General features: G+C 43.4%; 3 protein-coding genes across 4 annotated transcripts; 2 read left to right on the plus strand and 1 right to left on the minus strand.

Annotated features, from left to right (window-relative positions):
• The first annotated feature begins 54,495 nt into the window (after positions 1 to 54,495).
• On the plus strand, positions 54,496 to 106,148 carry LOC120018128 (serine/threonine-protein kinase ULK2-like). Its single transcript, XM_038961131.1, has 26 exons — positions 54,496 to 55,794; positions 65,090 to 65,182; positions 65,391 to 65,432; positions 80,990 to 81,022; positions 85,833 to 85,869; positions 87,862 to 88,035; positions 88,486 to 88,559; positions 88,699 to 88,800; positions 90,002 to 90,060; positions 90,172 to 90,254; positions 90,370 to 90,420; positions 90,565 to 90,653; positions 91,028 to 91,196; positions 91,499 to 91,553; positions 97,097 to 97,243; positions 98,911 to 99,059; positions 99,180 to 99,263; positions 100,085 to 100,323; positions 100,440 to 100,621; positions 100,708 to 100,817; positions 101,148 to 101,291; positions 101,706 to 101,920; positions 102,012 to 102,190; positions 102,411 to 102,529; positions 102,699 to 102,992; positions 103,446 to 106,148. Exons 1-26 carry the CDS (start codon positions 55,705 to 55,707, stop codon positions 103,508 to 103,510), a joined length of 3,078 nt encoding a protein of 1,025 aa, XP_038817059.1. The 5' UTR covers positions 54,496 to 55,704; the 3' UTR covers positions 103,511 to 106,148.
• A 2,366-nt stretch (positions 106,149 to 108,514) lies between these two features.
• LOC120018129 (tsukushin-like) lies at positions 108,515 to 117,401 on the plus strand. Of its 2 annotated transcripts, none has more exons than XM_038961132.1 (2): positions 108,515 to 108,712; positions 116,170 to 117,401. In XM_038961132.1, exons 1-2 carry the CDS (start codon positions 108,704 to 108,706, stop codon positions 117,223 to 117,225), a joined length of 1,065 nt encoding a protein of 354 aa, XP_038817060.1. In that variant the 5' UTR covers positions 108,515 to 108,703; the 3' UTR covers positions 117,226 to 117,401. The 2 variants fall into 2 exon arrangements, with proteins under 2 accessions (XP_038817060.1, XP_038817061.1); XM_038961133.1 differs by lacking the exon at positions 108,515 to 108,712 and adding an exon at positions 114,874 to 115,047.
• Positions 117,402 to 135,087: 17,686 nt separating this feature from the next.
• On the minus strand, positions 135,088 to 138,980 carry LOC120018858 (collagenase 3-like). Its single transcript, XM_038962078.1, has 9 exons — positions 138,802 to 138,980; positions 138,440 to 138,588; positions 138,081 to 138,206; positions 137,829 to 137,990; positions 136,113 to 136,233; positions 135,880 to 136,013; positions 135,550 to 135,709; positions 135,303 to 135,406; positions 135,088 to 135,188 (listed from the first exon to the last, which is right to left on the minus strand). Exons 1-9 carry the CDS (start codon positions 138,972 to 138,974, stop codon positions 135,088 to 135,090), a joined length of 1,230 nt encoding a protein of 409 aa, XP_038818006.1. The 5' UTR covers positions 138,975 to 138,980.
• Positions 138,981 to 144,179: the final 5,199 nt, after the last annotated feature.

The raw sequence follows: 144,179 nt of genomic DNA on the forward strand, positions 1-144,179 counted from the left end.
CATGAAAATTATGTTATATGATATCCCTGTCGCGTTAGGCTAGGCTATGCTGGTCAGCCTTTTTGATGGGGGGGATCCCGGATCCGGGAGAGAGAAGCGGTAGAGGTTTTTTAAGGTATCTTTACTTTTACTCAAGTATGACAATAGGGTACTTTTCCACCAACGCTCTCCTATTGTAATTATGAGGAGCTGCAGCCCAATATGGTGCCCGGAATATGGGTGAGTGGGTGTATCGAAAGGAGTGGGTGTATGGAAAGCGAATCAGCTAATTGGGCAGATTTATTGCCACTCAATGTTTTGAGTGGCTGATTGGGCAGCATGACGAGTCGATAAGTCGGCGACCAGTGCACCGGTGTGCATCGACATACTGCTGAACTGAATTGCTTCCTACTGGGCAGCTGCAAGGTCGTGTCGCCGGTGGTAACTAACGAGGCCATTTTTTCCTCCCATTATTGTTGTTCAACTATGATAGCAGCCTACACAATAAACTAATATTGATAACCATGTAGATGTGACCTTGATACATACATACACTCAATGGGGACGGCATGAATGGCAACAACACAGGGAATCAGTTCCCTTCGCTCCTGCTTGACAAGCACTACTGTCCAGCAACGGCATTGGAAGTAGATACCTGGTAGCCAATATCAAAGTGACAGTCACTATAAGAACATGTATTCAACACTGGAAGCAACAGTACACCCATCATCAGTACTTTAAATAAAAAATAAACTATCTTCAGTTTTATAACTGAAAATGTACAATTGTTTGTGGAAAACTAACAGTGAAATACAACTCAGGCTCATCCTCTGGCTTCAAAACACAAGTCCATACTTTCGCGGTACGGTAGCTCAATGTATGGATATTGCGTGGTAAGAAACGGAAGAAAAAGAACACAGTTCAATCAAAGCCGTCTAACTTATAGCAGAGCGCTTTCGACACACCCACTCATTTTTATGGATCACCTTTCTTTTTCTCTTTCCCATTGTGCCCGTGTGTGTGTGTGTGTGTGTGTGTGTGTGTGTGTGTGTGTGTGTGTGTGTGTGTGTGTGTGTGTGTGTGTGTGTGTGTGTGTGTGTGTGTGTGTGTGTGTGTGTGTGTGTGTGTGTGTGTGTGTGTGTGTGTGTGTGTATGTATGTGTGTGTGTGGCAGGGGAGCAGGGCTGGATAGCATCAGTGGGCTCTGACTGTGCCAGCGGGTCAGAGACGTAGAGCTGACACATTCCCTGGCGCTGCGCCACACGCCCTGTCCAACTATATCAGCAGTGCGGGAACTCAAACACCCAGCGCCAACCCAGCACCAGCCCAGTATCAACCAGGTGCCATCCATCCCCTCCCCACACCACGCCACGCAGTGCCAAGCAGCACAGTGGTGAAAGTCACACCAACCCGACCAAGGGCAGCCGAGTAGGAAGAAAGAGAGGGGGGAGTGGAGGGGGAGTGGAGGGATAGTGTTAGTGCTGCAGTGTGTTTATTCATATTGTGAATGCAATACATTAGAATATGTGTAAAGTCTGACTGGCCCTGACTGTGGCTGTGTCAGAGACACACTATGAACCGGTATCAGTGCCAGTGCTACAGAAACATCAATGTCCAACAGCACACATCCACACCGGCCTCTATAAAAAAAGTACATTGAAATGTACATGTTAGTGAGAGGTGGTGGTTCACACAGCGATTTGAGATGTCATCTAATTTCAAATCGAGCCACGCTAATTCACAGAGAGGGAAACGAGAGGATGGGGAGGGGTGGAGACTAGAATGAGAGATGTGGGTGGAGGAGGAGGAGGGGGTGGAGGAGGAAGGGGAGGAGGGATGAAGGGTTGAGGAGGAGAGGGAGAGAGGGAAAAAATCTGTCTCAGCAAAAGTTTCCATTAAAATTTGAGACAAATGATCTCTGTGTCCTTCTCCCATGCTGCCTGGGGCATCATGCTATTTCTATGCAAATAACAACCTCACGCCTTCACTCCTATTATATCTACTAGAGCTAATACAACATGACCCGAGAGAGGGAGCGAGAGGGAGAAAAGGAGAGAGAGAGAGCAACAGAGAGAGAGAGGGAGAAAAAATAACAGAGAGGGAGAGTGAGGGAGAGAGTGAGAGCACCAAGCACGTACCAGTGAGTGAGGAGAGACAGAGGAAGAGAGGGAGAGAGAGAGTGTGTGGGGTGGATTCACTGAGCTGTGAAAATATATAATGCCAAGAGTGTGAGAGAGAGACAAGAACAACACGAAGACATGGACATAATTTGTCTCTGGCTGCCTCCCATTTAATATATACCTCTAACGAGCCTCAACCCCGGATCCGGGATCACCCCCCACCCCCCCCCACACTGATTAGCATCGCTAGCATAGCGTCACAATTAAATAGTAGCATCTAAATATCATTAAATCACAAGTCCAAGACACCTAATGAAAGATACAGATCTTGTGAATAAAGCCACCATTTCAGATTTTTAAAATGTTTTACAGGGAAGACACAATATGTAAATCTATTAGCTAAACACGTTAGCAAAAGACACCATTTTTCTTTGTCCACCATTTTTTCTCAACACCAGTAGCTATCACCAATTCGGCTAAACTAAGATATTGATAGCCACTAACCAAGAAAAAACCTCATCAGATGACAGTCTGATAACATATTTATGGTATAGGATAGGTTTTGTTAGAAAAATGTGCATATTTCAGGTATAAATCATAGTTTGCCATTGCAGCCACCATCACAAATCTCACCAAAGCGACTAGAATTACTACAGAGAGCAACTTGTATTACCAATTTACTCATCATAAAACATTTCTTAAAAATACACAGCACATAGCAATGGAAAGACACAGATCTTGTGAATTCAGACAACATTTCAGATTTTCTAAGTGTTTTATGGCGAAAACACAATAAATCGTTATATTAGCATACCACATATGCAAACGTTACCCCAGCATGAATTCAAGCCAAAGAGAGCGATATCGTATCATCGCCAAAATATATTAATTTTTTCACTAACCTTCTCAGAATTCTTCCGATGACACTCCTGTAACATCATATTACAACATACATATAGAGTTTGTTCGAAAATGTGCATATTTAGCCATAAAAAACCGTGGTTATACAATGAAAATAGTAGCAAAACAAGCCTGGAAATGTCGGTCGCCATCTTTGAGTGATCTAGTTTAATCAAAAGCTAATCATATACTTGACTAAAAAATACAGGGTTGACAGGAATCGAAAGACAAATTAGTTCTTAATGCAATCGCTGATTTACATTTTTTAAATTATCCTTACTTTTCAATACAGGTTGCGCCAAGCGAAGCTATACAAAACAAAATGGCGCCATAAGCGTTTAACATTTTTCGACAGAAACACGATTTATCATCATAAATTGTTCTTACTGTGAGCTGTTCTTCCATCAGAATCTTGGGCAAAGAATCCTTTCTTGGGTCTAATCGTCTTTTGGTCGAAAGCTGTCCTCTTGCCATGTGGAAATGCCCACTAACGTTCGGCATGAACTGGAAACGTCCCCAGCGGTTCAAAGTGTCTCAGAAATAAATGCCTCAAAATCGCACTAAACGGATATAAATTGCTATAAAACGGTTTAAATTAACTACCTTATGATGTTTTTAACACCTCTAACGAGTAAAAACATGACCGGAGAAATATTACTGGCTAAACTAAAACTTGGAAGGAGGCGAGTCCGATGTCCTTCGCGCGCAAGGCGCAGGCAGCAAAGGGAAGCTACTTCCGGTATTTTCTGTTTTATACAGTCCCTGATTGCGCAATCGACTCCATTCAAAGCGTCATCACGCACTGACACCCAGGGGAAGACGTAAGAAGTGTCTGTTTCTCCATAGCATTTACACGGACCTTTAAACTGACTCCAGATCAGTGGCCAAGATGTTTGAAATCTGACTCCCTATAATGAAAAGTGCTGTAGATTGAGTTCTGTTTCACTCAGAGACAAAATTCCAACGGCTATAGAAACTAGAGAGTGTTTTCTATCCAATAATAATAATAATATGCATATTGTACGAGCAAGAATTTAGTAGGAAGCCGTTTAATCTGTAGAGGAAATTATGCTAATGTGAAACAGCACCCCCTATAGTGGCAAGAAGTTAAATGTCTGCAAATGCATATGCAATTCCAAGCACACATTTCACCCAAATTCAAATATGCCACTATTTACCTAATTTGTGGTCTCATCAAGCAGTGTCATATATTGAATATTAATACATGGCACAATGTGTTGTATGATAATAATGAAAGCAGGTGGGAATTGTGCCTGTTTGAGAAGACATGTCTCAACCTTTTCCAAGCAAACACTATGAATGGACATAGAAATGGAAATGTTTAGAGGTCCTCTACACGTCCGGTCTCAGGTGGCATTTACAAACATAGAGCTATATTGTTCTGAGGAGGCCATGGCATTTTCCTATATATAAATATATATATATCCAGCTGACAAAAAGATACAATGCTGCTGGCTGACTATCCTATCCATAACCCACTCACAATAAATAGACAACCTCCCCTCATATCTAGTTTTCTCTATTTCTCCATCCCTCTTTCCCTCTCTATTTCTCCATCCCTCTTTCCCTCTCCTTTTACTCTCTCTCTCTCTCTCTCTCTCTCTCTCTCTCTCTCTCTCTCTCTCTCTCTCTCTCTCTCTCTCTCTCTCTCTCTCTCTCTCTCTCTCTCTCTCTCTCTCTCTCTCTCTCTCTCTCTCTCTCTCTCTCTCTCTCTCTCTCTCTCTCTACACACAGCCAGTGCTCTGAATGACAGGCACATACCCACTCAGTTGGCAAGACCGATCGATTTGCTCCTGTGTCTGTATCGGGCTAGCGAGATGGACAAGAAGAGAGGGTTTATGGGGTAGGAGGAGTGTCCACCTGCACAGACGGGCTCTGAGTCCAGACAGAGGCACCCTGTAGGGGGGCAGCTAGCTACCCAACTGGAACTGAACTGTAACACAACTGCAGTCAAAACAACATGCTGGTTAGCAACTAATTGCGCCTGCCTCCATATGGCGCGGGCTGACCCCGATATGTCCCAAAAGTAAGTGCGTGTGTGTCCGTGTGAGAGAGAGCCCACTCAGACTCGTGTGATGGCAAAACAAAAAGCCCGACATCAGCGATGATAAATCTAGCCATTATTACATGTGAGTTGGGAAAACAGAAACAACCTGCGAATGACTTCTCACACATACCCAATCCCATACCCCTCCATTCCACCCCTGTCCCCCCATAGTATCCCCCCACTGTCACCCCAAAGGCTGCACCCCCCTCCCCTTCCTCTCCTTAAGAAGGCACCTCAATCCATCTGCTACACATTGCCATTTGCATTTCATGCCTCCCGGCTTTTTTTTGAAGTGGCAATATTTTGATGCAGTCAGAAGGACACATTATCATTATTTCAATTTCCTTTGCGAGGGAAAGAGATAGATGAGAGAGGAATGGAGGTAGGAAGAGAAGGAGGGTGGGAGGAAAGGAGGGAAGGAGGGAGGAAAGGAGGGAAGGATGGAGAGAGAGAGAGAGAGAGAGAGAGAGAGAAAGAGAGTGTGAGAGAAAGAGAGAGAGAGAGAGAGAGAGAGAGAGAGAGAGAGAGAGAGAGAGAGAGAGAGACAGAGAGAGAGCGAGCGAGCGAGAGCGAGAGAGAGACAGAGAGAAGGACAGGAACTCTCAGTTTGTGAGTACAGATGTGCCTGGTAGCAATGCTGTCCACCTATCCCTGCCAGTGTACCTGTGGTGTGTGTACACTTGTATGGATGTTCTGTATGTGCAGTAGAAAGAGGTAGAAGGAAAAAAAGAAAGCAGAGAGAGAGAGGAGGGGACACACAGAGAGAGATGAGAGAAAGGCAGAACGAGAAGAGAGAGAGTGGTGAAGAGAGAGAGATGAGAGAAAAGAGTACTGTGAATTTTGAAGTGCCGTCTGCAAGCCTCTCCTACAGTAATATGCTTTGTGCTTCGTGATGTGCCTCTCTCTCTCTCTCTCCACCCTAGCTCCCTCTATTCCTGAACAACGACACTGCCAGGCTAGCTCTGCAGAGAGACACTTATAGCACAACATCCTAAATCTCTCTCACTACTGGACTTTACGTTTTAGGAAAAACAGCGATATTAGAGCAGCTCTTCTTCAACCCGGGAAAGAATCATGAGCCTACTTAATTCTAGGTATATGTCTGCTATTTTGAATGTGATTTGAATGTTGGCTCTACAATGTGGATTTACATGCAATAGTAACAGACAGCTATCATAGAAAAGGCATAAAAAGGAGTGATTGAAGGCAATTATAAAATAAGTCTGACTGGAGAGAGAGGTAGAGAGAGAAAGAGAACAGCAGAGGAAGAGGAAGAGAAACAATCTCCAGCTAACATGAGAGAGTATAGGACACATAGTCTGATTCTGCCAAAGCCACACTGGAAACCATTCTCTGTGGCAGTGTTCCACATAACCCCCCTCCCCTCCCTCCATAAATCCACTGTGGAGAAATGAGAATGCACAACCCTCCATCCACCCTGCAACCAGCCCTCTCTTCTTCCCCTGTCCTGTCTATCCTGGTTCCATGGACCAGGTGGACATGGTGACTGGGGCTGCCTGGTTGGGCCTCCCTCCCCATCTGTCTGCGAGCATATTTTAAAAACTATCCAGCAGGGAGCCGGCAGTGGGGAGTAGAGGAGAGGAGCCCTATACAGGCTGTAACTCTCTCTTTCTCAGTCCCAGGCAGCTTCCCAATGAGCTGGGTGTCCTTACTCATGTCTCAGTCTATACTACTGCAGCAGGGGGGAGTCGCCAGAGAGCTCTTATCATGGAAGGGGTCTGTGGGATGATGGGGAACCCGCACGGCATCCTTTCAGCCAGGCCAATATAATGTACTGTACTGCACTGCATGTCACGATACTGGAGATGAAGCTGTAATACAGTAGAACAGGGGTGGCCAACCCTCCTCCAGGAGAGTGACTGGATATGCAGGCTTTTGTTCCAGCCCTGCTCTAACACACCTGATTCAGCTCATCGTGGTCTTAACGAGTTGTAGATGCAGGTGTATTAGAGAGGGGCTGGAGCAAAAGCCTGCATACCCTGTCACTCTCCAGGAGGAGGGTGGGCCACCACTGAAGTAAATACTTAATTGGACAGAAATAGAGCAGAGTCTAGATTGAACAGTACTTCCCCTATCCAGCACGTACAGTGTCAACGTATGGGATTGTCCTGCTCATGACAATGACAGTCATTGCCCAGGGGTAGAGTGAGATTGGATCTGTATTGCTCTCTGCCAGGCTAACAAGCTGACCTATCGTTAACATATTTACAACGCATTATATAGCATACAGCGGCAGTGGACTTCACATACAAAACCACACATGCATAACAAAGCTAACTCAATACCCTGGTCTGTGTGGATTGTTTCAGGCAAACCATTTTCACAGCTATATTGTTTTGGATTTGGTATTTCCCAGTGGACTGGCCCAAGATAGGCTGTTATTTACTGGGAATGCTGGAATCCATTAAAGAGCATGGGATTAACCCTCCGCCTTCAACTCTCGCTTTCTGGGTTAATGTTAATGACGGTCATAAAACGGCAGCGCGCTCAATCTCACATTACTTCCCTGTGGGTCAAAGCCATCCATATGGAATACATTAGAATAAATACCACTCTGTGTGGCTGGCTAGAGGTGGCCAGACATGGGCTGGAGCAATCACCATCAGAGAGAGAATACACACACACACATATACACACACACACACTTTCTCACAGCAACATACAGCTCAAGTCCCTTCCAAAATCTCCATGTTACACCCTAACACTAAAATACTCCTGTGCTCTCGGCCTGGCTGGCAATTTCCAAGGAAATTAGAAGCTCTTGCATCAGTGGGTAGATTTAAACAAAAGCACATGAGATTGTCCTAGCAGACCAGAAAGGTAGTTAGTGATGTGTTTTTATGTGCAGATCAAAATGCAACCCCCAAATCATCCCGTTTGAATTAAGGGGCCAGAATATGGAAAGACTGAGGGGACTAGCTTGGAGTTCGGAGTTAGCTGCGGACATAAACACACACACGTGCACGCACGCACGCACGCACGCACGCACGCACGCACGCACGCACGCACGCACGCACGCACGCACGCACACACACACACACACACACACACACACACACACACACACACACACACACACACACACACACACAGCTTAACAAGAGATCAGCCAGTGAAACGGTTTTGCAATGGATTTCTGAAGAAAAAGAGGGACACCTGTTGGTAAAAATGAGGAACTGCACACTGTAAATGAGCCACTTCCATCGAGTTGTAATTTTGGCTTCAGTTGAGATGTGCTCACAGTCAAAAGAGGCTAGCTGGATGTGAGCAGGCAAACAATGTAAAGGAAATGAGAAGGAATCACTTTGTTTTGAAGGAAATGTGTTTTGAATGTGTTGTCGAAGAAATGACAGTTTGCTTCACCACTGTTTCACACACACACATATTTATTATATATTTATATATATATATATATATATATTTTTTTTTATATATATTTATTTTCACACTACTGCAACAATGCAGACAAACCTTCCCATCCCTCTCATCCTCCCAGCTCTAGGTTTCAGGGGCAAAAACAGCAGCCTTCCAAATATCATCTGTCTTTGAATTAAAAACAGGCAATGTTGTCCACAAACCCAACCACTGAAAATGGTGCCCATTATTCAGAGGCAAGAACGAGCTTGCCTCACATCTACACTGGTATAAGTGTTAATTAAGGAGAGTGAATACAATGTTTCAACTGGATCCCTGTTTAATGCAGTCTGGCAACTCTAAATAGAGAAGGAATGAAATCCTCCCCATATGTCTCTATTCACTACTGAGGCTACTTGCCAGGTTGTGTGAAATAATTATAAAACATGTTTTAAAAAGCAGTAGGTGTAATGTTAATTCTCCATCCCTGTGTATGAGTTTATAGTTGTAATGTCAATCGTCTATGGGTTGGGATTACTTCTTGTTCATGGCTACTAATGATTATGGAAATAAGCCAATAAGACAAGTTATAAAATACAAATTTAGAGTTTGTAAAAGCAATTACAAAAAGTAATTTACAAGCCATAACATGTATATGCATTATTGCAGAGCAGTGACTATAACTGTGTTTAATAAAGAACAAACAAGCCCTATAATAACTATGTACAATTAAATGTGAATATTAAGGTGCCAAAACTATATATTAGCAATGTAATGAAACCCTTATGCTTTAATGGATTCAAAATTACATTATTAAGTTTTAAATACTAGTGGGTTTATAATAATAAGGAGCAGATTGAAAATAACTTTTATTAATTTTGATACAAGTTACTTTTATACCATTTGTAATTTGTTTGCGGCAATTACCAATAAATGCAAGTCAGTTACATCTGCAAATAGTCCACGACAATCCAAATAGGCCAGCCAGAGAGTAACAAAAATACACACAGGCTAGCATCTCCAGCCTAGAACTTAAGGACTGTCATAGGCCCAATCTTGTACCTGAAGTTTTCCTCTTCCAATCAAGCATTCAGTCCAACTCTTTTCGTTGGACAACTACTTTAGCTGTGTCTGAATGTGAAGAAAAAGGGAACGCGATCAACTGCTTGAAAGATAAGGAGTTTATTGAGATGGAAAATGGCTGCCGGTTAGTGGCCTGGGCTAAGTAAATGATATAAAAGGCAATCACATCCTCTTAATGGGTGCCATTTTTTCTCAGAGGGGGTGAAAGTAATTAAAAAGTTCATTACAGTAATGAGGCAGGCAGCTTTCGAGGAGCCATTGCTCGGCCTGGCCTGTCCAGAACAGACATGAGAACACTCACAGCATGCCGCGGGGACAGACGGGGGACAGACAGGGAACAACGTGATGACCTAAGACCTCAACCCACTGCAAAAATAACAACTTAAATACCCTGCATGCGTCAATTGACTACGCACAAATGTGAGACACTTCAATGCAATTTTGACATTTTACATTTTGACATCTGATTTACTTTTTGCTGAAGATTATGGTCTAAGAACATATGAAATGGCAGATTGGATTCTCCATGCCAGGGATACTGTATAAAACCATGTCATGGCTCTCCAGTGTACTCATCCTCACTGTTTTGCCTGCACAGACCTAAATGATGGTTGTGCATTGAGTTTCCTGAGTACTCTGGACATGTAGAGAGACTGGTCTATACAAACACGCCACACCACTGTTATTTCGGCCAGATGCCTCTCGTGTGTGATGGAGAGAACAGAGAATCGATCCAAAGTTGTTTCAGATGCAAATCAGCACTCTGAAGGAGACAGCAGACATACAGCATGGAGGAGAAAGAGAAGGGAGGAGAGAAGGAGGGGGGAGGATAGAGAGGCAGCGAGAGGAGGGTAGAGAGGGAGAAATAGAGTGGTGAAATTCAGTATTGATGTCAGTCAGAGAATTTTGTGTCTGTTCTTCAAAAAACAACTTGCAAATATGCTCCTTTCAAGTTAACTTTGCTTGTCAAAACGTGCAGATGAGTTAGTGTAGGGGCGGAGTGGAGGGACAGGGTGGAGGGGGTCTATTTTAGCCCTGTGTGCCCGAGCAAGAGGCTCCCACTGAGCACTAATCTGATCAATGTTGTGAAAACAATCCTGATGATGCCCTGGAATTATCCCGACGAGGCCCCCCGCTAGGCAGGAGATTGGAGAACGATCGGGGAGAGACCTAGCCTAATGACACCGCTAACTATCCAGCAAGCCTGGGAAATTGGGTGCCTGGTACTTGGAGAGCCCTTAATGGTGAATGCATTGTGAGTCAATTAGCAACTGTAAATACTGTACAGTGTGCACCTTAGAGACTATTTGCACTGACTCTCCACACATCCAACCCTTACACACAATCACACATGCACACAATCACCCATAAACAAACACACACAAGCACACACATACACACAAACACACAGTCAACGCTGCTGTTCTATGCTATTTATTCAACTGCGCAACCAATACATGACTGATATTGAATCCTACTACACCGGCTCTGACGCTCGTCAGATGTGGCATGGCTTGCAAACTATTACAAAGGGAAACCCAGCCTCGAGTTGCCCAGTGACGTAACCTACCAGATGAGCTAAATGCCTTCTATGCTCGCTTCGAGGCAAGCAACACTGAACCATGAATGAGAGCACCAGCTGTTCCGGGCGACTGTGTGATCATGCTCTCCGTAGCCGATGTGAGTAAGACCTATAAGCAAATCAACATTCACAAGGCCGCAGGGCCAGACGGATTACCAGGACTCAGAGAATGCGCTAACCAACTGGCAAGTGTCTTCACTGACATTTTCAACCTCTCCCTGACCGAGTCTGTAATAAAGACATGTTTCAAGCAGACCACCATAGTCCCTGTGCCCAAGAAAGCCAAGGTAACCTGACTACTGCCCCGTAGCACTGACGTCTGTAGCCATGAAGTGCTTTGAAAGGCTGGTCATGGCTCACATCAACATCAACATTTGTATACCGCCCCAACAGTTCCACAGATGACTCAATCTCCATTGCACTCCATACTGCCCTTTCCCACCTTGACAAAAGGAACACCTACGTGAGAATGGTGTTTGTTGACTAGAAGCTCAGAATGGTGTTTGTTGACTACAGTTTAACACTACAGCGCCCTCAAAGCTCATCACTAAGCTAAGGACCCTGGGACTAAACACCTCTCTCTGCAACTGGATCCTGGACTTCCTGATGGGCCACCCCCAGGTGGTAGTGGTAGGCAACAACACATCTGCCATGCTAATCCTCAACACGGGGGCCCCTCAGGGGTGCATGCTTAGACCCTCCTGTACTCCATGTTCACCCACAACTGCATGGCCACTCACGACTCCAACACCATCATTAAGTCTGCCGACGACACAAACGGTGGTATGCCTGATCACTGACAATGATGAGACAGCCTACAGGAAGGAGGTCAGAGACCTGACAGTGTGGTACCTGGACAACAACCTTTCCCTCAACGTGAACAAGACAAAATAGCTGATTGTGGACTACAGGAAAAGGGGGGCCGAGCACGCCTCCATTCACATCAACGGGCTGTAGTGGAGCGGGTTGAGAGCTTCAAGTTCCTTGGAGTCCACATCACCAACAAACTATCATGGTCCAAACACACCAAGACAGTCGTGAAGAGGACATGACAACCCCCGCTACCCCTCAGGAGACTGAAAAGATTTGGCATTGGTCCTCAGATCCTCAAAAAGTTCTACAGCTGCACTATTGAGAGCATCTTGACTGGTTGCATCACCGCTTGGTATGGCAACTGCTCGGCATCCGACTGCAAGGTGCTACAGAGGGTAATGCGTATGGTCCAGTACATCACTGGGGCCAAGCTTCCTGCCCTCCAGGACCTTTATAGCAGGCAGTGTCAGAAGAAGGCCCTAAATATTGTTAAAGACTCCAGCCACCCTAGTCATAGACTGTTCTCTCTGCTACCGCACGGCCAGTGGTACCAGAGCACCAAGTCTAGCTCCAAAAGGCTCCCAAACAGCTTCAACACTCAAGCCATTAGACTGCTAAACAGTTAATTGAATGGTTACCCAGACTATTTGTATTGACCCCCTTTTTTACGCTGCTGCAACTCGCTGTTTATTATCTATGCATAGTCACTTTATCCCTACCTACATGTACATAATACCTAAATTTACCTCGACTAACCTTTACCTCCACACATTGATTCTGTACCGGTGCCCCCTGTAAATAGCCTCTTTATTGTTATTATTACATTTTTAAAATTCTTATTTTAGTTTATTATTTAAAAAATGTTGGTACTTTTGAAAAAAATCTGCATTGTTGGTTAAAGGCTCGTAAGTAAGCGTTTCTTCAGACGAAGAGGAGGAAATCAGCCGTTACAATTTGGTGCATGTGACAAATAATATTTGATTTGAATATACTACCCACTATGTATTTGTAAATACAGTCATTCTTGACATAGCACATTCATTATCTATGCTGTATATCCTACTGTGTATATATCAGGATATTACTATACTACCTCTTCTACTACTTATTCTTTTTTTTTCTTTTTTTTCTTCTTGATATTGATTATTGTACTACAATGTTGCTATCACACAACCATTTCGCTGCACCTTTTATACCTGCTGTAAACTGTGTACGTGACGAATAACATTTGATTTGATTTGCAGACCGGCGACTTGGAAGAAGTCTCTGATAGAGGGGAGGCCTCAGCACATTGTAAACACTCACTGCTGGATAGAACATTTCATTTCACAACCAAGATGCAAGATCTGTGTGAAAATAGAACACTGAGATTAGGATTCATCTGCCTCCGGGACTGGCCTCATAGTGTTTAGAGTAAATTACAGTAAATATAAAACTGAGATTAGGATTCATCTGCCTCCGGGACTGGCCTCATAGTGTTTAGAGTAAATTACAGTAAATATAAAACTGAGATTAGGATTAATCTGCCTCCGGGACTGGCCTCATAGTGTTTAGAGTAAATTACAGTTAATAGAAGCTGGTCATCAGCCGCTGACCACCTAGAGGAGAAATCACCTGTTGGATGAATAAAACATGTGTACAAAGGCGGCTGTAAAGTGATCTGAGATGAGGGACTATGTCTGCTGTCTGTCAAAGGTCATTGGGGGGCCTAGTCCCTAGACAATGGTCTGTTAGGTACAGAGACTTGCTGATTGGGCTAGTTCAATGATTGTGCATCATATCACTAGCGCTGCAGTTGAGCTCCCACAGACATACAAACCTACACCAGGCCACCCAGGCACTATTGGCAGCATCACTTGTAGCGTTCTGAATTGGTAGAGCCATAGCCAACGGCTACACTGCAATTTTCATTACTGGAGGGCCGGCTGTAGTTTTACGGCATTGCACCCAGCAATTTGTATTTACAATTCGTCCAAGTGTGCCTGTGTGTGCCTGTGTGTGTGTGTGTGTGTGTGTGTGTGTGTGTGTGTGTGTGTGTGTGTGTGTGTGTGTGTGTGTGTGTGTGTGTGTGTGTGTGTGTGTGTGTGTGTGTGTGTGTGTGTGTGTGTGTGTGTGTCCGTGCGTCACTGTTTGTGTGTGTCTCTATACAAGTGTGTGATTTGATGTGTGTATTTATGTGTGCTTATGCATATGTGCATGCATACATTTGTGATTATTTTTGTGCGTATAAATGAACGTGTGTTGGTGGTGCCATGCCATGCATCAGTGCCTCACACAAATACCCATCCCCACTCTCTCTCCTCCCTCCTACCCCCTACTCCCCCTGTTTGGCAGTGAGTGACTCATAATCCACTTTCCTCTCCTCCTCTCTTCTCCTCGGCACCACACACAGCCAGGGTCTCTTTAAACAGAAAACAAAGCAACTATGAGAGAGTGAAGGATCATTTAATAGGATTTCATTCAGCAGTGATGGGGGAGAGAGACAGGGAGCCAAGCCAATGGAAGACTGGGCCATGGCACATTCTCCTGCGTGAGACAGGAACACCTGACAAATACAGTAGGAGGAGGAGGAGGAGGAGGAGGAGACACATAACGAGGGTGATTACTTCCTAGGGCCAGGAAACAAATAGGACTGGGTGCAATCAAGGCCATGCCTTGTCTAATCAAATGATGCTGGAGGCACTAATCCCAGCATTTAAGGAAAACATGAAGCCTTGTTGTCTTCTAGCCACATTCAGGGATGTGAGAGGAGTGGAAAGGGGGGTGAACGGGTCATACACACATATACCTTGTACATAGACTTATGAATGCCATTTGGCAAGAATATTGGAAGTGCACTGCAGTACTGTTATGAATAAACCATTTGGTGCAAACTGCACAATTTAAATTAGTAGTATTACATGAGTAACAAGACATGCAACCTAAGTTGTTGTCTATTAGTTGATACAGTGAAACAGTGGAAGCAGTGACTTTCTCAGAGAAATACTGTCCCGTCAGTGTGAATGGAAATAAAATCAAAGACCGCCTTGAGATACCTATATGGGGACAGAGTGGCTTACTGCATATGTATTCACATCAACAGCATTGTGCTTACTGCATATGTATTCACATCAACAGCATTGTGCTTACTGCATATGTATTCACATCAACAGCATTGTGCTTACTGCATATGTATTCACATCAACAGCATTGTGCTTACTGCATATGTATTCACATCAACAGCATTGTGCTTACTGCATATGTGTTTCAAATCAACAGCATTGTGCTTACTGCATATGTATTCACATCAACAGCATTGTGCTTACTGCATATGTGTTTCAAATCAACAGCATTGTGCTTACTGCATATGTATTCACATCAACAGCATTGTGCTTACTGCATATGTGTTTCAAATCAACAGCATTGTGCTTACTGCATATGTATTCACATCAACAGCATTGTGCTTACTGCATATGCATTCACATCAACAGCATTGTGCTTACTGCATATGCATTCACATCAACAGCATTGTGCTTACTGCATATGCATTCACATCAACAGCATTGTGCTTACTGCATATGTATTCACATCAACAACATTGTGCTTACTGCATATGTATTCACATCAACAACATTGTGCTTACTGCATATGTATTCACATCAACAGCATTGTGCTTACTGCATATGCATTCACATCAACAGCATTGTGCTTACTGCATATGTATTCACATCAACAGCATTGTGCTTACTGCATATCTATTCACATCAACAGCATTGCGCTTACTGCATATGTATTCACATCAACAGCATTGTGCTTACTGCATATGTATTCACATCAACAACATTGTGCTTACTGCATATGCATTCACATCAACAGCATTGTGCTTACTGCATATGTATTCACATCAACAACATTGTGCTTACTGCATATGTATTCACATCAACAGCATTGTGCATACTGCATATGTATTCACATCAACAGCATTGTGCTTACTGCATATGTATTCACATCAACAGCATTGTGCTTACTGCATATGTATTCACATCAACAGCATTGTGCTTACTGCATATGCATTCACATCAACAGCATTGTGCTTACTGCATATGCATTCACATCAACAGCATTGTGCTTACTGCATATGTATTCACATCAACAGCATTGTGCTTACTGCATATCTATTCACATCAACAGCATTGTGCTTACTGCATATGCATTCACATCAACAGCATTGTGCTTACTGCATATGCATTCACATCAACAGCATTGTGCTTACTGCATATGTATTCACATCAACAGCATTGTGCTTACTGCATATCTATTCACATCAACAGCATTGTGCTTACTGCATATGTATTCACATCAACAGCATTGTGCTTACTGCATATGTATTCACATCAACAGCATTGTGCTTACTGCATATCTATTCACATCAACAGCATTGTGCATACTGCATATGTATTCACATCAACAGCATTGTGCTTACTGCATATGTATTCACATCAACAGCATTGTGCTTACTGCATATGCATTCACATCAACAGCATTGTGCTTACTGCATATGCATTCACATCAACAGCATTGTGCTTACTGCATATGCATTCACATCAACAGCATTGTGCTTACTGCATATGCATTCACATCAACAGCATTGTGCTTACTGCATATGCATTCACATCAACAGCATTGTGCTTACTGCATATGCATTCACATCAACAGCATTGCGCTTACTGCATATGCATTCACATCAACAGCATTGTGCTTACTGCATATGTATTCACATCAACAGCATTGTGCTTACTGCATATGTATTCACATCAACAGCATTGCGCTTACTGCATATGTATTCACATCAACAGCATTGTGCTTACTGCATATGTATTCACATCAACAGCATTGTGCTTACTGCATATGTATTCACATCAACAGCATTGCGCTTACTGCATATGTATTCACATCAACAGCATTGTGCTTACTGCATATGTATTCACATCAACAGCATTGTGCTTACTGCATATGTATTCACATCAACAGCATTGCGCTTACTGCATATGCATTCACATCAACAGCATTGTGCTTACTGCATATGCATTCACATCAACAGCATTGTGCTTACTGCATATGTATTCACATCAACAGCATTGTGCTTACTGCATATGTATTCACATCAACAGCATTGCGCTTACTGCATATGTATTCACATCAACAGCATTGTGCTTACTGCATATGTATTCACATCAACAGCATTGTGCTTACTGCATATGTATTCACATCAACAGCATTGTGCTTACTGCATATCTATTCACATCAACAGCATTGCGCTTACTGCATATGTATTCACATCAACAGCATTGTGCTTACTGCATATGTATTCACATCAACAGCATTGTGCTTACTGCATATGTATTCACATCAACAGCATTGTGCTTACTGCATATGCATTCACATCAACAGCATTGCGCTTACTGCATATGCATTCACATCAACAGCATTGTGCTTACTGCATATGTATTCACATCAACAGCATTGTGCTTACTGCATATGTATTCACATCAACAGCATTGCGCTTACTGCATATGTATTCACATCAACAGCATTGTGCTTACTGCATATGTATTCACATCAACAGCATTGTGCTTACTGCATATGTATTCACATCAACAGCATTGTGCTTACTGCATATGTATTCACATCAACAGCATTGTGCTTACTGCATATGTATTCACATCAACAGCATTGTGCTTACTGCATATGTATTCACATCAACAGCATTGTGCTTACTGCATATGTATTCACATCAACAACATTGTGCTTACTGCATATGTATTCACATCAACAGCATTGTGCTTACTGCATATGTATTCACATCAACAGCATTGTGCTTACTGCATATGTATTCACATCAACAGCATTGTGCTTACTGCATATGTATTCACATCAACAGCATTGTGCTTACTGCATATGTATTCACATCAACAGCATTGTGCTTACTGCATATGTATTCACATCAACAGCATTGTGCTTACTGCATATGTATTCACATCAACAACATTGTGCTTACTGCATATGTATTCACATCAACAGCATTGTGCTTACTGCATATGTATTCACATCAACAGCATTGTGCTTACTGCATATGTATTCACATCAACAGCATTGTGCTTACTGCATATGTATTCACATCAACAGCATTGTGCTTACTGCATATGTATTCACATCAACAGCATTGTGCTTACTGCATATGTATTCACATCAACAGCATTGTGCTTACTGCATATGTATTCACATCAACAACATTGTTTTGTACGTGTTTATAGTGCTGGATGACAGAAATAAGTGTTTTTGGTGTGTGTGTGCCTGCGTGAGTGCGTGCATGCGTGCGTGTGGTGTATATTTGGAAGTGTGTATGTGTGATGTCTCAGTTGAGTGCAGCAGGATGATAGAGAGAGAGAGAGAGAGAGAGAGAGAGAGAGAGAGAGAGAGAGAGAGAGAGAGAGAGAGAGAGAGAGAGAGAGAGAGAGAGAGAGAGAGAGAGAGAGAGAGAGAGAGAGACTGAGTGGGATTGAGAGGAAGAGTTAGAGGGTCCCCCTACAAGCCAGCGACCGCTAGTAGTTCAGAGTCTAACAGGGCTAATCAGCCTCAGAGTGTCAGATAATGAGGGTTGCTGGGGCCTCTCCCCCCCTCCTCCTCTCCTCCTGTTATCAGTCAGACCATACTTCTGCTGAATCAGGCAGGCGGTGGGTGTGAAGCAGGTTATTAGTGGACAGATTAGGTCATCCCTTACCTGCATTACCTCCATCTGATCCCACCTCTTTCACCAACGGTCCGGCAGTCACTCATAGTGATATGATCCTAATTTTCACAAAGGAACACAAAGGGCCGGGCTGGGCTGTCTCGTGAGGCCATGGTGTTTCAGCTCTCTCTCTCTCTCTCCTTCACGCCACTGCTCCTCTCACCACACACACTGCCGAGCGCAGCCACCCAGCAACTTACAATTTTCCCATTATCATATTTGACTTCCACCTCTTCCTCTCGTCTGAGTGGCCCATTTTATCCGGCGAGCAGTGCACTTAAGGAGGAGTTTACAACCTCTTTGGCTTCCACAGCGCCGGACACAGACATCAAATAGAGCCCGAGATGTCTCACAAGTGCACGCATCGGAGAGTCGACCACCAGACAAAGCATGTTGTGGCTCAGAGAGGTCTAAATCTGCTCTGCCTAGAGATATACAACTGCGCTCTGCCACATAATCATAATCAAAGTGTTCTACAGGCAGCAGAGTTAGTTGCTCATGTAACATAAACCTCCAACACGGCCCAGCTACACTGGGAGGGAATCAGCCTAGGCAGCCCCAGAGATCACAGCATTTGAATAAATCGAGTTGAAGGCACCTTTTTCACCAGCGGAAAAGATTAAAATTGTGAAATGTGTAAACGTCTTTTAAGAAGCTGGGGCCTGGTGATAAAGCATGATGTGCTGCTACTAAGGGAGAAGAGGAGGCGGGCAAGGCGAGAGGAGAGGAGGGAAACATGGACTTTGGCAAATGTGGTCTCTTCAGGATGTTCTGGGCTGGGTTACCTTCACTTTGACTGCTCATCTTTTCTGCTGCAGCCTGTAAGCCTTCAATTAAATGACGGCTACCTTTTTCAAGTCACTAATCCTCTTAACACAGTGTCTGCACCCTTTGCCATACGCAAAGAGCCCTGCATGGCAAAGAGAAGAACATTTTGGAGAGTAGAGTCACTCCTCTCTGCCCCCTCTCTCCCTCAACGTTGCCATACCTTCCGGGGTTCACCAAGTGGGGGCCCAGTCACAGGCCCCCACAGGCCCGCAGGCTTTATGACAGCAAGATCAAAGGTCAAAGATGAAGGGTCAGGGTCAGCTACACCGCTCCTCCCATCCCCTATGTCTTAGCTTTACTTTGCCTCCGTTCTTGAACCCAAAAATCATTTCCAAAGAACATTGGAATACATAACATAATGTAGCTGCATTTTTTTGCTATTATTTCTTATTCAGGAAGCATTATGAATTTGAGATGTCGGAAATTGAACCATACTTCCTCAAATCTATTTAGCAATGGTAAATTTCCCTTCCCAAATTGGTAAATTGCAGAGGGTTGGAAATTGTGGGGAACGCAATTTTAGGGGGAGAACAAAGTGCAAAAGCCCCAAAAAGCCTTCATAATTTAGGTTTAGATTCGACTCATCTTTTTCCATTTAGTATATGCAGAGAGTTAGGCAGGAGGCATGCAGATGGGGAGGCAGGGGTTTGGTGGCCGTAATGGAAAGACAGGAGACAGAAATACCGGTCTCAGGTCAAAGAGGACAGAAGAGGATTCACAGAACTCTCAGACCTTCAAGATGACCCCCACAGTTCTGTCACAATACTACCATAGTCATCCTACATTTACTACACACTACTACCATAGTCATCCTACATTTACTACACAATACTACCATAGTCATCCTACATTTACTACACAGTACTACCATAGTCATCCTACATTTACTACACAGTACTACCATAGTCATTCTACATTTACTACACAATACTACCATAGTCATCCTACATTTACTACACAATACTACCATAGTCATTCTACATTTACTACACAATACTACCATAGTCATCCTACATTTACTACACAATACTACCATAGTCATTCTACATTTACTACACAATACTACCATAGTCATCCTACATTTACTACACAATACTACCATAGTCATCCTACATTTACTACACAATACTACCATAGTCATTCTACATTTACTACACAATACTACCATAGTCATCCTACATTTACTACACAGTACTACCATAGTCATCCTACATTTACTACACAATACTACCATAATCATGCTACATTTACTACACACTACTACCATAGTCATCCTACATTTACTACACAATACTACCATAGTCATCCTACATTTACTACACAATACTATCATAATCATGCTACATTTACTACACAATACTACCATAATCATGCTACATTTACTACACACTACTACCATAGTCATCCTACATTTACTACACAATACTACCATAGTCATCCTACATTTACTACACAATACTACCATAGTCATCCTACATTTACTACACAATACTACCATAGTCATCCTACATTTACTACACAATACTACTGTAGTCATCCTACGTTTACTACACAATACTACTATACTGCCCTACCAAGCAAAAAGGCAGTAACTGCTCATAGCGTGGAACTGAGAAAAATGGCTTTTATTTACCTTGGTTAAACAGTAACTTTATGCAATTACTGCTAACATGACCCCCCCATTCTCCCCAAAACACAATATAGGCAGGATACTTGTCCACATGATTAAGTATGTATTTAACATAGCAAAACTGACATGAACTCATTTTCAACCAAATGAGCAGTTACTGCCTTTTTGCTTGGTAGGGCAGCATAGTCATCCTACATTTACTACACAATACTACTGTAGCCATCCTACATTTACTACACAATACTACTGTAGTCATCCTACATTTACTACACAATGCTACTGTAGTCATCCTACATTTACTACACAATACTACTGTAGTCATCCTACATTTACTACACAATACTACTGTAGTCATCCTACATTTACTACACAATACTACCATAGTCATAAATTACATTTTATGTACTGTACTATAGGAAAGATGCAAGCTGAAAATCTATGGTAATTCAAATTAGCTCCACATGTAACCAGACTAAACATTTACGTTACAACATAAAACAGTGATTTGTGTTTACGTTAATTGTGGTTTTGTTTGTGTCTCTACCCGTCACGTAAATACATGTTTTCCTACACTGACTCATAGAGCACCCACGGAGAGCTGCCTTTCAGTGGCCTTATTGATTGATGTTGTGTACAATGCCTCTTTAAGAGAGGGGGTGTTCCCTTTATAATCAGACTAGGTTAACTATTGATTGGCTAGTGGCAGGCAAACAGGGGAGGACACAGTCACAGAGTCATGGACAATTAATGTTCTCTCCATAGGTCTCTCTCACTCGGTCTTGCTCTCTCTCCCCCTCTCTCCCCCTGTCTTGCTCTCTCTCTCCCCCTCTCTCACTCTGTCTTGCTCTCTCTCCCCCCCTCTCTCACTCTGTCTTTCTCTCTCTCTCTCCCTCTCTCACTCTGTCTTGCTCTCTCTCTCCCCCTCTCTCCCCCTGTCTTGCTCTCTCTCTCCCCCTCTCTCACTCTGTCTTGCTCTCTCTACCCCTCTCTCACCCTGTATTTCTCTCTCTCTCCCCCTCTCTCACCCTGTATTGCTCTCTCTCTCCCTCTCTCACTGGCTTGCTCTCTCCCCCTCTCTCACTCTGGCTTGCTCTCTCTCACCCTCTCTCACCGTGTCTTGCTCTCTCTCTCTCCCTCTCTCACTCTGGCTTGCTCTCTGACCCCCTCTCTCACTCTGGCTTGCTCTCTCTCCCCCTCTCTCACCCTGTATTGCTCTCTCTCTCCCTCTCTCACCCTGTCTTGCTCTCTCTCTCCCTCTCTCACCCTGTCTTGCTCTCTCTCTCCCCCTCTCTCACTCTGGCTTGCTCTCTCTACCCCTCTCTCACCCTGTCTTGCTCTCTTTCTCTCCCTCTCTCACTCTGTCTTGCTCTCTCTCTCCCTCTCTCACTCTGGCTTGCTCTCTCTCTCTCCCTCTCTCACTCTGTCTTGCTCTCTCTCTCCCCCTCTCTCACGCTGGCTTGCTCTCTCTCTCCCTCTCTCACCCTGTCTTGCTCTCTCTCTCTCTCCCTCTCTCACTCTGGCTTGCTCTCTCTCTCTCACTCTGTCTTGCTCTCTCTCCCCCTCTCTCACTCTGTCTTTCTCTCTCTCTCCCTCTCTCACTCTGTCTTGCTCTCTCTCTCCCTCTCTCACTCTGTCTTGCTCTCTCTCTCTCCCCCTCTCTCACTCTGTCTTGCTCTCTCTCACCCTCTCTCACCCTGTCTTGCTCTCTCTCTCTCTCTCCCTCTCTCACTCTGTCTTGCTCTCTCTCTCTCTCCCTCTCTCACTCTGTCTTGCTCTCTCTCCCCCTCTCTCACTCTGTCTTGCTCTCTCTCACCCTCTCTCACCCTGTCTTGCTCTCTCTCTCTCCCTCTCTCACTCTGTCTTGCTCTCTCTCTCTCCCTCTCTCACTCTGTCTTTCCCTCTCTCACCCCCTCTCTCACCCTGTCTTGCTCTCTCTCTCCCTCTCTCACTCTGTCTTGCTCTCTCTCACCCTCTCTCACCCTGTCTTGCTCTCTCTCTCTCCCTCTCTCACTCTGTCTTGCTCTCTCTCACCCTCTCTCACCCTCTCTCACCCTGTCTTGCTCTCTCTCTCTCCCTTTCTCACTCTGTCTTGCTCTCTCTCTCCCCCTCTCTCACCCTGTCTTGCTCTCTCTCCCCCTCTCTCACTCTGGCTTGCTCTCTCTCCCCCTCTCTCACCCTGTCTCACTCTGGCTTGCTCTCTCTCTCCCCCTCTCTCACTCTGGCTTGCTCTCTCCTCCCCCTCTCTCACTCTGGCTTGCTCTCTCTCTCTCCCTCTTCTATTCAAACTGGTTTATTGACATGGTAAATATGTATCTACACTTCCAAGGTGTGGAGGACCATGCATTATTAGCAAAAACACAAAACTCAGGATAGTGATTACACACCAAACAAAACTGCTCTAAACAGTAGTGTGTCTCCCACTGTCACTAACTAGCTGGGAAAATGAGATGGACACTGACATGTCGTGTTGTGATGTACAACACACAAACACACCCGCGCACCATGTCCACCCACGCACACAAACACATCCACTCACTATGTCCACCCACCCACCCACACACACAAACACACCCACGCACCATGTCCACCCCCGCACACAAACACACCCACGCACCATGTCCACCCACGCACACAAACACATCCACTCACTATGTCCACCCACCCACCCACACACACAAACACACCCACGCACCATGTCCACCCACGCACACAAACACATCCACTCACTATGTCCACCCACCCACCCACACACACAAACACACCCACGCACCATGTCCACCCACGCACACAAACACACCCACGCACCATGTCCACCCATGCACACAAACACACCCATGCACCATGCCCACCCACGCACACAAACACCCACACGCTCACAAACACACCCACACACCATGTCCACCCACGCACACAAACACACCCATGCACCATGTCCACCCACGCACACAAACACACCCACGCACCATGTCCACCCACGCACACAAACACACCCATGCACCATGTCCACCCACGCACACAAACACACCCACGCACCATGTCCACCCACGCACACAAACACACCCATGCACCATGTCCACCCACGCACACAAACACACCCACGCACCATGTCCACCCACGCACACAAACACACCCATGCACCATGTCCACCCACGCACACAAACACACCCACTCACCATGTCCACCCACGCACACAAACACAACCACTTGCACCATGTCCACCCACGCACACAAACACACCCACTCGCACCATGTCCACCCACGCACACAAACACACCCACGCACCATGTCCACCCACGCACACAAACACACCCACGCACCATGTCCACCCACGCACTCAAACACACCCATTCACCATGTCCACCCACGCACACAAACACACCCATTCACCATGTCCACCCACGCACTCAAACACACCCATTCACCATGTCCACCCACGCACACAAACACACCCACTCGCACCATGTCCACCCACGCACACAAACACACCCACGCACCATGTCCACCCACGCACACAAACACACCAACGCACACAAACACACCCATTCACCATATCCACCCACGCACACAAACACACCCACTCGCACCATATCCACCTACGCACACAAACACACCCATTCACCATATCCACCAACGCACACAAACACACCCATTCACCATATCCACTAACGCACACAAACACACCCATTCACCATATCCACTAACGCACACGAACACACCCATTCACCATATCCACCAACGCACACAAACACACCCATTCACCATATCCACTAACGCACACAAACACACCCATTCACCATATCCACTAACGCACACAAACACACCCATTCACCATATCCACTAACGCACACAAACACACCCATTCACCATATCCACCAACGCACACAAACACACCCATTCACCATATCCACTAACGCACACAAACACACCCATTCACCATATCCACTAACGCACACAAACACACCCATTCACCATATCCACCAACGCACACAAACACACCCACGCACACAAACACACCCATTCACCATATCCACTAACGCACACAAACACACCCATGCACACAAACACACCCATTCACCATATCCACTAACGCACACAAACACACCCATTCACCATATCCACCAACGCACACAAACACACCCACGCACACAAACACACCCATTCACCATATCCACCAACGCACACAAACACACCCATTCACCATATCCACCCACGCACACAAACACACCCATTCACCATATCCACTAACGCACACAAACACACCCATTCACCATATCCACCAACGCACACAAACACACCCATTCACCATATCCACCAACGCACACAAACACACCCATTCACCATATCCACTAACGCACACAAACACACCCATTCACCATATCCACTAACGCACACAAACACACCCATTCACCATATCCACTAACGCACACAAACACACCCATTCACCATATCCACCAACGCACACAAACACACCCACGCACACAAACACACCCATTCACCATATCCACTAACGCACACAAACACACCCATTCACCATATCCACTAACGCACACAAACACACCCATTCACCATATCCACCAACGCACACAAACACACCCACGCACACAAACACACCCATTCACCATATCCACCCACGCACACAAACACACCCATTCACCATATCCACCAACACACACAAACACACCCATTCACCATATCCACCCACGCACACAAACACACCCATTCACCATATCCACTAACGCACACAAACACACCCACGCACACAAACACACCCATTCACCATATCCACTAACGCACACAAACACACCCACGCACACAAACACACCCACGCACACAAACACACCCACGCACCATGTCCACCCACGCGCACACAAACACACCCACTCGCACCATGTCCACTAACGCACACAAACACACCCACACACACAAACACCTACACGCTCACAAACACGTCCACGCACCATGTCCACCCACATGCATACAAACACATGCACTCGCACCATGTCCACGCACACAAAAACACCCACTCGCACCAAGTCCACCCACGCACACAAACACACCCACGCACCATGTCCACCCACACGCACATAAACACACCCGCTCGCACAAAGTCCACCCAGGCACACAAACACACCCACGCACCATGTCCACCCACACGCACATAAACACACCCGCTCGCACAAAGTCCACCCAGGCACACAAACACACGCATGCGCACCATGTCCACCCACGCACACAAACACATACATAGCAAAAATAAGATAATCCAAGGAAATCAAGTCTCCTCATTCAACACAGAACAATGAAAATGGGCTGGTAATGACAATAAGGGCTCTGTAATTACCAATCTTTAGCAAAGAGAAAAGCCATTATCTGTCAATATCCTCTGAGCCCGCCCGCCCGCCTCAGAATAGCAAGCCTGGCTGCAACACAATAATTTACTGGACAATTTTACACTGCTCCTGTATCCTTTCAATCAAATATCCAATATTAACACCAAGAAATAAATTATTCTGCTTTATTACAAATGCAACCCTCCTTTTTTGATAAATCAGCCACTAAAACTAGAATAATTCACAGTGGAAATCAAGCATATTTTCTTTGAGGCAGAATTACAATCAAAAAGAGTAATTATTTCAAAGTTCTTGTTCTGTGGAACAGAGCCAGAGAGAGAGAGAGAGAGAGAGAGAGAGAGAGAGAGAGAGAGAGAGAGAGAGAGAGAGAGAGAGAGAGACAGAGACAGAGCGAGAGAGAGAGAGAGAGAGAGAGAGAAAGAAAGAGAGAGAGCGAGAGGAGAGAGAGAGAGAGAGAGAGCGAGAGAAGAGAGTGAGAGAGGAGAGAGCGAGAGAGAGAGTGAGAGCGAGAGGAGAGAGAGCGAGAGAGAGAGAGAGAGAGAGAGAGAGAGAGAGAGAGAGAGAGAGAGAGAGAGAGAGAGAGAGAGAGAGAGAGAGAGAGAGAGAGAGAGAGAGAGAGAGAGAGAGAGAGAGAGAGAGAGAGAGAGAGAGAGAGAGAGAGAGAGAGAGAGAGAGAGAGAGAGGAGAGAGCGAGAGAGAGAGAGAGAGTGAGAGAGGAGAGAGCGAGAGAGAGTGAGAGCGAGAGGAGAGAAAGAGAGAGAGAGAAAGAGAGAGAGAGAGAGAGAGAGAGAGAGAGAGAGAGAGAGAGAGAGAGAGAGAGAGAGAGAGAGAGAGTGAGAGTGAGAGCGAGAGAGAGGGAGAGAAGAGAGTGAGAGCGAGAGGAGAGAGAGAGAGCGAGAGAGAGAGAGTGAGAGAGAGAGGAGAGAGAGAGAGAGAGAGAGAGAGAGAGAGAGAGAGAGGAGAGAGAGAGAGAGAGAGAGAGAGAGAGAGAGAGAGAGAGAGAGAGAGAGAGTGAGAGCGAGAGGAGAGAGAGCGAGAGAAGAGAGTGAGAGCGAGAGGAGAGAGAGAGAGAGAGAGAGAGAGAGAGAGAGAGAGAGAGAGAGAGAGTGAGAGCGAGAGGAGAGAGAGAGAGAGAGAGAGAGAGAGAGAGAGAGAGAGAGAGAGAGAGAGAGAGAGAGAGAGAGAGAGAGAGAGAGAGAGAGAGAGAGAGCGAGAGAGAGATGTGTCTCCCTCGACTAGTATCACTTTGTCTAGCTGCCTATCACTCTGTTCTTGTGTTCTAACTTAGTTGTGGTAGAAACTATTGCCTCTTGTCAAGGTATCATGATACACAATACATAACAGAAATACAGTGAGAAGGGAGTTTCAATTATTCAAACCTTTCTGACAGTTAGATTTGAGATTTTCTGGTCATGGAGACAATGCTGATACCCCTGTGAAGTTATCCATTTCTATGTTTGAAACCAAAACTAGTAACATCTATTGTCACATACAGTAGTGTACTGTCATGACTTGTCTGCCATGTTGGCATACAGCACCTCCAAACCTCCTTCCTCTCTGCTCTCATTAGAATACACACAGAAACCACATATGCCTCAATGCGCCGCTACATCAATTAGCAGCAATTAACACTGGCTCGCGGAGCACCTGTGCAGTGTGTGTAGCGTTAGTATCTGGGCCATGTTAGCAGGAGTGTGTGCTGTGGTGTAACACAGAGATGCCCCAGGTGGACTCTGTCAGCCCCCAGTTGGCCCATGTCTCAGTCTGTCTCTCTGAGACAGGACTAGCCACCAGACAGGTGAGCACAGAACTCTGGTGTGGATGTGATCGTATCAATGAATGTATGGGACATTCGTTGATATTTATTGTAGGTGGCCTATGCAGTATGATGAAGATTGATTGATGCATTTTGAACATGGCCATTCTATTTCCTAGATCTATAGCTGTCACTTTTATTTCTAGATCCTCCCTCCAGCCAAGCAGCAGTCAGTCCACATTATTATTTTGCACAGAACTCAAGAAAGGCCAGAATCTGGGTTTTAATGGAGGGAGACAGGAGGGAAGGGTGTGGGGTGGGGGGCAGGCAGGACTAGATGAAAGAAACAGCTGTATACAAATGACAGCCATGCAGCACACCCCTCCACTGCCTCCTGTGGTGGAGTGCCCTGTGCGGTCATCAAACAGCTTCAAAGAGGAATGCAGGCAAGTGCCACAGAATCCTCAAAGAGCCAGCCTCTGTCACACAGCCACACAGCACACACACACACATACACTAGAGAGAGAGCGAGAATGAGAGAGAGACAGAGTGTGAGAGAGAGTGTGTGTGTGGGAGGGAGCGTGTGTGTGAGAGAGAGTGTGTGAGAGAGCGTGTGTGAGAGAGAGTGTGTGAGAGAGAGAGTGTGTGTGAGAGAGAGTGTGTGTGAAAGAGAGAGTGTGCGTGCGTGAGAGAGAGTGTGTGAGAGAGAGTATGTGAGAGAGCGTGTGTGTGAGAGAGAGTGAGAGAAAGACAGAGAGGGCTGGGTTCATGATGAATTGCATGTATAGCCAACATTATAGACAAGGGTTGGTTAGATCTATGCAGTCCATATAGGGAAGTGTGTGTGCGTACATATATGTAAGTGTTTGTGTGTGTATCGTGAGTGACTCAAGAGCGAGCGTGCTGTATCTTCTCATTTATGGGTCTTGCAGGGAGATCTCAGAAAACACATTTTATGGTGCATTGCATTTGGTTGGACTTTTACAAAGGAACAGCCATAAACATCAAACAAACATAACCTGTCAATATAATAGGTTTGTATCCTATCAACCAGTTTCCTCAAACCATAGCTGCAGTGACCTTTTAGACCCTTCTCCTCTGCACACTGTACCTGTGAGAAGTATTCATACAGCAAGACGACAGTGTGAAAATGCTAAATGGTGCCAACAAAGGACTTGGCGCCAGCATACTGCAGAGTACACTGTACAAGTGAATACACACCAATACACTGTAACTAGGAAGGGTATGAGTGTATGAACAGAAGACTGTGTGTGTGTGTGTGTGTGTGTGTGTGTGTGTGTGTGTGTGTGTGTGTGTGTGTGTGTGTGTGTGTGTGTGTGTGTGTGTGTGTGTGTGTGTGTGTGTGTGTGTGTGTGTGTGTGTGCGCGAGTGCGTGCGTGCGTGCGTGCGTGCATGCATGGAAGAGTGAGTCACGGAGGTCTCAGTTGGAGATCATGGGTGCTCAGTGTGTAACTTGGGGGGTGGAAGGGGGTGCCTGTATGGAGGGTAGAGGGAGGAATGGTGGGATGTGTGGGGGGTGGTGTTACCCCCCATAGTAATTACACACTCCAGTGGCTGGACTGGGAGGGAAATTGAAGGCCTGGGCAAGGGAGGCCCCAGCTGCCTCTCCCTCCCTCCCCATCAGCGGAGTGGTGATTGAACCTGGCTAACAAACACACGGCACACACACGCCACAGACGCACACACGGCACACAGACAACACACATGACACACACACACACGGCACACTCTGATACACACACACACATACTGAATCCTCAGAGGAAATGCTGCTTTGTGTCGCGGTAATGAGATTCTCACACACCCGGCCTTATTTACCAGCCCAGATGGGTGAGGACGACGGAGGGAGGGAGGAAGAGAGAGAAAGCGGGAGAGAGAGGAAGGGAGGGAAAGAGGACGAGATGGAGGATGAGGGGAAGAAGAAGGGGCAGGCCATAGCCAGTCAGCTTCACTCCACAATTATATAAATAAATAAAAATATCCACCCCACTGCCTAGAGAGACGGTTCAGCTGGCCTGGGCTGAAGGAGTGAGGGGTGGATAGAATGTTTTCTAAAATAGGCCTGTTTTGGCTGTGGGTGGGACTTATTCTCATTAATTTGTTAATAGGACAAGGGAGAAGGTAATATTGATCAAAAGTATAAAACTATACGCAGCCAAGCACGTCTGGGCCCTGTGTCGCCCTTGTCCTCCTTGGCACAGCGGGGACACACAGTCGCCAGCGAGCCATGGGACTTGTACACAATTAAACACATCAGCGTGGGGTAACTCACGACACCTGCAGGGGGTGAGGACAGCAGCACCTCGGACAGACCAGGCACACAAACACACACACACACACCAGACAGGGTTGGGGACAGGATAATTAAGAAGATACCTTGAGAAGGGGACCAAAGTCCAGCTATGACCTCGATTCCCACTCCATACACAGTAGCGACATGAAGAAAATACATATAGATAACACTAACACATGGTGAAAATGGATTACATAATAATAACTTATTAATAACTTTTTTATTTCTTTGGAATTCATCAAAACATGCACTTGTTCTGTACCAGGTAGTTACAATTGTACTTCTTTGAAGTAGCCGAATGTACCCATTTGTTACCACATCATTTCCTACCAGGAAATAGAGGAAATGGCACCGTTAAATGAAGTGCTACTGACAACGTTATACAAATGTTCATGAACACAGGTGTCATAGTTGTTGGACTAAAGCAGTAGTTTGTCAGACAGTGTTTGCTTTATTTATCAACCAATCGCACAAGCAGTGCTATTCTTGTTTGCGTTAGACGGAATTACCTTGATTATGTACCAAAAAAGTCAATTAAATGAACTGTGGAAGGCTATTTATTTTAACCCCAGAATGTGTTCGTTTTTTCTTTAATAGGCATTATAGGAAAAAACTGAATAGCACAAAATTGTCAGGAGAACAAAGAAAGAAGCATTGACATTACTGTGAGCACCTGAGTCACACTGCCATCATGTGGTAAAATAGAAGTACTGCACAACTGCAAACCAACATGGGTACCATTACTGTGTAAACCAGTATTTCTAGATTCATTCCTAGGGGATACCTTGGAGCACACATTTTTGTGCTAGCCCTGCTATATTGCACCTCACTAGCTAATCAACCAGTCACCAAAAATGTGCATGTCTGAGGTTTTGGACTTCAATAAAATCTCTCCCTACTCTTGAGTGTTGAGTATAATCCACTCTTACAAAATACACATCTTTATTTATTACTAGAGTGCAACAAATGGATTTCTCCTCCACATGTCACTTCATACGCCTGTCGAGTTGAGTAGGGCTACCCACTCTGTTGCCAAGTATACAGTAGGAGCAACTTCAGTCTGAAGAAACCCTCTATTTTAACTACAGTCAGACTGACACAGAGACTCAAACACACACACACACGCACACACACATCACGCATGCGCACACACTCACACACACACACAAAGATAGAGGGAGAGAGTGATATGCGAGTGAGAAAAAGACAATGTGATTGCCTTTGATAGACTGTGGGATTCTATCTGTCTCATTGAGTTTGAATAATTTCCCAGATCAAATTAAGAGTAATTACACAAGACCGTCTCATGTAGAATGAGGGAGTGGCCAAGAATGTTTCTCAGCCCACTGAGAAGAGACGTCAATTTGACGTTGTTCAAAGTAATTTCTTTTAAATGACGTGGAAACAACGTTGATTCAACCAGTGTGTGCCCAGTGGGAGATGTAATATTGGCAATGCAGTCACTTTCTTCACACATAGCTACAGTTGAAGTCGAAAGTTTACATACACTTAGGTTGGAGTCAATAAAACTTGTTTTTCAACCACTCCACACATTTCTTGTTAACAAACTATAGTTTTGGCAAGTCGGTTAGGACATCTACTTTGTGCATGACACAAGTAATTTTTCCAACAAATTGTTTACAGACAGATTATTTCACTTATAATTCACTGTATCAAAATTTCAGTGGGTCAGAAGTTTACATACACTAAGTTGACTGTGCTTTTAAACAGCTTGGAAAATTCCAGAAAATTATGTCATGTCTTTAGAAGCTTCTGATAGGCTAATTGACATCATTTGAGTCAATTGGTGGTGTAACTGTGGATGTATTTCAAGGCCTACCTTCCAACTCAGTGCCTCTTTGCTTGACAACATGGGAAAATCAAAAGAAATCAGCCAAGACCTCAGAAGAATTGTAGACCTCCACAAGTCTGGTTCATCCTTGGGAGGAATTTCCAAATGCCTGACGGTACCACGTTCATCTATACAAACAATAGTACTCAAGTATAAACACCATGGGACCACGCAGCCGTCATACCGCTCAGGAAGGAGACGCATTCTGTCTCCTAGAGATGAACATACTTTGGTGCGAAAAGTCCAAATCAATCCCAGAACAACAGCAAAGGACCGTGTGAAGATGCTGGAGGAAACAGGTACAAAAGTATCTATATCCACAGTAAAACGTGTCCTATATCAACATAACCTGAAAGGCCGCATAGCAATGAAGAAGCCACTGCTCCAAAACCGCCATAAAAAAAGCCAGACTACGGTTTGCAACTGCACATGGGGACAAAGATCGTACTTTTTGGAGAAATGGCCTCTGGTCTGATGAAACAAAAATAGAACTGTTTAGCCATAATGACCATCATTATGTTTGGAGGAAAAAGGGGGAGGCTTGCAAGCCGAAGAACACCATCCCAACTGTGAAGCACGGGGGTGGCAGCATCATGTTGTGGGGGTGCTTTGCTGCAGGAGGGACTGGTGCACTTCACAAAATAGATAGCATCATGAGGGAGGAAAATTATGTGGATATATTGAAGCAAGATCTCAAGACATTAGTCAAGAAGCTAAAGCTTGGTCGCAAATGGATCTTCCAAATGGACAATGACCCCAAGCATACTTCCAAAGTTGTGGCAAAATGGCTTAAGGACAACAAAGTCAAGGTATTGGAGTGGCCATCACAAAGTCCTGACCTCAATCCCATAGAAAATGTGTGTGGGCAGAACTGAAAAAGCTTGTGCGAGCAAGGAGGCCTACAAACCTGATTCAGTTACACCAGCTCTGTCAGGAGGAATGGGCCAAAATTCACCCAACCTATTGTGGGAAGCTTGTGGAAGGCTACCCGAAACGTTTGACCAAATTTAAACAATTTAAAGGCAATGCTACCAAATACTAATTGAGTGTATGTAAACTTCTGACCCACTGGGAATGTGATGAAAGAAATAAAAGCTGAAATAAATAATTCTCTCTACTATTATTCGGACATTTCACATTCTTAAAATAAAGTAGTGATCCTAATTGACCTAAGACAGGGAATTTTTATTCTGATTAAATGTCAGGAATTGTGAAAAACTGAGTTTAAACGTTATTGGCTAAGGTGTATGTAAACTTCCGACTTCAACCGAATAAGCTTTGGCTCTGTCACATGGTCTCAAGGCCTCTAATGTAAGGTTGGTCTGTGGTCTGTAGTCTGTAGTCTGTAGTCTGTGGAGGGGAGGGAGCTGGCCATGATACTGAATAAGGACTAAACTTAATGATGTAACTGAGAGTTCAGGTTAGGTATAGAGCCCAAGATCTACACATGTTTCTCCACTGTTACCATCTTGGAAAGGACTCACCTAGTCATAAGAAAGTACACACTCATATAGGCAACCACCTGCTACACTAGGAAGAACCAACAGTACTCTGAAATCACTGAATTTAATCTCCACATTACTCAACAAGGTTGACTATATGTGTGATAAATCAACCAAATGCTCATCCTAACCAATACCTACACCTCCACACCGGTGAAGGCTGCTGAGGGGAGGACGGCTCATAACAATGGCTGGAATCGAGTCAATGGGATGGTATCAACCACGTGTTTGATGTGTTTGATACCATTCCAGATGTTATTATGAGCCGTCCTCCCCTCAGCAGCCTCCACTGTTCAGAATTATAGGCCTATATGACATAATGTGAGCAGAAGCAGACATTGGCTAACTGCCACCTCTGAAACAGTGGTTGTTGGGTGGCTCTATGGAAATTAGGTTTACTTTACTTCAAGCATGTTAATGTGGCTAATCCCCAGATTACGTGTCCATTTTCAAGGTACTATTACATCACTGAGTGTGAGGATCACCATAATAACGGCTTCTCGTTTCCACCTAATCCTGCAGCATTTTATTATCAAACCAGGTGGCGGGTGATCGGGAATGATGCGGGCCTTAAGGCTCTTTGTCCTTAACACAAATGGAGCAAAAGTGTAACAGGATGCATCTTGCTTTCTGAGACACTGAGACATAAGAGCAGTCCAAGACGTTAACCTGTAAGGCAAAGTCCTGCCACCTTGGGAGAACTGTTATGGTTGTATCCCGGGGGTTGGGTACATCTGATTGTGATGATCAACTGTATCGTCCATGTTCCAACTCTAATCCACTGCTGGTTTCTAGGCAACAGTTGAGGAGGACAGATGGAAAGATGGGTCACTTACACAAAGGTGCATGAACCATGGTGCAGGATTGATAGGCCATTGTAGGCCACAGATATCCTATTAAATTTGATTTATAATATGCCATTCTATGCTGTAGGCCAACATCTCTTTAGACACCAGGAAACAGGGGATGGTGTGTGTGCATGTGTGTTTCATATTAGGAATGGTATACGTAAACAAACAAGCAAATAGCGCCTATAGAGGCAGGGTGCCAATTGAGGCAATCTGAGATTCAGCACCATGGACAATAATGATACTTTTGGATGTATAGTACAAGTAATAAAGGGATGGGGGCTGGTGAGGTCACGTATTAACTGTTTGTACCACTTACTGTTTTAAGAGTCTTCAAAGCAGTGGGCATGTATTTGACATCCATTTGATGGATATCATTCAACGACAGATACTCCAATTACAGATGTAGAATCTTAATTTGATCACCCTATTGCAGAAGAACTTTCCTGCGATGCAGGAAATTTTAAATATGTAGTGTTTTTGAGGTTTAAAAAGGTTTCGGAAGTTTGTGGTTTCCACTTTGAAATTTCAGATTAGATTTTCCTTTACGAAAAATGCGTCAACCCCTACAATAATGTCCATTAATTATAATACACATAGTAAAATGTCTTGTTGCTGCAGGGTTATTTTCCTGCTGTAGAAAACTGGCTCAAATTAAGATCCTACATCTGTATGACAGATGCAGAGTGTGACAGTGGTGAATGTGAATAGAAGAGTCAGTGCACAGATTCCCAGGGTTTTGTGCAGACTACAGAAACTCTGAAGGGCAATACCTGTATCTGTAATGTGTTCCCTTGAACCATTCTAAAAGATAATCATGAAACCAGAGTAAAATTTAAATAGTCTAGTGGACAGACCACATGGTTCAGGAGAAAATTGCCTTTTTCATTAAACAAAAATATTTTCAACAATGATGGCATTTTAAAGCAACTCTGAAACAATTGAACTATTGACACAGTCAACTGATACCAGTTCGGCCCCCAAAAATAACCACAAAGATATATAAAAGAGAAAGAAGGTTTAACAATATAAAGGCTTTTCCCTGTTGAAATCTTCAGCGACTATATTCACTAGATTGATAGGTTATATTTAGGTTCATATTTTACAGTTTTGAGATTCTATTTTTAATATAAGGGCGTCAGGTAGCCAACCAGTTAAGAGTGTTGGGCCAGTAACCAAAATCCCAGAGCCGACTAGGTGAAAAATCTGTCGATGTGCCCTTCAGCAAGGCACTTAAGTCACTCTGGATGTAAAAAATATAAAAAACATCATCCTTTAAATTTTATCATTTTTCTTTATCTTACATTTTATTGAGAAATCCCCAGATTCTTGATTACTGGTAAATTTCCAAAGTTACTGGGAATGTTCCCTCTCTTTGGACAACCCCAATAAGGAATGACAATCAGCTGACCTGAAAAAGTTACATTTCATCGATAGTAGAGATGATCAGAGGGGCAGAATTTCCACTACGTTTACCAGGGCAGAAGTATGGATAGAGTTTCTCAGTGAAGGTGTAGTCAATGAAAGACCTGGCCTCCACATCACAGAAGGAGACCTGACCCTCTTCATAATCCACAAACACTCCCACCTTCTGTGACTTCTCTCTCAGGGAGAAACGTGGAAGCACCAGTGCTGTACTCATCTCCATTCCTCAGTGACAGAATCCAGAATCCATTCCCAGGGCTCAATGTAATCTTCCCCTTCCTGTTGATGGACTCTCTGGCTTTCATATTACAGTTAACCGAACCCACTGTTCCTAGGCTGTCATTGAAAATAAGAATTTGTTCTTAACTGACTTGCCTAGTTAAATAAAGGTAAAATAAAATAAATATAGACTAGTCAGTCTTCCCCTTAACCTCCCACTCATAGTGGAATCTCCCTGAAGAGAAACCTTCCTTTCCCAGGACATAAAAGGAAGTAGTATCAAACCTTGCTGGTTTGTCAGGAAGATCCTGTTTTATATCACCAAGTCTTACTTGTTTCCCATTCTCAGGCAGGTAGTTTGCAGTTTGCTGTATCAGGGTCCAGAGTCACATCCACTGCATACTGATGCATCCTCTGTTGCTCAGAATCACACAATGACTTATGTAAAGTCCTCACTGTATCCAACAGCTGGGGCATGGTTCTCAGAGCCTCCTCCAGCTGATACAGAGCTCCCCTCAGGTTTCCTACACAGAGCTTAGTGTAAATACTGATCTGAGACTAGTCCATGGTGGGAGGAAAGCTACAGAGGGATGCAGAGCTCTGGAGAAGGTAGAAGTGGTTAAGGAGTAACAATAAAATAACCCTACCGGTACAGAGTCAATGTGCGGGGGCACCGGTTAGTCGAGGTAATTTAGGTAATATGTACATATAGGTATAGGTAAAATGACTATGCATGGATAATAAACAGAGAGTAGCAGCAGCGTAAAAATGGGGGATGGGGTGGGGACAATGAAAATAGTCCGGGTTGCCATTTGATTAGATGTTCAGGAGTCTTATGACTTGAGGGTAGAAGCTGTTAAGAAGCCTTTTGGACCTAGACTTGGCACTCCGGTACGTAGACCAGCTCCATGTAGTAAGTCTGGCTTTTCTCAAATCTGCGCACCAGATCAGTGAAGGGTTCCATGGTTTTTGCTTTCTCTCTCTCTGTGTATTACTTTCTGAGATCTACTGTGTTTCATCTCTTGAATCTTCTGCAGTCGCTCCTGGATCAGATCCTGGATCAGATGCTGCACTTCGGCCTATGTCTTCTCCAGCTGAGCCTTCTTCTCTTCCCATAGAGGAACAGTGTGGTGATCTTTCTGGTCTGTCTCAATGCAGAACTGGCACACACATCTTTGGTCAGTCCTACAGAACAGCTCTAGGAATTTGTTGTGTTTCTTACACATCCTGTCTTCTTCCAGGTTGTCCACGGTCAATCAGCGTGTGTCTCTTTAGGGCTGGGGATATCTGATGAGGCTGCAGGTGAGTCTCACAGTAAGAGGTTAGACACACCAGTCAGAACTTCCAGGATTGAGCTTCCAGGCCTTGAGCCAGTATCCACTGATGCAGGCCATGCAGAAGTTGTGTCCACATGGAGTTGTGGCTGGCTTAGTAAACACATCCAGAGATAGAGCACAATAACTGCACTTCAGACTGGGGAATGCTGGAGGTAGCTATATCTAGACACACTAAAGGTAACAGGCAGCTAAGCAAGACCGTAGGAATAAACAAACACAGCTTTAGAAAAGTGTCAAGGATGGTTTTGTATGTGCTAATACTAACTAATCTGTATACATATGTGCATGCATTTAGTTTAAAGGGATATTTTACAAAAAAAACATTTGAGTAAATATTTGTAATCATGTGTATATAATTTGCCTTATCATCACAGTTTTTGCTCTATACTTAAAGTGCTCTATCTTCAAAATGTGACTGCTGACATGGAAAACATGTTGGGATCATATTAAGTGGACTAATAAACAAAATACTAAAAGATAGTTTTTGAGTAAAATATAAATGTAAGTTATATGTTCATCTTGGCCTTTAAGAGATTATGGTAGGCTCACTATAGGCAAAGAAAGCAGTATTTTTTTATTTATTTTTTAAGTACAAAAGGAGACTCGTGTAGTTGTGTCGAGAGATCTCTGAAAATCTGGGCTTGTTTCTGTATCTGATCCTTTGGTCTGATCTAGTTTCAATTCACCTAGGTAACATTGCTCAGGTTACTCAGCCACTCCCCACCCTCAATGAATTCTGCATGTGTGTGCGTGTGTGTGTGTGTGTCAGGGTTTCCGTTAGGAAAATGTGGCGCTGGACATTTGACCGGGAGCATTTTAATTTCCAGGACATTTGAGAAATTTTTACCAGACCCATATGCACTGGGTGAATAACCTGACATGGGCATCTACCCATGGTGCTCAGAATGACAGAAATTAATCTCAACAGAATATGTACGTAACTCCAGGATGCAGTGTGTCCTTCTTACTGAATTCCGATGCGCACTTTGAAATTGTTAGAACATCTGTCCACATTTACTTTTCCTCAGCCAACAAGACGAGTATCGAACAGCCTTTGGCAATCTACCACCCCACATAGTAGGCCATCATTGTAAATAAGAATTTGTTCTTAACTGATTTGTCTAGTTAAATAAAGGTTACATAGTAAAAAACATTTGTCCTATTATATTGGTCAGCTTGTTGTTCTGTGTGAGAAATAAATAACCTATTCCAAACATGCAGACTCTGGGACAGTTGTGGAATGAGAGATCCCAAATTCATACAACCAGTACATCAACAAAAACTTTAATAAGCAATGAGGGTGATGCAACAGATCTGAACATCTAGCTTAAAGTGTTGATAAACTATTATTCTTCACATTTTAAGCGCAAAAATGCGCACATGTCAGTATGCTACACAGGAATGTCCGTTCCTTATTGCAATTAGCGGGAAAACACCAATGTCAAAAATGCACTGTGCATGCCAGCGGTTTCGTGTGAAAGAGATTAAAATATTCTTAGAAATTTAGAAAGAGGGGAGATCTAAAGATGCAACAACTAGCATGGGTTGCTAATATGACTAGGATTGTGCCTTTGGCTACTGGACAATGAAAGAAAGTTGAATTGAAATGAATAGAATATTAGAGAAATAGGCTACTTGTTTTAGTGGCATATGGAAGGAAGTATTTATAAAATCATTTCTTCCACATTTACCTATAGAAATTAATTTTGGCTAATCTACTTTGAAGAAAGGTAAGACATGCCTCATAATATGAAGTAAACTTTCAGGTTTCACACAATTAAGTATATGTTTTCAAAATGCATACTGCACTTTCATCAGCCAAAAGCCGGCTAGTGCTGGCTAATGTAAACCCTTGTGTGTGTGTTGTGTGTGTATGTGCATGTGTGTGTGTTTGTGTGTGCCTGCCCCTCCTACTGCTGGTCATAAAGGAGCAGGGTTCATCTTTACACACAAGCTGGGCCTTCAAACAGCTCTCATCTTTTCAATACTTGCAACGCAGAAGCTGGTAGTCAAGAAGCAAGTACAGGGGGTGAATTTAATAATACAATAAACATGGAACAATACAAAACAAGAGTAGCGTCTGGACATGAAAAACATAACTAATACTGCCTGGGGAAAGAACCAAAGGGATTGACAGATATAGGGGAAGTAATCATATAATTGATGGAGTCCAGGTGAGTCTCATGAGGCACAGGTGCGCATAACGATGGTGGCAGGTGTGCGTAATGATAAGTAAACTGGCGACGTAGAGCGCCGGAGAGGGGGTGCGGAAGTAGACGTGACAATACTAGAATGATAGGAGTATTTCAAAATTGTTATCAAACAATACCTCAGAAAGTATTCAGAGCCCTTCACTTTTTACACAGTTTGTTACGTTACAGCCTAATTCTAAAATGGAAAAAATAGATATTTACACAAGTATTCAGACCCTTTGCTATGAGACTCGAAATTGAGCTCAGGTGCATCCTGTTTCCATTGATCATCCTTGAGATGTTTCTACACCTTATTTGGAGTCCACCTGTGGTAAATTAAATTTATTGGACATGATTTTGAAAGGCACACAGCTGTCTGTATAAGGTCCCACAGTTGATAGTGCATGTCAGAGCAAAAACCAAGCCACGAGGTCGAAGGAATTGTCCGTAGAACTCCGAGACAGGATTTTATCAAGGCACAGATCTGGGGAAGGGTACCAAAACATTTCTGCAGCATTGAAGGTCCCCAAGAACACAGTGGCCTCCATCATTCTTAAATGGAAGATGTTTGGAACCACCATGACTCCTCCTAGAGCTGGCCTCCCGGTCAAACTAAGAAATCGGGGGAGAAGGGCCTTGGTCAGGGTGGTGACCAAGAACCCGATGGTCACTTCGACAGAGATCCAGAGTTCCTCTGTGGAGATGGGAGAACCTTCCAGAAGGACAACCATCTCTGCAGCACTCCTGAATGCCAAAGAGTCACTTCTGGAGGAAACCAGGCACCATTCCTACGGTGAAGCATGGTGGTGGCAGCATCATGCTGCGGGATGTTTTTCAGCGGCAGGTACTGGGAGAATAGTCAGGATCGAGGTAAAGATGAACGGAGCAAAGTAAAGAGAGATCAAATCAATCAATCAATCAAATGCATTTTTAAAATCATTTTTACATCAGCAGATCACAAAGTGCTATACAGGAACACAGCATAAAACCCCAAATAGCCAACATTGCAGATGTAGAAGCACAGTGGCTGGGAAAAACTCCCTAGAAAGGCAGGAACCTAGGAAGAAACCTAGAGAGGAACAAGGCTCTGAGGGGTGACCTGTCCTCTTCTGGCAGTGCCGGGTGGAGATTATAAGAGGTCATGGCCATTAAGGCCAGATTGTTCTTCAAGATGTTCAAACGTTCATAGATGACCAGCAGGGTCAAATAATAATCAGTGGTTGTAATCAGGTCATCAGCTCAATAGTTTTTCATAGCATTCAGAGGTTGAGACAGCAGTATATACAGTATATATATATATATATATATATATATATATATATATATATATATATATATATATATATATATACACTATATATATATATATACTATATATATATATATATAGAGAGAGAGAGAGAGAGAGAGAGAGAGAGAGAGAGAGAGAGAGAGAGAGAGAGAGAGAGAGAGAGAGAGAGAGAGAGAGAGAGAGAGAGAGAGAGAGAGAGAAAACGAACAGCAAGTCCAGGACAAGGTAGCATGTCCGGTGAACAGGTCAGAGTTTCCTAGCCACAGGCAGAACGGTTGAAACTGAACTGGAGCAGCAGCATGACCAGGCGAACTGGGGACAGACAGGAGTCATCAGGCCAAATAGTCCTGAGGCATAATCCTAGGGCTCAGGTCCTCTGAGAGGGGAGGGAGAGAGAGAATTAGAGGGAGCAAACTTAAATTCAAACAGGACACCAGATAAGACAGGAGAATTACACCAGATATAACAGACTGACCCTAGCCCCCCGGCACATAGACTATTGCAGCATAGATACTGGACACTCACTGTTGCTTATACAACTCTTTTAGCTAGATGGCTAATACTCCAGAACTGGAAGATGGCAGTTCCCCCATCTTTTAAATATTTGGTGGGAGATGGGTTGTGCTCTCTGAAATTAGAAAAAATTCAATACACGTGGGAACTACAAACTGTTTAATGATGTTTGTGCTCCATTCCGGTCTTCCTTTGAACAGTCCACCCTCTGATGGCATTCTTATAAAAAACAAAAATAAGTCTGTATTTGACACCCATGTGACTTACTGGTTGGAGGATAATTTCTTTGTGGGTCTTTGCGAGGACATTGAGGTTGGTGATGTGCCAATTGATTCTTATTGAATGTGGCTTGTGGATGCCTTATTCCTCTTGCCCTGTCAGAGCCTAAAATGTGAGCTTATTTTACCATGTTTTTATTTTGTTTACACAAAATAAACTACAAAAAAACATTGAAAACTTAAATTTTGGTCCAGCGGATTATCAGTCTATGACCAAGACCGTCTGTGAGTGGTTGCATTTCTCCACCCCTATCCCGCGTCTCTTAACTACAGATTGGCATTTAATTTCTGTACCCGTCTGCTCAGTGTGTTTAACTAGTCTAAAGTACGGTGTGTTTTATACGTATGTATTCTTTTTATTCTTATTTTTATGTTTTCTAGTTTAGTATATTATTTATATTGTTTATTGTGTTGCCTTATTATGTGTGTAAAACTGAATAAACAGAGTTTTCAACAACAACAAAAAGATACTGGAGACTGAGACAGGGGTGGGTCGGGGGACACTGTAGCCTCATCCGACGATACCCCCGGACAGGGCCAACCAGGCAGGATATAACCCCACCCACTTTGCCAAAGCAAAGTCCCAACACCACTAGAGGGATATCAACAGACCATCAACTTACTGCCCTGAGACAAGGCTGAGTATAGCCCACGAAGATCTCCTTCAATGCACTCAAGTGACGCACCCCTCCTAGGGACGGCATGGAAGAGCACTAGTAAGCCTGGTACTCAGCACCCATAATAGGGTTTGAGGCAGAGAATCCCAGTGGAGAGAGGAGAGCCAGCCAGGCAGAGACAGCAAGGGCGGTTCGCCGCTCCAGTGCCTTGCCGTTCACCTTTGCACCCCTGGGCCAGACAACACTCAATCATAGGACCTACTGAAGAGATGAGTCTTCAGTAATGACTTAAAGGTTGAGACCGAGTCTGCATTTCTCAGATGGATAGGCAGACCATTCCATAGAAATGGAGCTCTATAGGAGAAAGCCCTGCCTCCAGCTGTTTGCTTAGAACATTCCAGGGACAGTAAGGAGGCCTGCATCTTGTGACCGTAGCGTACGTGTATGTATGTACGGCACGACCAAATCGGAAAGATAGGTAGGAGCAAGCCCATGTAATGCTTCGTAGGTTAGTAGTAAAATCTTGAAATCAGCCCTAGCCTTAACAGGAATTCAGTGTAGAGAGGCTAGCACTGGAGTAATATGATACAAAAATGTGGTTCTAGTGAAGTTGCCATATTTAGCACTAACTGAAATTTATTTAGTGCTTTATCTGGGTAGCCGGAGAGTAGAGCATTGCAGTAGTCTAATCTAGAAGTGACAAAAACATGGATTAGCTTTTCAGCATAATTTTTTGACCAAAAGTTTCTGATTTTTAAATACAATTTCCAGTGGCACACTGACTCACCTAATGACGAAGTTGAAGCCATTGCCGACTACTGACGGTGATGGCCAATGCGCTCCTCTTGGCAATAGCCTATCTCAAAATGAGCTACTTTGAAAAACAAAAAAATGGAGTAGGCAAACAGACAGCCACAACCAAACCATAGAGATATAGTCAATAGATGGCAGTTCCCATTCAATACATAACTGGCATCCATTGCTAGCGTACCCATGAGTTTAACACTAAATTTCAAGCGTAAGAGGTTTGCAAAACAGTTCTATGGATTATATGTCTATGGCCACAACACACCAAGCTGTATATTTGGCATGCTAGGCAACCGGTAACTGCCGCAATAAAGGAAACACTTGAGTAAATGAGGGATACAAAGTTAATGTTATGTCGGGTAGATGTTTTCTATGCCAAGGTGCATTGAAGCTGTTCTGGCAGCTCGTGGTGGCCCAACACCCGTTTAAGACACTTTATGTTGGTATTTTCTTTATTCTGGCAGTTACCTGTATGTGCTTGTGATAAAATGTAATTCAAATGTTGTTGTTTTTTTTAAACTATTGATCCTCTGTGGCTACATTATGCTCGCTGGTGTATTTTGAACAATGGAGAGTGGAACGCACTCTGTGGTTGGATAGAAAATGAATAGTAATGATAATAATAAAAGTCATTGTTTTTGTTTTTTCCCCTCTTGGGCTTTTTTCCCCGTATGGGCTTGGTCCCAGCCCCTGACTCACACAATTGACCTGTCACATTATTTATTATTATTTATTATTCCGTTTATTTTTTATTAATCAGTTACCCAATCATGTGGGCCCCCTAGCTCCTCTCCTCCCCCCATCTGACGATTAGCAGAGCAGCAGCAGGCAGCAGCAGGCTGTCTACACTCATTGAGAGGAGGCTCCTGAATCCTCTTGTGGTTGGCAGTTGCAGTAAAAAAAGTAAAATATAACGGGAAAGGAAAGGGGGATACCTAGTCAGTTGTACAACTGAATACATTCAACTGAAATGTGCCGTCCGCATTTAACCCATCCCTTCTGAATCAGAGAGGTGCGGAGGCCTGCCTTAATCAGCATCCAAGTCTTCGGCGCCTGGGGAACAGTGGGTTAACTGCCTTGCTCAGGGGCAGAACGACAGATTTTTACCTTGTCAGCCTATATACTACATCTAATATATACTTTATATACTGTGTAATATATCATGTTTATATCAGTGGAGGCTCCTCAGAGGAGGAAGGGGAGGACCATCCTCCTCAGTGAATTTCATAAAAATGATAAAACATTGAAAAAGTTTTCCTTTTTAAATAAACTATACTAAATACAATCACAGATCACAAAAACATTTATTAAAACACACTATTTTGCAATAAAGGTCGGCAGAACCCTCAACAGCCTCTGTAGGGTAGCACCATGGTGTAGCCGGAGAACAGATAGCTTCCGTCCTCGTCTGGGTACATTGAATCCAATACAAAACCTAGGAGGCTCATGGTTGTCACCCCCTTCCATAGACTTACACAGTCATTATGACAACTTCTGGAGGACGTCCTCCAACCTATCAGAGCTCTTGCAGCTTGAACTAACATGTTGTCCACCCAATCAAAGAATCAGAGAATGAATCTAGTACTGAAGGCGGAATGTGGTGAGTAGTTGACTCAAAGATAGAGAAAGACAATAGTTGAACAGTTTTGAACAAATACATTGCTTCCAAAATGAAGGAGAAGCAAAAGAAAAATGGGTGAGAAATTGTAATTTTTTCAGTTTCATTTACTTAGCTAGCAAATGCAGCTACCTAGTTAAGCCTACTCAAACACCCAGCTCAAACAGAGGGATGCTAGCTGGCTATGACTATCCAACACAACACTGGAACTCTTACAAGGGAGGAGGTCAGAAATCTGGCCGTGTGGTGCCAGGACAACAACCTCTCCCTCAATGTGATCAAGACAAAGGAGATGATTGTGGACTACAGGAAAAAGATGACTGAGCATGCCCCCATTCTCATCGACGGGGCTGCAGTGGAGCAGGTTGAGAGCTTCAAGTCCACATCACCAACAAACTAACATGGTCTAAGACAGTCGTGAAGAGGGCATGACAAAACCTATTCCCCCTCAGGAGACTGAAAAGTTTTGGCATGGGTCCTCAGATCCTCAAAAGGTTCTACAGCTGCACCATCGAGAGCATCCTGACTGGTTGCATCAACTGCTCGGCCTCCTACCACAAGGCAATACATAGGGTAGTGCGAACGGCCCTGTACATCACTGGGGCCAAGCTTCCTGTCATCCAGGACCTCTATACCAGGCGGTGTCAGAGGAAGGCCCTACAAATTGTCAAAGACTCCAGCCACCCTAGTCATAGACTGTTCTCTCTGCTACCGCACGGCAAGCGGTACCGGAGCACCAAGTCTAGGTCCAAGAGGCTTCTAAACAACTTCTACCCCCAAGCCATAAGACTCCTGAACATCTAGTCAAATGGCTACCCAGACTATTTGCATTGCTGCCCCCCCTCCCGCCACACCACTGCCACTCTCTGTTGTCATCTATGCATAGTCACTTTAATAACTCTACCTACCATGTACATACTACCTCAACTAACTAGTGCCCCCGCACATTGTCTCTGTAACGGCACCCCTCTGTATATATTGTATTTTTTTACTGCTGCTCTTTAATTACTTGTTACTTTTAGGTCTTATTCTTATCCATATTTTTTTAAACTGCACTGTTGGTTAGAGGCTCGTAAGTAAGCATTTCACTGTAAGGTCTACACCTGTTGTATTTGGCGCATGTGACTAATTAGATTTGATTTGAAATCAAGGTAAGCTTTTGATTTTACTGATGTATTGCCACCGGGGCCTGCCGGTGTAAGTGCTAAACTACTTACTGACTGTACACTGTAACGTTACATGATTGTAGCAGGTTTACTAACATTAGTTCTATTAGCTTTGTTGACTATGACGTTACTTTAGCTAATGGCGACAACGATGTGGGCTGTGTGTAGTGGTTATGATAGGGTTTGGCTTGGAAAGGTTTCTTCACCAAGTCACATACAGCTGATGTGTTGTGCAGTGAAGTCCACAAGCGAAGGGACAAGGTGAGACAAGGATAAAACGTGGCTGCTATGAAAGGGAACTGTGTTGACGCGTGATCAGTCGTGTATTCATTCCGTCATTTCGTAAACAGAATCAAACGTAACAAAACGGGGATAAACATACCTAAATTTGTCCAATAGAAACTATTTTTTGCAACTTTTGGACTAATGATTACACCCCATATCAGCTAGATGCAGACAAGAGTGTGCAAGGCAGTATTGAATGTATCACTGCCTGTCACCTCCAATTTTTCTCTCGACTTGTGTGCACCTACGTTGTAAACTTTAATTCACAGGCTAGGTTGTAGCAACCTCATGATAGGTATAGGGAAATGTTTTAGTATCATGTAGTAGCCTAAACATATTGCTGTTATTTAAAAATATATATATTTCACCATTATTTAACCAGATAGGCTAGGTGAGAACAAGTTCTCATTTACAACAGCAAAGCAGTGTTACACAAACAACAACACAGAGTTACACATGGAATAAACAAGCGTACAGTCAATGACACAATAGAAAAAAAGTATATATACAGTGTGTGCAAATTGTGTGAGGAGGTAGGCAATAAAAAGGCCATAGTAGCGAAGTAATTACAATTTAGCAGATTAACACTGGAGTGATAAATGAGCAGATGATGATGTGCAAGTAGAGATACTGGTGTGCAAAAGAGCAGAAAAGTAAATAAAAACAATTTGGGGATGAGGTAGGTAGATTGGGTGGGCTATTTACAGATGGACTATGTACAGCTGCAGCGATCGGTTAGCTGCTCAGATAGCTGATGTTTAAAGTTAGTGAGGGAAATATAAGTCTCCAGCTTCAGCAATTTTTGCAATTCGTTCCAGTCACTGGCAGCAGAGAACTGGTAGGAAAGGTGACCAAAGGAGGTGTTGGCTTTGGGATGACCAGTGAGATATACCTGCTGGAGCGCGTGCTACGGGTGGGTGTTGTTATCGTGACCAGTGAGCTGAGATAAGGCGTAGCTTTACCTAGCATATTATAGATGACCTGGAGCCAGTGGGTCTGGCGACGAATATGTAGTGAGGGTCAGCCGATTAGAGCATACAGGTCGCAGTGGTGGGTGGTATAAGAGGCTTTGGTAACAAAACGGATGGCACTGTGATAGACTGCATCCAGTTTGCTGAGTAGAGTATTGGAAGCTATTTTGTAGATGACATCGCCGATGTCGAGGATCGTAGGATAGTCAGTTTTACTAGGGTAAGTTTGGCGGCGTGAGTGAAGGAGGCTTTGTTGCGAAATAGAAAGCCGATTCTAGATTTGATTTTGGATTGGAGATGTTTAATATGAGTCTGGAAGGAGAGTTTACAGTCTAGACAGACACCTAGGTATTTGTAGTTGTCCACATATTCTAAGTCAGAACTGTCCAGGGTAGTGATGCTAGTCGTACGGGCGGGTGCCGGCAGCGAATGGTTGAAACGCATGGAATTGGTTTTACTATCGTTTAAGAGCAGTTGGAGGCCACGGAAGGAGTATTGTATGGCATTGAAGCTCGTTTGGAGGTTAGTTAACACAGTGTCCAAAGAAGGGCCAGATGTATACAGAATGGTGTCGTCTGTGTAGAGGTGGATCAGGGAATCACCAGCAGCAAGAGCGACATCATTGATATATACAGAGAAAAGAGTCGGCCCGAGAATTGAACCCTGTGGTACCCCCATAGAGACTGCCAGAGGTCCGGACAACAGGCCCTCCGATTTGACACACTGAACTCTGTTTGCAAAGTAGTTGGTGAACCAGGTGAGGCAGTCATTTGAGAAACCAAGTCTATTGAGTCTGCCAATAAGAATACAGTGATTGACAGAGTCGAAAGCCTTGGCCAGGTCGATGAAGACGGCTGCACAGTACTGTCTTTTATCGATGGCGGTTATGATATCGTTTAGTACCTTGAGCGTGGCTGATGTGCACCCGTGACCAGCTCGGAAACCGGATTGCACAGCGGAGAAGGTACGGTGGTATTCGAAATGGTCAGTGATTTGTTTATTGACTTCGCTTTCGAAGACTTTAGAAAGGCAGGGCAGGATGGATATAGGTCTATGTCCTCGGCAGCTTTCCAATCTTTAAGGATCTCGGATGATACGAAAGAGAGGTTGAACAGATTGGTAATAGGGGTTGCAACAATGGTGGCGGATAATTTTAGAAAGATAGGGTTGTCTAGCCCAGCTGATTTGTATGGGTCCAGGTTTTGCAGCTCTTTCAGAACATCTGATATCTGGATTTGGGTGAAGGAGAAGCTGGGGGGAGGCTCGGGCAAGTAGCTGCGGTTGGGGGGCAGAGCTGTTGGCCGGGGTTGGGGTAGCCAGGAGGAAAGCATGGCCTGGCCAGCCATAGAGAAATGCTTATTGAAATGTTCAATTATCATTGATTTATCGGTGGTGACCGTGTTACCTAGCCTCAGTGCAGTGGGCAGCTGGGAGGAGGTGATCTTGTTCTCCATGGACTTTACAGTGTCCCAAAACTTTTTGGAGTGAGAACTACAGGATGCAAATTTCTGTTTGAAAAAGCTAGCCTTTGCTTTCCTGACTGACTGCTTGTATTGGTTCCTGACTTCCCTGATCAGTTGCATATCGCGGGGACTATTCAATGCTATTGCAGTCCGCCACAGGATGTTTTTGAGCTGGTCAAGGGCAGTCAGGTCTGGAGTGAACCAAGGGCTATATCTGTTCTTAGTTCAATTTTTTTTGAAAGAGGCATGCTTATTTAAAATGGTGAGGAAATTACATTTAAAGAACGATCAGGCATCCTTGACTGACGGGATGAGGTCAATATCCTTCCAGGATACCTGGGCCAGGTCGATTAGAAAGGCCAGCTCGCAGAAGTGTTTTAGGGAGCGTTTGACAGTGATTAGAGGTGGTGGTTTGACCGTGGACCCATAGCGGATGCAGGCAATGAGGCAGTGATCGCTGAGATCCTGATTGAAAAAAGCAGAGGTGTATTTGGAGGGCAAGTTGGTCAGGATAATATCTATGAGGGTGCCCATGTTTACGGATTTGGGGTTGTATCTGGTGGGTTCCTTGATAGTTTGTGTGAGATTGAGGGCATCTAGCTTAGATTGTAGGAGTGCCTACAATAATAATAAACAGAGAGTAGCAGGAGCATATGTGAAGAGTGTGAAGGAATGTAAATGCGTGTTTTTTTTATTTTACCTTTATTTAACTCGGCAAGTCAGTTAAGAACAAATTATTATTTACAATGACGGCCTACCCCGGCCAAACCCTAACCCGGACAACGCTGGGCCAATTGTGCGCTGCCCTATGAGACTCCCAATAACGGCCGGTTGTGATACAGCCTGGAACCAATCAAGGGTCTGTAGTGACACCTCTAGCATTGAGATGCACTGCCTTCGACTGCTGCGCCACTCGCGAGCCTATGTGTGTGTGTGTGTGTGTGTGTGTGTGTGTGTGTGTGTGTGTGTGTGTGGCGTCAATATGCATGGTGTGTGTTTTGTGTGTGTGTCCGTGTGTGTTGGAGTGTCAGTGTAGCATTTGTGAGTGTGTGGATAGAGTCCAGTGAGTTTACATTGAGCCTGTGCCAGAGAATCAGTGCCAAAAATAAATATAAATCATAATAAAATAAGGGGGTCTATACAAATTGTTCGGGTAGGCATTTGATTAACTGTTCAGTTGTCTCATGGCTTGGGGGTAGAAGCAGTTAAGGAGCTTTTTAGGTGCTGGACTTGGTGCTCCTTCTGTTTTGCCATGCGGGAGCAGAGAGAACAGTCTATGACTTGGGTGGCTGGAGTCTTAGACAATTTTTAGGGCATTCCTCTGACACCACCTGGTATCGAGGTCCTGGATGTCATGAAGCTCTGCCCCAGGGATATACAGTACTGGGCCATATGCACTACCCTGTGTAGCGCCTTGTGGTCGGATGCCAAGCAGTTGACATACTAAGCAGTGATGCAACCAGTCAGAATGCTCTTGATGGTGCAGCTTTAGGACTTTTTGAGGATCTGTAGACCCCCTAAAAAAGAACCCAACATAGTGACATATGCTGCCACGTCTGGATTCCCATAGGATCTCTCCTCCACCTTTCAACAGGAGAAGCCTGACAAACATGTCCTTCTTATCAGGATATAGCTTTTTTCAAACAGAAATTTGCATCCTGTGGCACAAACTCCAAAAACTTCTGGGGCCCTGTAAAGTCCATGGAGAATAAGAGCACCTCTTCCCAGCTGCCCACTGCACTGAGGTTAGGAAACACTGTCATCACTGATAAATCCGCGATAATTGAGAATTTCAAAAAGCATTTTTCTTTTTTTCTTTTGCTTTCCACCTGGCTACCCCTACCCCGGTCAACAGCCCTGCACCCCCCACAGCAACTTGCCCAAGCCTCCCCCATTTATCCTTCACCCAAATCCAGATAGCAGATGTTCTGAAAGAACTGCAAAATCTGTCCCCCTACAAATCAGCCGGGCTAGACAATCTGGACCCTCTCTTTCTAAAATGATCCACCGAAATTGTTGCAACCCCTGTTACTAGCCTGTTCAACCTTTCTTTCGTATCATCTGAGATCCCCAAAAATTGGAAAGCTGCCTCGGTCATCCCCCTCTTCAAAGGGGAGACACTCTAGACCCAACCTGCTACAGACCTACAGTATATCTATCCTACCCTGCCTTTCTAAGGTCTTCGAAAGCCAAGTTAACAAACAGATCACCGACCATTTCGAATCCCACCATACCTTCTCCGCTATGCAATCTGGTTTCCGAGCTGGTCATGGGTGCACCTCAGCCACGCTCAAGGTCCTAAACGATATCATAACCGCCATCGATAAAAGACAATACTGTGCAGCTGTATTCATCGACCTGGCCAAGGCTTTCGACTCTGTCAATCACCACATTCTTATCGGCAGACTCAAGAGCCTTGGTTTCTCAAATGACTGCCTCGCCTGGTTCACCAACTACTTCTCAGATAGAGTTCAGACTGTCAATTCAGAGGGCCTGTTGTCCGGATCTGTTGCCTACTCTTTTCTTTGTATACATCAATGATGTTGCTCTTGCTGCTGGTGATTCTCTGATCCACCTCTACGCAGACGACACCATTCTGTATACATCTGGCCCTTCTTTGGACACTGTGTTAACAAACCTCCAGACAAGCTTCAATGCCATACAACTCTCCTTCCGTGGCCTCCAACTACTCTCCAACTACTAAAACTAAATACATGCTCTTCAACCGATCGCTGCCTGCACGCGCTCGCCCGCCCGTCTAGCATCTCTACTCTGGACGGTTCTGACTTAGAATATGTGGACAACTACAAATACCTAGGTGTCTGGTTAGACTGTAAACTCTCCTTCCAAACTCACATTAAGCATCTCCAATCCCAAATTAAATCTAGAATCGGCTTCCTATTTCACAACAAAGCATCCTTCACTCATGCTGCAAAACATACCCTCGTAAAACGGACTATCCTACCGATCCTCGACTCGGGCGATGTCATTTACAAAATAGTCTCCAACACTCTACTCAGCAAATTGGATGATCTATCACAGTGCCATCTGTTTGGTGACCAAAACCCACTGGCTCCAGGTCATCTATAAGCCTTTGCTAGGTAAAGCCCCGCCTTATCTCAGCTCACTGGTCACCATAGCAGGACCCACCCGTAGCACGCGTTCCATCAGGTATATTTCACTGGTCACCCCCAAAGCTAATTCCTCCTTCGGCTGCCTTTCCTTCCAGTTCTCTGCTGCCAATGACTGGAACGAACTGCAAAAATCACTGAAGCTGGAGACTCATATCTCCCTCACTGGCTTTAAGCACCAGCTGTCAGAGCAGCTCACAGATCACTGCCCCGGTCATAGCTCATCTGTAAATAGCTCAACCAACTACCTCATCCCCATACTGTTATTTATTTTATTTATTTTGCTCCTTCGCACCCCAGTATCTCTACTTGCACACTCATCTTCTGCACATCTATCACTCCAGTGTTTAATTGCTAAATTGTAATTATTTCGACACTATGGCCTATTTATTTCCTTACACCCCTTGTCCTACCTCATTTGCACACATTGTATATAGACATTTCTATTGTATTATTGACTGTATGTTTGTTTGTTCCATGTGTAACTCTGTGTTGTTGTTTGTGTCGCACTGCTTTGCTTTATCTTGGCCAGGTCGCAATTATAAATGAGAACTTGTTCTCAACTAGCCTACCTGGTTAAATAAAGGTGAAATAAAAAATAAATAAGAACAATATATATTTTCCGCCATCACCAAAGGGCTATCCAAGCAATTACAACGGTTCTCAAAGAGCAAGTAACCCAACTAATGTATTGGCCAATTGATTGAATATAATTGCATTGATGGCCGTACTGCCTTCGTTTTCCTGTTAAATTGATGTCCGTTCCTGTGCAGAAATCAAATTAGCATAAACAAATGTAAAATGCTAATGGATCTCCATTTAGAAACAGCTAGTCGCATGAATAAGAAGTAAGTGCAATATCTAGAGCAAGTCACACTAATAAACTATAGGCCTGTTTGGTTTATAAATTAATTAAATAATAAAGGATCCAGGACACTCAGTGACAAGGGAGTCAGCTGTTTTTATTTTTCAAACGCATTCAAGGGATATATGTCATACCTGAATAAATCCAGTAGGGGGGAACATATACAAAGCAAAGGAATGACGGACCAGTCTTGAGCTACAAATAGAGGCCTGAACATAATGTAAATCTCTGGAAGCCTATCACTGTCTCTACTACTCTAACGCTAGATGGGGCTGAACATGCAATGGGGTACCAATACATCATTGGGGTACGTGGGCTTTGGGCTCTGAAATATAATTTCAAAACATAGTGAGATTGGGCTATCATATTACTGTTCACTTTGGGATGACAATCGATAGGCTATATTTGTTAATGATACTGTAGGCCCATTAAACTCAACTCTGGACCTGTAAACCAGATCCACTGCTTTTGGGAATGGTTCCTCTCTAATCAGGGACTGATTTAGACCTGTGACACCAGGTGGGTGCAATTAATTATCAGAAAACCAGCAGGCTCCGGACCTAGGTAAGATTTGAATACCTCTGATGTAGGCTAATACTTTCATTCATATATTCCAATTATTTGAAGTAGATAATCACTTGGAAATTATTATGTTGTAGTTATACACATGCCGCGTTCAACGAATCAGCAATTCGGACATTTTCAAGTTTCCTAGTTCCAACTAGCACATGAACGCGGCATTTATTTTAAGGGTGTCATAGTCAAACAATTGCAAAGTTTCCGTTTTTTAATCAAACATACCTCGATACTGGTAGATACATACCAGTTAAATGAACAACAAAAAATGTGTAGCCTAAATTATAATCTTTCGTGGACAGACTACGTACATCGATCATATGACCAATTACACGAGACTTTAGTAAAAAAAAAAATATTTGGATTATTCAAATTACAGTAACGAATAAACAAGACATCACTACAATTATATTTTATTCTTATGAAACAAAATAAATCAAAATAATAAAACAAAAAAGGTCAGGGATTGCATTTGTATAAACCTATGGTACAGTTGTAAGAATGAATTTATTTTGTTTTTTGTCATTGACTAAATCTAGATGTTAGTACATTTTCGATTTCAAGCAACAACAAAAATATTGCATTTGGGAACAGATTTTAATTATTTTATTTTGTGTATGTAAAATTTACCAGAGAAAATAAAGACATGAACTATTAATTAAGTAGGAGTAGGGGAAAACTTTTATACACATTGTTTATGAGTGTGACTCTGTGAAGTTATTTTGGAGCGAGCTAAGTAATTACATGTTTTACTTCATTAATAACAATGAAATATGTCATGTGTTTTTATTCAAATCAAATCAAAGCCACAACACGAGGTTTTAGTTCTGGGTTATCCCAGATGACCTAAATTACGACATCGTGGAACTATCCTTCGTCGCGGAGGGCATATTGCGCATTGATGTAGTCCGCGGAAGGATATGGAATAAAAGATTTGTCACCGTACTCTTTTCGTCATTTGTTATGTATTGACATAGGTAAAGTATGTCAGTAGACAAGGCTGTACCTGGCCAATGTGATTGGAAGGGGAAAGACGAAGCCAAAATAGCAGATTAACTGTATTAAGGGGCATACATTCAATGGTTTTACTTGTCGTACGGTAAAGGTGAATTTGAATCGGTTGCCATGTTCTTGCTGACCCACGTATTTTCTCCCTGTTACTGAGATTTGATGACTAATGATGAAAATCAAGGAATAAATGCGATTTGGATAACATTGAAGAGAATCGCACGAACGTCAATGTTTTCCAAGCAGAGAGACGTCTTCTGGATAGAACATCTCACCAGAGGACTATTATGACAGTAAACTGACTGACACGAATTCTATTGAAACTCAGTAGTGTTGCATGTCATAGCTTTTCAGGAAAATATATGTATTTTAGATGTTCTTGCAATAACCTGCGATAATCGGATCATTGCTAGTTGTGATCTGTCAATTCAATTGATATTCTGTTTAGGTAGCATGTAGCTAACGTTAAAGCTAACTAGCTACTGTATATAAAATGCTGTTAGCATGGTTGTTTGCAAGCAACAATGGGCAACATGACGCATGTCACAGCATGTCACTCTCTGGTTATATAGTAGAAGTGTCTTTGGGTGTTTGAAGCTTGCAATCTATTTATCCAGAATACTTGACATCATGTAGAATGTCAAGCAAAGCAGTTTTGAGCTAATTTGTTTGCTAACTAAATGCACATATAACTAGGTAGCTAGCCAGTGTATAACGTTAGCAATTTGGGTCAGAAAATGACAGCTGGCAGTAGGGACTGACATTGTGTACCTTGGGATTGTGTCCAGCCATGCGTAAAGCTGACTGCATTGTCTGATTGTGGAAATAGTTAAACGTCAAACATTACAGAATCTGTTGTACTTGGCTACTGACAGGAAATAATTTGACACTAGCTCCAGTTTTGCATCCCCTTTTAAAGGTGATCAGTTATATCATCACATGGCTGTTTCTCAGGCAATATCAAAGGTGGACTGGATTGCACGCTTGTCCTTGTAAAACTGACTTGTATTGTGTAAACGCCACAATCACTAGTTTGCTTGACAGCTAAAGCAACGTTTGGGTGGATACATTGTTGCACCAGGGTTCTCATATCAAAAGAGAGCATCCTTCAACGTGCCTCACTGAAGAAAGAACCTTTCCACACCTGACCTAAATTGGACAGTTACTTTGACAATGGAGACGGTTGGAGACTTTGAATACAGCAGAAAGGACTTGGTGGGACATGGGGCTTTCGCTGTGGTGTTCAAAGGAAGGCACAGAAAGGTAACTATCTGAAACATAAAAGGTCTGCATCTCCATCTTTCCCATTGCTTTGCTTGCACCCTCCCTCTCCTCTTTTTTCTCTCCATGATGTTATGTGAGAGTAGTGACGTTTATATAAATCTAGGTCAGTGGCATTGTACTGCAATAAATAAACTGTCATTTGGCATCATTTTGTTTAGTTTTCCTTCAACTAACTAGACATAAATATTAGTTACGATAATGATGCAAAAAATTGCAGTTAAATCCATTCTATCCATTCATAGTCTTCACTGTATTCAAATATAACAATGTTATATACATGTTTGATCATGCATGTTATTGTGTTTCATAAGCCTCGATCATGTGATGATGTTGTGCAATCTTGCATTATGGTCTGGCACTGGGTGCAGAGAGATGCGAGCCATTCATTCATGAAACGGATGACTCATACAGCAGTGAATAGCTCGCTGACGTAGCCAGCCAGCCTAGATAAGGTGGAAAAGGAGCATGTCTGCTTGTTTTTCCTCAAGGTCTTCTTTCTCCATCTTCAGTCATGATATGAGCAATAGTCTACATATTATTGTAATCCTTTTTTTATATCAACAATGGAATGCGATGATACAGTCTAGTGATGATACATTCATCGTATTAGCTTGATTGGCCACACACTCGCAGTGATAACAAAGCATCTTGACTGACTGACAGGACTGTGGTGACTGTCCATGATGGGGATGTGGACCAAACAGTGTTCTGTTGATCAAGGTGCAGCTGAAGGACGGTCAGAGAGGAGAGAATGTTATATATTTCTGAGCCTGCTCCACATCTATCTCACTGTGTGATGCATCCAGGGATTATGTCACCATGCTACCCTATTGCCACTGTGTAGTGTACAGTATTGTATTAATTTATTCTATGAGAGCAGAACATCAGTATGCAAAGATTCATAATACAGTAGGTAGCTACTCCAATGGTGAAGATATGTCAACATTAAGAAAATATGGATACAATAACAGGGGTGTTAAACTCAAATTCACACACGAGCCATATTGATAAAACAAGGAATTTGCGGGCCAGACATTTTACATGAAAGGGATGATGTCATCATGCTACCCTATTGCCACTGTGCAGTATCAAACTTTATTTGTCACATGCGCCGAATACAACAAGTGTAGACTTTACCGTGAAATGCTTACTTACAAGCCCTTAACCAACTGCAGTTCAAGAAGAAGAAAATATTTACCACGTAGACTATAATAAGAATAACAATAACGAGGCTAAATACAGGGGGTACTGAGTCAGAGCGCGGGGGTACAGGCTAGTTGAGGTAATCCTGTACATGTAGGTGGGGGCGAAGTGACTATGCATAGGTAACAAACAAACAGCGTGTAGCAGCAGTGTACAAAAGGGAGGGGGTTCAATGTAAATTGTCCGGTGGCGATTTTATGAATTGTTCAGCAGTCATGGCTTGGGGGTAGAAGCTGCTGAGGAGCCTTTTGGTCCTAGACTTGCTGTGCGGTAGCAGACAAAACAGTATAACTTGGGTGGCTGGAGTCTCTGACAATTTTATGGGATTTCCTCTGACACCGCCTATTATATAGGTCCTGGATGGCAGGGAGCTTGGTTTTGTTGTGCCCTCTTCACAACTGTCTTGGTATGTTTGGACCATGATAGTTCGTTGGTGATGTGGACACCCAGGAACTTGAAACTTTCGACCCGCTCCACTACAGCCCCGTCGATGGTAATGGTGGTCTGTTCGGCCTGCCTTTTCCTGTAGTCCACGATCAGCTCCTTTGTCTTGCTCACGTTGAGGGAGAGGTTGTTGTCCTGGCGCCACACTACCAGTTCTCTGACCTCCCTATAGGCCGTCTCATCGTTGTCACTGTTGTGTCCTCAGCAAACTTAATGATGGTGTTGGAGTCGTGTTTGGCCACGCAGTCGTGGTTGAACAGGGAGTACAGGAGGGGACTAAGTACACACCCCTGAGGGGCCCCAGTGCTAAGGATCAGCGTGGCAGATGTGTTGTTGCCTACTCTTACGACCTGGGGGCAGCCCGTCAGGAAGTCCAGGATCCAGTTGCAGAGGGAGGTGTTTAGTCCCAGAGTCCTTAGCTTAGTGATGAGCTTTGTGGGCACTATGGTGTTGAACGCTGAGCTGTAGTCAATGAACATTCTCACATAGGTGTTCCTTTTGTCCAGGTGAGAAAGGGCAGTGTGGATTGCAATTGAGATTGCGTCATCTGTTTGGGCGGTATGCGAATTGGAGTGGGTCTAGGGTGTCCGGGAGGATGCTGTTGATGTGAGCCATGACCTCCCATCATTTAGGCAGGTTACCTTCGCTTCCTTGGGCACAGGGACTATGGTGGTCTGCTTGAAACATGTAGGTATTATAGACTCGGTCAGGAAGAGGTTGAAAATGTCAATGTCACTGTGGGCCGATGTCATCGATGCATGACGTCATCGATGCACTTATTGATGAAGCCGATGACTGAGGTGGTGTATTCCTCAATGCCATTGGATGAATCCCGGAACATATTCCAGTCTGTGCTAGCAAAACAGTCCTGTAGCGTAGCATCTGCTTCATCTGACCACTTCCGTATTGAGCGAGTCACTGGTACTTCCTGCTTGAGTTTTTGCTTGTTAAGCAGGAATCAGGAGGATAGAATTATGGTCAGATTTGCCAAATGGAGGGTGGGGGAGAGCTATGAATGTATCTCTGTGTGTGGAGTAAAGGTGATCTAGGATTTATTTTTTTCCTTGGTTGCACGTGTGACATGCTGTAAAAATTTGGTAAAACTGATTTAATTTTGCCTGCATTAAAGTCCCCAGCCACTAGGAGCGCCGCTTCTGGGTGAGCATTTTCTTCTTTGCTTATGGCCTGGAGTTGGTTGAGGGAGCTTTGTGGTGGTAAATAGATGGCTACAAATAATACAAATGAGAAATCTCTTGGTAGATAGTGTGGTCTACAGCTTATCATAAGGTACTCTACCTCAGGCTAGCAATACCTTGAGACTTCTTTAATATTAGACATCGCGCACCAGCTGTTATTGACAAAATAACACACACCCCCACCCCTTGTCTTACCAGAGGTAGTGTCTGTTCTGCCGGTGCATGGAAAATCCCGCTAGCTCTATATTGTCCGTATCTTCGTTCAGCCACGTCTCGGTGAAACATAATATGTTACAGTTTTTAATGTCCTGTTGGTAGGATAATCTTAATCGTAGGTCATCAATTTTATTTTAGAATGATTGCACGTTAGCAAGAGAAATGGAAGGCAATGGGAGTTTACTCGCTCGCCGCCGGATTCTCAGAAGGGTGCCTGATCTGCGGCCTCTTTTCTGGCGTCTTTTCTTCACGCAAAAGGTGTGGATCTGGGCCTGTTCCAGTGAAAGCCGGATATCCTTCTTGTAGGACTCGTTAAAGGAAAACGTTTCTTCCAGTCCGCAGTGAGTAGTCGCTTTTCTGATGTCCAGAAGTTATTTTCGGTCATAAGAGACAGTAGCAGCAACATTATGTACACAATAAATTTAAAAAAGTTACACAAAATGCAAAAAAATAGCACAATTGGTTGGGAGAATGTAAAACGTCAGCCGTGTTCTTCGGTGCCATCACAATCAACAGTATTGATGTCCACCAGAGCTGTATACAGTATTGAATTATTCTGTGTGAGCAGAATATCAGTATGCAAAGATTATGAATCGGTACCTATGCCAATGGTTAAGGTACTGTACTGTATGTCAACGTTAAGAAAATATGGATACAATAGCAGGGGTGTCAAACTCAATCTGCTATATTGATAAAACATAAGGAATTTGCGGGCTAGACATTTTACTAAAAAACATGCATACAACTTCGACCCAACTCTGGCCATTGTTTTTATTTATTTATTTTAATTTTAAACATCTCCCTTTTTATAATGTCCACTTATGTACATAGGATGCTGTATATAGCTCTTTAACATATTAAAACAAAGATATAAATAACATTTGTCCAGCCTTTGCTGCTATGCTTACAGATGTGCATAATATGCTGCGACCCTAATCAAAAAGTATTGAATAACTCCAAATAACGTTGCTAGGTTGTTGTAACATTTTAACTTGAAACTTTTTTTTGCACTGCATGGATCACCAGTGCTGTTGAATGCAGCATTGATGTATGGTGCACTCAAAATGTATTACTTTGTTGAGTATCCAGCCTAGGCTACTGCTCAAGTGTTTTTGTAATAGGCCTTCATGTTTTGCATCTGCATGGCGTTTTGTTGCAGGTTTCGTTTTTTGGTTATTAGTTGTCACATTTTAAAAACCAAAGCCAGACTGCAACATTTAACACTGAACTGAAATATTAACGCAACATGTAAAGTGTTTGTACCATGTTTCATGAGCTGAAATAAGACCACAGAAATGTTCCATATGCACAAAAATAGTATTTCTCTCATTCTGTACACAAATTTTTTTTTACATCCTTGTTAGTGACCACCTGACAGGTGTGGCATATCAAGAAGCTAATTAAACAGTGTGATCATTACAAAGGTGCACCTTGTGCCTGGGACAATAAAAGGCCACTCAAAAATGTGCAGTTTTGTCACACAACCCAATACCACAGATGTGTCAAGTTGAGGGAGTGTGCAATTGGCATGTTGACTGCAGGAATGTCCACCAGAGCGGTTGCCAGAGAATTGAATGTTCATTTCTCGACCATAAACCGCCTCCAATGTCGTTTTTTGAGAATTTAGCCGTACCTACAACCGGCCTCACAACTGCAGACCACGTGTAACCACGCCAGCCCAGGACCTCCACATCTGGCTTCTTCACGCGGGAGTGTCTGAGACCAGCGTGTATGGCATCGTGTGGGCGAGCGGTTTGCTGATGTCATCCTTGTGAACAGAGTGCCCCATGGTGGGGTTATGGTATGGGCAGGCATAAGCTACGGACAATGAACACAATTTAATTTTATTGATGACAATTTGAATGGACAGAGATCCTGAGGCTCATGTTCTGATCCCACGCCCCAACCTTTTTCCAACCTTAAGGTATCTGTGACCAATAGATGCATATCTGTATGTCCAGTTATGTGCAATCCATAGATTAGAGCCTAATTAATATATTTAAATTGACTGATTTACTTATGAACTGTAACTCAGTAAAATCTTTGAAATTGTTGCATGTTTCGTTTATTTTTGTTCAGTGTAGTAGTCTAGCTAGGACTGTGGCATGTGTCTGTACACTTTCCCTCCACTGTGGACACACGAAAGCAGCGCGATTGACTTTCAATTCATTGACGCAAGCGCATCAGGCTGTAATTTCATAAAGTAGATGACTCAACTGTTGACTCATTTATACTCATTGTGTGTCCTATTGTCCTTTAGTAGTAACTTATACCTGTGTGTGAATCCTTTATCTTGTAACTTTTTGACAACCAAGATAAAATTCTGTGTGCTACAGCAATGAACTGTTAGAACCAACACTTGGCATGGACATTTAGTCTACAACAGTTTAAACTTTCGGTCTGGTAGAAGATTAGGTCAGTGGCATTCATGATGATACAGCGCACTGGCTAGCTTGTGGGTGGGTGTGTGTGGGTCTGGGAGAAGAGGTGTGTGTGTGACAATGCACTACCGGTTGGCGTGCAGCACGTTGGTAGTGCCTGCTGGGACTTGTAGTGCAGCGCATCGCGTATGGAAGCCGAAATGAATTGACAACCCAAATCACTGTGGGCCGGATAGAAATGTGTCATGGGCCGGGTTCTGCATGCGGGCCTTATGTTTGACACGTGCGTTATAGGAACACCTACATTATAGTGTCATAGCTGGGTTGACATGGTAACACCATAGTATTGTACATTTCACTGTTATTGAGGAGCCTGAGCTGGGGTGTAGCTTATGTTCATACTGTACCTAGCCCTATGCGTTTGTCTGTGACCAGAACATAGCAGCTAAATTTAGTGTACATTTGAAGCTGTGTGACGTTCTTGAGCTGGTTAAAATGTAAGCACCAATAACATCCTATTCTGTCTGTCCTCCATCTCCTAGCCTAGGTGGAAATAATCCTATAAATAGAAGGCATGCCGATGCAGGGTTATAAATATTCCAATCACATGATGCCAGGTCCACTTTTAACAGGGCTGATGAATTGCCTCATCTTTTAAGCATCCTGCTGCAGTTTGAACTAGCCCTGCTGTCACTGTTTAGACCAGGGATGGGCAACTTTGATGGGGTGGGGGCCACCAAAAAATCTGAACACATCATGAGGGGCCACAGTTACTCGCTGGTCTGTGTACCGCATCCGTAACCCCTACCCCCCCCAAATTGCCAGCAAACATTTTTGTCCCCCCCTCTTGGTTTGATAGTGGAGAGACAGCAGGTAATTCGACCATAATAGAAAGTTTAGATAGCTGGCTGCAAAACTAATTTAGCAATCAAAACAATTTTAGCTGACATGGGCTAAATGACTGACTGTCAGTGACGTACAGTGTAGAGGTCGTTTAATTAATTAATTTTTTTACACCTTTATTTAACTAGGCAAGTCAGTTAAGAACACATTCTTATTTTCAATGACGGCCTAGGAACGGTGGGTTAACTGCCTTGTTCAGGGGCAGAACGACACATTTTTACCTTGTCAGCTCAGGGATTCAATCTAGGAACCTCACGGTTAACTAGTCCAACGCTCTGGCTTGGTTTTTGCTCTGACATGCACTGTCAACTGTGGGCTCTTATAGACATTTTTGCCTTTCCAAGTCATGTCCAATCAATTGAATTTACCACAGGTGGACTCCAATCAAGTTATAGAAACATCTCAAGGATGACCAATAGAAACAGGATGCACCTGAGCTCAATTTCGAGTCTCATAGCAAAGTGTCTGAATATTTATGCAAATAAGTTATTTATATTTATCTTTAATACATTTGCTAAAATAAAAAATTAAAACATTATTGGGTATTGTGTGTAGATTGCTGAGGATATATATATTCTAAATTAAAATCTTCTGCTGATGGAGCTCATGAGCTGGGCCTCTCTTAGCTGGATCTGTCTGAGCTGACTAAATCACCATCACCTACTAATTAACTTGTTTTTGCAGATTAAAAGTTTGAGCTAGTAATATATCAATATTTATCATTTACACAAATTAGCTATGGCATTATCAACTTTACCCTTTATCTTAAAATTACTATATACACTGATTGTTTAAAGCAAAACTACCAAAACTATTGCTGACGTTGAACCAGAACAATCCAAATAAAATCTATTGTAAGCCCCTTTCAGCAGGTATAGCCCAATGAGGCTCCCGAGTGGCACAGTGGTCTAAGGCACTGCATCTCAGTGCTAGATGCATCACTACAGACCCTGGTTTGATTCCAGGCTGTATCACAACCGGCCGTCATTGGGAGTCCCATAGGGCGGCGCACAATTGGCCCAGGATCGTCTGGGTTTGGCCCGGGGTAGGCCGTCATTGTAGATAATAATTTGTGCTCCAGGGGACGTCGACAGATTTTTCACTCTGGGATTCGAACCCGCAACTTTTCAGCTACTGTCCCAACGCTCTTAACCACTAGGCTATCTGCCGCCCTGACTACACTGTGTAAGACAAAGAAAATACAACAGGCAAATGCATATGTGATCTCAATAGTGACGGCATGGCTAGTTCAAACTGCAGGACTTAGTGAATAGATCACAGGAGACAAAGTGAGAGACAACAATGAATAAAGATGTTCATACATGCACGTGTATCTGTAGTGAGTGGGCCGCATGAAAGCCCTCGGATCAATTTCCAATTTAGGAACTAATTCGGGGTCTCAACTTACTGTTGCAAGTTACAATACATCAGGTGCAATTTCTAAATTTGGATGTCCATTAGCATTTTCTCTTGTTAAGTACAGTGTCTTCGGAAAGTATTCAGACCCCTTGACATTTGCCACATTTTGTTACGTTACAGCCTTCTTCTAAAATGGAAAAGGTATGTTTGTGCATCGTATCGCATCAAACTGAATGACATCAATTAATTCTCTAGTCAAACCGAATCGCACCAAATAATTTCAAACCAAAACATATTGTTCCTGTATTGTATCGGAGCCCATGTGTCTAGATGTGTATCGAATCGCCTTGACAGGGAGAGGTGCCCATCCCTATGTTGCTGACATTAAAGGCTTCCACATGCTTTGGTTCGGCTGGCACCTAATAGTTGAACCGAACGGGTGTGCTCACATACTCCCTTTAAAAGACCTTCACTTGAAAAACAAGATAAAAAACAGCAATAGTCCATCTTGAGGCACCGGAGCCATTATGCACTTCCTCAAATTAATTTAAGATAACTGAAGAAATTGGCAGAGGAGATCTTAGTTGTGCAATTTTACATCTAACTAATAAAAAAAAGTCCAATGGAAAGTACTTACTTTGCCCTTCAGTCTCTGATTGTCTGTGTCATCATAGCAGGAGCCTGGTCATTAACTTGATTTGGTGCAAACAATACCCACCACCCTCTGCTCAGCATTACACCATAGGCCGATGGGGTGATTCTATTGTATGGGGTTTCTGTTTGCTGCACTGCCTCGGTATATGTCACGGTTGGCTGGGGCATGCTGTCATGTGCTGCCTCTCTGTGATAACTACCAGTAGAACCCTGCCTAGCGGCAGAGGCAATTGAAACACAGAATTAAAACCTCTCCTATTAACCTAGATTCATATGGAAAGCAGCAGCCCTTTTTATTCATAGAATTCCTCTCGGAAAGTCTTACAATGCACCATCCATTCCACCTAGCCTCCATGCCTCCTCCACACCATCCATTCCACCTAACAATTTAGGCTAGTTGTGGTCATTGTCTAAGCTCAGTGTCTCTAGCTCAAGGGCAAATAAATCAAGCATTTTGAGTCATGTGAGCTTGAATAGTGATTTTTTTTTACAAGCTACTCAGTCACACTAAGGGCTCATGTGAGTAAAGAAAGCATGGAAACGGTATCTCTAAACTTGAGTAGAAAATAGGTCTCTCGCTCAGGTTTTAGTGGAAGTGGGATACCTCGCATGATAACTCAGTGTTCTAGTATTCTTTTGACTGTTTTGTCATTCAGTGTCACAGAGGCCTATCTGATTGAAACCTGGGAAACCTGTGTTGATTTAATGTCTAAGATGTCCTCTCTTCCCCCGCATCTCTCTCTCACAAACAATGATGCACAGTGCACACAAAGCAATTAAAGGCCAGCTGGCCTAGGCTTTACACACACGCATGTACAAACACTTCCCTTAACATTAGTGTGAGTGATGGGGGAACTGAACACATCTAAAGAGATTTTAACTAATTGTTCTTTATTTCTCTCCTTGCTCCATCTGCAGAAGACGGATTGGGAGGTGGCCGTCAAGAGCATTAACAAGAAGAACCTCTCCAAGTCCCAGATCCTGCTTGGCAAGGAAATCAAAATCCTCAAGGTGAGTAGTATGTTTAACCTAATTGCTTGTCATTTATCTTGGAAACGTATTTAAAGAATTAGTTGACATCGATCCTCCATCAGTCAGCATGTTTGACTGAAAGGCCTTGACTTCCTTGTTATAAATGTAAATAGAAGCCAGTCGTCACGTCAACAGTACAGTAGCTAATGCGTCACTAATGTGCTTCTTTCTTCATTACTTTTCCCAGGAACTTCAACATGAGAACATTGTGGCACTTTACGATGTCCAGGTAAGTGCTTATCTGGTTTTCCATTGAAGTAAGGTCGAGCTCAGCTGATTGCAGGCAGACTGGATGTGTCTACTGCATTTGATTTAGCCTAACTTCACTAAAGCCCGTAGGCTGCGTGCTGACAGCATCTAGTTCACTCTGGTGCTTTTTACGATGACCGCTCTTCGATTCAACTAGCCATTCTCTTCAACAGTGCTCAATTAGATCTACATGGCTAGAATCCAATTATTTTATTCATTATAACTAGCCAAATGGGACAGTGCATGGGCAGTGCAGTGCAACTGTATACAAGCAGAACACTCACAATCACTAGATCACCAGTGAGACAGACACACATAATGGGTTGCCAAGCTCCTGAGTAGACCTTTTCTCTGTTTGCCCGGTCCATGTGGAGCTGGCTGCAGATTACCAGAGCAGAAGTATGTGTGTAATGTTAGTGGACATTCATGTGTAAACCATTAACTTCGTTAAGACTTCTGACTGGTGGTCCAAGGCTGTGACCACTGACTGACTGGTGGAGCTTCTCAGTCACATGACTGGCCATGGTTACACCAGCATCATGCATTGTACCGCCCATCACCTCCGCTGGTCGTCAATCAGCACACACCGCTGACCGTCCTCAGTGATGTAACAGGGGGCAGGGTCGTCCACTTCAAGGTGGGTGACAAAATGGCTGCCACCAAAGGTCAGGTTTTAGTCTCTCACCATGACCTTACTTCATGGTGACTACTGGACCTGTAGCTTTGGTTCACCATGGAAATCACTGAGAGCCTTCTATAAAAGAGCAGGAAAGCCTTTGAAAACCAGCTTAGCTCAGCCCTCAGTCCAAGAGCTCTCTGTGTGCGTGGGTTTTATTGTTCACTCCAAGGTTAGCAGATAGCCCTATGACTCACTCTGCATTCTCTATTTATAAAAAGCCTTTCCAGTAGGGTTCCAGCCAATAGGGAGAGATGGAAAGAGCGGTAAAGAGAGAAAGTTATTGAAGTCATGATCAAGCAGCGCTGCCCACATGGTGAGGCACTTTCTTTGTTTATGTAAGCCTCCCACCGGGACCCTGCTGCTCTACCCATCCGACCTTCATCCCTCTATCCGCACCCCTGATGTGATCACCACGTATAGTCAGACCTTTCATTATACTAATGTAGCGTGTGATGTATAATGAGTTTGAAAAGCCCCTTATCCATACTGAATGGACTGAATGGATGGAAGTAGGTTAAACCCACTAATACAGGCACTAGGTGCCAATATATTTTCATACCCCTTATGATTAAGGTTAAGATTGGGGGTCAGGGAGTCTGATCATAACTACTTGACCAAGAGTATGTGGACACCTGCTCGGTGAATATCTCATTCAAAAGTCATAGCGTTCTCCTGGCATTCTCCAAACCCAGATTCCTTTGTCGGACTGCCAGATGGTGAAGCGTGATTCATCACTCCAGAGAACGTGTTTCCACTGCTCCAGAGTCAAATGGTGGTGAGTTTTTCACCACTCCAGCCACGTTTGGCATTGCGCATGGTGATGTTAGGCTTGTGTGTGGCTGCTCGGCCATGGAAACCCATTTTGTTAAGCTTCCGGTGAACAGTTCTTGTGCTGACGTTGTTTCCAGAGGCAGTTTGAAACTCTGTAGTGAGTGTTGCAACAGGACAGATGATTTTTACGCGCTACTTGCTTCAGCACTCGGCAGTCCCGTTCTGTGAGCTTGTCTGGCCTACCACTTATCGGCTGAGCCGTTGTTGCGCCTAGAGGTTTCCACTTCACAATAACAGTACTTAAAGTTGACCGTGGCAGCTCTAGCAGTGCAGAAATTTGACGAACAGACTTGTTGGGAAGGTGGCATCCTATGACAGTGCCATGTTGAGTCACTGAGCTCTTCAGTAAGGCCATTCTATTGCCAATGTTTGGCTATGGAGATTGCATTGGTTGGGTGCTCGATTGTATACACCTGTCAGCAACGGGTGTAGCTGAAATAGCAGAATCCACTAATTTGAAGGGATGTCCACATACTTTTGTGTATATAAACTGTATGTGGTTAGGGGAGCGGGCAACTTCTACCTGGAAGTGAGTAGGAATGCCACAGAACACTAACCATAATTGAAGACACTGGTTTGGGCTTTGTGTGTAGTGTGTCTTAGTCAGTCTCTCTCTTTCTCTCCCCCCTCTTCTCCTCTCCCCCCATTGGCAGGACCCTCCCTGGGCCATCTCTCCCCTCTGCAGCTGTCACTTTTGGCACACAGGCAGTGGGGCTTAGAGATGTCGTCTGAAAGGGAAGAGAGGAGAGACTGCAGCTTTGGCGTTTTAGAGGGAGACGAAGATAGTGTTGCAGTGTTATTGATGGGTGTTAGGCCTCCAAGCGCCCTCTCTCTTTCTAGGGTTTCTTTTCACTCTGTCTCTCTTTCTATTGCACTCTCTCTCATTTCTCTCCTTTGTTTTGTTCCCCTGGTCATGGTTTCCCCTCTCCAGTCACCAGTTACAATCTCGGCCTTTCTGTATGTCTGTCTGGTATGTTGTTTATTCCCCTCTCTGTGACCATCTGAATGTGCAGCCTGACCGTAATGGAGAAGTGTGGGAGAACGCTGGCTTCTGGCTTTGTGACTGCTGGGTTTCTCTCTCCCTGTCATTCTTCCCTCTTTCCCTTCCTCCCTTTTTTATCTATCCCTCTCCTACTCTCTTTCTCCATACATCTCTCTATCGCTCTCTCCCTTTCACTCTTCAATCTCCCTTATTTTTATCTCTCTAACCATACTCTCTCTCGTCTCTCTCTCTCTGTGGGCCTCTGCCCAGCCTATTCAGCTGTTCTGGCTTGCACTACATGCGCCGGGTCACTCAGTTTACCCAGAGAGCTGTAAATGATAGGGCTTGTGCAACAACCACCAGACAGAGTTACAGCATTGTCCTGGCGGGGGCATTGGGGCACCCTCCCCGCTCCCTCTGACTGACAAGGAAAATAGTTGCCATTGTCGGCTAGGTCGCTGTTGTGAGACAAATACCTAAGACAGCTGCCACCCTATCTTTCCAATAGAAGATAGCAGGTGCTCATGCATCTTTGCCCTCATTCCTGTGGATGTTTATGGAGCCCCGTTTAAAGGTGCAATATGCATAAATCGCTCCACCATTTAATCTCAAACACAGTAAAAAAAATAATAATTCAATAACCAAAAATTATGTATTTTCAACTGTTTGAAGCTGGTGTTCAAAACCAATAGTAAAAGACGCAAAAATTTAACTCAACAATAGGAAACATAGAAATAGCGCACACAGAACCGATTATACTGCTTCCTAGACTTGCTTTTATTGAGAATGACAGATCTATAACTCACATTTCTATGTGATTTGGTAAGGTTGCCCAAAACGTTAAATATTGTAGCTTTAACATTTAGCAAGGCCTAGCACGGGGGTAGGCATCTAGATTCAGCCATGGGCTGTATTTTCTTCTGGGGGGGGGGGGGGACATAATTATATTAATTTGACACTGCAAATTGACCACAACTAAGCCCAAAAAGAGATTGTATTTGAAAATAACAATTTCATACATTATTTGCATTGAGACATGATCACATATTTATTTGTGGGAATACTTGAGTTGAGTTTATTTAATTTTTACAGGGACAGTGCACATTAATCAACGTTTCAGTAAAAGTGCCGGTTTTTGCCAGCCGGCTCATTTTCAACCGCAGTCCCTGGGCAGGTTATTAAAAATAATTACAATCATTGAGCAGTGAGCACACGCAGAGCAACATAGGACAAGCAAGACATAGCATACAGACAGAGCAACATAAGACAAAATTCATAAAAGCAACAACGTGTTTCCACACCTCACAGGCTACAGACAACATGGGAAGTGGCAATACACAGCTAGGGATTATGTTCACAAATCTGATTGACCTTTAGCCATGTCTTCATGCATTTTGTGAAAGTGTGATATGTGGTGCAGTTATGTGTGTCTGATGGCAGTGTATTCCAGACATGGGAAGCTCTCGCAGAGAAAGCGGATTTACTAAAGGTGATTTTCCTTAAGCGAACTATACAGTCACCTCTCATGGCAGACCTTGTGGATCTGCTGCCATATGTTTGGGTTTTCTGTTAAACAAAAATACTGAGTGGAGGGGGAGCCAGGCCATTTAGGATCTTGAATACAAGACATGCGTCGGTGTATTGCACAAGATTTCCCAACTCAGGAGCTCATGCTTTCTGAGTCTGTAACAGTGATGATGGCTATTGGGCTTCCTATCAAGCACTTTGAGAGCCTATTTTTAGACAGACTGAATAGGTTTTAATGTTGTATAGCAAGCTTGGGCCCAACTAGTCAAGCAGTATGTTAAGTGGGGGAGTATCATAGATTTGAAGTACAGTTTTGCTACCTTTGTAGTCAAACAATTTCGTATAAATCAGAAATTGGCTAGGTTGAATTTGGTTATTTGAATTACCTTTTTCATATGATTTTTAAAAGAGAGGTTGGAATCAAGTATGATGCCAAGGTACTTAAAATCAGATACCACCTGGAGCTTCTCCCCTGACACTTAGACATCTGGCTCAGTAGCATCTGTTGCCCTCTTTGTGAAGAACATGCAAACAGTTTTTTTTCACATTGAGATGCAAACACAAGTCACTGAGCCACTTTGTAACCTGGACCATTACAGTAGTGAGTTCTTGTGCAGCTTGTTGTTTGCTATTTGCATGCACATATATCACTGTATCATCTGCATACATTTGAACTTCAGACCCAGTACAGACAGAAGGCAGATCAGTAATGTACAGGCTGAACAGGAGGCGCCCCAGTATTGACCCTTGAGGCACGCCCACATCATAGCTAAGAGTGGGCGACAGCTCATTGCTCACTCTGACACACTGAGTTCTGCCTTCAAGGTATGATTTCATCCATCTCAAGGCATCGGGGATAAAGTTGAACTTGGACAATTTTGTGATGAGAATCTCATGGTTAACAGTATCAAAAGCCTTCCTTAGGTCCAGAAACACAGCCCCAACAACGCCCCCTTTGTCCATCTTGGACTTCACATTTTCCAGAAGAAAGCAGTTGGCCATTTCTGTGGAGTGTTTCGCTCTGAAGCCAAACTGCATGGAGTGTAATGTGAAAGGGCTGTTGTTGAGGTGGGCAATCAGTTGTTCTGCTACACACTTTTCAACAACCTTTGACACCACAGGTAGTATACTAATGGGCCTGTAGTTACTCACGTCAGCAGGGTCGCCTGATTTAAAGATGGCCGTTATTATGGCCGACTTCCATACCCTTGGAAACACCCCGAGACCAATAGATGTGTTGGTGACCTTAGTAATGGAGCCAATGAGTGACACTTTGTAGTTTTTAAGAAAGGTAGAGTCCAGCCCAAACACATCTTTGGCTTTAGAGTTCTTTAGTGAGCTAATTACCTTGTTCACCTTTGACTCAGAAACCTCCCTTATGATGAAGACAGGTTGAGCGTCATTCACTAGCACTGAGCCCAAGAAACCAGTGGAGGGGTTCTGTGTCAGTACCCTGACAGAGTCAATAAAGTAGGAATTGAAGGCTATTGCTATTACGACTGAATCCTGTGTTAGATTGTTATTCACCATGATTTCTAGGCTTTTTGCAGTGTTACTATGGTCTTTCCCTGTTAACTTTTTTAGATTCTCCCAGATCAATTTAGAATTTCCCTTTGCTTCACCAATTATGTTAATAAAAAAGTTTGCCTTGGCCTGTCTGATTTCTTTCATCACCTTATTTCTCAACGTGGTAAACCTATGTCTGTCATGCTCTAATTTGGATCTTAGGGCTATTTTTAGAGCATAATCTCGTTCTTTCATCAATTTCCAGATTTCTCCATTTAGCCAAGGAAGAGTGCTCTTTTGGCCAGGTTTGGATTTGATTTTCTTTAGGAAACCATTTATTGTAGTCTGGATTGTGGATAGAAAAACCTGACTATCAGCTTCCACATCTGTATAGGACAAGAGATCATTCCAGTTACTTCCCTTAATTGCGTTTTCAAAATAGTTTAATTCACTCTTAGCTATTCTTAGTTGATCCGGCTTTTTAACAGTAGAGAGGTTAAACCTGCTCTTAGACAGCTTTCTGGCTATAAGTGTCAGACTATGATCAGATAGCCCAGTAACCATATTGAATGATTTAGTCACTCTCTCTGGTTTATTACTGAACACCAAATCAATCTGTGTTTTAGAGCAACAAGTCACCCTGGTTGGCCCTTTAACTAGCTGTGTAAGGTCAAAGGTATTAGTGATCCGTTTGAGGGTTTTTCTACAAGACTTGTCTTCATAATTAATGTTACAATCTCCCATTTAAGATGACCTCTTTCCCAAAATCACATTCCCTAAGCATGTTATTAAACTGATCAAAAAACACACTTTTGGTGGAAGGTGGCCTATACATTCCAATAAGGGTAAAAGACATTTGGGGAGACAGTGTAACGTTCAGGCCAATACATTCTAGTTCATTATCACATGACCACTCAATTTGTTTACATCGGATATGTTCTTTAATGTAAATCATCACACCCCCTCTTCCTTCAATCCTGTCTCTCCTGAAAACATTGTAGCCAGGCACAATCAAAGCAGCATATGGGGAGTTTTACGGAGCCATGTCTATGAGAGGCAGAGGAAGTCAAGGTTGGAGTCTGTGAGTAGATGTTGAATTTGATCACTTTTTGGAATGACACTACGAATGTTAAAGTGCCCCCCTAGTAGTCCCTTGGGCTTAGCTCGTGGGTCCCAGATGACTCGAGAGTGATTGACACATTGAAAAAAGTTACATTTTCTGTGTTTTCTGACGGCTTGGTTTAGGCCGTTTTGTTTAGTTTTGATTAGGGGCAGTTCGGTAGCGCAATTAACAATCCCTCCCGCCTGCACTGGATGCGGGGAACTAATTAAAACAGCTTGCGTACCAGAAGCAGAGTCAGGGATTGCATATAGCGACTTGGGTATGTTTGAAGAGTAAAAATCTATCCTTGAGCCGGGTGAGTCGAGAGAAACCATGGGACCATAGCACTCACCCACTTCCACAGCGGCGACGATCAGTGGACGAGGCCATCCACCGCTTTCCACTCCGGTGAGTATCGCTGGCTCGGTGATGTTAGGCCCAGGATTGAGTTGCACATCCCCGGAGAGCAGGAGGGTAGTGAACAGGTAGTTTAACAGTTTCCAATAACTGTTGGACTTGTGTTTGTTACGCCTAAGCGCTACAGTGGAATAGGGAGTGAGTTAGACTTGGCCATTATTCAGAATTGATGGTATGCTGTGTACTGTCCGCTCCCGTGGAACGGTGAACCAATGTGTTTGGTGTTGATATTCTCCGGCAGTAGATTTGTGTCATCCCAGCAAGGACGCACTGAGATTATCAGTAGAGCAGCTACATAACTGACAATCATGGCAAAGTACTGGAGATAAAACACATAATTGTGCTTTAACTCTTTGCATGAGTTACTTAGCTGGGGTCGGCGTACACCTGATGTTTTAGATAAAATAACAGCATTCGTATGAGAAGCGGCACCTGCCGCACCACCTTGTCTTCCGTCCGCCATTATCCTCTTTCCTACTTTGGAACAGATTTTTTTGGGGGGTGGAAATAATTGTGATTTCTGCAATTATATATTTTTTGGCTGAATTCCTGGTATTGTTTAATTTAAAAAAAAATGTTTTGTCCAAATAGTAAAAGAACAAAAACTAGACCTGACATCTGGATTCAGATATAGGCCTAGATATTAGCCTGTCCTTACTCCTACTCTTCAGTCTTAGTTGAGGTGGAGGGCCGCTAGTGGTTACCGATGCCACACCCCTGAAAGGCCAATTAAGCTTGTGTGGTCTGTTTACAGTCGACAGTCATTAGCTGAGTCATTAGGAGGACTGTCACTGCGTGTTTGTAAGTGTGTTATGTGGTGCCTCGTTAGAGAACGCTGCTTGAAAGGCCCGCTTCACGGTGAGGGCTCCTTTAGATCTTAATGTTGGCAAAACATAAAGCCTAGCCTATAGACACAAACATCACAGACCTTGTGATAGCAATCATTCATGTGTAGTATACAGTATACCCTATGAGGGCTATGCGGAGACTTCCACTCACTCACACACACACACACACGAGCATACACACTCAAACAAATGAATCTGTCATGCTCAACACACAGCAATCACTAGTACACACACACACACACAACTACTCTCACGTACACACACACAGCAATCACTAGTACACACACAACTACTCCATCTATCACGTACACACACACGCATGCTCTCACATAATCACACTGTTGCTATTCCTGGTCTTCTGGCCTACACCACTGTGTGCTAATACCTCAGTGACACATTAGTGTGAATGTGGTCTCTAACCATGCACTGACTAGTTTCACACACATTCTTTGTGAATCCCTGTGCGTGTGAGATTTCCGACTGTTTTTATCTCCTTCTGCACGTATTGGAAGTCTCTGTGGAAATGAAACCAACGTCTGATAAATGACTCAATATAACTAATTAATTAGAGTGTTTTCAGAAAGGAGTCATGTTTATAAAGACAGTATGGGTGTAGGAGTAGGGCTGGGTGACGGGAAGGTTACAGAGCTTATTCTGATCCTGAGGTGTTCTGCTCATTAGGCTTATATCATAACAGGCCTATTCAACACTAGCTAGGCTACGTCTGTCCCTGCTCTTCTTTTTGGAGCTGTTAGCATTAAGCGGGAGTGAGGCAGCAGTGTGATGCAGAGAACAGTAATCACAGAGTCTCTCTCCAGGCTGACAGAGCCCAGACTGTACAGCATTGCTCGGTACATACCTGCTATTTCATTAAAGGTTCACTGCAGAGAGCGAGAGTGTGTAAGTGGTAGACCCATAAGGCATTGAAATGGATTCGAGACCATCTTGAATTGGCATCTATGACACTAGCCTGGTACACAGCCCACACTGATTCACCAGATATGAAACTGGAGAGGGAGAGGTTGACCAATAAGAGCCACAACGAAAATAGAAAGAAGTAGGTCTACAGGTTAATTTGCATTATTTTTGTTAGTCGTCATACATTTTATCACACGCATACAGAGCCTAGTTTTGAGGAGCGGAATAGCCTACAACCTGTCAGTCAGCACGAGAGTAGCTCCTCAAAAAGTGGTCAGGCTACGGGAGTGAAACCTGCTTTTGTAAGCCCAGTCATTGTGCAACCAATAACAAACGCTAAATTCAATCGCGTGTTAACTTTGGTGCCAAGATTAAAAAAGATCTATTTTTATTTCTCAATCTCAACTGGTAAACCGTGCCTCCCATTCGCCATTCGGCTGGATGCCTGTCGACCGTTGACTATCAGACGTGACTCACCACTTTGCAATGTCAGCTTGAGGCAGTGTAATTGGTCACTTTACTTCAAATAATGAGGCATGTCTTACCTTGCTTCAAAGTAGCTTTGCGGAAATCCATCCACAGAAACGTGGTGGCAATTATTTTATAAAGACTTCCTCGTGCCATTAATCAGCATTTCTCTCCTCTTGTATTGGTTTTCATATCAACTTTCTTTCGTTGTCCAGAAGCACAATCTTAGTCATATTAGCAACCCATCATAGTAGTTGCTATTAGATGTTAATCTCTGTTACATATGGAACTGCTCGCATTAGGTGTGCTGTTTACAACTGTGTCTTCCCCATAATGCATTTTGGTAAATGTTTGAAAATGACATTTTATTAGCTGCTGCATTACAGGAGTTGCATGTTGAATAATAAGCTACAGTCTTTTGACTGGAAGAAGATAGGCTTGATATTGTTGCATGTTTCTATTAAGCTCTTAATGAAAAATGTCCGGTCCTTGTATGCATGAGAGGAAGAGGTGACGTGAGAGGTTTCACTCTCACCAAAATCTGTTCAAAATAAGTCCAACGCGTTTCTATGGGGTTATTTTGGGCCTTAGCTTGTCGTCTGCCTTCTCGCCTTGGGACGATTACCATTGTTAGGGCGGAAACATGAGCATCTCGTCATTATATACATGTCTTTGATAGTATTTTCTGTTGGTCACGTCATTTTACTGTTTGAATTATTATTTATTTTTACTGGTTAATGAGGGTCAGTTAGTGAGCAGTTAAATTGACCAAAATGTGCATCCATAGAAAGAAGAGAGGCAGGGTAGGAGGTGGGTTTGTTTATGAAGTTTAAGAGTCATGCGTCTGTGAGGCAGTCCCATGTTGGAAGCTTTCAAAACCTCTTCTGAACTCTGGTAGAACACTGTATCCTAGCATCAGCGAGAGAGTGTGTGTGTGTGTGTGTGTGTGTGTGTGTGTGTGTGGAAAGAAGGGGAGGTAAAGCGAGGTAAACGGGGCGGGGGGGCTGACTTGATAAAATAAGGGGTGGGCTCTGGGCAGTAGAACTTGTTCTTGGCGCACATGGGAGATTTCAGGAATCCTGTCGGTTTTCCTAGAAAACTAACTGTCTGCCCCTCTGTATTCCATCATCTGGCTTTTCTTTACAGCCCGTTAAATGGGTTAGAACATTCTCCATACTGTAGCAGTTAGCAACTCCCTCCCAGCACACTCAAATCTCCCCCCCACACACACATACTGCTTTCACATAAGATTTATAGTATTTAGCGTGTAAAACAAAGTGGGCAATGTTAATGACCCCCTTACAAACATGCCCCTTTTTACCACAGTCTTGCCTGCATAGCCTTTTTATACCTTTTTATTTATTTATTTATTTATTTATTTAACCAGGTAGGCAAGTTGAGAACAAGTTCTCATTTGCAACTGCGACCTGGCTAAGATAAAGCATAGCAATTCGACACATACAACAACAGAGTTACACATGGAATAAACAAAACATACAGTCAATAATACAGTAGAAAAATAAGTCTATATACAATGTGAGCAATGACTCAATGTGAGTCTATATACAATGCCTCCCGTGCGCATGCCAGGGATGAGTGGTAGTAGTGGTGTGGAGATCTTGGTGGGCATCTATTTCCATAAATCCATTGAGATTATACACCATCAAAAGGAAATCCTTTATTAATGTGTTTAGGCAGGTCCTAAGAAACATTATAAGACGAATAAAATATATTTTCTAAGGAATAGAATAGCTATTTTGAGTTTAATTAGGCCAATGTTACTGGTCTGTGCAGCCATGGCTAAGCCATCCAAATGAAATCAGTAGTTCGTTATTTTGTTCAGTTAAACTGAAAAGACACACTTACCTGATCACAGTCACAGACATACATTTTATAATGGAATATAAAATACATAAAATATTCTTCCCACACAGCTTAGATCATGGGAACATGTGGAACCGCTGTCATATTCAAAAATATATTTTGAAACGGAGCTCAAGCCCATGCTATTTTTATCCACATTGCATCTCTTTCCTACCCTCACTACACTTTGTTAGGGAGCAGGCGTAGGGTCTTCATCATACCGATAAAAAAAATATCAATCCTATTTTCAAAAGCATGCAAGTCTGGTGTTCATATTTCACAACCTATGCAGGCTTTTGGAGTTGGCTATACGCGATTGAGCAAAATAATAGGCCTACTCTTGATTTAGGCATTTTCATTGCATGCTAAATGTTTCTGATCAGTGATAGATGTGCAAACAAATAGATGAGAACCACCTCCACTTATTTTCCCATCCACAAACCAATTAACCAAATAGCCTATAGTAATGAAGATTCAGTGACACAAAATCACATTGATTGATTATCAGACAAGCCAGTGAAGTCACAGATTTTTGGTTGGGAGTAGGCCTAGGATACTAAGCGACTAACAAGTGGATTATTTTTCTCTTCACTCGCAAACTAGATACGATGGCAAAATGTTGTAATAAATGAGCCAACTAGACAAGATGATGATGAGCAGCATTCACCTCAACATAGATAACATTTCTCTAGCCTAATTGTAGCCCAACCAATATCCAAACGAAGATTCAGTGAAAACAAAAGTCTGACAGATTAATCTGTCAAGATGAGCCCCCACGCTTGTCTCAAATCAGAGCGATGGCGCTGTCCCAATCAAAATGGTGCTGAAATGGTCATCTAGTTGACCACACGCAGGTAGGTTATTGCTTAAAATATATTTCAAGGATTACTTTGGGAGTTTCAGTAAGCAACCATTTGATACATGCCTTCAGTTGCATTAGCCTACTTCATTCCAGTATTTTCATAATTCAGTGATATTTATTCCCACTGTAATTATTTCTGGATCCATCCCATTGTGGTTAAGAAAACAGTGCATGCTTAGTGGTGGGCTATGCCAAGAGATGGGCTAGATGCCTTGCAAAGTTTAGAACTGCCAGGAGGATGGTAACAGGGCGCTGCCTAGCAAGAGTTTAAGAGCGTAGTGTGTGCCAATGCCGCCTCAGCATTATGGCTATGTTTTATACCAACCCGTAGGCAGAACTTTACCGAAATGTTATTTTTTACATTTTCTTTAACCCATATTTTACCAGGTAAGTTGACTGAGAACACATTATCATTTACAGCAACTAGGCCATTTGGCTTTGATACCGGCAATACCTTTCAGATCTAAAAAAAAATGTTGTAAAAAGTTGACGGGATGGTAAACTATAGTACTGTAGTTATGTGCTTTGTTCGCCCTAAGTGAGGAAAAATAACACACAAACATGCATATTTGGTTCAATATGCACCAAGTAAGGAGAAAGTGTTGTGCTAGAGGCATCTAATTTCATGAGTCAATATTTTCCTGACATTCTTTATTGTACTGTCTTTTCTATACTCCTCTGCCTTGTTTTGGCCTAAGGAGAGGGAAGAGGAGCAGGATACCTCTTGTTATTTGGCCTAATTTCTGGACACTCGTGACCTAAAACGGTGATCTCATAGAGAGACATTGCCAGGTTGTATCTGATGTGATGCCTTTGCAGGACATTAGGTTCTCCCATAGGGACAGTCAGTGCCCTTCCACTGTGAGTCGATCACCTGTGTGTGTGTGTGTGTCTATTGTGCACATGTGTGATGAAAACACCAACAGGTCACGTGCCACCAATAACAAAGCAGTATGTCCACCGCTGCCCTAAGGGTTCACCCTGTCTCTGAAACACATTAACAGAACAACGCTCTCTCAGCAAGTTATAATCATCATAGCATGCGTCATATAATCACCACAGTGTCTGTCATAGGGTGTGACACAGCTATGTATCTAGCGTGCAGTAATATTAGACTAGGCTAGATACTTGGTTCTCAGAATGCTCTTTGCGTAACAGATGCGTGCCGGGTGGATTTCCAGTCCACATATGGAACCCTATTCTCTAAAGTCTTCAGCAATTTTAAACTGAGCCAAGCCGGCCCCCTCCCCTTTCTTCTCCCTCTGTTCCCTTCCCTCCCTTCATTCTTATGTAGCCCAGCACTCATGGAGTCAATCGTGTGACGCAACAAGCAGGACCGACACACTGAGAATACGTTGTTGTTGTTTTGGCCCGGCTCTAGAGGGGCTGGCATTCTAAAACTGTCTGAGGTGGAGGGCTGAAGCGGTGGAAAATGCTTGGGGGATGTTTTGAGTTTCCCTCAAGACAGCAACATTTCTTCGAGCTGATGTAGTACACTTCCTTCCAGTGTTTCCTAGAAGAGCATCGATCAAAGCTTGTTTGTGGCATAACTCTGGCTGGATCGCCTGGTGACTCAGTGGTTTTCCATCTAACAAGTGGATGGGAATAGAAGGATTGTGAAATGCTTTTATAAGTGGAATATGACTGCCTGTGTTTGTGGGGCTGCTGATGTTGGATAGCATGAAGCAGAATTGTTTGTGCTGCTGTTTTTGTTTTGGCGTATTCCTTTTGAGGAAGGAGGGTTATGTAGAATAACCCTGTTGGCAGGTCTTGTGTGTGTCCAATTCTTTAACAGATAGTGTTTTGAGTAACAGTACATTCTGACTCATTGGGTGTCTCCTCTCTTGTGGTAAACATGTTGATAATAGCAACAGCTGTAACCAACCACTGCCTTAGAAAATACAGAGTGTCACTTAGTCTAGATTTGGACCATGGAAGAGGTTTTGGACTCTATTGTAGGATACATTTTATGGTGGCATAGACAGTTCATTTTCAACCTACTGAGGGCTGGAGGTTAAACGGGGTGAGGCTGTCCTGTATTTGTGCCTCTCACATCAGTTACCCTCCCCCTCCAGGACAGTGTACAGCCTGGCCAACTCCCTTCTTTCCTTTCCTCCTATTCTTCCTCTCCCAGTCCCCATCCCCCCCCCCCCATCAACCAGTATAGTACAGGGGCTGAAAACGGCTAGTCCCCAGGCCAATACCAGCCACCACACACACACACCGATCAGAGCAGATAATGGTGGTGGGGCCTCCCTATGTCTCCCCTCCCCCATTGCTACAACCCAACAGCAACATCCTTGAAATCCATTTTCCTAGTATCCACAGCCACGGACCAATGGGATTGGTCAGGGAGGAAGGGGCCCAGCCAATAAGCCTGGTGCAGGCTGACAGGTCAGCTGACAGGAAAAAGCTGAAGTGGAATTAATGGGTGGCTGGTTTGCAGAGCGAAAGCAGTGGTTTTTGCTCTCCAACTGGAGACCTTGGCTGAGAGATCATTAGAACCAGAGAGTAATGCAGTCCAATAAATGACTAGAATGGCTGTTGGTAGTCAAGGAATTGATTTTCTGAGACCCTTTGATTTGTTAGTATGGTACACAGAAAATAATGACATTAAATTGTTTTGAACTCATACACTCGTTAGAGATTAAAGAAGCCTTTCATGTGACAGGCTATTTCCTTCACCTAGAATCAATCATGGAAAGGGGTTTGCATGGTCTTGTCACAAGAAACACTTCTGGATCTAATCATAGATAGCCTACTTAGAATGGCGCTGAAGGGATTGGAAAATGTGTGACGACAGTTGTTGTTTTTTATGGTTGTTGTTAACTTCATGCACATGGCAAGCTGCTTGATCTGCCATATGATGCAGTACCCTCAACCTGACACCACACACACACACTCCCCCAAATACATGTGAGCTTGCTTGCTTAACCTGGAGGCCTGATTTTGTGTTACTTGGCTCCTGTCCAGCGTCTTCTTAGCTCCTCCATCACCATGTTGACAAGGTGTCCCCTATATCTGTCACATTGCCCAGTTCCCTTGAACCCAATAGCCCCGAACACACACACACCCCAACAATCTCAGCTTGACCCTGCTGTGTAATGAACTCCGTTCCTTTCCCTTCAAGAATGTAGACGATAGCACGACACAGCTTTGAGGTGAGGGGTTCACTAAGGACGGCACGTTTTCTTTGAGGTGTGCCAATTTGATCTTAAACCCCATGTCAGTCGCACAGTGTGAGATGAAGGATGAGGGTGTCAATGTGTCTGTAGATTGGAGCCAGCTACTCTACTGTACGGATCTAATCCAGATCAGTTATGTGCTATGGGCTTCAGTTCATGCTTTGTGGAAGGGAATCATATTCTCTGTACTGTACACATATGATCCATCTGTACTGTATGTAGACTATATCTGTCTGTATCTGTACATACATGTCAGTCTGTTTGACGAAGCTGGTCCTCTACAGTAGTGGATGTGACAGGTGTTGTGAGAGATCACTCTAACACATGTTGTTTCTCTCCTCTCATTCAGGAAACTCCCAACTCTGTGTTCCTGGTCATGGAGGTAGGTGGTGTCACACTGGCAGAATGCAACCTCTTCTGCTGAGCTGCCTGTAAGCTGCCAGGGTCTCTATCTTTGTGTTGATACCTCTCCCCTCTCCTCTCTCCTTCCCCTTCTTTCTCTCTCTCCCCCTCCCTCTCATTGCTCAAGACCACAAAATTCCACAAAGCGCCTGAAGGAAAAAACTATGCCACCTTAAGTAGCCCTCAAAAAACATACCTGTACACCCACACCCGCTTTCCAGGAATACTGTTATCCAAGAGCAAACTGTGTTTGTTTGCCTTATATTTAGCCCTGAAATACTTATTCTGCCCTTCTCATATTCAAGCTGTTAAGGTAACTGGCTGTGCAAGGTGTCTTGGAACCCTGGTACCTGTTACCGTGGCCTGCCTGGGGTGTTCTAGATTGTTGACATTAAGGAGGCGGGGTCTCCTGGCACAAGAGAAGAAACAGACATAAATCTGGCTTTGTAGTCTCTGAGCACCATTCAACCTTGGTATTATAGATAGAAGGCTGCTTAATCAATGCTATAGCACTTCAAGAGAGATGGGCATAGATGGTATCAACACTAGGCTAGCATGAATGCTAATCTGGCTGGTGTTTGCTAGACTGCCTGTTTTGCTTAGTAAGAAAGGCTTGTTTTACGCAATGGTTAGAGGAGGGAGCAGACTACTTATTAAGCAGTCACTTATTAAGCAATCAGCGCGCAGGGCTCACACTCCAGTCTTTTGGCAGCGGTTGGAACACATTAAAAATAATACTGTTTTAAGGGAAACGATGCCCTTTTAGCTGCAACATTGACTCTCAGTATGAAGCAAAGCAGTCTTCTTATTTGAACAAACATTATTTGTATGCAGTGTACCTCATAAATGATTGTCCTCACACAGAACTTAATCGGATAGATTCACTAGAATAGAATTATGGGCCCTTAACCATTCATGGCATCCCAAACTTTACAGCAATCAATGTGGGCACCCCCATAATAGTGAAATATATTGTTACCCTAGAATTCTGTGGTTATGGCGGACCCCTAAGAATGTGTTATTGAAACCCTGCTCAATGCCTCTGCTGCTTGCAGTAAAAGGATGGACATACACACAGAGCATAAGGATAATAATTAATATAATAATTAATATAATAAGGATCTGAGCTGTAATTGATTTTCCTGTACAAAGGGTAAACAACATGGTGTGGTAATAAACTGAACTGGAGTCAGATCCTACCGGTCACTGTGATAAGGCAGAGGCTTTTTAAGGCCAGATCAAACCAATGCTTTGATCAGAGGAAGTTTTGGTAACCAACAGGATTTAATTGGTGTTCTCATTTACAACTGCGACCTGGCCAAGATAGCGCAAAGCAGTGCGATACAAAGAACACAGAGTTACACATGGTATAAACAAACGTACAGTCAATAACAAAATAGAAATGTCTATATACAGTGTGTGCAAATGTAGTAAGATTAGGTAGGTAAGGCAATAAATAGGCCATAGTGGCAAAATAATTACAATTTAGCAATTAAACACTGGAGTGATAGATGTGCAGAAGATGAATATGCAAGTACGGATACTGGGGTGCAAAGGAGCAGAAGAAAAAAAAATATGGGGATGAGGTAGTTGGGTGGGATGGGCTATGTACAGGTGCAATGATCGGTAAGCTGCTCTGACAGCTGATGCTTAAAGTTAGTGAGGGAGATATGTCTCCAGCTTCAGTGATTTTTGCAATTCGTTCCAGTCATTGGCAGCAGAGAACTGGAAGGAAAGGTGGCCAAATGAGGAGTTGGCTTTGGCGGTGACCAGTGAAATATACCTGCTGGAGCGTGTGCTACGGGTGGGTGCTGCTATGGTGACCAGTGAGCTGAGATAAGGCGGGGCTTTACCTAGCAAAGACTTATAGATGACCTGGAGCCAGTGGGTTTGGCGATGAATTTGAAGCGAGGGCCAGCCAACGAGAGCATACAGGTCGCAGTGGTGGGTAGTATATATGGGGCTTTGGTGACAAAACGAATGGCACTGTGATAGACTACACCCAATTTGCTGAATAGAGTGTTGGAGGCTATTTTGTAAATGACATCCGCGAAGTCGAGGGTCGGTAGGATAGTCCGTTTTACTAGGGTATGTTTGGCAGCATGAGTGAAGGATGCTTTGTTGCGAAATTGGAAGCCAATTCTAGATTTAATTTTGGATTGGAGATGCTTAATGTGAGTCTGGAAGGAGAGTTTACAGTCTAACCAAAACCTAGGTATTTGTAGTTGTCCACATATTCTAAGTCAGAACCGTCCAGAGTAGTGATGCTAGACGAGGGTGCGGGCAGCGATCGGTTGAAGAGCATGCATTTAGTTTTACTTGCATTTAAGAGCAGTTGGAGGCCACGGAAGGAGAGTTGTATGGCATTGAAGCTCGTCTGAAGGTTTGTTAACACCGTGTCCAAAGAAGGGCCAGAAGTATACAGAATGGTGTCGTCTGCGTAGAGGTGGATCAGAGAATCACCAGCAGCAAGAGCGACATCATTGATGTATACAGAGAAAAGAGTCGGCCTGAGAATTGAACCGTGTGGCACCCCCATAGAGACTGCCAGAGGTCCGGACAACAGGCCCTCCGATTTGACACACTGAACTCTATCTGAGAAGTAGTTGGTGAACCAGGCGAGGCAGTCATTTGAGAAACCCAGGCTGTTGAGTCTGCCAATAAGAATGTGGTGATTGACAGAGTCGAAAGTCTTGGTCAGGTCGATGAAGACGGCTGCACAGTATTGTCTTTTATCGATGGCGGTTATGATATCGTTTAGGACCTTGAGCGTGGCTGAGGTGCACCCATGATCAGCTCGGAAACCAGAATGCATAGCGGAGAAGGTACGGTGGGATTCGAAATGGTCGGTGATCTGTTTGTTAACTTGGCTTTCAAAGACTTTAGAAAGGTAGGATAGAGAGAGGTCTGTAACAGTTTGGGTCTAGAGTGTCACCCCCCTTTGAAGAGGGGGATGACCGCGGCAGCTTTCCAGTCTTTAGGGATCTCAGATGATACGAAAGAGGTTGTAACAGGCTTGTAATAAGGGTTGCAACAATTGCGGCGGATAATTTTAGAAAGAGAGGGTCCAGATTGTCTAGCCCAGCTGATTTGTAGGGGTCCAGATTTTGAAGCTCTTTCAGAAGAACATCAGCTATCTGGATTTGGGTGAAGGATAAATGGGGGAGGTTTGGGCAAGTTGCCGTGGGGGGGTGCAGAGCTGTTGACCGGGGTAGGGGTAGCCAGATGGAAAGCATGGCCAGCCGTAGAAAAATACTTGAAATTCTCGATTATCGGAGATTTATCGGTGGTGACAGTGTTTCCTAGCCTCAGTGCAGTGGGCAGCTGGGAGGAGGTGCTCTTATTCTCCATGGACTTTAGTGTCCCAGAACTTTTTGTAGTTTGTGCTATTTCTGTTTGTGTATATTGGTTCCTAACTTCCCTGAAAAGTTGCATATCGCGGGGGCTGTTCGATGCTAATGCAGTACGCCACAGGATGTTTTTGTGCTGTTCAAGGGCAGTCAGGTCTGGAGTGAACCAAGGGCTATAGTTGTTCTTAGTTCTACATTTTTTGAATAGGGCATGCTTGTTTAAGATGGTGAGGAAAGCACTTTTAAAGAATGACCAGGCATCCTCTACTGACAGAATGAGGTCAATTTCCTTCCAGGATGCCCGGGCCAGATCGATTAGAAAGGCCTGCTCACTGAAGTGTTTTAGGGAGCGTTTGACAGTGATGAGGGGTGGTCGTTTGACTGCAGACCCATTATGGATGCAGGCAATGAGGCAGTGATCGCTGAGATCCTGGTTGAAGACAGCAGAGGTGTATTTAGGGGGCAGGTTGGTCAGGATGATATCTATGAGGGTGCCCGTGTTTACGGATTTAGGGTTGTTCCTGGTAGGTTCATTGATAATTTGTGTGAGATTGAGGGCATCTAGCTTAGATTGTAGGATGGCCGGGGTGTTAAGCATATCCCAGTTTAGGTCACCTAACAGTACAAACTCTGAAGATAAATGGGGGGCAATTCATTCACATATGGTGTCCAGGGCACAGCTGGGGGCTGAGGGGGGTCTATATAAAAAGCGGCAACAGTGAGAGACTTATTTCTGGAAAGGTGGATTTTTAAAAGTAGAAGCTCAAACTGTTTGGGCACAGACCTGGATATAATGACAGAACTCTGCAGGCTGTCTCTGCAGTAGATTGCAACTCCACCCCCTTTGGCAGTTCTATCTTGGTGGAAAATGTTATAGTTGGGGATGGAAATTTCAGAATTTTTGGTGGCCTTCCTAAGCCAGGATTCAGACATGGCTAGGACATCAGGGTTGGCGGAGTGTGTTAAAGCAGTGAATAAAACAAACTTAGGGAGGAGGCTTCTGATGTTAACATGCATGAAACGAAGGCTTTTACTGTTACGGTTAAACTAACGGAACTGGAAAATGGTGGACAGACGGGGTAGATGCTAGCATAATTTAGCCTACCCTTAGCTCCCCTCTGTTTCTCTACTTTTCTCTCCCCTGCTCCCTTGCACATTTTCTCTAACTCTCTCACTCTCTTTCTTGGACTATTCTCCATCACACTCTGTCCTTACTGCTCTCTGTGTTGACTAATGCCAGGATTAACAGAGACTGTCAGTACTGATAACAGCACAGCCATTCATCAGATTTTAATTGATGAGACCCTTCGTTATCTGGGCTTTGTGGTCGCACACAAACACACGTACACACACACACACACAGCTTGATACTGCTAATCTGTGTTGTTCTTACACAGCCTGCTAATAGAATGGTTTTGTTTGTCTTGTTCCTCCCCACAGTACTGCAACGGTGGCGATCTGGCTGACTATCTGCAAGGTAAGCATCGCACTAATCTCAACACACACTGGGTATTATTCATCAAAACAAAGTAACTAGCGGTGGAGAGGAGTGTGGGTACTTTTGTGTACGTCTCTATCTGCCGTCTGTCTGTGTGTGTGTTATGTGTTCGCAATGCAAGGGAATGTTGTGTGTAGGAGCCAACACAGTGATATGACACAATGGGTTCCTTCTTCAGCACCAAGGTCAGCATAGCTGAGTCTCAAAGGTCACTCCTCTCTCATAATGCTTCCCAAGAAAGCACCAAGCACTGAACGTCTTAATAGGATGCTGCTTGTGGAGGTCTACATGGTATATCGTTGATTTTATTGGTATAGCAGTGAATTGCATAACACACACCTGTCTCCCTGTTGCTATGGGTCATATTTGCATATATATTATATATATATGTGTCAAGGTCAACAGCAGGTAGTTATGCGTTAATCCCAGCAGAGCTACAGTTTAGTAACAGAGAAAGAAAGAGCTCATCATGAAATGGGCACCATAACAAGAGGTCAACGGGGAGTCTAAAAAGGTACTGAGGAACAGAACGTCCCAGTGCACCAGGTTCAGTGTAGATACTGGTGAACAGAGGAAAGCAGTGTTGTGGACTCTGGTCCTCATGTTGTGTTCTGATTCACTTGTTATCAGGGGAACTGTTTTTTTATGTTGTACAGGTGCACGCTCTCACATCACCTCAGGGCACGGTACAGTGTCTGTACCTCTCTCTTCTAGCGCGCACGCACAGTCGCACTCTCCCCCTTTCTGTTGCACTCTCCCCCTTTCTGTTGCACTCTCCCCCTTTCTGTTGTACTCTCCCCCTTTCTGTTGCACTCTCCCCCTTTCTGTTGCACTCTCCCCCTTTCTGTTGCGCTCTCCCTCTGTTTCTGTTTCTCTCTCTCCCTTATAAACCCTCATTGTATAATATTGTCACACAACCATGTTGTTATTTCATTAATTACACAACTTTGCTGCGTTTAGAAGAAGTTGTCACTGTTGTACTTTAGAGAGTGTTGTTAAATCCCTGATTTAATATGTGTAAGCATGGTTAGATTGACACAAGATCCATTGTGACCATAATGGTTTGGTTTACTCTTTAGAGACCCAGGAATCCTCTAAGCTAGCAGCTCACGTGATTAGCTAATGTTATTGTTTCACTGCAACCAGTACATGCAGGACCAGACACACTCCACTGCCCGACCTCTTATGCTAACTACAGTAATCTTCACTGTTAATACTCTTATTACTTAGGCTGCTAATGTTCAAACAATTACTACTCTAATTGGTTGTGCTTGCATAGAAGATGTACACTACTTGCAGAATAAGCATTTTGTGCAGGTTGCTTTCCCTTGGATTCTGTGTGCAGTTGTGGTGACAGAGCTCTCCCAATGCATCCTGATGTAGAAGTTTTAATGCATTTCTCTCATTGATATAGGTGCATCTAAATCACTTAAATGTAAGCTGAGGCAATCAGTAATTAATGCAATACATTAGGGAGATGGAGGTATTGAGTGTGTATAACTGCTGGCAAATGTTTGGTATGGGTCCCATGTGGCTCAGTTGGTTGAGCATGGTGCTTGCAATGCCAGAGTTGTGGGTTTCGTTTCCCACAGGGGGAAAGTATGAAAATGGATGTTCTCACTACTGTAAGTTGCTCTGGATAAGAGTGTCTGCTAAAGGACTAAAATCTCAATCTGAAAATGTAAAAACATGTTAATGATTGGTGTGAGTGAAACATTAGTGTGTGAAATAGTTGTAAAAAGTTGTCTATGGCCTCTAGACTAGTGCATAGTGGGTGGATAATGTCCTTTATAGAGTTTCTGTGCAGTATTGGTAATGTAGTTTTGTATGAATAAAATATGCTAATAGCCAGTGTGGGTGTAGTAGTCTTTTACCACTACATCCCTGGTCATCATACATTATGTGCCAATACATTTGTACTGTGTAATGAAGGATTGTGGGTAAGTAGTTTCCCCTCTTGGCTCTCCCTAGCCAAGGGGACACTGAGAGAAGACACTCTGAGGGTGTTCCTCCAGCAGATATCAGCAGCAATGAGGATCCTCAACAGTAAAGGCATCATCCACCGAGACCTGAAACCACAGAACATCCTGCTGTCATACACCAGCCGCAAGAGATCCAGTATCAACGGCATCCGCATCAAAATAGGTGACTGACCAACCCAGCCCCTCAAACACAACACACACTCAGCTAAAACTAAGCTAAACCTTCAAAAAGACAACTATCCCTTTAATTCTTCACAACTTCATAATGTTTCTATGATATAAATACTGTTTATACTGTGTATATATAGAGATGGCCTATCCATGAACTGTTAGCCATCATATGATTTGTCTTATTGTCTCACACAAGTGTCATATATCATGTATCAAGATGCACCACAATGACAGCTAGCTAAGGTCATGACTAGTTGTTTTGAACCTCACAGCTATATTTAGTTTGCACAGTGCTATTCCTGCAAGGTGTGGTGACTCATGTTGTGTGTTGCGTTCCCAATTGTCTAGTGTCTGAGAGGCTTGGTAATAGGAGTCGTAACACTCCGACAATAGTAGCTATTAATAACACAGACCAACAGACTGACGGCCTTCTCTCTTTCAGCTGACTTTGGCTTCGCACGATACCTCCAGAGCAACATGATGGCTGCCACGCTGTGTGGCTCCCCCATGTACATGGTGGGTGGGTGCAGGTGTGCGTGTGTGTTTAGTGTTTGTGTGTGTAAGGGTGTCATGTCTGCAGTCTCTTGTTCTCCAGCAACCTGCAGCTGGAATGGTCCTTTCAGAGCGTGACCTCTAACCTCTGTCCTCTAACCAGGCCCCAGAAGTGATCATGTCTCAGAACTATGATGCCAAGGCAGACCTGTGGAGCATTGGAACTGTCGTCTACCAGTGTCTCGTAGGGAAGCCCCCTTTCCAGGTAGGATGGAGAGTGAGAGAGCAGCATTAAACTGTGTGAAATGTCAAATAAAATAAAATTGTATTTGTCACATGTGCGGAATACAACAGGTATAGACTTTACAGAGAAATCCTTACTTACAAGCCTTTAACCAACAATGCGGTTTTAAGAATAAGAATAACAAATAATTAAAGAGCAGCAGTAAATAACAGTAGCGGTGTTATATACAGGGGGTACAGTACAATGTGCGGGGGCACCGCTATTGAGGTAATATGTACATGTAGGTAGAGTTATTAAAGTGACTATGCACAGATAATAACATAGTAGCAGCAGTGTAGAAGGGATGGGGCAATGCAAATAGTCTGGGTAGCCATTTGATTAGCTGTTCAGGCGTCTTATGGCTTGGGGGTAGAAGCTGTTTAGAAGCTTCTTGGACCTAGACTTGGTGCTCCCGTACCGCTTGCCATGCAGTAGCAGAGAGAACAGTCTATGACTAGGGTTGCTGGAGTTTGACAATTTTTAGGGCCTTCCTCTGACACCGCCTGGTATAGAGATCGTGGATAGCAGGAAGCTTGGCCCTGGTGATGTACTGGGCCGTATGCACTACCCTCTGCAGTGCCTTGAGGCCGAGCAGTTGCCATACCAGGCGATGATGCAACCCTTCAGGATGCTCTCGATGGTGCAGCTGTAAAACCTTTTGAGGATCTGATAACCCATGCCAAATATTTTCAGTCTGCTGAGGGGGAATAGGTTTTGTCGTGCTCTCTTCACGACTGTCTTGGTGTACTTGGACCATGTTAATTTGTTGGTGATGTGGACACCAAAGAACTTAACTCTCAACCCGCTCCGCTACAGCCCCGTTGATGTTAATGGGGGCCTGTTCGGCCCGCCTTTTCCTGTAGTCCACAATCAGCTCCTTTGTCTTGCTCACTTTGAGGGAGAGGTTGTTGTCCTTGCACCACACAGTCAGGTCTCTGACCTTCTCCCCATAGGCTGTCTCATCATTGTTGGTGATCAGGCCTACCACTGGGGTTGGACTCGTGCCTGGCCATGTAGTCATGAGTGAAGGTGTGAAAGGGCAGTGTGGAGTGCAATAGATTGCATCATCTGTGGATCTGTGTGCACAGATTAAATATGAAATATGTCACCCATGATGTGTGTTTATAGAAGTAGTATACAAACCCCCTGTCACTCTGTTCTCTCTCTGTCTGTCTGTCTTTAGGCCAACAGTCCACAGGACCTGAGGATGTTCTATGAGAAGAACAAGTCACTGCTACCCATGTAGGTCAACAGATGATAGGATTTAGGAATGATTTAACTATCTGATCGAGGCCTTTTGGGCTGAAAATCATGTTTTTACCTAGAATGTATGTCTGTTCCTCTATTACTCAGCATCCCGAGGGAGACGTCTCCTTCCCTTGGCAACCTGTTGCTAGGCCTGCTGCAGAGGAACCAGAAGGACAGGATGGACTTCGGTCAGTTCTGACATCACTTCCCTTCTAGAAAGAAAATGATTTAATACTTCATGTTTGTTATCTATAAATTGTACATTACTTCTCTAACATTCACACTTCTGTCTTGTTGTTTCAGATGCATTTTTCAGTCATCCTTTCTTAGATCCAGTGTCTGCCATCAAAAAATGTGAGTAGACAGATGAGAACTTCCTTCATCAATAACAGGGGGAAATACCTGTTGTGGTGTCATAGCTGTATTGTGAGGTGGCATTGATGTTGAGAGTACTTAGGTCTTGTGTGAAAATGTGTATTTGTATGTTTTTTTCTCCAGCATGTCCTGTTCCAGTACCCAACTGCCCTAGCGCTGTGACCGACATCACATGTGGCAGCTCACCCTCTGTTCGCTACAACTCCCCTGCCGTAAGTTCATCCTGATTGTCTATACACCTCATAGTTGCATTCCACACCCAGTGGGTTTATCCGTACCTCAAGGCATAACAGCGCTTAACAATCTAGACTTTGTACAGTAGCTCAGTGGGAAAATGGACAAACTGAGTTTCCCAGGGAAGTACTCTTTCTCTCTGTCCACTGTGATTGCATTATACTGGCAGTCTACATAGCCCAGTCTGGCACTAATTGAATAGTACAGCCCAAGCCCTCTCTCTCACTGAGATTTTAATCCTCTCACTTTCTTTCTCTTGCCCTACCCTCCTAACACACACACCACCTACCCCCACCAACATAAACACACATTTTGCTCACTACAACACACACATACCCTTTCCCTTCTCCAGTCTCTCCCTGACATGCAGACCTTACCTGAGGACTGTCTGTCGTCGCCACCCCTGGGCCCTCCAAACTACCTGCAGCTGTCTAAGGAGTCTGGAGGAAGCACCAGCAGCAAGAACTCCTCAAGCGACACGGACGACTTTGTCCTGGTGCCACACCTCTCCACAGAGTCTTGTGAGTCTGCAGGAACACACACATGCAGACATGCGCACACACACACTGGACACTTGCTACTCCTTATTACACTAATTAGGCCTACTGACAACACTACATGTACATTGTGCACCTACACACACTCTTCTTAGACTAAGGCACCTGCTATAAAACGCACACTGAGCACCTACTCACACTTGACACACACAGTTGACCAAATAGAAAAAAAAAACATTTTGAGTGGCAGTATGGGTAGTCGGTTAATTCACTTATGTGCCATGGTTTATACTCTTGTCTGGTTGGCTCACTTCCCTCTTCCTCAGATGACCAGCCAATGGGAGCAGTGGGGCATCGGCCGTCTGGAGAGTGGTGTGGAGGGTGAGTGTAACGTCATCAACTTCAGCTCTTAGCATAGATTCAGCCAGTGTGTGTGCGTATTTATGTACAGTACCAGTCAAAGGTTTTGACACACCTACTCATTCAAGGTCTTTTCTTTATTTTTACTATTTTCTACATTGTAGAATTATAGTGAAGACATCAAAACTATGATATAACACATGGAATCATGTAGTAACCAAAAAAGTATTAAACTAATCAAAATATATTTGAGATTCTTCAATGTAACCACCCTTTGCCTTGATGACAGCTTTGCACACTCTTGGCATTCTCTTAACCAGCTTTGCCTGGAATGCTTTTCCAACAGTCTTGAAGGAGTTCCCACCAGATGGGATGGCGTATCGCTGCAGAATGCTGTGGTAGCCATGCTGGTTAAGTGTGCCATCACACCACCTCCATGCTTCACGGTGGGAACCACACATGTGGGAATCATCCGTTCACCTACAGTACTCTGCGTCTCACAAAGACACAGCGGTTGGAACCAAAAATCTCAAATTTGGACTCATCAGACCAAAGGACAGATGTCCACCAGTTTAATGTCCTTTGCTCGTGTTTGTTGGGACAAGCAAGTCTCTTCTTCTTATTGGTGTCCTTTAGTAGTGATTTCTTCGCAGCAATTTGACCTTGAAGTCCTGTTTCGCACAGTCTCCTCTGAACAGTTGTTGAGATGTGTCTGTTAGTGAACTCTGTGAAGCATTTATTTGGGCTGCAGTTTCTGAGGCCGGTAACTCTAATGAACGTATCCCCTGCAACAGAGGTAACTCTGTGTCTTCCTTTCCTGTGGCGGTCCTCATGAGAGCCAGTTTCATCATTGCGTCTGCACTTGAAGAAACTTTCAAAGTTCTTGACTTTTTCTGTATTGACTGACCTTCATGTCTTAAAGTAATGATGGACTGTTTTTCCTTGCTTATTTGAGCTGTTCTTGCCATAATATGGACTCGGTCTTTTACCAAATAGGGCTCTCTTCTGTATACCACCCCTACCTTGTCACAACACAATTGATTGGCCCAAATGCATTAAGAAGGAAAGAAATTCCACAAATGTCTTAACAAGGCACACCTGTTAATTCAAATGCATTCCAGGTGACTACCTCATTAAGCTGGTTGAGAGAATGCCAAGTGTATGCAAAGGTGTAATCAAGGCAAAATGTGTCTACTTTGAAAAATATCAAATATATTTAGATTCGTTGAGCACTTGTTTGGTTACTACATGATGCCATATGTGTTATTTCATAGTTTTGATGTCTTCACTATTATTCTACAATGTAGAAAATAGTAAAAATGAAGATCAACCCTTGAATGAGTAGGTGTGTCCAACCTTTTGACTGGTACTGTATGTATGTATGTATGTATGTATGTATGTATGTATGTATGTATGTATGTATGTATGTATGTATGTATGTATGTATGTATGTATGTATGTATGTATGTATGTATGTATGTATGTATGTATGTATGTATGTATGTATGTATGTATGTATGTATGTATGTATGTATGTATGTATGTATGTATGTATGTATGTATGTATGTATGTATGTATGTATGTATGTATGTATGTATGTATGTATGTATGTATGTATGTATGTATGTATGTATGTATGTATGTATGTATGTATGTATGTATGTATGTATGTATGTATGTATGTATGTATGTATGTATGTATGTATGTATGTATGTATGTATGTATGTATGTATGTATGTATGTATGTATGTATGTATGTATGTATGTATGTATGTATGTATGTATGTATGTATGTATGTATGTATGTATGTATGTATGTATGTATGTGAAAGAAGTGTTTTAAAGCTGTCCAACTCTTTGTTGTCTGATTTGGGCCGGCCACCATTTCAGAAAGGAACATACAGCCTCCTCTGGTTATCCTTGGAGCACAAAATCTAGATGACCTGACCTAGTTTCTCTGTTGACTCCCCTGGGCTTGACTGTGTTGCACCATGCTCATTGGAAATCTATCATGTTTTCACTGTTGACTTGTTGCGTCATGGAAATGTAACTTAAGCTCAGAAAGGATTAATAAACAGTGTTTGACCTGTGTCCCTAAACTGGGATATTTCAGGAAATGGGCAAGTTTTTTTTTTTTTTATGTATTTGAGCAATTAGATTTATAGCACATTAGACAGATCTAACAATGATTGTCACAAAACATAACATAATAAATGTGTGGTAGATGTTGACAAGGACCAAGATTAGAAATAGACTGAGTAGCTGATGGAGATATGAGCCAGTCTGACGTGCATGCTGCTATTTCAGCCCCAGATATCAGGTTTGTGTGTGTGCAGTGACGTGTGTCCGTCAGCTGTGAACGGGCTCTGCATGAGTAAGTGCATTCTGTCTACTCCACATGGACATTTCAATGTATAACTCTACTGGTGTCATCACTGTCAGTCTGCACAGCAGCTGTGTTGTGTTAATTTTATACCCCTTAGTCATAAACTACATGATATTGGTGTCTGAAAGCAATATATTAGTCTTCCTTTTACATTAAACTATGTCAAAGGCTAAATAATATATTTTGTTCATGTCAAAATCGATTAGATTTGTGCTTATATTGTGTAGATGTCTCAGATAAACGGCTACTGTGTATCCTAAACAACCCAGACTAGGCAGGTCTGTGGTATAAGAATAGATCTCTTACACACAGGAAATCGCTGTGGGCAAATGTCATGGCACCTCAAATGCCTGTCTCATACACACAGAGCAGAGACACAAACACCACTTCTCCCCAAAGTCACTTCCTCCTCTCCTTTGACCCCACACTCTCTCTCTCTCTGTTTGTAAATAACCTGCAGCATGACAAGGCTCTCCACCCTCATCTATCACTCTCTTTTTCTTTTCGCTCCCCCTGTTTCTCTCCCTGTTTCTCTCTTTGTAAATGGCCTCCAGTAATACTGTTTTCTAATGCTCTGTTTCTCTCTTTGTAAATAGCCTCCAGTAATACTGTTTTCTAATGCTCTGTTTCTCTCTTTGTAAATGGCCTCCAGTAATACTGTTTTCTAATGCTCTGTTTCTCTCTTTGTAAATAGCCTCCAGTAATACTGTTTTCAAATGCTCTGTTTCTCTCTTTGTAAATAGCCTCCAGTAATACTGTTTTCTAATGCTCTGTTTCTCTCTTTGTAAATAGCCTCCAGTAATACTGTTTTCAAATGCTCTTTTTCTCTTTGTAAATAGCCTCCAGTAATACTGTTTTCTAATGCTCTTTTTCTCTCTTTGTAAATGGCCTCCAGTAATACTGTTTTCAAATGCTCTTTTTCTCTTTGTAAATAGCCTCCAGTAATACTGTTTTCTAATGCTCTTTTTCTCTCTTTGTAAATGGCCTCCAGTAATACTGTTTTCTAATGCTCTGTTTCTCTTTGTAAATAGCCTCCAGTAATACTGTTTTCAAATGCTCTTTTTCTCTCTTTGTAAATGGCCTCCAGTAATACTGTTTTCAAATGCTCTTTTTCTCTCTTTGTAAATGGCCTCCAGTAATACTGTTTTCAAATGCTCTTTTTCTCTCTTTGTAAATGGCCTCCAGTAATACTGTTTTCTAATGCTCTGTTTCTCTCTTTGTAAATAGCCTCCAGTAATACTGTTTTCTAACTCTCTGTTTCTCTCTCCCTGTCTTGTATTCACACTCATTTGGTCTATTCCTTGCTTGTTTCCCCCTGTCACTCTCTCCTCAATCATATAGCTGCTTTCCTCCTTTCTCACCATCTCTCTATATTCATCTTTGGGGTGATAGTTTCTCTCTTCCCCCTCTTTTCCCTATCACCCTGATGCTTAAAGAGATCCTCAAGTTATGAATAGAAATTTGTACAATATGTTACGAATTTGTAAGTACTTAAGATCCTGGACTGCATCTTTAATTCTCTCTCAACCTGTTCCCTTTCCCCCATCCCTCCCCTCTCTTCATTCTCTTTCCCTTGGTTCCCTGGTTGTGCTGCCAGGTGGTTAACACTCAGCCTGTCCTTCTGTGACCTGTCTTTCTGCTGTGAGGTGAGGAGCTAGTCTGTATGAGTGCCAATAGAGTCATTCTCTATTCCTGGAGGATCCCACCCCTCAGTCGGCTCACATCACCTCAGCTCCCCTCACCGCCCACAGTCACTTGTTTTTTCCCTGTGCTCTGTCTGTCCTTAATCGATCCCTGAGCCAGGGAATGCGAGGGGGGAGGGAGAGTGCAGAGAGACAGAGCCACTACTAAGGATGAATATGGAGAAAGGAAGGGAGATAAGGAGAAAGAAAGAGAGCAGCTGCCCAAAATGAATGAGGAGAGGGCAACGAGCAGAGACAAAGCAAATAGAAAAAGTGGAGAGTATTTAGAGAGAGACAGAGGGAGTGCACACAGAGGAGAGGGAAAAGACAGTTCTGTGTTTCCATTCCCCTCTGGGTAGATGCAGTAAAGACAAACAGATTCCCTCTCTCCTCTCAAAGAAGATGGTCATGACTGACCTAAAAACTGCCTATTGTTAGGGAGAGCATCCTGTGTAGCTCCAGTGTCCCCATTAGCTTCTGTTGTTAGAACACATCAGCTTTTAACAACCTGTTCTGGGGAGAAATGAATGTGTTAAACTGAATGACTGCATGGGGTAATACAGTGCACTGAGGTTATAGAATAAACCACGGATATGCCACTTTCTTAAATGCCACTTTGATGAACCTTTATGGCCCTTTTTACTTTTGGTTGGAACTAGAAGTGTCTTACCAAAAGCTATGTCAATGTGTGTTGTGTTAAAATGTGTTTCTTTGCTTCTCGGAGTGGAAAGCAGACAAAGAAAACCCTCTGTGTCTTTGTCTGTGTGTTGCTGCTGTACAGGACAGACGGGTGGTCGTGTGCCTCACGTGTATCCCTCGGTCTATTCCCTTTCTCTGGTCTACACCCTCCCCCGCTAACCATCTTATTACATAATGCTGCTACTGTTAAATCTGCCCTGTTCTATAACATTTATATTCCTCCTCCCCTTCCTCTCTCTTTCCCTTTTTCTTTCTAAACCCAAGTGAACCCCCTATGGTTGACCCGTGTATGACTTTAGCTCAGGGAACATTTTGGACCAATGGAATAACAAAGGCATGTAAATGAGGCCAGCTTTCTTTCCTCCTGTCCCTCTGTCTGATAGAAAGGAGGTGGGCTTAGCACGTGCTATTGGCTGAGCCCTCAAACCACAGTCTCTTCCATAACTCCTCTTAGCACTGACTGCTCCCCACTGATTGGGCAGACACGTGTGTGCATGTGTGCAATGTCCCTGCCCCCTCTGGGTTGGGCCAGCCTCCTTGCAGGACTGAAGTTTAGTTCCATTGAAAATGCCATATGTGTAAAAAATTAAATTAAAATAACTCTGAGACATAGCCTAGCTAGAAACCTCTAGTCAGTCTTCATGTTCTATTTATACAAATGCTGTGTCAGAAGGAATTCATTATTTTTTAAAACATTGAGTTCTATGGGTGTCATCATTCCTGAACAGATGGTGCAGTTTTGGAAGAACTAGCAGACTGGCTAATGTTCCTCCTCTTCCCCCTTCACCACTCCAGGCAGCCGCAGACCACCGGACAGACCCCCATGGTGTCCCCCCGGGCAGAGACTACCCCCATCCCTGTGCCCACCCAGGTGCGGAACTACCAGCGCATCAAACAGAACCTCTCCAACAGCCCCACCACCACGCTCTACGGCTCACACAGGTAAGAGACTGGGGAGGGTTTGGGAGGTGCCACTATCCTGGGAGGTTCCCTGAAGTACAGCTGTCATGGTTAAGAAGTTGTTTGTTTTGTGGCTGCATACAGTCCTCACACCTGGCAGTTCAGAGACTAGTCTATCTTGTTGTTTGATCTCTGATGACTAACCTTTGGGTTTGGAAAATTCATCTTCAACTCTGTCAGTTATTGCATCAGGCAATTAAGTTTCATCAGTTCAGTCAGTGGATATTGCTTGTGGTGTGGTGGGGGGAAGTGCTTCAAGACATGTATAGAAAGGGAGGGAATAGGAAAAGGTTTCGAATCTCCTTTCGAGGCAAATTAGTTTTATTGTTGTACTTCTATTGGCTGTTGTGAGAGGAGATAAGAACATTGCCACAGCGATTAGTATAAAGTTCCTGTGGTGTTTTTCCATTGAGACTTACCCCCACACCAGTGGGCAGCCAGGGTTTTATGTTAATGTGAGCTCTAGTGTTATTGTGTTTCCATCAGGAGTGTGACACTAGAGACTTGTGCTGAGAAGAATCAACAACCTCTGCATCATCAAGACTGTTGCTTTGCAAGAATGTGTTAATGTTCAAAGTTAGCCAGTGTTATGTAAATGCAAGCTGAAAAGTACCCAGGGTCTTACCTTGGCTCCAAGTTAGAGCAGGCCTGCCGGAGCCATGGCCCAGTGAGACATGGGTACTGGCCCACATAGATGGAAACCGAAAAGTCTGAGCCTTTTGGGTAAGCTACTGGGGTAAATCCTCAATGGAAATGTGGCACTGGAGTAGCCTAGCTCCACAGTGAACCATCAACTTTACACCCACTACTTACCCTCACCACAGGGCCCCAAAGCCTGGGCAGCGGGTACTGAGTAGCCAGCCTCCCCAACTGCTGCCCCATTTCCCTTGGCCCTGGGTCTGACTCTGAGTCCTCCAAGGAGGATTAAGCTCTCTGTCACAGACCGACTACCCTGTCCCTTGACCGTGTCTGGGCTAGTTAACAAGTTAGCGCTAACAAGAAGAAATGAATGCAGAGAGCTAGCACAGCAGACTAGCAGAAAGACAGTGTGCAGACATCTCAGGGGAAGACTGGCTTCTATATGTGCCCGGCTGCTGCTTACGCTTTCTCTGTTCGCCATCTTCTTTTTGAAACTCCATACATCTCAAGAGAGGAAGTGCAGGAGAAAGAGTGGAAGAGTACTCGCTATCAGCACAACAGTTTTCGTGAGGATAGGCTAACAGCTGTGTTTTGAAGTCCTGTGCTTGCAGCGTGACAGGGTTGTCTTGGCAGCAAACTGACGGTCGCTGAATAACTCAGGAAGTTTAAATTAGAACCAAGTGAAAAAGGCAACAGTTAGACACTGAGCTGAGGGAATGGAATCTAGCTAAGCTCATTGCCAAAAGGTTTATTAAATGTTAATGTTTTCAGGTGTTTCAGAAAGGTTATTTAAGTGTTATTTCATGATAAACATGAAGGATAGTGGTTGGAAACTAGAGCTTTGCTGTAAGCTGAAAATAAGGGTGTTCATGAACTGTTAGACAAGTAATGAAGCTTGGTGGTGTTGGTTCTGGTGGACTAACAATGAATGTGTGTAACATTTTTGGTATGCATGTTCTGTATATTTGTGATATCTAAACCTCCATTGTGTGTGCTTGTTGTCTATGCAGGTCTGGTACAGTGAGGCGATCCAATACCAGTCCCATGGGTTTCCCTAAGGTTTGCTCTGGGTCCCCCAGCTCTGCAGACTGCAGCCCTCAGATGACAGGCAGACGTCTCTCTATAGGCAGCTCCCGCCCATACTCCCCCTCACCTCTGGGTAAGAACATGCCCCAACATGTCCCCGTTTCATATCATTCAACACTCCTGGCATCATAATTATTTCACATTGAAACTTTCTCATTGAAACTGCATTAATATGTCTGTGTTTCTCTTTAAGTGGGCACCATCCCAGAGCAGCTGGGTCACTGTTGCTGTGGACACCCTCAGGGCCATGAGTCCAGCAGCCGCAGCTCCTCAGGAGGTGAGTTCAGTAGACCGACAGACATACAGACAGATAGAACAAGGCTGGGTTTCCCAAAAGCATTATGGCACTAAGATCATCTTAATTCCATTGAAACTAAATATGATCTTAGTGATATTATGCTCTGGGGAAACTCAGCCCAGGATGACTTTTTAAGGAGACAAAGCCAGCTACAGAAGTGTTTACATGTTCTTCCCTCTCCCGTCCTCCCCCGAGGCGGATGTTTATGCCATGAGTCAGGTTATTTTTTAAGTAACAGGTGTTCCATTAACGCTCTGGGAAGGAGGTTGTGTGTATGGGAGTTGTTTCACCCACCCATCCACGCAGTTTTCACAAGTGTGTCACTATTTGAGTCAAGAGGCCAGTATCCATGGCAACCCCAGTGATATAGGTGGGACTTACCCTGAGCAAACCAGTGCAGATACATACAGTTAGTACTTAGTCTCCTTTAGAAAACTTGATGACCTACTAAAGAAAAAAACTGAAGTTTCCGGGGTCTTTTTGAACTTCTCAGCAGCAATCCTGTGAATGAACAAGACGCTCATCAAAACAGAAACCTAGTGGCCCTTTATGCTGCTATTTTTGACTTGGTTTACAGTAGAAAAATACACATTTCAAGACTGTAGAGCCATCTAGTGGTGAATTTTGAATCTTCTCTAGATCAGTATGTGCTAACGCCACTGACACTATACTAACACTAATGTAACTAATACTAACACTAATGATCGCCACTAAAACAATTATTAATGTGAAACTTAAACTTTTACATTAAGTGATAAAAAAATGACTTGTATGAATGACTCTCTGTGTGTCTCTTTTAGGTTCTCCAGTGCCATCGTCCCAGTTACTGGGTCGCCTGCAGAGTGCCCCCACCCTGACTGAGGTCTACCACACCAGACAGAAACTCCACAAGCAGCTGTCAGACCCCATCCAGCCCTCCAACTACCCCCCCAGCCACTCCCCCCACCTGGGTCGCCCTGGCAACCTGGGCACCTCCCCCCGCTCCTCTGATTGGCTGACGAAGTCACCTCTGCCCACAATCATTGGCTCCCCCACCAAGGTCGGTTGAGTTGATAACCATTTTGGCATATTTTAATCATTAGCCTAATTCTGTTTTGCTACGGTGTGTCCTACTTACCACAACCGGTAACTGTTGACCTCTATGTCCCGGTTCAGCCCATCTCGGCCCCATTTAAGATCCCTAAGACGCAGGCGTCCTGTAACCTGATGGCCCTGGCAGACAGTCCCACACCCACTAAGACCCTGGCGGACGCACGGGACATCTGTGCCCACCACTGTACCACCTACCCCAGTGGGCGCCAGTCTGCCCCTGAGGCCAGCAGGACCATGTTTGGCAGGTAAAAGGTGCACTGTTGTCTTTTTCTCTGTCTCCTCATTCTCTCTGTGTGGGTAATATCTCTTCTCAATGTGTTTCTCTCCCCAGGTCTGTCAGTACTGGCCGTCTGTCTGAACAGCCAGTCAGAATCACTCTAGGGGGACAGCCCTACCAGGGAAGCACAGACAGCCTCAACGCAGAGCGGCCCATGGATACAGGTAAATATACACACACACTGTCCTAGTTTCATCCTCCCAGGTATAAATAATGGAACAGATATTTTTACCATTAATTAGAAAAGAGCTGGAGACTGAAAATGAGTTGTGAAATAACCTAGCTGAAACTGACCTGGACATCAATGGTTTAGTAGATAATACTTACCCATTGTCCCAAAGAACAACACAAATACAAACACGCACCAGTCTCTCTGCTTTATGGATTCTCGCCCTGCATGAACTGCTTGGATTGGCTGCTCTGACAGGACCTTCCTGTGTAACAGAGAGCTTGATTGGCTTAGTGTGAATGACCGCCCCTCCCTCCCTCCCTAGCACCAGCAGGACCGTTTGGGCTGGCTCAGCCTCGGGGCGGGGCGGCGAGTCCCCGGACCGTTCTCTTCACCGTGGGCTCGCCCCCCAACAGCAGCACCCCCCCTACCTGCAGCCACTTGGGCACCCGGCCGCGCACCACATCAGGTGAGACCGCTCACTGCATCAGCGGCTAACTGCTAGGCTAACCGCTTGCTAAACCCCACTTCCCAAAGCTACACCCTCCTAGCTAACCTGCTAATGTAAATTACTACGACTCCACTCAATGTTTCCTACCTGGAGTGAAGTGACTCCGTGGTGGTGGTTCCAATGCCCTGAGATACATAACTGCTATTTAGTGGGCAGTCTCTCTCCCTCTCCTTGTGCTGTTCATCTTAGTGGGTACTATCAATAATAACTCTGTGTCTCAGTGGACTGAACTTTGTTCTGGAAAATGTTGTAATTATGTTATCTTAATCTGAAATTCTCTATAAGTAAAATTCAGCCAATGAAAGGAGCAATCAAATTATGCCAAAGTGATAGGCCTACATCTGTCTCGTGCTCTCTTTCCCTCTCTCTCAGTGGGCTCCAACAGTTCGGCAGGCTCCCTGTGCTCCACCAGTGGGCGGGTGTACGTGGGCTCTCCTCCGGGCATGGCCATCGGGACCTCTCCCCCAGGGGGTGCAGAGGCAGGTCCCAGCAGCCTACGCTATGTCCCCTACGGTACCTCTCCCCCCAGCCTGGATGGATTCATCACCTTTGAGGCCCCAGAGCTGCCTGAGGAGACACTCATGGAGGTGGGAGAGGGGGCCCTTTGTGTGTGTGGCATTTCTATTTGCACATGTCTTTATGTAATATCTGACCTGTATCATGTGTTTGTGACTACAGCGAGAGCACACAGACACTCTGATGCACCTACGGATGATGCTGTCCTTCATTGACTGTGTGCTGGAGATCGCAGCGGTGCGAGCAGGAGGGGCAGACCTGGGTGTATCGGCTGCCTCCCTCTACCCCCCTCAGGAGAGTGTGGTAGTGGACCAGATCAGCCAGCTCAGCAAGGAGTGGGGGTAAGGGAGAGACCAAAAATGGGGGGTTCACAGTTTAACTGAAAGTATTCTGGTTTTAGTTTGGACCCAAACCTGTAGCATTTCATCATAGTGAGGCACAAAAACATCAGTTTCATCACAATTTAAATTATTGTTGTAAAAGACAATTATGACGTTTTTAAGAAAGAAAAGCCATGGAAGCCGTATAGGTTAGTAATGTGTGCTGTACTGCCCTCTACAGGCAGGTGGAGCAGCTGGTGCTGTACATGAAGGCTGCCCAACTCCTGGCCTCCTCCCTCCACCTGGCCAAGGCCCAGATCAAATCAGCCAAGCTCAACCCTTCCAGCGCCGTCAAGCAGGGTAAGACAAAAGTCCCCAGACCGGTACAGTGGCATTGCACTATAGTATTTATAAACTGCATACAAACTTAAAACACTTAAAATATACATGTATAATACTTAGATATAATTAATTTTTATTTGAGCATAGCTAACTTTCTCTCCCCCTCCCTCCTCACCCCCTTCCTCAGTGGTGAAGAGTCTGAACGAGCGTTACAAGAGCTGCATCTCCCTGTGTCGGCGGCTCACAGACAAGCTGAACCACTTCTTCTCAGACAAGCAGCGCTTCGTAGACGAGATCAACAGCGTGACCGCAGAGAAACTCATCTATAACCACGCTGTGGAAACGGTGCAGTCTGCAGCTCTGGATGAGATGTTTCAGCAGACGGAGGACATAGCCTACCGTTACAACAAGGCTGCAATGCTGCTAGATGGCCTGTCCAAGATCCTGCAGGACCCTGCAGACATCCAAAATGTGGCCAAGTGTAAGTATCCACGTGCCGTCTTTAACTGTAGACTGAAGACCAGTCTGTTTCTGCTACGCCATTGTTATGTCATGTATGGCCAAAGCACAAATCCATCTGACAACCAGGCTCCCCCAACAGGCTCTGTCAGAGACCAGACAAGCTCATCACATTGTACTGTAACAGAGACTCTGGTGTAGTGGACATGGATATGATTATGGACAGTCAAGTGTGTTAACTAGAGTCTCTTGTGAAAAATCCCTTTGACCTCTTATCTTTAATCAGCACTCACAGGCTTACTTGAACCACTTGGTCCAGCTCTGAGCTTCTTTCAGATGAGGCTTCAATCAGATGAGGTTTAGAGTGCACTGTGCTTCTCTGAAAGTGTGTGTGGCATGGTAGCCAGGTCATTGTGACATAGAACAGCAGCTACAGTCACTGTGATCTGACTGTGTGTTTGTGTCTCCTCAACAGACAAGGCCAGTGTGGACCGGAGAATCTCTGCCCTCTGCTACTGCACCGTCACACTGTACGAGTAGCAGACCACACACACATATCAGGGGCAGTTGTGAACTCTCTGTCCCCCTTCTCTGCCCAGAGGGACCACTCTCTACCCTGACAGTAGAACATTGAGGACAAGTACGGAACCCCAATGCTCCCTCACGTAGCAGTCCAAGCACCTTTCCGTTTTGATATTTTTCTGAGTTTAAGGAAACAACACGGCAGATAGTATAACACCTTCTTTGGCATCGCAGACAGAACGATGAAGTGCGCGAGAGATGATGCACACATTCACTACCAAAGATGATCAAATGGAACTGAGACATTCATAGGACATGAACAAGACGCAGGCATCTTCTTGCGTGCTGTCTGTTAACCGACTCCTTGAAGAGAGTGGGACGAGGACACAAACTCTACCCAGCTTTTTGTATCCGACTTGCAGGATTTTTTAATTTTGTACCAAAAGAAAGAGATTGATATAAGGACAATGACAATCTATCATGGGCCCAGAGACTTATACACCCATGAAAAATACACATTTTTAATGCAAATCACAGAGGTTATTATAATGTAAAGGTTTTTACTCTGTATTAGTATTGCTGTTGTGATTATTTATTGTTTTGGAATAGGAGGAGGCTGTTGTGATGCCTGTCTGACATGGTCTTTAGTATTGAAGTGGAAGGAAGGAGTATATGAGATTAGTCAATTTAAAGGAGTATATGAGATTAGGCAATTTAAAGGAGTATATGAGATTAGTCAATTTAAGGGCAGTCAGTCTAGCCAACCCTGTAACAAATACACACACACACTCAAACGCCAAAACACACACTTTACAACACATGTACATATAAGAACACACAGTTTTACACACATGGAAGGAAGCCTGAAGAGCAAACAACCATGTAGATTTGTAATTAGATCTTTTTTTTTGTTCATTTGTTAGCTGAAGCACTTTATTGTGAAAAGTGGGGGGGACACTTTGTCCTGACAGGTTAGGAAAGAGAAATGTGAAGGCTGTTAGTGGTAGCTCAGGTTGGTTAAAGGGATGGGGGTGGGGAGGGGGGTTCTCTCTCACCCTCTTCAGCCCACAACACCACTTGCCCTGCCACAGCTCTCCCTCTCATTGCTGCGCAACCTGCTCACACACTCTGACTGTTAAGTGTTGCCGTGGAAATGGGGTGAGGGGTCGTAAGAAACGTCCAGTCTCTACACATCCCACACCACTGGTGGGCTTTTAGAATAGTATGGCAAGAAGAAGCCTGTGGGTGACAGAGAATCGGACTAAAACGTATGTTTTCTTTGCCCCTGGAACTTTTAGCGTTGACCAGCACATGCCCCTAGGCATTTGGGGAGGAGGGGTTCCTGATCAGTAAACCAAGGGGGAACGCCCCTCTCCAGGGTGAATCAAGACACAACAGTCAAATTACTTGAGTAGTTTTCACTAAATAATACAGAAACAAGCTTTTTTTATGTTCATACATGAATAACTGTAACTCATTTCCAAGTAAGTTGATGTTTGCAAAAGTGTAAATATTTGTATGTTGTGCATGTGATTTTGTTTTCCTGAGTGAATGTGTGTGTGAGAGCACAGTGAGAGAGTGAGGGGGTCAGTGAGCGAGACGACGCCATTGGATGCCCTGCCTCTCGATCAAAGAGCACAAACATTTTTATGTACTTTTAACCACGCCTGCCACGGGTTCAAGTCAATCTATCCCCACTAGAGGACCCTGGCACAGAGGAATGTGCCAATCACAAGGCAGCTGCTCCAAACATCGCCACACAACCTCTTCTTTATACTAGGACTGTTTGTATACTATACCGGATGGGGATTCTGTGTGGAGAGATCAAATCTACTGTGTTGGAAGTAAAGAAAGGCACTGCCTAGCATCCATTCAAGTCTGCTCTGCTCTCTCCCCAAGCAGCTGCTGTGCTTGCAATGCAGTAATTTCAGTGAGTCTGCACACGTCAGGTATACAAAAGGCCAGTGATCATAGAAAGTCCATTACAGAAGAAGAGCTGCCTCGTAAGCCTATTTGAAAAGTGGGCAGACTCCTTTGATTTCCTATTGTACACGTGTGAATAGTGTGTTAATGCGTAAACTTGCAACTGGTGGCCACTAGCTCTTTCTATGATGTACTGTTCCTTTTTTAGACATATCCAAGTTTCTGTGGTTTATTTAGTTTTTGCTCTTGTGCCCTCTCCCTTTGCTCGTGAGCACTCCGCACTACAAAAAGCCTTTTCTGCACACTGAGTGGAGGGAGAAGTACATTAAAACAATAGTCAAACTGTCTGAACTTACCAAATCCATGCATCTATTTATAGCGCTGTAGATTTAGGCCACACTCCCTCACTAGCAGTAGTTTATTAAGAATGGAGTACTAACGATGGACTGTTTCAGAGACGAACCATTGGTACTAAGCACATGTTACATCCCGTAGAGTGAATGTATTCACCCTCCCAGTCATTTACACCTCAGAGTCCAGCTGAATGCATACCAACCCTTGTGATGGTTAAGCCCCCTCTCCTGAACCGACCATGACAATGCAACTGAATTTCCACACCTATTTTTCAATGAGAAATGTTGATGTGTTACTTGATGTGAGTTAAAGGGCATCTTTCTTTATGGAACTCTACAAATGCAGCCTTTGTTAATTAAAAAGACAAGTTGGAACTACATGCATGGTCTGTATTATTTCATGGAAAATACTAATATAACATTTGTGGGTCCCTTATTAACACTAGAAAAGCCGGGCCCCATTTGAGCCAGTGAGCAGTCATTTTCACTCACATTCACTAGATGGAGCCAAATCCCTGCTTCAAAATACTGTGTGTTTCAAACCATGTCAATCTCATGGACCATCAGTCCATAGTTATGGAGGTTATATACAGTTTAAGTGTGGTTACATTTCTCCAGCCCCATACCTTAGCTGGAGTAACTTTTTTATCTGTCTAACAATCAAGCATCCCCATCCCTACAGATTCTGATAGCAAAACTTTCACCACAGATAGCATAATTAGCTACACAAGGGTCTCATTCACTGAACATCGCCTAATAAATTAACAGGATTCCAAAATCACACGGTTCTCTATGGAACTATTCTAACTCTTCCAGCCACTTCACTATTCACTGCCAAATAGAAAGTGACAGATGGGGAGGGAGGGATATTTTGGGGGACTGTTACTACCAATGTTTTCTGACGACACAGTCAGCAAATTATTTATCCTTGAAACAAATTCGGCATACAAATGGATCTAGTACACAAACTGTTTATGGCAACCTTCTAATCTCACCTTCAGCTGTTTATTTTTTACAGACCTGAACAAGTCCAGTTAGAGGATAGATGCGGCCAGGTTCCCAAATACTGCTGACAAGACCACTTCTGCGAAAAAAGAAGGTAAGCCCACAGTTGAATAAACATATTGTTTTCTCTCTCAACTTCAATATTTTTCATACCTGCCTCTTCATCTGTAGGTATGTGTGTGTGTTGGGGCCCACTCTCTGTCATCATACTGTGAAAACAATGAATGTAGCCCAGAACCCACAGGTGGACAGCGGGGAGCCCAGTATTGTGCTGCAGCAGATGTTGATCATAATTTCTCCCACTTGGCCTTCCCATCCCTCTCGCTTCCTCTTAAAGCTTTGTTACCACCCAGAGCAGAGCCCCTGTTGTTTATGTCTACATCAACCATTTGTCAGTTGCTATGGATGGCCTTCATCACCACATTGAGGCTGCAGTAAATATAAAAAACTAAAAGCATGGCATCCATTAGTCTGCATTATTGGGGATGTTTGCCATTGCCCAAACTAAATATTTAGCCTTTTATTACTTAGATTTCCTAAAAGCTATCTTAAGATTTAGGCTAAAGGCTACATAACATTGTGAAATTCTGTTAAGCATTCCCTTAATAATAGAGGGTTTCTAGATAGCCTACTGTCTGTAGCTTACAGTATCTATAATCTATTTGGGGTTTCCTATTTTCCATTTTCATCATCAGCCACATTTTCCCTAAGGTGCGCAAGTACCAAAAAATATTCTCAATTTATTTTAGCCAAAAGGGCTATATTTCCTAAAGTAGAACCCCATCATTGCCCGAGTAAAAACAGACATCCTATAGAGTACCACAGTATGAGTCATAATACCCATAAAACCTAGCGGTCAATCGGGGAAATGGTTCCAATCGTTTTCCCACAATTTTTTACTATGGGATTTTAAAGCACTTCAAATAAGGGCTGTGTTTCGTGTAGGCTTACCCTGCATGATGTTTTGATAACCGTGTAAATCTCTCTCTAGGACAAGGTGACATTTATCAATATATTTGACTGAATTTACCCCCCCACACACACATTAATTAGCTGCTAATGTGGCTATTATAAAGAACTACATTTGCCAAGATGATCTGGACGAGACTGTCGATTCGAGGCATAGATGATCATCTCTAGATTAACTCTCTAATGTTAGCTAAATGGAGTAATCAATAAATTGGCTACATTTCTTTAAATGGACAATTCTGTGAACTGTCTTGTGAAAGTTTTTAATTTACATAATACCTGTTAGCAAAGGTGTCGGCTAGAGATGATGTGCAGGAGCTTGCAGGGATTTGTAGTTTTGCATGATGTCTACTTTTCGAATCTGAGAGTAAATGGAGCCAAAAATATTGAGAAAAGTCACCTTGCCTGAGAGAGATTTGCATGGTCATCCAAACGTCACACCGGTGTAAGCATACACGAAACGCAGCCGTTATTTTAAGCGTTTCTAAAATCCCCTTTGGGAAAAATAAATGGTGGAAATACATTTGGAACAATTTCCCTGTATGACCCCTATGTATTATGGGTATTACGACACCTCCACTGTGGGGCTCTATTGCACAACATTCTTCATAGAGTATCTGTAACAATAGAATCATTTCATGTCGGTCGCGGAAGCAACAGTCTCGCCACTGGAGTGCGCCTCTTTCGTGTCCGACTTCAAAGCGATGCTGGCGGAAACCTATCTGGACTTCAGTGCTCTACGAAGAAGTCTGGGGAGTCTCGTCTCGACCTCAAGTCAGGATAGATAGTTGCAGCACTGCCAGTTAATATAAAACCGCAAGAAATCTCTAATTTGCCTGAACCGCACAATGATATGGGATTTACAAAAATGGGAGCGGAGGTTGAGTCTCTTGCAAGATTCCTTGGCGTGGTGAAGTAAACTGGATTGTCCAGGAGAGCTAACGGTCTAAATTCCTATTTCATGGTAAAGGTATGTCAGAAATGTGTGAACAAGTTAGAATAGTTCTTATTATCAACGGTATTTTAAACTTTTCTTTGGATTTCAAGGTTTTCAAGCCTTGGAACGACGGAGGTCAGATCATATTTCTGATTTCTCAGAAAAACTGCGCTCCTCCTCTGATAGGCTATTATGTGCAAATTGTACCTATTAGTTAATTACACTTATAATCATGTACTTAAAACATTGAAGAATACTTATTCACGGGCCAAATGCGTAAAACTTGGTTGAGTGATGTGCTTCATGGAAATGTGACAAGTCGAGTGATAATTGACAGAAGAAGGTGGCGGGACTTGGGAGTAGTCTGGTACATATGAGATTTGATTCATTTCTCAGGTACCACACGGATGAGTTTGACAGTCTCAGAAAAGTCGGCAGGCTGCAAGGTAAGGCGAGGTTTGCCACGGCTACAGGAAATTTGATCTCCAGCGGCAAACGAAGTCAATTTGCTAGCCTTGTTTTACTCACCGAGGGCAGTTCATATTGCGCTTAAATACCGCTTTTTTTATTGAAAGGGGCGTTTAGTCACCCTATGTGGAAATGCATGCACAGGGCTTTGAATCAGACTTTATTTAAAGAATGCAAGCAAGACATTGCCATGGCTTAACGATTATTACTTTTTGAAGAATTCACTCTAAATCTAAGTTTTCATGACTCAAAATAGGTTTAATATTGAGATAATTGCATGCCATATCTATATAATATGTTTTAAACTAAATCATAGTCCACTGACGCTAGGACGCGATATTCCGGCGTCCCATTGTGACATAGCTAGAGGGCTCAGAGACCACCATCCACGGGGGACTCACCCAATGCCACCCATGCACCATACTGTGTATTCCTCAATACCAAATGAATGGAAAAGATAGGCCCATCTGAAATTATGAAATTAGTGTCTGAAATTATCAAATTTGTGCCCATCGTTTCCATATAATTGGGATTGAGTCATTTAGCTGGATCTTCACAACAGATGGTGTGGAACTCATCTTGAGATAAGATCACTTTTGAAGTCTTGAAATGCTTTGTAAACTTTAACCCTACGGTGGCAACACTGACATATAGCCTGTGCAATAGTTCAATCCTATTAATCATGGAAACTGAGGACTTGTTGTCCTGATGAGACTAGCCTATACTGTTTTCTGCACTACTTCAAGCTCACATTAAACCTGGCTCTTCTTAATGTCATGCATTAATTTGGCTTAAATGGATTAGCGTGCCCACACAATCTCTCCTAATTAAATTGTTTGTAGGCTTTGACTTTGGGATTTAGCTGGTAAAATGCACTCTTAGGGAAATAAAGGAGCTATCTGAACCAAAAAGGGTTCTCCTATGGGGACAGCCAAATAACCCTTTTGGAACCCTTTTTTCTGGTAGTGTACTCTCCATCACATGGAGAATGCTTCTGAACTGTGATAGACCTGCTGTCTGAGCTGCAGAGATCAGGTATGAGCAACATTGCAAAGGCCTACTTAGACCTATTCTAATGAGGCTCAAACCATCCTCCGATGCCAGGACATCAAATTACACTGGAAAATGCAATAAAACATAATTCCCAGTTCCCACATACAGTGGGGCAAAAAAGTATATAACCATAATTTGCAAATAAATTCATAAAAAATCCTACAATGTGATTTTCTGGATTTTTTTTCTCATTTTGTCTGTCATAGTTGAAGTGTACCTATGATGAAAATTACAGGCCTCTCTCATCTTTTTAAGTGGGAGAACTTGCACAATTGGTGGCTGACTAAATACTTTTTTGCCCCACTGTAGCTTAGCATTACTCACATGTTGAGCGTTAAAGAATACGGAAAGTCAGATGAAATGTATATGGTGTCTTTTGAGGATATAAGCATGTTGAAAGACAAGATCCTAAAAGTGAGATGTGTTTGTGGCCTACAATTTCCCCTGAGGAGAGTTGAGGCGCGGACAGCCGTAGTTGTCAAGTAATTATAGTGGGCTGATTGTAAGTCTGGGCTAACAGCCATTTACTGTTTGCTGTAATTTATTGGTGAAAGGATGAGAGGAACACCTGGTGTGGATAAGTTCAATATCCCCAGTAAAAGAGCAGCAGATGTATTCATGGACAACATACATGGACAATGAAGAGAGTGGGAAAATACACTAGCTAGCACCAATGTAGTAGAATAGACTTCTGAACTAAATGAGCACTTCGTTTTAGCCACAGATTCCCACTGCATGGCTTTAGACTGCCCCCTCATCTGTGTTCTAATAAAGTTAGTCACTCAAATAACATTTTATTGGTCACATACACATGGTTAGCAGATGTTATTGCGGGTGTAGCGAAATGCTTGTGCTTCTAGCTCCGACAGTGCAGTAATATCTAACAATTTCACAACATATACCCAATACACACACATCTAAGTAAGGAATGGCATTAAGAATATATACATATATGGACAAGCGATGTCATAGCGGCAGGGTGTAGTCCGTGTCTGGGGAGTATGCAGGCTTGTAAACGTGGGATGGGAGGATGGCGGAGGATGATTCCCTGTTGAAGTAATTGTTTTTATTAAAATGGAAACAAATGAGTAGTAAAAGTTCATCTAGTATTGTGAAAACAAAACCTCATGAAAGATACATACCTTATCTTGGATTTGTGGCAACCAGAAGCATAATAAATCTATTGATCTTGTTTAAGGGGAAATACACCGTCATTTGATATCTTCTACTTATTTTGGCTATCTGCCCTATCTTGTATGGTAGGGGGGATTCCGGCTTTGAGTCAACAAATCCAAAGAAAACCCATTCTCTCTCTTTCACACACCGAGGACAGAGTGGCACAACTCAAGACGGGGAAGCTGAGCTATTTATACTGAACATAAATGTAAGCGCAACATGTAAAGTGTTGGTCTCATGTTTCATGAGCTGAAACAAAATATCCAAGAAATGTTCCATATGCAAAAAAAGCTTGTTTCTCTCAAATGTTGTGCACACATTTGTTTACATCCCTGTTAGTGAGGATTTCTCCTTTGCCAAAATAATCCATCCACCTGACATGTGTGGCATATCAAGAAGCTGCTTAGTGGTTAGAGCGTTGGGCCAGTAACCGAAAGGTTGCTGGGTCGAATCCCCAAACTGACATGGTAAAAATCTGTCGTTCTGCCCCTGAACAAGGCAGTTAACCCACTGTTCCCCGGTAGACTCATTGTAAAGAAGAATTTGTTCTTAACTGACTTGCATCGTTAAATAAAGGTTCAATTAAACAGCATGATCATTACACAGATTCACCTTGTGCTGGGGACAACAAAAGACAACTCTAAAATGTGCTGTTTTGTCACACAACACAATGCCACAGATGTCTCAAGTTTTGAGGGACCGTGCAATTGGCATGCTGAGTGCAGGAATGTCCACCAGAGCTGTTGACAGAGATTTGAATGTTAATTTCCTTACCATAAGCCGCCTCCAACGTCATTTTAGAGAATTTGGCAGTACGTCCAACCGGCCTCGCAACCGCAGACCACGTGTAACCACGCCAGCCCAGGACTTCCACATCCGGCTTCTTCATCTGCGGGATGGTCTGAGACCATCCACCCAGACAGCTGATGAAACAGGAGTATTTCTGTCTGTAATAAAGCCCTTTTGTGGGGAAGAACTCATTCTGACTGGCTGCGCCCCTGCCCAGTCATGTGAAATCCATAGATTAGGGCCTAATACATTTATTTCAATTGACTGATTTCCTTATAAGAACTGTAACTTAGTAAAATCGTTGAAATTATTGAATGTTGTGTTAATATTTTGGTTTAGTATATATGGAAATCCAAGATGGATCTTTGCGGGATGATATTTTGCTACATTACTGAAATTCTGTACAAACTTGCATGATTATTATTTTTTATTTTTTTACATTAATAGAATAAACTGACTCAACTGCCACACAACATGAACAGCTCCAGTTGAGTATATCAGAGTTTCTGGGCAGCTTACCACATCAGTCTTCATGTTGAATCTAAAGTATTCCAGATTTCCTTTTTGATTATCCAACATCCCCTGTTACATAATAACCTTCTGTATCCTTTGTAGGCAATCTAGGATTAACATACCTGATAACTCTTACAACATTTTACTGCTGTGGGCTAAATCAGGGTCACCCAGTGTTTCTTGGTAGTCTTAAACACATCTAATTTGAAACAAAAGTATACACCTCTCACACATGGTTAGACTTTAAAAAAAGAAGACACTTGTACCATGTCAAATATAGTATGTATTCAATTTTGAGTTTGCATCCCAATATTACACTATATATATTGAACAAAAATATAAATGCAACATGCAACAATTTCAAAGATTTGACTTAGTTACAGTTCATGTGGCCTGCTGGAGGTCATTTTGCAGGGCTCTGGCAGTGCTCCTCCTTGCACAAAGGCGGAGGTAGAGGTCCTGCTGCTGGGTTGTTGCCCTCCTACGGCCTCCTCCACGTCTCCTGATGTACTGGCCTGTCTCCTGGTAGCGCCTCCATGCTCTGGACACTACGCTGACAGACACAGCAAACCTTCTTGCCACAGCTCGCATTGATGTGCCATCCTGGATGAGCTGCACTACCTGAGCCACTTGTGTGGGTTGTAGACTCCGTCTCATGCTACCACTAGAGTGAGAGCACCGCCAGCATTCAAAAGTGACCAAAACATCAGCCAGGAAGCATAGGAACTGAGAAGTGGTCTGTGGTCACCACCTGCAGAATCACTCCTTTATTGGGGGTGTCTTGCTAATTGCCTATAATTTCCACCTTTTGTCTATTCCATTTGCACAACAGCATGTGAAATTTATTGTCAATCAGTGTTGCTTCCTAAGTGGACAGTTTGATTTCACAGAAGTGTGATTGACTTGGAGTTACATTGTGTTGTTTAAGTGTTCCCTTTATTTTTTTGAGCAGTGTATATTCATTAGGCCCTAATCTATGGATTTCACATGACTGGGAATACAGATATGCATCTGTTGGTCACAGATACCTTGTTAAAAAAAGGTAGGAGCATGGATCAGAAAACCAGTCAGTATCTGGTGTGACCACCATTTGCCTCATGCAGCACGACACAACTCCTTCACATAGTTGATCATGCTGTTGATTGTGGCCTGTGGAATGTTGTCCCACTAATCTTCAATGGCTGTATTGGAAATTGGCATGAACTGGAACACGCTGTCGTACACGACGATCCAGAGCATCCCAAACCTGCAGGCCATGGAATAACTGGGAAATGTTGTGAGGCTGGTTAGACGTATTTCCAAATTATCTAAAACCACATTGGAGGAGGCTTATGGTAGAGAAATTAACATTAAATTATCTGGCAACAGTTCTGGTGGACATTCCTGTGGTCAGCATGCCAATTGCACACTCCCTCAACTTGAGATATCTGTGGCATTGTTGTATGACAAAACTGCACATTTTAGTGGCCTTTTGTCCCCAGAACAAGGTGCACCTATGTAATGATCATGCTGTTTAATCAGATTCTTGATATGCCACACCTGTCAGGTGGATGCATTATCTTGGCAAAGTAATAACCTTCCACCCATGAGGCCACTAGAGGGTAATTTGTCTGCACGAAAGCTTGATGTGACAACCTTCCACAGACTATACAGTACCTAACCTTGGCCCACTGCACAAATTAATGATCAACCCTTCAATGGCTTTTCTGCTGGGTCATGCTTGGGTATACACGTCCTGACCAGTGAACGCTTATTCAGTTGTTATACAACTACAATTGTTAAAGCAGCAATGAGCTGTTTAAACAATATCAAACCGGTCTCCCCACCACTGTTTCGGTAAAAAGCGGTTGGGATGGGGCTAAAAAAATGTTACCACTCTCAAATTCAAAGACTAAGTTATAGGACAGACCATCCATGACATCAAAATTATAGTTTTATCCATGTTTTTAGGCAATGCAGTGTTTGTTTACATTTACTTTGTTTACAAACATTGGAGTAAAACAAGCTTATATTTTGGGTTCTGATGGGGTACAACAATTGAACTAAGCTCATGAGGCATTTCTAAGTTATGTTCTTTTAAAGTACTCAATGGGTACATATCATTAATTTCTAAGTAAAACTGCTGATTGCCCCTTTAACCTTTGCACAATTTCCATGTGTTGCGTGTGGGTACTCTGTGCTTTGCTCATTATGGCAGTGTTGCTGCCAAGTGAACTAATAGGTTTAGGAGCAGATCATTTACCTCCACAAAGGACGCGGGTTAGGTGGGTTCGGAAACAAAAGTCCTGTGAACCACCAGCCTTCTTCTCAGTCTGATATCTAGCGCTGTGGAGTGAACAGGAGACTAGTGACAACAACAGAAAATAGAGGTATGAAGTGCATGTTCTGTTTTAGTTATTGCTTGGTTATTAAACATATTTACATGTTTTCAGGGTTAGCTGTTTTGCCTGGCATTCCATTGTTATTTTGGATACGGTAGTCATCAATGCGTGCCATTTGACACACAGTACTTAAGATGTAAATGTGAACTTTCTAATGAGTAGCTACTGGTGTCTCAGACATCTTAATACAGAACTGTCTGCTTGGAGCAGACTGATGATGACTCTCCTAAAGTCACATTTCTTTCTTCCCAGTGTAAGCACTTTTAGAGATGAGACACAGATATTATAAGGACCTTGAGTGATGATGTCTCCTTTTGCATCCTCACAACCATGAATAGTTTGTGTTGTAAACTAAGAAAAAGAAGTGGAAATGAGCTCTTTGATCAAGAAAATGAGGTCAAATCCATTGGGAGCCCAAGGAAAAGAGAAATTAGGGCTGTTGGTGTGTGTTGCAAGGAAAGCTTGACGTGTTTCCGGTAACAGGTGGCATTTTGAAAGGGAAAAACTCTACATTAGAGTTTTCTAACACTACATTTACTGTCTGTTCCGGGAGTAATCTTTGTTACGTTGTTCAGAGAAGCGGCTTGAGGGAAGGAATACTGCTAACGTGTCTGCTAAATAAAAAATAAATTAGTCACTTATGGCCATTACCACATTTGTCATATTTATTTTGTATTTAATGTGTATGTAGAGATTATATTTATGCATGATGTGTTTAACGCTAGCTGTATGTATTTATATCCTTAATGTATCCCTGTAATGGAGTGCATATCATTGTGATTCACAGAGATTTTTTTACTCCCTGTAGTGTCTATGGAGCCCCAATCTCCTCTAGTTTATCAGGATGTTGCTCTGTTCACTGGATGATGCAGAGTGCTGTTAATGACCCATATACTGTGTTTGTTTATTTTGGGTCACAGAATAATATCCAATTAGCTGTTCCTTTTCATTTGAAAGAATGGAAGACATTAGATTACTAGTCACGTATTCCATGTATCTCTCCATTGACCTTTTCTCAGATATCTGCTAGTCACTACAATATATCATTTGTTTATAGCCCAAACATACATTAGAAGTAACATCTTTGTTTTGTATTTGTGTCCCCTTCAGAGCATGATGGCGTTCCCCCTGTGTGTTAGTCTGTGGCTGCTCCTGGCTGTCCATGGCCAGGCTGGAGCTGTGAAGAACTGCCACCCAAGCTGCCACTGTGAGGTGGAGAGCTTCGGCCTGTTCGACAGCTTCAGCCTGACCAGGGTGGACTGCAGGGGAGTGGGCACCAGCCCCATCCCCATCCCCCTGGACACGGCCCACCTGGACCTGTCCTCCAACTCCATGTCCCTGCTGACCGACAACATGCTCTCTGGACCTGGCTATACCACCTTGGTCAGCCTGGACCTCAGCAACAACCGCATTTCCATGGTCAGCCCCAAGGCCCTGTCCAGGCTGCGCTACCTGGAGTCTCTGGACCTCAGCCACAACTTCCTGGAGGGCCTGGATGAGGGCTGCTTCTCTGGCCTCCCTCTGGCCGAGGTGGACCTCAGCCACAACCACTTCCGGGAGTTTGACCTCGATATGTTCATCACTAAAGGTCACGGAGAGCCAATCAACGTGGATCTGTCCCACAACCAGCTGACGGTGGTCTCCAGGAGTTCCTCTAGGAGCCCTTTGCTACATGTCCAGAGCCTGACTCTAGCAGCCAATCAGCTGAGGGCCGTGCCCAAGCTAAAAGGCATCCCGTTGAGGGACCTAAGCCTGGATGGGAACATTATCTTGCGCATTGAGGAGGGGGCCTTTGAGGACCTCAAGGACCTGGTTCACCTATCCCTCAGTGCGCTTCCTGAGCTCTCTGACATCCAGCCTAACAGTTTCAGAGGCCTTCAGAACCTTCAGGTCTTGGACCTGTCCAACAATGCCAAGCTAAAGACACTGAGCCCAGCTGTGTTCAGTGGACTTGTGTCTCTACAGGAGCTCAATCTGTCCAACTCTGGTGTAACGTCATTGCCAAATAACATGCTAAGTCACTTGCCAAGCATCAAGAGTATTACCCTGGGCCAGAATATCCATTGTTGGAGGGCTCAAAAGCAGGGCCAGTTTCACAGGCAGCTCGGACAGGAACAGAAACATGACGAGGTGCTAACCTGTGACGTTAAAGGCATTGTGTCGTGATTGTGTTGGGATTGTTGCCTTCAGTATGGACATCTAGCTAACACATTAGTGCTAAAACTGTGCCTTATACCACTATATGCAAAGAACACTTTTTGTTATTGCCGTCAAACATGATAATTACTATTTGAACAGTTTTGTTTAAATTTTAATTAAATTTGTGTTTTGCTTTTATTCCGAAGGCCTGAGGTATTTATTTCAATCCACTGTTGATACACTATCATGTCATGCTTGCTATGCATAAATCATGTATTTCAATTACAGTAACAAGCCAGCAATAGCATTGATGGATATTATCTTCAAACCATTTAGCTTTTCCTCTTCCAATTTTTAAGGAGATTTTAGGATCTGGAACTAAAAAAGATTCCTCAGCCACTAGGAAACATATTATGTTCCATAACAATCATCAGTATGCACATTACTGTGCAAGGACCACTCTTATGTCAGACCAAAAGGTAAACATCTTATGTAGAGTATGTAGTTATGTATGTCTAGCATAGGAGAATGGTGGGAGGGGCTATAGGAGGACAGGCTCATTGTAATGTCTGGAGTTGAAAATCTGGAATGTTATCAAACACATCAAACATATGGAAACCACATGTTTGACCATGTTCCATTTATTCCATTCCAGCCATTACAATGAGCCTGTACTCCTATAGCTCCTCCCACCACCCTCCTCGGATGTCTAGTTATCATTTCAATCAGATATTATTGTGGACAAATTCTCCTGCTATCTTCCTCAGTCATGTTTACATGGCCTAAGACCTGGAAGTCAACATTGCCTGTTCTGTTTCAAAGAGCTGTTACACAACGGGTTGAAATGTGATCTGAACAAATCAATGCAGAAACAAATTCTTGAACGTCACCTAGGATTTTTGCTGCTCTGTTATTGACTCTGTTTCCCATGACCGTGACCATTTATTTCGAAACATAAAATTGTCTCCAGGCAGTTTATTAGACACAGACATGTTTCGTCCTGTATTTTCTTATCTCTTCTGACAGAGAAGTGTGTTTTAACTGAAACACTATACGTGATGTATTTGATGCATTGTATTATTCACCCTACTTTGAAATGTTATAAATGTCGCAGCTATTCTACAGCATCGACTTTGGATCTACATTGGCCAAAATCCTTCAGATATTCCGTGGAACAACAACTGCATGTTTGAACACCTGCCTTGGTTGCGATCCCTGTGGTATAATATGGACTGAAAGAGACATAACTGCACTTGAACTGTTTTGAATGTTAAACATCTGCGTTGTTTTATATTTCTTTATCAATAGTGTATACACTTAGTGTACAAAACATTAAGAACACCTTCCTAATATTGAGTTTCACCCCTGAGAACAGCCTCAATTTGTCGGGTCATGGACTCTACAAGGTGTCCAAAGCGTTCCACAGGGATGCTGGCCCATGTTGACTCCAATGCTTCCCACAGTTGTCAAGTTGGCTCGATATCCTTTGGGTGGTGAACCATTCTGATACACATGGGAAACTGTTGAGTGTGAAAAACCCAGAAGCATTGCAGCTCTTGACACAAGCTGGTGCGCCTGGCACCTACTACCATACCCTGTTCAAAGGCACTTAAATATTTTGTTCTGCCATTCACCCTCTAAATGACACATGTACACAATCCATGTCTCAAGGCTTAAAAATCCTTATTTAACCTGTCTCCTCCCCTTCACCTACACTGATTTTAAGTGGATTTAACAAGTGACATCAATAAGGGATCATAGCTTTCACCTGGATTCACCTGGTCAGTCTGTCATGGAAAGAGCAGGTGTTCTTAATGTTTTGTACATTCGGTGTATAACTTTGTATAGATGTAAAATAGATGGATTATTCTACACATCTGTGTACTTTACATAAATGTATTAACTTTTAATAATTTTAAACTTTGTTTACTACCCTGTCCCCAACAGCCTGTGGCATTCCACAATTGCTAGGTGTGTCTGTATATGAAAATATATAAATTGTCAGGGTTTCAACTCACACCACACTGTTGTCACTCCAAAAGGGTTTCACAATTTCACAGAATTCCCTGTATTTCATAGAGCTGGATTCATGTGATTTCATTTTGTGTGCTTTACTGACTCACAGGGTGTGTCCTGTAACAATAGCACTTATGTCTTCCTCAGTGCCTAGCGCAACACTATATTTACTTTCACATGCTGCCTAACATCCTTCCTTTATTTACTTGAAACTCCTCCTGTAAACCCACACACACTAGTGGTCTTGAGAGGTCCTTAAACAGAAGCAGTCAGAGACACTAGTTCCAGGCAGGGAACCATGATACTGTGGACTGATGTATGAAGTCTGTGAGAGGGAAAGAGAAGGGGAGAGGGAAAGGAGGAGAACGGCCTGACTTTGTGTAATGGCGGCTGGCTGTAACTCCACAGATCTCTGTGCTCTGAGAGTGTTCCATTGTGTGCTCCTCCTTAAAGACACAGAGAGCATTCAGATATCCCCTCAGCTCCTTGCAGTGGTTGCCAAAGCACAGTCCTTTGAAATTCTAAGAGACCCGTGTGCCAAAGACAGAGCCAAAAGAAGTTTGACTCCACAAAAGGTTTACTCCAGATTACATCTCCTATATTACAACATCCTGCTCTGGAAAAGTACGGCTTTGTAGGAAAAGCTTGCTATGATTTTGCTTCAGTTTATACTCTTAGATATATTTTTGCCAACCAAGGAGGGAGAGAGAGAGAGAGAAGAAGAAGAGCAAATGTGATTTTCTGAGAGTTTGGCCCTCTGCGGATTGCCCCATTTAGTAAACCAGTTCCAGATGTCTGGGCCATTTGTCCATCTCCTGGAGAGCAGGAATTTGGAGGCGGGGTGGTTGGAGGGCTGTCAATCACAGCTACCTCCCTCAGGTCAGCCTGCCAGGATCAACCTGAACGGTGTTAAATTACAAAAAACATTTGCAATCCAAATACAACTAATCAGCTTAGCATAAATTAGTCATAAGAGAGTCACAAAGGAGTCTTGAACTTTTCTTTACCATTTATTTACATGTATGTAATCCAGTGACTCAATTTGCTGAGTACCTTGGTTGTTACTTTATCTTTGGTTTTGAAATAGAATGATACCCACATGTCTCTCCAGGGCAATATAAAAGGTTCAGGTATATGAGGGGTCATGACACTAAGAACTACTGTATCAGGGTAGCCCAATAGAGCACAGATCAGTGAGCCAAAGGCTCAACTCTCCTGGGATGTTTTAATGCAGCAGTGATTTGCTTACTGAACCCTCTGGAGACATGTTCAACATCCCCAGGGCACTTCATAATGGATTCTAAAATATAAGATACACACAAACACACACACAGCTGGCCATTTGCTCCATGCATTATGGAGATTTTCATTACACTTTCTATGACAATGTGTCTTCATCTGACAAATAGAGTAACATAATGTGGAATTCACAGAAAATGATCATACTGTAACCTGGATGTCTAGGAGTGGTTGCTAAGTAGCTATCTGCTACAGTAGCTATCTGCATACATACAATATATCGTATTGGCATTTGTATTGCACTGAACTAATGTCATGTTTTGGCAAAATATATTTTAAAGACCACAGCAGCACCCTTACCAATCGCCCAGTTATCTACATAATCTCTTTGCCTCTGGATATGGCTTGACTATAACAACAACAACAAATATTTAACCTTTATTTAGCTGGGCAAGTCAGTTAAAAACAAATTCTTATTTACCATGACGGCCTACCCCGGCCAAACCCGGACGACGCTGGGCCAATTGTCCGCCGCCCTATGGGACTCCCAATCACGGCCGGATGTGATACAGCCTGGATGAGGATTTTGATTGGCCGGTCACCTGACAGTAGGAAGTTATACATCTATTGCCAACAAGAGAGGGGACTCCTTAAAAACATGCCACTTCGATACAGCTACAACTGGAAGTGTCTTTTCCTAGCAGATTAGTAGAGCATTTTCACTAACCCTTTCATAACCTGAACCTAATTCTCCTAACCTGCTGCAAAAAAAGTGACTTCTGGTGGTAGCTGAATCGAAGTGGTGTGTTTTTAGGGAATCTCAGCAAGAGAGACAGAGAAGCATTCCACAAAGATGGTGGATAACTCAGGCCGTTTACGATTGAAAGAAAAATGTCACAATTCCGGTCTGCTTAAAGGATGGCTTTCCCATAGGCACCAATGCATTAGCAGCTGGGTCTGGTCTGCTTAAAGGATGGCTTTCCCATAGGCACCAATGCATTAGCAGCTGGGTCTGGTCTGCTTAGTTCATTGACTGTATACGAACCAGAAAAAAAGGAGTGATTGAGATCTCGCTTCCTCTTCCGTCTCTAATGTCATGTGAATAGGAAATGTGATGATGTTAAACCCACGGGTAGATCAGATCCAAGGAGCTGGCCTATTAATAATCACACATGAAGTGCCTTCTTTGTTCCGCTTTAGCCCATGTGTTGATGGATGACCCACTTTTTGAATCTCTTAGCCCTACTACAATGACACATACAGTACAGTAGAAGAAGAAACTACATGAATACATTTGCCCTTTTACGGTTACCTCTGCTGGAGTTGAAATTGGGACATGTAAGCCACGAAGGGTTGTTTTCTGTTTCCTGTGAGAGAGCTAAAGCGATACGATCAGAAACACAATCAGCCAGCTCAAGGCTTTAGACATGACTCTAAACAGTCAGTAAATGACCCACTGTAGCAGGTCCTGTGGAGAAATTGGTTACACTGCCCTATTTCATGTAGGATAGTTTATCACCTTTTGCACAATAATACAGCTGTAACAAGGGAGGGTAAAATAGATTGGCAAACAAGCTGCAAAAACCTTATTCTCACGGACTGTGGGAATGATACAGCACCCGAGCAGGTGTGTGCACATCATCTACCTCTGACCTGCTCATAAGACTTTTATAGGGTAAGGGTTCTTATTATCCTTATTGGTTATTTGGGTTGATTGAAATAGGCCAGAGAGGTAATAATTGTGTCCTCCACAGGCTCCTGTGCCACAGTGGTTTGGCTCTGAGATGTAATTACTACAAAGGGAGGGAGCTTTTGGGGTGTGTAATTAGTTCAGGCATGCAAGACCAGGGTGTCTTTATTAACTTCTCCACGCTCGCTTGAACCGCTATCAGACAGATGCAATCTGACCTTAAAACGGACAGATCCTCTAGAGCAGAGAGTTATTGAAGCAGCTAATTCATTTAGCTCACATAGCTTATTGCTCCATGGTTCTCTGTAAACTGCAGGATTTGTATGGCCTTAGAGGATTGCCGCAGTTCAAGGGAAAAGGATATTTCTTTCCTCATAAAGCTGGGGTTTGTTTAGACAGCACAGGCCAACCTGATATTGTTTGCTGCCTGGCAGGAAACAGTGGGTGAATGAACACAATGTTTAGGGCTTCTATGCAGGGCAACAATGGGAGCTGACACACTATGTTACGGGTTGTGAGGACGTGCCATTGTCGTGTCAGACAACTACAACAGACTTACTGGACTTGTGTGGTTTGCTTTCTGGTGTTAATTTCTGTGACATTAGATACAATGTAGGCTATGGTATCCAGTCATCAGTTTAGCAGACACACTTATCCAGAGCAACTTACAGGAACAATCATTATTAAGTGCCTTGCTCAAGGGCACATCAACAGATTTTTCACCTAGTCGGCTTGGGGATTCGAACCAGCGACCTTTCGGTTACTGGCCCATCGCTCCTAACCGCTGGGCTACCTGCCACTACATGAACATTATGTTGATCATATTTCATTCCAAAATCAAATTGGCTGGAGACCAGTGCTGCATTTTGGAATGCAGCTCACATTGTTAGATACCTCAAATCCAATCTTTGTTATTTGTTTTGTATGGCCTTTATACATAGTTTTGAATAATAGTACGCGGATGAGAATTAGCCTTCCAAATTCTTAGCCGAAGGCCAAAGAGCAGTTTACAGGGATTTCAACCACAAATCCCCATGCCAGACACTTCCTTTGTATATTTAAAACTTGATTTGCCATTATAATAAAAGTACTACAATAACTATTGTACACTAGCCTATGAAGATCCCTCTGATTTGAGTAACTGAGGCAATGAGACTCACCACTTTGTTAACATTCTGTTCAGGATAATCTCTGATTGATGTGTCTGTGGCGAACATGCAAAGAACATCAAAGAATGTGTCTTTGAGAGTTTTTAGCCAGAGATTCTCCCTTCACTGAAGGTTTTCTTTATCAACATGAAAGCAGAGTCACTATCAGCAGCCTAAACCAAGCTCTAGCCTTCAAACTGGGACGAACAAACGGGCTGGTATGTAGACTGTTTGGGTATGGTAACCAACCTGTTCTGACCTACTGTTCACTAAACAAAACTTTAAAAAAGTGAATTTCTGAAGAAACAAATTCATGCAGGATGTTACCATTTGCAAGACGATGGCAGTAGTGTTACGACTTTGAACATGGGCAAAGTGGCAAATTAGAATGTTCCTCATGACCCTATGAGTTTGTTACACAGGTGACTCATTATTGCCTGTGATCAAATAATAATGTATTTATGCATGATAAAGCAGAACTGATAACGCTAATGTATTAAAATAATCCACGTTGCCTCTGTGAATGAGATGTCTGTAATACTCTCTTAAATTCAAGTCAAAAGTCAAAGCCCTATTTTGGGGAAAATAATGTCATGTACAACTCACAATGTCTCTTTTCTGGCTCTTCTCTATGGGTCTTATTCAGGGACAGCGTTTAAAATTGCTGTTAGAATTTCCTTCCAACTGCCTCCAGAGAGCATGACCTGTCCAGCTGGCTGGGCTGGGCCTGATGGGAAAGAGAGCTATTGGCTCTGTCAGCATCATATTAGAATTAACTATTCATTGACTACAGCTCAGCGTTCAACACCATAGTGCCCACAAAGTTCATCACTAAGCTAAGGACCCTGGAACTAAATACCTCCCTCTGCAACTGGATCCTGGACACTGGGGCCCCTCAGGGATGCGTGCTTAGTCCCCTCCTGTACTCCCTGTTCACCCACGACTGTGTGGCCAAGCACGACTCCAACACCATCATTAAGTTTGCTGACAACACAGCAGTGGTAGGACTGATCTCTGACAATGATGAGACAGCCTATAGGGAGGAGGTCAAAGACCTGGCAGTGTGGTGCCAGGACAACAACCTCTCTCTCAACGTGATCAAGACAAAGGAGCCGACAGTGGACTACAGAAAAAGGAGGGCCAATGGGACTGAAGTGGAGCGGATCGAGAGTTTCAAGTTCCTTGGTGTCCACATCACCAACAAACTATCATGGTCCAAACACATCAAGACAGTTGTGAAGAGGGCACGACAGCACCTTTTCTCCCTCAGGAGACTGGAGAGATTTGACATGGGTCTCCAGATCCTCAAAAAGTTCTACAGCTGCACCATCGAGAGCATCCTGGCCGGTTGAATCACAGCTTGGTATGGCAACTGCTCAGCATCTGACCGTAAGGCACTACAGAGGGTAGTGCATATGGCCCAGTACATCACTGGGGCCAAGCTTCCTGCCATCCAGGACCTATATACTAGGCGGTGTCAGAGGAAGGCCCCAAAAAATTGTCAAAGACTCCAGTCCCCAAGTCATAGACTGTTCTCTCTGCTAGCGCATGGCAAGCGGTCCCGGAGCACCAAGTCTAGGACCAAAAGGTTCCTTAACAGCTTCTACCCCCAAGCCAAAAGACTTCTGAACAACTAATCCAATGGCCAACCGACTATCAACATTGACATTACTTTACAAATAATCTCGACTATCCTGTACCCCCGCACACTAACTCCGTACCATTTTTTTTAAATAAAACATTTGTCACGATGGAGCCGGAGGGAAGGGCTGCCGTCTTATCGGCTTTCACCCAAGCATGCTATTTTGTTTGTTTTTTCGCATTGTTCATCTCTTATGATCGAAAAGAGCTTCTGGACATCAGAACTGTAATTGCTCACCTCAAACTGGACGAAGAGTTCTTCTTCAATGAGTCAGACGGGAGGGATATACTACTACAGACACCCGACCAGGCCCAGATCCCCATGATTTGCTGGAGAAGGAAACTGAGATTTTGTGGAAAAAGATCTGGGTGCCTTGTGAGGACGAGCGACGAGTAGCTAATCTGCCCTTGCCTTCCGTCCTGCTAGCTAATATTCAATCGCTGGAAAATAAATGGGACGAGCTGAAAGCACATATATCCCACATTAAAAACTGTAATATTGTATGGTTCACCGAGTCGTGGCAGAATGACGACATTAAGAACATACAGCTTGTGGGTTATACACTCCATCGGCAGAACAGAACAGCAGCCGCTGGTAAGACACGGGTCGGGGGCCTATGCATATATGTGAACAACAGCTGGTGCACGATATCTAAGGAAGTCTCTGGGTTTTGCTCGCCTGAGGTAGAGTATCTCACGATAAGCTGTAGACCACACTATCTACCTAGAGTTTTCATCTGTATTTTTCATAGCTGTCTACATACCACCACAGACCGATGCTGGCACTAAAACCGCACTCAATGAGCTGTATACCACCATAAGCAAACAGGGAAACGCTCATCCAGAGGTGGCACTCCTAGTGGCTGGGGACTTTAACGCAGGGAAACTTAAATCAGTTTTACCTAATTTCTATCAGCATGTTAAATGTGCAACTAGAGGAAAACAATTCTAGACCACCTTTACTCCACACACAGAGACACGTACAAAGCTCTCCCTTGCCCTCCATTTGGCAAAACTGATCATAATTCTATCCTCCTGATTCTTGCTTACAAGCAAAACCTAAAGCAGGAAGCACCAGTGACTCGGTCTATTAAAAAAAGTGGTCCGATGAAGCAGATGCTAAACTACAGGACTGTTTTGCTAGCACAGACTGGAATATGTTCCGGGATTCTTCCGATGGCATTGAGGAGTACCCCACATCAGTCACTGGCTTTATCGATAAGTGCATCGAGGAAGTCTTCCCTACAATGACTGTACGTACATACCCCAACATGAAGCCATGGGTTACAGGCAACATTCGCACTGAGCTAAAGGGTAGAGCTACCGCTTTCAAGGAGCGGGACTCTAACACGGAAGATTATAAGAAATCCCGCTATGCCCTCCGACGAACCATAATACAGGCAAAGCGTCAATATAGTATGAAGATCGAATCGTACTACACTGACTCCGACGCTTGTCGAATGTGGCAGGGCTTGTAAACTATTACAGACTACAAAGGGAAAACTGCCGAGAGCTGCCCAGTGACACAAGCCTACCAGATAAGCTAAATAACTTCTATGCTCGCTTCGAGGCAAGTAACACTGAAACATGCATGAGAGCATCAACTGTTCCGGACAACTGTGTGATCACGCTCTCCGCAGTCAATGTGAGTAAGACTTTCAAACAGGTCAACATTCACAAGGCCGCAGGGCCAGGCGGATTACCAGGGCGTGTGCTCCGAGCATGCGCTGACCAACTGGCAAGTGTCTTCACTGACATTTTCAACCTCTCTCGTCTGAGTCTGTAATACCAACATGTTTCAAACAGACCACCATTGTCCCTGTGGCCAAGAACTCGAAGGTATCCTGCAAAAATGACTACCGACCCATAGCACTCACGTCTGTAGCCATGAAACGCTTTGAAAGGCTGGTCATGGCTCACAACAACACTATTATCCCAGAAACCCTAAACCCACTCCAATTTGCATAACGCACCAACAGATCAGCAGCACTCCACACTGCCCTTTCACACCTGGACAAAAGGAATACCAAAACTCAGCAAAAGAAGGAAACTTAGGACATTAAAGAGGCCTTTCTACTGACTCAGAAAAACACCAAAAGAAAGATGTCCAGGGTCCCTGCTCATCTGCGTGAACGTGCCTTAGGCATGCTGTAAGGAGGCATGAGGATTGCAGATGAGGCCAGGGCAATAAATTGCAATGTCCATACTGTGAGACGTTTAAGACAGCGTTACAGGGAGACAGGATGGACAGCTGATCATCCTCGCAGTGGCAGAACATGTGTAGCAACACCTGCACAGGATGGGTACATCCGAACATCACACCAAGCGGGACAGGTACAGGATGGCAACAACAACTGCCCGAGTTACACCAGAAACACACAATCCCTCCATCAATGCTCAGACTGTCTGCAATATGCCGAGAGAGGCTGGACTGAGGGCTTGTAGGCCTGTTGTAAGGCAGGTCCTCACAAGACATCACCGCAAAACAACGTCACCTATGGGCACAAACCCACTGTCGCTGGACCAGACAGGACTGGCAAAAAGTGCTCTTCACTGACGAGTCGCGGTTTTGTCTCACCAGGGGTGATGGTGGGATTTGCGTTTATCGTCGAAGGAATGAGCATTACACCGAGGCCTGTACTCTGGAGCGGGATCGATTTGGAGGTAGAGGGTTCGTCATGGTCTGGGGCGGTGTGTCACAGCATCATCTGACTGAGCTTGTTGTCATTGCAGGCAATCTCAACGCTGTGCGTATTAAGGAAGACATCCTCCTCCCTCATGTGGTACCCTTCCTGCAGATTCATCCTGACATGACCCTCCAGCATGACAATGCCACCAGCTATACTGCTCGTTTTGTGCCTTATTTCCTGCAAGACAGGAATTTCAGTGTTCTGCCATGGCCAGTGAAGAGCCCAGATCTCAATCCCATTGAGCACGTCTGGGACCTGTTGGATTTTAGGGTGAGGGCTAGGGCCATTCCCCACTGAAATGTCGGGGAACTTGCACGTGCCTTGGTGGAAGAGTAGGGTAACATCTCACAGCAAGAACTGGCAAATCTGGTGCAGTCCATGAGGAGGAGATGCACTGCAGTACTTAATGCAGCTGGTGGCCACACCAGATACTGACTGTTACTTTTGATTTTGACCCTCCCCCTTTGTTCAGGGACACATTATTCAATTTCTGCTAGTCACATGTCTGTGGAACTTGTTCAGTTTATGTCTCAGTTGTTGAATCTTGTTATGTTCATACAAATATTTACACATGTTAAGTTTGCTGAAAATAAATGCAGTTGACACTGAGAGGACGTTTCTTGTTTTGCTGAGTTTATGTGAGAATGCTGTTCATTGACTACAGCTCAGTGTTCAACACCATAGTGCCCTCAAAGCTCATCACTAAGCTAAGGACCCTGGGACTAAACACCTCCCTCTGCAACTGGATCCTTGACTTCCTGACGGGCTGCCTCCAGGTGGTAAGGGTAGTCAGGGATGCGTGCTCAGCCCAATCCTGTACTCCCTGTTCACTCATGACTGCACTGCCAGGCACAACTCCAACACCATCATTAAGTTTGCTGACAACACAGCAGTGGTAGGACTGATCACTGACAGCAATGAGACAGCCTATAGGGAGGAGGTCAGAGACCTGACCGTGTGGTGCAAGGACAACAACTTCTCCCTCAACGTGATCAAGACAAAGGAGATGATTGTAGACTACAGGAAAAGGAGGACCGAGCTTGCCCCCATTCTCATCGACGGGGCTGTAGTGGAGCAGGTTGAGAGCTTCAAGTTCCTTGGCGTTTACATCACCAACAAACTAAAATGATCCAAGCACACCAAGACAGTCGTGAAGAGGGCACGACAAAACCTATTCACCCTCAGGAGACTGAAATGATTTGGCATGGGTCCTCAGATCATCAAAAGGTTTTACAGCTGCACCATCGAGCATCCTGACGGGTTGCATCACTGCCTGGTATAGCAGCTGCTCGGCCTCTGACCGCAAGGCCACCCTAGTCATAGATTGTTCTCTCTGCTACAGCACCGCAAGCGGTACCGGAGCGCCAAGACTAGGTCCAAGAGGCTCCTAAATAGCTTCTACCCTCAAGCCATAAGACTCCTGAACAGCTAATCAAATGGCTACCCAGACTATTTGCATTGCCTCCCCCCCCGGAACGCTGCTGCTACTCTCTGTTATTATCTATTTATAGTCACTTTAATAACTCCACCTTCCAGTTCTTAGGAAACTATGCAGTATTTTGTTTTTTTATGTATTATTTCTTACATTGTTACCCCAGGAAATCTTAAGTCTATTACATACAGCTGGGAATAACTATTCGATATAAGAGCAACGTAAACTTACCAACATCAAGACCAGGAATACGACTTTCCCGAAGCAGATCCACTGTTCGGACCACCACCCAGGACAATGGATCTAATTCCAGTAGTTGACCCAAAACAACGGCGCTGCAGATGGGGCAGATGAAGCGGCCACCTGGTCAGGCTCCATTGGCGTGCACATCACCCACTGCTCCCGATTATACTACTAGCCAATGTTCAGTCTCTTGACAACAAGGTAGATGAAATTAGAGCAAGGGTTGCCTGGATGGATGGCGGCATTCGCTCAAAACTGAAAGCGCAATCCACCGCATTTAACCATGGAAAGAGGTCTGGGAATATGATTGAAAATAAACAGTGTAGTTATTTCATCCGCAAGGCAATCAAACAAGCAAAATGCCAGTACAGGGACAAGGTGGAGTCACAATTCAATGGCTCAGACACGAGACGTATGTGGCAGGGTCCACTGGAAATCACGGTCTACAAAAAGAAAACCAGCCACCGACGTCCCGCTTCCAGACAAACTAAACACCTTCTTGGCCCGCTTTGAGGATAATATAGTGCCACCATCACTGCCCCGTCCGTGGCTGACGTGAGTAAAACATTTAAACGTGTTTACTCTCGCAAGACTGATGGCCCAGACTCCATCCCAAGCCGCATCCTCAGAGCATGCGCAGAACAGCTGGCTTGTGTGTTTACGGACATATTCAGTTGCTCCCTATCCCAGTCTGTTGTCCCCACATGCTTCAAGATGTCTACCATTGTTTCTGTACCCAAGAAGGCAAAGATAACTGAACTAAATGACTACCGCCCCGTAGCACTCACTTCTGTCATCATGAAGTGCTTTGAGAGACTAGTCAAGGATCATATCACCTCCAGCTTACCGGCCACCCTAGACCCACTTCAGTTTGCATACCTCCCCAACAGGTCCACAGACAACGCAATCGCCATCACACTGCACACTGCCCTATCCCATCTGGACAAGAGGAATACCTATGTAAGAATGCTGTTCATTGACTTCAGCTCAGCATTCAACACCATAGTACCCTCCAAGCTCATCATCAAGCTGGAGGCCCTGGGTCTCAACCCCACGCTGTGCAATTGGTCCTGACTTTCTGATGGGCCCCCCCAGGTGGTGAAGGTAGGAAACAACATCTCCACTTCGCTGACCCTCAACACTGGGGCCCCACAAGGGTGCGTGCTCAGCCCCCTCCTGTACTCCCTGTTCACCCACGACTGTGTGGCCATGCATGCCTCCAACTCAATCATCAAGTTTGCAGATGACACAACAGTAGTGGGCTTGATTACCAACAATGACGAGGTGAGGGCCCTCAGAGTGTGGTGTCAGGAAAACAACCTCTCACTCAATGTCAACAAAACGAAGGAGATGATCGTGGACTTCAGGGAACAGCAGAGGGAGCACCCTCTTATCCCCATCGAAGGGACAGCAGTGGAGAAGGTGGAAAGTTTTAAGTTCCTTGGTGTACACATCACAGACTGAAATGGTCCACCCGCACACACAGTGATGTGAAGGTGCAACAGCGCCTCTACAACCTCAGGAGGCTGAAGAAAGTTGGCTTGTCACCCAAAACCCTGACAAACTTTTACAGATGCATAATCGAGAGCATCCTGTCAGGCTCTCCAGAGGGTGGTGCGGTCTGCACAACGCATCACCGGGGGCAAACTACCTGCTCTCCATGACACCTACAGCACCCGATGTCAGAGGAAGGCCAAATATATCATCAAGGACATCAACCACCCAAGCCACTGCCTGTTCACACCGCTACCATCCAGAAGGCGAGGTCAATACAGGTGCATCAAAGCTGGGACCGAGAGACTGAAAAACAGCTTCTATCTCAAGGCCCAGACAGCAATCACTAATTCAGAGAGGCTGCTGCCTACATTGAGACCCCATCACTGGCCACTTTAATAAATGGATCACAAGTCACTTTATACAATGCCACTCTAAATAAGGCCACTTTAATAATGTTTACATATCTTACATTACTCATATCACATGTATATACTGTATTTATACCATCTGTTGCACCTTGCCTATGCCGCTCGGGCAATCGCTCATCCATGTACTTACATGTACATATTCTCATTCAACCCCTTTAGATTTGTGTGTATTAGGTAGTTGTTGGGGAATTGTTAGATTACTTGTTAGATATTGCTGCACTGTCGGAACTAGAACACAAGCATTTCTCTACACTAGCATTAACATCTGCTAAACATGTGTATGTGACAAATAAATTTGGTTTGACTTACATGTACATATTACCTCAATTACCTCGACACCGGTACCCCCACACATTGACATTGATTCTGAACTCGTACCCTCTGTATATAGCCCCGATATTGTTATTTACTTATGCTCTATAATTAATTGTTAAACTTATCTCTTAATTTCCTTGTGGGTATTTTCTTAAAACTGCATTGTTGGTTAAGGGCTTGTAAGTAAGCATTTCACTGTAAGGTCTACACCTGTATTCGGCGCATGTGACAAATAGAATTTGATTTGATATATAACCTCGTTATTGTTATGTAAATGCATATGTTACTTTTTTATGGATTCAATTTTTTAAAACTAAATAAACAAAAGTAATATTTTATCAACTCTATTTATTTTATTGCATTGTTGGATAATGGATTGTAATTATGCATTTCACAGTAAGGTCTGCACTTGTTGCATTCGGTGCATGTGACAAATAACATTTGATTTGAGGATACATTTTTTGAAGGGCATTGTATACAGTACACGTCAGGTATGTGTATTGCAGAATACAGCAGATTATAATCTCATTCAATTTACATTTACATTTTAGTCATCTAGCAGACGCTCTTATCCAGAGCGACTTAGAGTAGTGAGTGCATAAATGTTTGTACTTGTAATCCGGCAGGCTTTATTCAAATCAATTAGATTTTTTATTTTTTTATTTAACTAGGCAAGTCAGTTAAGAACAAATTCTTATTTACAATGATGGCCTAGGAACAGTGGGTTAACTGCCTTGTTCAGGGGCAGAACGACAGATTTTTACCTTGTCAGCTCAGGGATTCAATCTAGGAACCTTTCGGTTGCTGGCCCAACACTCTAACCACTAGGCTACCTGTCACCCCAGGTATTTAATTCCTGATAGGGAACTTGATGTGTGGTGAAAGATTGTTCCATACAAAACACTAAACTACATAGATGACAGAAACATGAATAAAACATGTACTGTATGTTAAGAGGGGGTGATTTAATAGTTCAGACAAATTGAATACACAAGCGAGTTATGTTATTATGTGGTTGTTATGTTGGTTTGTTGTCTAGGAATTCCTCACACTCTCTTCTCTTTCCAAACCCTATCTAATCTAGCAGGCCTGATGCGTACTCACTGTCAAAATAATCAGTTCCACCAACTGTGTTGCTTGCGGGGAACAGGGGGGGGGGGGGGTGAAGTTTAAAGAGCTTGCATCACTCTCAGTAGTGGTGGTCTGAGATGGGATTTTTCCTAAGGAAAAGGGACACATCCTGAGATTGTATGGCCTCTCTCTCTCTTTCTTTTCCTCCCATCTGGTTTCCATCAGAGGTGCCAAGACTGGAGTTACTTCCAGCAGGACACAATAGAACACATCCATGCAGTTAACTATTTGTGGGTCTTTACTCTGCCTGAGGTGTTTTCTTAACACAACTCATTCCTTCATTTGAAAGTTATTTTCTTTAGGTGTTTCATTGTGTTATCACGCTACATGTTACATTTCCACATTGATGACAGACAGTAAATGGTCAATATCAGTAAGAATCAGGATGGTAACAATATGAAACATGACCGGTTTTGTATCATTTTGAGACCTTATGGATATTTTCCTATATCTTCTTAGCTATGGTCGGGGGAGAGGGAAGTACCACCGGCCAACAACAGAGCTCGTCTGAGAGTAATCAGTGACGCAGCTAACGAGGAAACGAGAAGACTAGGGGCCTGCTCTGTAATTGCATCCACATGGTCCGGCCCAAAGATTAAGTTTCTTAAACTCACAAGCTTCATTGCTATTTTTGTTGGGAGTCTTGGATCGCAACTGTTCCACCTTGGAGAGTCTCGGAGCCTGTCTGGACCTCAGAAGCCTCATGCTGACTCACTGATGCATCATATATACCATTCTGATCAGTTCAGCTCAAGAACATGTACTAAGGATATAACTACTAGATTTAATCTCTATTTGCTCACTCTAACATATATGTTTTTGTCAATGGACTTGATTTATACTTTTTACTACAGGTGTAGGCTATGGAAGGCTTGACAGAACGAACTAAAACATTTGAGCAACATAAGCTGCTACAGTTTGGCACTGATAGGGTTGTCAATTTTCCCATAGTTGAGCTAAGATGCATAGTATGTGGGTCTGTGGCTGCATCTTAACACGCAGAGCTTTTCTTGGAAGAATCACAGCATTTAATAAGTGACACATGTTACTCAGAGTATGCCATTTTTGTTTGGGTGGCTGAGCTCAAAGTAAACCACCATTCATACTGAGCTCACGGTAAACAACCATTCACACCAGAGGAGGCTGGTGGAAGGAGTTATAGGAAGACTAGCTCATTGTAATGGCTGGAATGGAATGCGGTTTCCATGTGTTTGATGTGTTGGATTAATTCCATTCCAGCCATTACAATGAGCCCGTGCTCCTATAACTCCTTCCACCAGCCTCCTCTGATTCAGACTGAGCTTGCAGGAAACGTTGTGGACGTAGCACCCTCTTGTGGTGTAAACTTAGAACTGCTGTCTGGCCAATGGCAATACAAGGATGTATCCATGTAAAAACAAGCAGGGAGGGCCAGGAAAGTCAATACATACAACAGAATGGCAGAGCTATGCCAACTCAGCTGCCAAGTCATCCCTGTTACAGTATTGATGACAAAGAGGGAGTATTTTGGCAGTTGTGGCTGGTTACTCAATACCGTGGCATGGTGCTGTGTAGGTGGTTTGTGTGCACTTGTGATTCATAAGCAGTCTTTTATGCAGTCTGCTCTATCTATTTTGTATACTTCCTGACCACAATGATCCAAGATCAAACTCTGTGGTAGTATGACAACGCCTGCCAAAACAAGCACCCAGTGTAGAACGTGGTCCCATAAATTCCCATCTCTTCCCATCCCTATATCTATTTTCCTACATCTCTTACCAAACGTATCATGTCTCTTACCATATTTTTTTCCAAACAGATGCATTTTGTCTTGTTACAGAAAAATCTTATTTTGAGTATGATGTGGGCCTACACGTCTCACTCTAAATGTTGCTATAGAGTATTTAAATCACAAACACTCAAACAATACCATTTGCACGTATTATTTTATTCATGAAAATGTGTCATTAAAATTAGTAGTAAAAACATTCACAGTCCATAAAAAGCATTATTAGCTCGTACTCTAGATTTGGTGTCCTTGAATGCCACCTATTGGTGGATCTGCAACTCATTACTGTAACTTCCCCAAGTAACATTTACATACAGAGAGAAATGCAATTACAGTATTCTAAAGTATATCAGAGTGGTTTCTATCCCACCCTTCAATACTATAACAAGTAATGTGAATATGATGCACATTTTCTGATACCCTAAAGCAAGACCCTGCATAGTGGTTTCTGCATTTGTTCGATGCATAAGCCAACCATTTTCCCATTCCCAATAAATATTACACCTACTTCAGTCTTCAGACATGCATTTTACATGCAGTTTTCCAGCGTACTTTGAGATGAGTTACAGATAACAAAAACAAACAGGTGTCCAGCACAAATGACCTATTGGTACGTTTCCCATCAAATAACAGTAGTTCTCCACCAGTGGATCAGCAGTTGAGAAAAGAGTTTGTCCTAACAATCTGAATGACCTTCCTTGCACTGTAACTGTATTCAAACTGTGTATGTTCATGGAAGAAATGCAAATATCCTGCAAGGAGAAAGAAAGGATGAATTTGTTAGAGAGAGCTATTTATTATATATTCAAAGCAAATGCAACGGAAACTACATACGAATATTATTGAAATGAGTGATTGTGATATACCATATTTATATAAGGCAGCATCCACCTCCTCTGCCATTCCAGGGAAATCCATCTCAATGGATCTTGGGAAGCCACTGTCCATTGTGTTAGTCTTCTCATCATAACTGTCAATAAGACACAACCAAGACTATAACCTATAATGAACAGTTATGTTTGCAGATAACATCTCTCAACAAGACTAGACCAAACCAAGCCAGACCAGTCCAGACCAAGCCAGACCAGACCAGTCCAGACCATACCGTCCTACCTCCAGAACTGCTCTTCAGAGAACAGAAGGGTCTTGCCGGTGTCTGGGATGTACACAGCAGCATCCACCCTCCGCACGGCCTTGGGGAGTCCCAGTTGATGGATGTATTTTGGGTAGCCCTCCACTAGGCTGTAGCCGTTCAGGGCCCACATTCTAATACCTGGAAAAATATTAAAATTTGTCAACAAAATTAACCTATGTCTCTTGCACCGATATCAATTTTATTAGATATCTACTGTATATGTGACGAAAATGAGCAAAGTAGAACTGTAATTGCATATTCAGAATGACAGAGGACTATGTGAACAGTGTTGCCAGCATGTAACTCACCACTGAATATGAAGACCATGTCTTTCTCAGGGTACTCATAGGCAGCATCCACTTTGTTGGGGAGGGAGGGCCAGGTGGATTTGATCAGGGTTTGCTCAGGCTCTGCAAACTGAGGATGGAGACGCCAGTAGAACCTGTCATCAAATAGAAAACATCAACGCACATACATTTTGTCAATTTTAAGCTTATAGTTTGTGCAGAAAAGTTTTTTCATGAATGGACACACTCCCTACCTGTCTTTGAAGATGATTGTTTCTCCTCTGAGCTCAGTAACAGCATCAAAACTCAACATGGGGTCACATTTGTTTGGGGCATCTGGTTTGGGCTTCACTTTCCTGTGATTGGGGTTCGGGCCTAAAGGATTGAACCGCATAATGAACGTTTCAAAATAGGACTCTAGTGGGTGGAATTACAGTACCAGTCAAAAGTTTGGACACACCTACTCATTCTACATTGTAGAATAATAGTGAAGACATCAAAACTATGAAACGACATATATGGAATCATGTAGTAACCAAAAAAGTGTTAAACAAACCCAAATATATTTTATATTTGAGATTCTTCAAAGTAGTCACCCTTTGCCTTGATGACAACTTTGCACACTCTTGGCATTCTCTCAACCAGCTTCACCTGGAATATTTTTCCAACAGTTTTGAAGGAGTTCCCACATGCTGAGCACTTGTTGGCTGCTTTTCCTTCGCTCTGCGGTCCAACTCATCCCAAACCATCTCAATTGGGTTGAGGTCGGGTGATTGTGGAGGCCAGGTCATCTGATGCAGAACTCCATCATGCTCCTTCTTGGTCAAATAGCCCTTACACAGCCTGGAGGTGTGTTGGGTCATTGTCCTGTTGAAAAACAAATGATAGTCCCACTAAGCACAAACCAGATGGGATGGCGTACTGCTGCAGAATGCTGTGGTAGCCATGCTGGTTAAGTGTGCCTTGAATTGTAAATAAATCACCGACAGTGTCACCAGCAAAGCACCACCACACCATCACACCTCCTCCATGCTTCACAGTGGGAACCACACATGCGGAAATCATCCGTTCACCTACTCTGCGTCTCACGAAGACAAGGCGATTGGAACCAAAAATCAAAAATTTGCCAAGAGTGTGCAAAGCTGTCATCAAGGCAACGGGTGGCTACTTCGAAGAATCTCATTGTTCGTGTTTCTGGGCCAAAGCAAGTCTCTTCTTCATATTGGTATCCATTAGTAGTGGTTTCTTTGCAACAATTCGACCATGAAGGCCTGATTCACGCAGTCTCCTCTGAACAGTTGATGTTGAGATGTGTCTGTTATTAAACTCTGTGAAGCATTTATTTGGGCTGCAATTTCTGAGGCTGGTAACTCTAATGAACTTATCCTCTACAGCAGAGGTAACTCTGGGTCTTCCTTTCCTGTGGCAGTCCTCAAGAGAGACAGTTTCATCATAGAGCTTTCATGTCTTAAAGTAATGATGGACTGTCGTTTCTCTTTGCTTATTTGAGATGTTCTTGCCATAATATGGACTCGGTCTTTTACCAAATAGGGCTATCTTCTGTATACCACCCCTACCTTGTCACAACACAACTGATTGGCTCAAACGCATTAAGAAGGAAAGAAATTCCACAAGGCACATCTGTTAATTGAAATGCATTCCAGGTGACTACCTCATGAAGTTGGATGAGAGAATGCCAAGAGTGTGCAAAGCTGTCATCAAGGCAAAGGTAGGCTACTTTGAAGAATCTCAAATATAACATATGTTTTTATTTGTTTAACACTTTTTCGGTTACTACATGATTCCATATGTGTTATTTCATAGTTTTGATGTCTTCACTATTATTCTACAATGTACAAAATAGTACAAATAAAGAAAAACCCTGGAATGAGTAGGTGTGTCCAAACTTTTGACTTTTCTTTTGACTTAATTATCTGTAACTATTTTCTGTTTGGGTTAATAAGTGGAACACTGACCATAAAGAGCTTGAATGCCGGTGACATCATCCTCAGACAATGGATAGCCCTCGCTGTAGGAGTAGACTGGGTACATCAGAGCTCCAGGATCAGAAGAATGGGACAAGCCAAGAGCATGGCCAAACTCATGAGTGGCAACCAGGAAAAGGTTGTAGGCTACAGGGGAGGAAATATGTCAGTAAGTAATCATTGATTAAATGTCATACATTTTCCTTGATCCCCCACATAAATGTACCAAATATTTACCATCTGAGTCTTTTGACCAATGTTCATCTTCATCAAAGTGTGTGTCTCCTCCAATGTCTCTGCCAGGGGGATAGGCATGGGCTAAGAGACCGTCAGGGCCGTCAAAAGGGTTGAAGTCTCCATGTTCTAAAGAAAAAAAAAGGCCAGGGAAAAAAATATGTTTGAGGATGGTTTCAGTAAGTGTTGCCAGCAAGCCAGCATTCAATCAATTTATTCTATGAGAGGGTCTTGCACAACTCGAAACAATGTTCACTGAATGTTGAACAAAACTACAGTAAGATTATCAAACTAATCAAGATATTCTCCATATATTCTGTATAGTTTATCAACTGCAGGCCAGAATAAAGAAATTGTTCTACCTTTTGTCCCAAATGCTATCATGATGTCAGCCTTCCCCTCGTGCAGTTTCTTGAAGGTCAGAGGAGTGACGTCAGCCCAGATGTTGAAGGCATTACGGATAGCTCTGTCCACATCTGCCTTCTTCAGATCAGGAGTATAATTCACTATTCTGAAGGACCGTTCAAGAGAGAGGAAACATGTCTTCATTCAAGAGAAACTTGACAAGTTTTATCCAAAGTAATGAAAGCTGATAATATCCATTGATTCCAAGGTCATGTGGTGTATGTGGAGTAAATTAACATTATTACACCTATACCATAAAAAAAAACACAAATTAGGGTTATGACACAATCTATGACCCAGAGTGTTTGAGAAGCCTCACCTGAAGGTCACATTGGTGTTCTGCCATTTGAGGTGTCGGGGGAAGTGGTTGTATTCCCCCACGTCAGGGACACCACACCTGGCCATGCTCATCAGTTCCAGGGTGTTAGCGTCCAGGCTCCCTGTCACTTGGAGGTTGAAGAAGGACTGCATCTCCCTGATCTTAGCCTGCATGGCATCTGACGACCTGTGGGTCGGGGTTCCCTGAAGTCCAGCTCGAAGGTGGTAGAACTTGCGGAGGTATTTCTGAAGAGGAAACAATAACATAAGTTAACACCTTCATGATATGTAGCTGTTAAATATGGTCATTTAAGGAGCAAAATCACAAGAGAAACACAGGGTTCAATTTGAGGGGTTATATTATTTCAACAACGTCTGGCATATTGTATGCAATTAACAATTTTGTTTAAATAAAACAATGCTCATTTTGTTGATACTATACATTATCGCATTTATCCTTATTGCGAGTATGAGGATAAGTGTAAAATCAATATTAAAACGTAAATATTCAGTGCACCAAACAGACATTGATAAACAAAAGGACATCAGAACCACAGCTTTAATTGGCTTACCTCGGCTAATAGCCACTTGTCAGTCTCCTCCAGCGATGACAGAGGCATAGCAAATGACTGAGCAACCACCACAAGGAGCAGTAAAGCTGTGATTTCCATCTTGTCTTGGTGGCGTCCAGCTCAGTGACTGACTGGGGTCCAGGAGCCAAGTCTGTATTTATACTGTGTGTTTGAGTGTTTTCTTTCCTAAGTGTCTGTGATTCATGTAAATGTACCTATCCACTTCCTCCTCAGACTGCCTAAAACTGCTGGTAGTTCAGAAAACGGAGTGCTTGTGGTTTAGTAAACTGCTTTGAACACACCTGAATAAGCAGTGATGTCACATTTTTTGACCAAATGTTCATGGCAATTTTTTTTAAAGATTCAATCAATACATATGGCAAGTGACCAGATCTCTGAACTTTTGTGACACTATTTTATGTTCTTCAAAAGATAAATATATCTCTTAATTCCTCTATAATGAAAAAAAGTATATTGGGCTTTACGTAAGAAAGTTAATTAAATACTGTATCTTTAAATGGTAATGTACATACATGTCGATGAATACACATGCTATTTATAAAACTTTCAGACACCCATGACTGTGATACACTTCCATGTTATTTTGAGCAAGACAGAGGATGACAGTTGGTGGCCATAGAGAAATCAGTTAAAGGGATAATCCACTCGAAATACAACCTAACATGATTTACCACATACCTTGGCAGAACAGGATGTGCGTACCTAGAACAGGATATGTCTTTCACATTTGGTCACTGATATAAATGTATATATTTGATTATATTGGATAAGGCTAGCCTGTGTCCCAATTTATAGCAGCAGAGTTTAAGTACTGGGGGCAGGGCAGGTCAAGGCATGCCCTGTCACTTGTATGTCTGCTGCTTCTGTGTGTCTGCGTGTGTCTGTGTTGCCACATGTGGTTATCAGTCTGCTATAACAATGGAATTCCTGATCCCAGACTCCGAGCCAAGAGGGGTATTTTATGGCAATTCACAAATAACATGACAAGCAGCCTTACAACAGGCATGTAAATAACACTCTTAACTGCAATTAACTTGATGTTTCTGACAGAGTTAATGGGGATTAAAAGCTCGCCAAACATACAAAGTGCACCTCATGCAGATGCTGTTAAGATCTAATATAGGTATTTATGAACATTGGCTGACGCTATTATACCTACGGTATATCACTGTTTATCAGAGACATATGACTATGTTGAGATAGAGCATTAGCTAAACTGTTTTAGACTGTGGAAACAGAGCCACTGAGCTGAGTCATATTGAGGGGAAGTTGGCTGGGGGATTTTTGCAACTGACTAAGATGGTCACCCACATTCACAAACACAACTAACTAGAACATAAATAATACATCCAATTAAAACTGTAACATATCAAATAATACGTTTGTCACTGATGGTAGAATGATACAAAAGAGAGTAATTTTGCCTTTAAAAATGCTTCTTTATTGTTTAGAGGGGAACATTGGAGGCTTTAGCCCCAGAACTGCTCCCATCAGTAAGCATCATTACCTCACAAGGGCCCGATTCCGACCCGAGTTAAGCACATGTAAATGGAATGTAATTCCATTTTTATGCACTTTTCTCTCTACGCATATTATGACCTTGAACTTAAGCATGAGAATAGTGTGCTATTCACCTGCTATACGTTTTGGGTGGAGATCTAAGAAATGTAGGTGTGCTGGTGTAACCGATGTGAAATGGCTAGCTAGTTAGCGGTGGTGCGCGCTAATAGTGTTTCAATCGGTGGCGTCACTCGCTCTGAGACCTTGAAGTAGTTGTTCCCCTTGCTCCGCAAAGGCCGTGGATTTTGTGGCGCGATGGGTAACGATGCTTTGAGGGTGGCTGTTGTTGATGTGTCAGAGGGTCCCTGGTTCTCCCAGCCCAGGTAGGGGCGAGGAGAGGGACGGAAGCAATACCGTTACACCGGTGGAGGTGTCTTCTGACCTTGACTTAATTGTAAGCATTTCACTGTATCGCTCAGAAAGATGGCAGGAATATGAGCATTTGTGATTTCAGACTTTTTTGTTATGATACCTGTTGTATTCGGTGCACGTGACCGAATACATTTCAACATATCAACTTTCTCACAGTAAAGATTATGAAATGCTGTGCCATTATGCAGAATTTAAATTGTCCAGCCTTTTACGGATGGGCACTCTCAAATATCTTAACTTTAGGTTACCCCGACTTTCACTGTTTCTTATTTCTATCATGTTAAATACTCTATTACCCTGTTATTTCCCTTCAGTTGGTATAGCCTACATTATCATTACATTAAATTACATTTTTTAGTTTACCTTCATTTGCTTCTTCCTTACACACCGTCATGGCCATGTGGTTGTTGCTGAGGATTGTTAGTAACAGTTGGTAATATAAAAAAAGACATGTAGGCTAATTAAATCGTAATGGAGCAGAGAACAAACCAAGCCATAACAGTTTGAACCCGACGCATGGTGCAATAATTGGCTGTGTCATCACACAGTTCCATGGTTAGTGCAGGCGATAGACGAGGGTATAGCCTACTATTGTACACCGTTCTCCCTATTATAATTCTATGTACACTAATCTTTCAACATTACTATGGGTTAAAGAACTGAATGTGCCAATTTTCAGAATAAATCAAACCACCATTTTCTTTCTTTTGTGAGTAAAGGCTCTCCTGTCACGGATGTCGTTGTGGAACTGACCGGACCAAGGTGCAGCGTAGTAAGCGTACATTTTCCTTTATTTATGTAAATGTCGCCAACAAAACAAGAAACAAAGAAACGACCGTGAAGCTTACTAGGGCTATAGTGCCACTAACAAAGATAACTACCCACAAAATACAAAGGAAAAAAGGCTGCCTAAGTATGATTCCCAATCAGAGACAACGATAGACAGCTGTCCCTGATTGAGAACCATACCCGGCCAAAACATAGAAACAAACATAGAATGCCCACCCCAAGTCACACCCTGGCCTAACCAAATAGAGAAATAAAACGGCTCTCTAAGGTCAGGGCGTGACATCTCCAAACAATTTTCTTCATAAATACTTTCCTAACCCTAAATAATCTACAATATGAGAGTATTTTTAAATCTACCAATTGGTGCTGAAACATAGACTAATATGCCTATATTTAGATGGCTTTCTTTAATTGATTCCTAATATTCCGTTCTCGAACTAAAAGGTACACCATATTTAAAGGGATGGCATAAGATAAATGTACTGAAAACCCTATTGAATGGAAATTCCACAAGAATCTCTTGGCCAGCAAGTGGGAGGTATTTTTCAGCAGTTGAATTACATTTATTCAGCAATAGCAAGGGAACCACGCCTGCAAAGCGAGGTACGCACCTTCATAAAGTAAGTCTGAATATCAACTACTGAGAAGTGTGTAGGAAAGGCATTGGTAAGAAAGGTGTAATTTCCTAAGTCTGAATCAGGCCCACAGGGAAGAGCAGGAAGCTACTGTGTTGATTAGAGTGGTCAGTACCTGTAGTTGGGTTGTAGGCTATGCTGATGTTGGTGAAGACTGTCTTGTACGTAGACCAGTTGAGTATCAGCATGGGAAATTCCTATAAAACCGTTTCCTACCATAAAAAAAAATTACTTGTCTTTTCCCACTAGCACTTACTTTGCTGATACATATTTTGTTGCGGGAAAATGTACTTTATACGATTATGATGTGTTGTTTCAACTAGCTATCTTAAGATGAATGCACTAAGTCGCTCTGGATAATAATATATTTTAAATGACAAAAATGTCAAATACATTTCTTTTGGTTAGGTCATGATTCAATATGTGTTATTTCATAGTTTGGACGTCTTCACTTTTATTCTATAATGTAGAAAATAGTACAAATAAGGAAAAACCCTTGAATGAATAGGTGTGTCCAAACTTTTGACTGGTACAGTAGTTCAAGAGAAATGCAAGATTTCCGTTCCTAATACAACCCCCCAACCCTTGACTATTGTTGTTACTTATTATCCCATTTGTGACAATTTTGATAATTTGTTTATGATGTTATAGAATTCCATTTCCAAAGTACACTTTGTCAATATGTACATTGTTACATCATGTATGGCGTTGAATGAGCTTCAACGCCATACAACACTCCTTACGTGGCCTCCAGCTGTTTTTAAATGCTATAAAACTAAGTGCATGCTCTTCAACCGATTGCTGCCCGCACCCTCCCGCCCGACTAGCATCACTACTCTGGACGGTTCTGACCTAGAATATGTGGACAACTACAAATACCTAGGTGTCTGGTCAGACTGTAAACTCTCCTTCCAGACTCACATTAAGAATCTCCAATCCAAAATTAAATCTAGAATTGGCTTCCAATTTCGCAACAAAGCCTCCTTCACTCATGTCGCCAAACATACTCTCGGAAAACTGACTATCCTACCGATCCTCGACTTCGGCGATGTCATTTACAAAATAGCCCCCAACACTCTACTCAGCAAACTGGATGTAGTCTATCACAGTGCCATCCATTTTATCACCAAATCCCCATATACTACCCACCACTGCGACCAGTATGCTCTCGTTGGCTGGCCCTCACTACATATCCGTCGACAAACACACTGGCTCCAGGTCATCTATAAGTCTTTGCTAGGTAAAGCCCTGCCTTATCTCAGCTCACTGGTCACCATAGCAACACCCACCCGTAGCACGCGCTCCAGCAGGTATATTGCACTGGTCATCCCCAAAGCCAACAATTACTTTGGCCGCCTTTCCTTCCAGTTCTCTGCTGCCAATAACTGGAACGAATTGCAAAAATCTCTGAAGCTGGAGTCTTATATCTC

The sequence above is a fragment of the Salvelinus namaycush genome, chromosome 23 (assembly GCF_016432855.1).
Source record: "Salvelinus namaycush isolate Seneca chromosome 23, SaNama_1.0, whole genome shotgun sequence".
Lineage (NCBI taxonomy): Eukaryota > Metazoa > Chordata > Actinopteri > Salmoniformes > Salmonidae > Salvelinus > Salvelinus namaycush.

Coding starts and splice junctions, on each gene's coding strand:
- LOC120018128 (XM_038961131.1), top strand. CDS start 55,705: ATGGAGACGGTTGGAGACTTTGAATACAGCAGAAAGGACTTGGTGGGA. Junction 90,255..90,369: donor GAAGGACAGGATGGACTTCG/GTCAGTTCTGAC, acceptor TTGTTGTTTCAG/ATGCATTTTTCAGTCATCCT. Junction 90,421..90,564: donor AGTGTCTGCCATCAAAAAAT/GTGAGTAGACAG, acceptor TTTTTTCTCCAG/CATGTCCTGTTCCAGTACCC.
- LOC120018858 (XM_038962078.1), bottom strand. CDS start 138,974: ATGCAGGCTAAGATCAGGGAGATGCAGTCCTTCTTCAACCTCCAAGTG. Junction 138,207..138,439: donor GATAGCATTTGGGACAAAAG/GTAGAACAATTT, acceptor TTTTTTCTTTAG/AACATGGAGACTTCAACCCT. Junction 137,991..138,080: donor TTGGTCAAAAGACTCAGATG/GTAAATATTTGG, acceptor CCTCCCCTGTAG/CCTACAACCTTTTCCTGGTT.